Source organism: Heloderma suspectum, chromosome 2 (genome assembly GCF_057233095.1).
Source record: "Heloderma suspectum isolate Gila_16-S chromosome 2, 16-S_ref, whole genome shotgun sequence".
Taxonomy (NCBI): domain Eukaryota; kingdom Metazoa; phylum Chordata; class Lepidosauria; order Squamata; family Helodermatidae; genus Heloderma; species Heloderma suspectum.
Window position 1 is genome coordinate 137,648,788 of NC_139459.1, and position 144,179 is coordinate 137,792,966.

At 46.9% G+C, this 144,179-nt stretch overlaps 2 protein-coding genes across 2 annotated transcripts; one reads left to right on the forward strand and one right to left on the reverse strand.

Moving 5' to 3' along the window:
• Positions 1 to 2,268: 2,268 nt before the first annotated feature.
• Positions 2,269 to 19,992, forward strand: TRMT10B (tRNA methyltransferase 10B). Its single transcript, XM_084834929.1, has 9 exons — positions 2,269 to 2,406; positions 4,350 to 4,554; positions 7,984 to 8,092; positions 8,668 to 8,792; positions 9,759 to 9,911; positions 12,451 to 12,529; positions 16,559 to 16,626; positions 17,981 to 18,104; positions 19,268 to 19,992. Exons 2-9 carry the CDS (start codon positions 4,369 to 4,371, stop codon positions 19,372 to 19,374), a joined length of 951 nt encoding a protein of 316 aa, XP_084691055.1. The 5' UTR covers positions 2,269 to 2,406; positions 4,350 to 4,368; the 3' UTR covers positions 19,375 to 19,992.
• A 4,808-nt stretch (positions 19,993 to 24,800) lies between these two features.
• Positions 24,801 to 86,657, reverse strand: FRMPD1 (FERM and PDZ domain containing 1). The gene is made up of 16 exons (XM_084834930.1): positions 86,576 to 86,657; positions 70,548 to 70,637; positions 63,374 to 63,531; positions 62,688 to 62,790; positions 59,171 to 59,216; positions 54,482 to 54,589; positions 48,546 to 48,641; positions 46,903 to 47,028; positions 44,565 to 44,684; positions 43,324 to 43,460; positions 39,353 to 39,479; positions 37,098 to 37,193; positions 34,392 to 34,574; positions 33,049 to 33,196; positions 29,830 to 30,624; positions 24,801 to 28,543 (listed from the first exon to the last, which is right to left on the reverse strand). Exons 2-16 carry the CDS (start codon positions 70,631 to 70,633, stop codon positions 26,193 to 26,195), a joined length of 4,680 nt encoding a protein of 1,559 aa, XP_084691056.1. The 5' UTR covers positions 70,634 to 70,637; positions 86,576 to 86,657; the 3' UTR covers positions 24,801 to 26,192.
• Between the last annotated feature and the right edge of the window lie 57,522 nt (positions 86,658 to 144,179).

Sequence of the window (144,179 nt, forward strand, 5' to 3'; positions counted from 1 at the left end):
AGGCAAAGGTCAGTCAGACAGAGTGTTAAAGCCCAAGATTTATGACAAAAGCCCAACTTTTGGGAGTTTAAATATTGTAGCTAATATCTTTTGCAGAGAAAAATGTGAAAATATGACATTCAAAGGTAAACAGAAAGAGCTCAACCTTAAAACAACAACACCATTTTATAATAATTCTAAGGATTTTTAGGGGGCTTTCTCACAGTTTTTGTATTAAGGTTAGGATGCCCCATAAACTGACCACTCAACTCAACTCCTGTCAATTGACCAACCTATTTGAACAAACAAATATCCCTTGAAGTCTAGAACTCTTATTCGTTCATTATGTCATCTGAGAATAATTAATGAAATGATTATTTGACAAGTGCAAAATGAACCATACTAGGTAGGCAATGTGAAATAGAATGAACGCGCTTGGTGGCTGAGCATGCACTTCTTGAAAAACACCTGTTTTTTCAAGAAGAAATGTAAAATCCAACCCTTGGCATCTCCAATTACAAGAATCTCAAGCAGCAGAAGTGGGAAAAGGTCTCTGTGTGTGACCTTCAAGAGCTGATGCTGTCCAGCTGAGCTAGATGGACCAATGGTCCTACTCAGGAGAAGACAACTTCATGTGCACTACTCTCAAGCTGCCAATGTCTCTTATGCAGGGATGTTGCAAGCATAGTCCTCAGCATTTTTACTCAGAAGCCATAGAATGGGGTTTACTCCCTAGTAAGTGCGGTTAGGATAGCTTCTCTAGGGACCCAGGGAAGGGGACAGAAATCTTAAAAACTCTAGTGCACATATATGCACAATAACACAATGTGAAAGAGATCTCCCAAATCTTCCCAACTGGCCCCTGCAGTTTTCGGGTGAGGTGTACGGAAAGCAACAGCGGAGACATTTCAGAATTGTTTTGCGTTAAGCGCCAGAAATCAAAGCATAAAACAGCTCACCTCCAAATCAAATAATACGATTGGTTGTTGTTCAGTCGTTAAGTCGTGTCCGACTCTTCGTAACCCCATGGACCATAGCACGCCAGGCCTTCCTGTCCTCCGCTCTCTCCCGGAGTGTGCTCAAGTTCATATTCATTGCATGGGTGATGCTGTCTAGCCATCTCATCCTCTGCCGTCCCCTTCTCCTTTTGCCTTCAATCTTTCCCAGCATCAGGGTCTTTTCCAGGGAGTTTTCTCTTCGCATTAGGTGGCCAAAATATTTGAGCTTCAGCTTCAGTATCTGTCCTTCCAATGAGCAGTCAGGGTTGATTTCCTTTAGGATTGACTGATTTGACCTCCTTGCAGTCCAGGGGACTCGTAAGAGTCTTCTCCAGCACCACAGTTCAAAAGCATCAATTCTTTGGCGCTCAGCCTTCCTTATAGTCCAGCTCTCACAGCCATACGTTACTACTGGGAAAACCATAGCTTTGATTATATGAACCTTTGTCGGCAAGGTGATGTCTCTGCTTCTTACTATGCCGTCTATGTTTGCCATAGCATTCCTCCCAAGGAGCAAGCATCTTTTAATTTCATGGCTGCAGTCACCATCTGCTGTGATCTCGGAGCCCAGGAAAATAAAATCTGTCACTGCTTCCATTTCTTCCCCTTCTATATGCCAGGAAGTGATGGGGCCAGATGCCATGATCTTCGTTTTTTTAATGTTGAGTTTCAACCCAGCTTTTGCACTCTCCACTTTCACCCTCAACAAGAGGCTGTTTAGATCCTCTTCGCTTTTTGCCATTAGGGTGGTATCTTCTGCGTATCTGAGGTTGTTGATAATTCTCCCGGCAATCTTAATTCCGACCTGTGATTCATCCAACCCGGCGTTTCTCATTATGTACTCTGCATATAAGTTAAATAAGCAGGGTGACAATATGCAGCCTTGTCGTACTCCTTTCCCAACTTTGAACCAATCGGTTGTTCCATGTCCGGTTCTTACTGTTGCTTCTTGACCCTCGTACAGGTTTCTCAGGAGACAGGTAAGGTGGTCTGGTATTCCCACCTCTTTAAGAATTTGCCAGTTTGTTGTGATCCACACAATCAAAGGCTTTAGCGTAGTCAATGAAGCAGAAAGAGACGTTTTTCTGGAATTCTCTTGCTTTCTCCATGATGCAGCGAATGTTGGCGATTTGATCTCTAATAATACGATTAAAAGCAAGCAAACCCACTAATCGCGCTCTCACCTAAATATCTCCCCAACTTTTGAATTGGAGGCATTCGCGATATAAACTACAATTCCCAGACTGCAACTGGCTCGTTCGTGTCAATGACGTTAGAGGAAGTGTCTCTCGGTGATGCCCCGATCTGTGAAACAACGTGCTCGTGTGGATTTAACTCTCTAATTGTTTAAACCGGAGTGTCTCTAAAGAATCCTGTTAGTAAGAAAGCGTTGGCTGTTGGATATCTTGTTATTCGGACTCAAAGGGAGGTGAGTAACAAAAGTTCAGTCTTTACAATAATTAATGAACATTAAACACTAGCAAAACCTCTTTAATTGCATCTTTATGAGAGTTAGCTCAGCTGTAGCCCAGATTAAAGCAGGGTAAGGGCGCAATCCTATAGATTGCACCCGCCTCAAACGGAAGCCTCCGTTAATTTGATTTTTAAGGGTACAATCCTATGCATGATTTAGACAGAAGAAAAAGCCCTACAGGATGTTTTCCTGTCCAAACATGCATAGGATAGCGCCCTAAGTCAGTCTTTTGCTCAGCCAAACACTGGTCTTGTTGCTATGGAGCTGCATAAGCCATCCTAGCTGTTTAGGGCCAGTTAATGTAAAAACAGCCTCTTTGAAGATGCTATATGGCTGGAGTGGGGGGCAGGATCGTGTGCCCCTAACCTCCATGTGTACAAATGTATATGCAGATGGTCCTCTCCCTAAGTGGGAAGTCACACACAAAAAGGGATCCCTGTTTATACCGAAAAAGGTGCAATTGTCTGCACAGGGGTTCCTTTAAGACATCCCCCACACACACAAATGTGAGGGGGGGCAGGATCACATCTGCTGACTGCACCCCCTAACAGCCACATGCTTGGCAGTAGTGTAAAGCAGAGGTGTTGAACCTCAAGCCTGTGGGTCAGTTCTGGCCCTCCTGGCATCCCAATCCAGCCCTCTGGGGTTCCCCAGAAAACCATGTCCCCTTCCCCTGGCTCCGCCCTTTTTGCCCTGACTGGTGATCATTTGGTCATTTCCTCCCCCCCCCCCCCCCCGCTTTCTAAAAGGTTGAAATGCCTCTCCTAAGGCTTAGTTACTGGCAGAAAGAACTTTAAGCTAAAGTAGGCTGGTATTTTGGCCCTCTTGCCTTTGGGCCCACCCACCACGGGAATGCAGCCCCTGAGAGCTTCTCTGAAATTGAATGTGGCCCTGGGGCTGAAAGAGCTTCTGCACCCCTGATGCGAAGGGGCTGTGTGCTCCATGCAAGGTGGAATCCCCCTCACGCGAAGGGACCCTATGCATGGACGTTGGTGCGCACTTATAACCCTTGCAACCTAAAAAAAGACATGGCACACAAGGAAAAAGAGATGGGGAGGGAAGAGGAAAAAATGATGGATTTTCAGCAGGTGTGGCGGACTGGCTCTGCTTACCTTCTCATCTCTGTGGGGAGGTGTAGTCCAACTGAAACAGGCCCTGATACTCCCTGTGCCTGCTTCTGCCTCCCTCACTCCCATTAATAGGATCTCAGATAGCATTGCCGGGGAAACCCTCTCATGAATTCTCTGACAGCTGCTTGGGGAATAAGCAAGACCGAGCTTAATGGATCAGTGCTCTGATTATCAGAGTAAGCCAGTCTCATATTCTCAAATGTTGTGAAGATCCCTGAGTTGACTTAGTATTTAAGAACACCTGTTGCCTTGTCCAGCACTTTTCATGCTTACAGCTGCCAAATGCTGCAATGCATATCATACATGTCTTATGTTAAATACAACCATGTGTAGATGTACATTTTATATCTCATCCCTCGATCTGCAGGGCCCGCTCTCTCCCTTTGCCAGCTCTCAAGGCAACTCTGCACATTGGGTCGCATCCGGTGTTAGTCTAACTTAAGTCCCATTAAGTAGGACTTACATGGCGTGCAACCCATTCTGATGGCTGTAGCAGACACACACAGCGTGGGCAATGATGCAGAGCCCTCTGAGGGGGCCTTCTCTGATCTAGGGCTGTGTAGGGCACTGGCCAGCTTGGAAACGTGAGACCCTGGAGACCAGCAGTACCAGGACAGAGGCGCCAGTTGTCCGGCTCAATATCAGCCTGTGTCTAATATCCAGCCGGCAGCAGTCTTGACCGGAGGGCCAGTTCTGCCCTATCAAATTAGAATATGTGGCTCAGCATTTGACGCCTTCGTCTCTGCCCTTCCCCTCCCTGCAAATTAGCCTGCACGGGCGTAGAGGAATGATGACCTGCCCGGAGAATGAAGTGGAGAGAAGGACCTGTGGAACCCAGCATGAGCAGCAGGAGAGGCATGGCGTCGCTTGCCCAGACGGGGAGAACCTCTGGGACCCCTTTGGCCTTCTGCAGATTGACGTGGGCGGTGCAAGCGCCAGGGACCAGTTTCCAGGGAATGAGAGTTGGTGTTCGGTATGTACAGTGTGAAACGTGTTCCTGCCTTTGGGAAGTGAGTGAAGAATGCTATGCAGCCGCAGCCGTCCCTGCGGATAGCGGTTCTTGGCGGCACAAATCCGGCCACATGGTTTTGACTCTCAGCATTGTTGGTTAGCAAATGTTTGACGGTAAAATCATCCCTGTTTTGATAAAGAATTTTGGCGGGACATTTGGCAGCAAGGGGGCAGGGGATGTGGCCCCCAGGGGGGCCAGGGGGAGGCAATATGACCCCCCACAACCCCGAGAAGTTGCCCACCCCCTGCTGTACAGCCTGACGTTTCAGTCTGCTGCTTGAATCACAGCCAGTCTCATCTTCCCAGTGACTTTCTTCACATTGTTTATCTCCATACTGTCATGTGACTTACTGAAGAATGATAGAAAAATATCCGGGGGTTTATGGCAAATCTAGGACTTAAAGTTTGTCATGTCCAGGCGAGAAGCAAGCAGGGGATCGGCCAGAGGGAGAATGTCTGAAACAAAAACCGTTCATGATCCTTCTCAATGTAGGGCTTTAAAAAAAATTCTGCCAAATTAGGCTGCAATCCTATATCTACTTTTCTGGGAGTACTGAACTCAGTGAAACTTACTTGCATGTTGAACATCTGAGCGTTTCTCAGCCTTTTCCAGATTTCTCTAGCTTTTGCCAATGGTGTGTTTTCCTACATGATTCCTCTTCCGTAAATCTCCAAAGATTCTAATTTTCCTACCTCAATCAACCCAAGTTTTTTTTTAAAGCATAGACTGATTTCCCCCTAAAGAGAACTCAATAGCTCTGCAATAGCATTGGTTCTAACTTGGGCGCAATCCTATACCTGGGAGTAAGTCTTGTTGAACTCAGTGGTGCTTACTTCTGAGTACACACATGTAGGACTGCACTGTTAACATCTTTCCTCAGTCCATCTTTGCAAAAGATGTGTCAGTGCCACCTGGATGTGTAGCTATAAATATGCTTGCAGGTAATAAATGGATTAATAATAAGGCATAACATTCTTTTTACAGAAAAAGGAGAGAAATGTAAACTTTGGAGGGTGAAAATTTCAGAGGGAATATATAGTTCCATCATTTTGTGGTTACACACATTTAATTTTACTGTTCTGTTGTTAGTAGTAGTAGTATTTTCTTGCAGATGGCAAGCAAAGAATTGAAGGCAACTTGCAAGCACTCATATTTCATGGAAGATAAGGCTGTCAATGGCTACTAGCCATGATGGCTATATATTACCTCCAGTATCAGAAGCACTATGCCTCTGTTTACCAGTTGCTGGGGAACATGAGCGGGAAGGTGCTATTGCGCTCATGTCTTACCTGTCGACTTCCCACAGGCATCTGTTTGGCCGCTGTGTGAACAGGATGCTGAACTAGATAGGCTTTTGGTCCGATCCAGCAGGGCTCTTCTTGCATTTTTATCTTCGTTTTAGTGTTTATCACGTGCCTTTGATTAAGAATGTTTTCGTTCCACTTGGAGTAACAAATCTCAGCCAGCTCTGCTTTCCTGTCTTCTAGATGAGCTGTAAATGTGTATTTTAGGTATTTGTTTAAACAGGGCAAGGGCACTCCCAGAACAGTTTGGCCGGGGAAGAAAGGGTGTGTACATGCAGGTTGCTGGTTTGTATTTTAGAGTGCAATGTGCACCCTATCGAAATGAATGATGAAACACTCACTTGATATCCTGATGCTGGATTGTGTCCTTGCAGCAAGTTTCCTAGTGTAAATGCAACTCACTGTGTGCACACTGTGTAGGAGCCCTCATTTTTTGGAAAAGAAAGCTTGCCGGGAGACTCCTGGAAAGGACCCCTCTCCTGCACTTTGGGGCCAATGGAGAGGGATTTGGGTGAGGGAACTTAATTTCCCAACATCCAATGTGGTGTAGTGGTTGGTGTGTTGGACTGGGTCTCGGGAGATCCAGGTTCTAGTCCCCACTTGGCCGTGAAGCTCACTGGGTGACTTTGGCCCAGTCACTGACTCTCAGCCTAACCTACCTCACAGGGTTGTTGTGAGGATAAAATGGAGAGGAGGAGGACTATGCTATGTGAACCACCTTGGGTTGCAAGAGGAAAAAGGGTGGGATATAAATGCAATAATAAATAAAAATCCTGCTCTGGTACCAGGCTCCAAGGCACCTGTGCTCTTTGCCACTGCAGCAGCAGCTTAGATCAGAGGTTGATGGTGGACGGGCCCTCTTTCAAGTGACTGTCTAGCTGAGTCCAGGCCAAGGAGCTTCAGCTGGAAGGACTTGGGCATCGTCCTCCTTGCTGTGCCTTTGGTTCCCTCCGAAATCCAGTCTGCCACCATTTCCTTCACCAAATGGATGCTGCTGGCGCCAGCACAAAGGGGCGATGTTACAAGGGCTGAAACGTCCCAGTGACAGTGCAGGGGCTGGAAATCCCTGCCCGCCCCATTCTCCATATGAATTCCATTGCCAGTGGTCCTTAGTGTGAGATCTACACCTCTAAAAACAAATAGCAAAATTGCATTCATGTGTTTAGTCTTTCTATTCAGCTACCCTAGAAGTGTACCAAAAAAGGCACTTGCTGGTGCGGCCCTCTACATGTGTCTACTAAGAGGTAAGCCCCATTGAGTTCAAAGGGGCTTACTCCAAGGAGAGTGTGTATAGGATTGCAGCCTCAATGGGCAAGGACAGTAAGCATTAGAATGCCATTTACCTGAGAGTAAGGAGGCTCTTGATCTAGCTAAGAAGCTCTGATATCAACCCTAAACAGTAACACCCAGATCCTAAATGGCAGTAGGGAAAGCCTGGCCAGTGTGTGTTCTGTTGTTGCACGGTGGTGGTGAGGAGGGGGGCAAGACCCTGAGCTGGGGCCTCTCTGCTTTGCACTTCTACTCCTTGCCCAAGCACAGATCAAGGAAAGAAGTTCGAGCTCAGCTTGAGCAAGAACGGAAGCTGCAAAGAATCTTGCTCCCCCGCTTGTCTCTGTCCAAGGCCAAGGAAACTTTCAAGGCCAGCAAGAGAGTAGCCAGTCGCACAGCTCTAGTCAGAGCTGCCCCTAGTGCCTCCAACCAACATTTTGGGCAACTTCGGGGGGCATCTTGCTCTGGGAATTCTTTTCCCATTAGAAAAGGTGCCCCCCTCCATGCAGATGGGGATGGAACAATGGGACTCAAAAGGGTGGGTGTTGAACGCCCCCCACTTCTGCATGTGTCCGTTTCAGTCACGAACTTCGGCGGTGGGAGGCAGAATCGTGCACATTCTTGCAGTGCCTCAGTCATCCCCCCAAACGCCTAATAACGAGTTGTGTGGATGGCTGCAGAATGCTTCCCGCTTGCCGTCCCCATGAGTACTTTATTTATTTATTTATTATTTTATTTTATTTATTTATTTCATTTCTATACTCCCCAATAGTGGAAGCTCTCTGTACTTTAGACATTTCTTTTTCTTTATACTTAGAGAAATGTTTTAAGGAAACAGAGGCACTGGGAGAAGATAGTTTCGGCAAAGAAGAGCAAAAGAAAACGTGAGAGAGAACGGCGTAAAGCTAAGCATTCAGAACAGAAAGGTACAAAGTTAAATTGTCTCTCTCTCCATCTCCTTAGTTTGCAGGGCCGACCCAAGACATTTTGCTACTTGAGGCAGAACAGTAAATATGCAGGGAAACAATCCCATGGGCTTCAGGAGATCAGCCTCCCCCAAGCTGGTGCCCTCCAGATGTGTTTACAACTCCCATCACCCCAGCAAGCATGAGCAGTGGCTGGGGATGATGGAAGCTTTAGTCAAACACATCTGAAGGGTAGCAGGTTGGGGGAGGCTGCATTAGACAGTCTCCCTGTGCAGAGAGATCTTAACCTGTGAGCATCTCTGAAGAAGCAGTCCTCCGCGTGCCTGTTAATGGGGCACATCGAGGACCATGCCATGTGCAACCGCCACCTCTGCGCATTTAATTTGACTTAGCTGTGAGTGGGTTCAGTACACTTAAACGGGACATAGCAGCCTCAGTTGCCCGAAATGGTCTTGTGGGCATCCAAAACATTCACATTATCAGACATTCAGATAAGCGGAGCACATTTATGATTCTTGCGTGCTGCTCCCTGTTCTCTCTCTCTCCTCTGCCTCCTACGTTTGCCTGTGTTTCAGGTGCTGCTCCCCAGCTCAGCAAACGAGATTTAAAAGTGATGGCAAAGGAGCGGCTCCTGGTGGCCAAGGAAACAGGCCCTCGGCTGTGTATCGATTTGAGTATGACCAGTCACATGACAAAGAAGGTAGTGGCAATATGTCCCCCCCCCCCGCCTCCGTTTAAAATGACTGACTGGTTTTCCAGGATTGGGTATTGTGGGTCTCTGCTGTTCTGTTGAACAGCACCTACTGAGTGCCTAACAGCCCTCTTCTAAGAGAACCCGAGTGAGTTCAGCAACAGCCCTTGCTGCCTCTGTTCCTGGATGGTGCAGCTTAGGGCTGCGGGTGAAGGGACGGAATGTCTGCCTTCTTCCTCATGTTAACAACAACAGCGACCTGTCTGCGCTTTCAAAACTGGTATGTCGAGCTGGAATCTTTCCCTGACATGCTTGTTTTGTATATTCAGGAAGGTTTCTTTTGAGGCATGCAAATGTTCCTGTCGCCCCTGTACTCTGAAGTCGACCGGTCCAGCAAGAATTCACTTGTTGCTGACATTGTTTGGCCCTGAGTACTGTGGCTTGAACGACAAGGGAGCTCAACTCCAAGGCTTGTTTTGGCAAGTCCTGGCCTCTACTTGGCCGTTGCCGTGGCCTCTTCCTGACGTCAGTTCTTTGGCCTACCTAACTATGTCGCCATTGCACGTTTTGGCCCTTCTTTTCTGGAGGGATGCAGCAATTGGCCAGTTCTAACACTCAGTTGGGGAAGGATTTGTGCATTTCGCCTCTTGGAGTGGATGAGAAGTTGTATGGAGATGGCTTTGCGTATTGCCCACCAGAAGGCAACGGTGGAGGGGAGTTCTCTGTATGAAATTTGAGGACAGTGTTGCCAGGGGGCACAAACTCATTTTGATGCATCTGTTTTACCAGTCAGGCTGGTGTGAGGCAGTTTCTAGCTGAGGGTGAGCACTTTGTTGAGCTCATCAGTGCCCATTGCTGCCATGAATATGGAGGGGCTGCGCCAGGGCTTTATATTTTGGGAGGGACCTGGGTCAGAGAGGGCTAGCACTGGAAGTCCGCCATTTCTAAGCAGCTTTTTGTTTCTTTTCGCGGAAGGAAATAAGCCGTCTTGCCACTCAGATAAGGCGACTGTATGGGTCAAACAAGAAAGCTCAGAATCCCTTTTGGCTCTACCTCACTGGATTTGCGAAAAACAGCCCAATATATGATGCCTGCCTAAAGATGAATGATGGATTTACCAGCTATCTTGTAAGTAAATCTCCCCCCCCCACACCCCCAGGCGGCTGACCTCTTCTCATGGTAGTTATAAATGTAAGACATGGCTGGCCAGACTGTGCCATAGCATCATAGAATAGTAGGGTTGGAAGGGGCCTACAAGGCCATCGAGTCCAACCCCCTGCTCAGTACAGGAATCCAAGTCAGAGCAACCCTGACAGATGGATGTCCAGCCCCATCTTGAATGCCTCCGGTGTGGGAGAGCCCACAAGTAGCATAGGCCAGCTTCCCCCAGCCTGGAGCTTTCGAGATGTGTGTGTGTGTGGACTACAACTCCCATCATCCTTGGTGAGCAGGTCAAGGTGCTTGGGTGATGGGAATTGTAGTCTGACGCACCTGGAGGGCCACAGCTTGGGGAAAGCTAGCACAGGTGGCGTGAGTTTGTCATGCAGGGAAGGGGCGGGAGGGCCAATGGGCCTGGTTATCATGCCTGACCCTAATCCCTATTGCTCCCACCTCCCTCTCCTGGGCCGCACTGCTGCCCGCTCTCCAGCTCAGTAGACAGAACAGTCCCAAGGCTCCAGTGGGACGAGGGGGCCCAATGAGGAACGGGTGAAGGGCTGGTGTGTTCTTTGCTTGGAGAAGAGGCAATATGTCCACCATCTTCAAATGTTCAAAGGGGTGCTGCGTAAATGACAGAGCAAATTCTTTCTCTGTTGCTCCAGACGAGAGGGCCCAAGCCAACAGGCTCCTTTTACAAGAAAGGGGATTTCAGCTATATGTTAGGAAGAACATCCTGATGCTGTGAACTGTTCTTTAGTGGAACAGATGGCCCCAGATGTTTGGGGGCTCTCCTTCATTGGAGGTTTTTAAGCAGAGGCTGGACGGCCACCAATCTGGGTGCTGTGGCAGTAGATTTCCTGCACTCGTGGCGGGTTTGGTCAAATGACCTTTGAGGCCCCTTCCAGTTCTAAGACTATGTACTAAAGACAGCCAGTGTGGTGTAGTGGCTAGAGTGTTGGACTGGCAGTCGGGAGATCAGGTTCTAGTTCCCACTTGGCCATGGAAGGTCACTGGGTGACTTTGGGCCACTCACAGCTCTCAGCCCAACCTACCTCATGGGGTTGTTGTTATGAGGCTAAAATGGAGAGAAGGAGGATTATGTACACCGCCTTGGGTTCCTTAAGGAGGAAAAATAGCAGGATATAAATGTAATAAATAAATAAGTAAATGAATAAATAAATAAGGAAGCGGCTTCCCCAACCTGGTGCCCTCTAGATGTTTTGGAGCACAACTCCTAAGAGTCCTGACGGTTGCCTGTGCTTACTGGGGCTGATGGGAGTTGAAAGTCCAAAACGTTTGGAGGGCACCAGGTTGCGGAAGGCTGTACTAAAGTATGCGCTAAATAGTACCATCCCATACTTTGGACGTGACTTGTTGTGGCACACTTGCTAGAAAAAAAAGGGTGATCACCGTTGGTTTAAGAAACAAGACATATCATAAAAGCAGTATGCTGCTTAAGCTCTGCCATAGGAAACTGAAATTATTATAAGAACGCCCTTGCTAGGTCAACCCACAGTCTATTCAGGCCAGCATCATGTTTCCAGTGGTGGTCAGCCAAATGCCACTGGAAGCTCACAAGCAGGATGTGAAAATGGGGCCCATCTCTTGTTTGTTGCCAGTACCTGGTACTCAGGGTTATACTGCTTCTTACTTGAAGGCTCTATTTTAGGTATCAAACCTAATAAGTATTGACAGATGTTTCCTATTGTCTAGTGCTTAAAAAAGAAAAAAGGATCCCACACTTTTCCAGACAGTTGATTTCCCTTCCATGGCGTTCAGTGCAATCTTAATTCCACCAGCTCTGTTCCCCGTAAATAAGCTTACCATGTGGTGACAACTGCCATGAGTAGTGATTTAAAGTAGCCCTCACAGAACAGCTGGGTGTAAAACTTCCTCAACCATGAGCCTCAAGGCAGAGTGCGGGGAGAAGGCTTTGGTGGGAAGAACTATGATTTCAGGTGGGGAGGGAGGAAAAAACATTCACTGAATTTGCAGTTGTTATTCCTGTAAATGCACTAACTTCTTAAAATTGCTTAAGTTTTAAGCTGAGGATAAATGCTGATTTATTTGAGTGACATCCAATGTTGTGCGAGCGGATTTCTGCTCGCACAATGGGGTGTACCCTCCCCAATGCTGCCCAGATCTGCTCTGGGACGTCCTCCCACCCCTCGGAAGCAGATTTCAGGGGTGGGATGTGCAGGGCTGCAGAAGGGAGAGGGAATTTGTTCTGCCAGCAGTGTCCACTGGATACAACCCTTTTGCAGGATATGTATTTGCTTGTTCGATTAGGAGAGTATTTATTTAGCAGGCCTTGGGAAAGTAAATATTCTTGAGCAGGAAGTGATCTTTCGCTTCAAAAAGTGTCTGCCAACTCCTGAATACAAATGGTGGTAGGTTAGTATCTGTTCCAATGTGCCTCCTTTCTGGGATGTACGCTCAATCTTGCCCAGATGCCCCTTGCCAAAGAACGTCTAAAAATCCCATATACACATGTTGCATTATTTTTCAGATGGATTTTACTCCAGAAAGCTACCTTGACCTGTTTCCTTTAGAAATTATTGTTTACCTCACTCCAGACTCTGAGAATGGTATGTTGCAGCTTTGGTGCTAAAGATTGCTGTTAAAGTATTTGCTTATTTTGAATGAATAATAATTGTCATAGGGATTAGAAACTATTGTTTACCTCACTCCAGACTCTGAGAATGGTATGTTGCAGCTTTGGTGCTAAAGATTGCTGTTAAAGTATTTGCTTATTTTGAATGAATAATAATTGTCATAGGGATTTAAAACAGGACGGTGGACCCTGAAGGTAGATCTCCAGATGTTTTGCACTTCAACTCCCAGCATTCGTGATCATTGGCCATGCTGGCAGGTGCTTCTGGGAGTTGAAGTCCAAAACATCTGGAGAATCTACCTTCTGCCCACTTGTGATTTAGAGCATACCTTTTTGAAGTATGCTTCAAGTCATCTTGGCCAAAATTGTCCCTAACCAACATAGTTTTTGCTTATCTTATGCTCTGCTCTTGAACATTTGTACGCAGATATCTGGCTTCGGCGTTATTGCAACATCCCCTTGAACCACTGACATCATGCCATGTTTTGTGACATTGAGCTAGATAAGCAATCTATGCATCCCGTCTTAAGTAGCAAGTCATTAGATGCAGCCTTTAGCGAGGGGAAAAATGTGCAGAGGAGTGGTATTCTCAGCATCACAGACCAAGCCTCTGTATTTTCTGATACAGTCCCCCCTGCCCTAAATATTGTGACTGGGATCCAGAGACCAGGTATATGGATATGTGAGATAAATGCTCAGAGTGAAAGCTTTGCTTGCTGGTTTTGATGCAGCGGTTCTCATTACTGAAGAGGCAGTCTAACGACAACCCAAAGTACAGGCTGAATCGTGGGTTGTCATTGAATCGTGGGTTGTCGTTACGTGCGAACGTGTAACTAAATCTGTCTCATATCAGACTTGGGGTCTAAAAACAGTTGGAGTAATGAGGCTGCACACAAGAGCTCTTCTATTCTTACATTGTTTTATTGATTACATCACTTGCATAGAGAGAATTTGCACTTCAAATCACTGATATCAGGCATCTTATAAATAGCATTTGGTCCCTGTCCAATCATACTCAGCATTCGCTACAATGGGAGGCCAAGCCCAGTCCATGAGACATTGCTCCAGAGATGATGGGGTCTCAAGGTGCGCACCTGCCGGATGTTATGAGAACTCCGAACTGGGCTGATCTTAAGCCCACTTTCATATCCATCAGTCTGCAGTCACCCCACGGCCCTTTCTCCACTGTCCTGGCTACCTCTCACACACATGCACGTCCTTTGCATTCTGGCCTGTAGCTACAACCCATAGTACATAAAGAACTGCACCAACCAGCAACAACAAGATGAGTGGAAAACTGTAATGTGAAAAAAAAACTTTTAATACGATGTACCTCACGACCAGTTTGACTGTTGACCCTCATCTGTTAATCCACAGTCGCTGCCGTCTCTCGCTGAAGTTTGACCACTGACTCACAAGCCAAAAGACGGTCTTATTGCTGAGGGAGAAATGCTGTGGGGTGAGCTGCCCACGGCCCTACTTGTTATTCCACAGGATGCGACAAGGGCTACTTCGAGCCATTGTTCTACATGACGCTGTAACCGCTGACACAGCAATCGTTGATCTTAGACTGTGAGGGCCTCTTTGCCCAGTTTTCAGACGTACTTATGGTGTGGCTTCTGAGAGCCCTAATACTCTATAGTTCATGGCCTTGCTGGAACCCATCATCATTCATACTGCAGGAACCCATTCACCTAAAACCTAATATGAACTATGGATACATAAATACTCGTACATACCTGATAACATATAAAATCACATGTAACAGACAAAATGCAATGCCTAGTCTCACAAACACTTCACTGTGGTTCAGCTAAGGGTTATCAACCACAAACAACCCAGAGTTCACAACCAAACAACAAATCATGAGTTCTCTTCCTGGGTTGTTCATGGTTAGCAACCCATAGTTAAACAATGCAGGGATCGAGCGTAATGACAACCCGTGATTTAACAACAACCCAGGATTCAGTGACAACTCTGGGTTGTCGTTACGTGCAAACCAGGCCTGTATGTTTGGTTTGCAAACAATGGTGTTACTTCAGCAATAGGAAGTGCTGCAAGAAAACCAGCTTTTACTTTGTGCATGGCTATCTCTCACACACATGCACGTCCTTTGCATTCTGGCCTGTAGCTACAACCCATAGTATATAAAGAACTGCACCAACCAGCAACAACAAGATGAGTGGAAAACTGTAATGCGAAAAAAAAGTTTTAATACGATGTAGACACTAGTTTGTCCTGATGAGTTTTGAAACCAGAATGCCCTTCTTCAAGGAGTATGCTAAAATGACAGTGTAAAAAGTGTCTATAACTAGTATCATTCCTTCTACTTCCAATGTTCGGGCTATGAGTGCCATTGCTTATGTAGCCAAAATGGCATCACCACTCACGCAGAAGGTATCAGCAGTCTTGGTGGAACCCTGAGGTTTGTAGGAGGACAACAAATCTTGAGGGGAAAAACCCTAACATGGTGGTGCAGGAATCTCCAAAAACAGCTCGGTGAGGACTGAGCAAGCTCAGTTGATGTGGAATGCTGGCTGATTGGGGAATAAAGGGGAAAATGGATGGGGAAGGGGGAATGGAATGGCGCGGCTGGAGACCTGAACAGGGAGATCGCCATGTTGCCACAGTTTGTTGCAGGTCCCACTTATGTAATAAGAAACACAATGATCATTTTTTAATTTCATCAATACATGCTGTACACACACACATGCATGCATGCGCATACACATACATACATGGATAAGGGATTCGTGTGGAATTCGTTTTAGTCCAAGCAGGGCATTGATTAACACTGGATAGGATCCAATGTTAGTCCTATGTAAAGGAGACCAATTGAAATGAATAGGGCTTAAGTTAGTTCATTTTAACAGGTCTACTCTACGTCGGAGTAATATTGGATACCATTGTTGATAGTAATGGTTGTTTCAGTCTTTCAGGTATTCAGGTAAATGGTCATATTTTCCGAGTTTGCTGTACAGCTAAGGGCGCAATCCTATGGCTGCTAGTCAGCGGCTAGACGGCCATACGATAGGTCAGTTCCTGGGAACCGACCTTGGAGCCCGCGCTTTGAGGTCAGTTCCTGGAGAACCAATCTTTGCCCCTCCCACACTGCCTCATGGGCAGTGCAGAATGCCCCCATACTCTGCGCTTGGAAGAGGAGCACGGAGCAGCGAAAACGGGGAACTTCTGGGGGCAGGTGGGGGCGGAAATGCTAGTACAACACATTCAATGTGTCATCTGGCCGCCACTTCCCCTGCTCTGACTTCCCGCTGCTAGACGGCTGAAATCAGCTGTCTAGCCGCAAATGCAAGGCGGCTGAAGTGCGGAGGGGACGATCCCCTCTGCGCTTCTCCTGCCCTGCATTGGACAGGCGGCCGCCTCCATGTTCAGAGGCGGCTGCCTATCCCAGTAGGATTGCGCCCTCCGAGGATTACGATGCAACTACGTATTACTCAATGAAACTGCCAGCAAAAAGAGCATCCCGGTGTTGAGCTCTTCCACTTTCCCCCCTCCATAACATTTAGTGTTACCTTCTCCTGCACCCCAAATGTTGATATTGTCATTGTATTTCCCTCTCCGTGTTATTGGCTGCTGCTGGGGAGAGGAGGTTGGGCAGGGAAACACACAATGTGATGTCAGAATACAAGATTAGTTGCCCTATGCGTTACAGAGGGCGGAAATTCGATGCGAGGATACTACTTTCAGCGGCAGCTCCGTGTTGTTCATAATATGTAGTTTTCCCCACTTCTAACAGAAATAAAGGCAAACCTCTAAACTGGAAATGTGGAGCGTTTCCACTTCTGCAGAAGATACCCATCTTCGGCAGAAAACTACGTACGCGTACATCTCAAGTTTCTGGATCATGTTATGAGGGTACGCCAGCCTTGTGTGTTTGGAACTGAAGATTTTTGTGTCTCCATGTTGCTGTTGCCATTTTGATGTTGGTCTGTGAGTGTGTGATGGGCTGGTTTTACATATGACCACATCCTTTGAATTCTAGCTCTCGAGGAAGTGGATCCACAAAAAGTGCTTGTCCTTGGAGGATTGGTGGATGAAAGCATCCAAAAGGCAAGTGTGTGTTGCACATATTGCAGTTATATTTTTACAGAAATCTCTGGATATTGTCAACCTTAACACTAGTCAAGCTGCAGTTTATACCAGTGCCCCAATACCATTTTCCTAGAGTGCCTTGTACTGGATGCTTCGGAAAGGTCAAGCATAGCTGGCTAAGGAATGCTGGGAGTTGTAGGACTTCCTTCTGTCTAAACGTGCATAGGATTGAGCCCTTAATAGTTGTGTAGGAGTGGAAGGTTCTGCAGATGTGGTTCATCTGGTCTTCACAGGACAACCTGCCTCTGCCAGAATTCCTTTTTCTACACAAGAGTTAAAATGGCCGTCACCAACCTGGGGCCATCCAGATGTGTTGGGAGTTGTAGTCCATAGTCCCCAGCCAGGGAGGAGGATGGCTGGGGATGCTGGGAATTGTAGTCCAACACATTTGGAAGGCGCCTGGTTGGGGTGGGGTGGGTGAAAGGTACAGGAGTCCTACTCCCCCCCCCCCACCACCACCATGTGTGGGTTCATCCTCTCAGCATGGACTAGCCATAATACTTTTTAAACATTTAATTACGGTCACAGACGAGCCACGAAGAGTACAAAATATGAATCAAGCTGACAAGTACAAGCATGCATAGAATAACAAGTTCAGATCAAAACTGGGTTCAGTGACTGTATCTATTAGTATCAGCTAATACGAAGACGAGTTGTAATAAGATTTAACCATCTGATTCCTAATAGTACATGCCCAGGCACAGAATTTTGCCACCTTAAAAGTAAGTTCCTTAGCAGAGTCTGAGAGAAGAAGAGCAGAGCACAACTTATCAGATCTGCCTGGGAATTTTGTTACAATCGGGGCAGTATAATGGGAGCGAATGTCCTTGTAATATAAACAGTATAGCCATAATAGTGAATTGGAACCTCCAGGTTTGGAGGCTCCGGGTACCATAGACTGTGTAGAAACGCAAGGAAGCAGACAAGCACATCCAGCTGGTCACTGCTGGAGATGGCATTCTGGACTAAATGAACCCTTGGTATGATCCAGAAAGGTGCTTCTTTTGTTTGGCCCTCCTTTGCCTCTGGTTGCTCTAGCGGTAGGTGAAATGATATACTTTTACATGAAGCACTTGCTCAGAGTCACTGTTCTGACCGCTGCAACGTCTGGCAAGAAACCAGAGGATCACCCAGGCAGTCAAATGGAGCGAGTGGGTGGCAGTGCTGGGAGAGAGCTGGAAGTAAGCTCTCTGTAGAATGACTGTACCAGCTATCGATTCTGATAGCTTTGGACTGTTCAGGGGCTCTGTCCTGGGCTCTTGTGACCATTTGTGTCTTTTTCTTTTCTGATCTATACGATTTGCACTTGTAGAGACTCACCTTTCAAAGAGCCCAGGAAAAACAGCTGCAGACAGCACGACTGCCCATCCAAGAGTACATGGTAAAGAATGTCAATGCAAAGAACTACCACTCGACGACATTAGCAATCAACCAAGGTGAGGCTCTTCTGCCACTTGGTGGATGCTCCTTGGAGTATGCCTTGTAGGCAATGTGCCCCCATCGGTTTTCCAGCGCAACCAGCAGCTGCTGCTTCACGTGGTGGGCTATCATGAAAAAGCATTGCAGGAGTGATATGCTGGGAGCTCTCCCCTGTTTGAGCCGCATCGCCATCATGAATTGGTCCAATCTAAATCCCAGCCGTGGTCTTCAAGGTTGCATAATGCAGAACTATCTTGTGTATAATGAGGGAGTTGGTGGATGGAGGAGCTAAAATGAAGTAGACTTTCCCATTGTGTTAGTGGAGCAGAAGCAAGTTGTCTGACACGGCCCGTCATCTTGGCCCATTCTCCACAGTGCTGTGTGCACCCGTCGCAAACAAGGGGCATAATTCAGCCAAAGTTTAGCAGGTTCAGGTCCCATTGTCATTTCTAGGACCACATTAAGTACGTACCTAACACTGCTGTTGAAATGAATGGGTCTTAAAGATGTTTAAATTTGTCTGGATCTTGCCCAAGCTTTCCCCCGCAGCAAGGTCAATACCACTTGCGAATGTTTCAGATTAAGCTGCTGTGACGATTTTGCACAGCTGGTTTGTGCACATCTATGTTTTGGATTTGGAGCACTGTGTGAGAGGGCAAGAACATCACATTTCTGCCTCTGATATGTTCGTGGGAATGTGGCTCCTCTTAAAGTCTTCATATAACATGCAGTTCAATAGATCTGTGACCCCTGTGGTGGAGCTGTCCTGTGAGACTTGTGAAATAGGCCAAGGTCATTAATCCATGGAACTCTTTGTCTTGAGATTGTAGGGAAGCTTAGGGCAGCCTCCCTCAACCTAGTGCCCTCCCAGATGTTTTGGACGACAACTCCCAGTATGCATGTCTATTGCCCATGCCGGCAGGGGCTGATGGGAGTTGAAGTCCAGAACATCTGGAGGACACCAGGCCAGGGAAGGCTGGCCTGGAATATAAAAGGGTTCTTGAAAGGATTTGTCCATTTCATGGCACATTAGCTAGAAATAACAGATCTTGGCGAACTCTCCTTTAATAGTCTAAATCTCTGCTAGAAACTTGGATGGATTCTGTACATGCCACAGTTGTATCTCATCCTTCTTCCAAGTTCCAGTAATCTCTGTAATAATCAAATATCGTTCTCTTAGTGTTTGATGCCTTATCAACATTCTATGAAACCAAGAGCTGGGAAGAAGCCCTTAAAGCTGCAGTTTCTCCGGGAAAAGGATATGTCCTTCGAGAGACAACACTGTGACAAAAGGAACCTGCATGCAAGTGTGGAAAAAGGTGGTAGCGGGTGGGGTGGAGCGTTAATGACTGTCTTCAATAACCTATAACTACTGAACTGATCTCCACTTCTGTCTGTCATACCTTCTTGGAAAAGACTGGGACCAATCAACTGCTTGTTCTTGGTGGATCTGTGTTAGGAGAGAGGGTTAAAATATTATTTGACTTCTTTCATATGAACTAAAAAGCTGCCAAGGGCAAGATCTTCCTTTCTCTGTGTAACAGAACATTTGTTCTGAGATTTATTTTTTTTAGCTGAGAGGCATCTAATACTTTTATTTAATAAACCAGTGTCCCATCACAGGCTAATGGATGGGTTGGCCTCGGGCTCTGGAGCTGACTAGACGGCCTTCCAACTTTGTGATTGTGACCATATTGTGAGTGAGGTTATTGCTTACTGTGGTGTGATTATGTTTTGTTGTAAGTTACAAAGCCACTCATTAACAACAGCAGGTGGTCTTTGTGCTTGATGGGACAGAGCAGGCTGTGCAGTAAAACACAACTTAACGAAAGAGTCTTGCATTAAGATATGTATTTGTTTTATTTATTATTGCTACATTTTTAAAAATTTATTATCACTACATTTAGCTCCTGCCTTTTTTCTTCTTTCATGGAGCCCAAGGCAGCTTACATGGTCCTCCTCCTCCTCTCCATTTTATCCGTACACCAACCCTGTAAGGTAGGTTAGACTAAAAGTCAGTGACTGGCCCAAAGTCAACCAGTGGCTCTCTGATGTGTTCAAATGAGATGTCAGCCTTCTCTCAAATTGCATCTTTAAAGATGCATGCAACCCCCGTTCCAACTTGCAGGTAACCCCACAATCCAGTTTAAAAGACACATTCTTATATATCCTATGTTGTATCATAGTTGGTGTAAAGTGGCACAACAGCAAGCAACAAGGAGGCTCTGGATCCACCCTTAAGGTCAAATGTACAAGAAAGATAGAAAGACTAACAACAGGGTATTACAAATATGTATTTTAAGCTAAACATTTCCGCTTCTGCCCTCATCAGCAGCTGTGCTGTTAAAGTGTTTAACAGTGCAGCTACTGATGAGGGTGGAAGCCGAAACATTTAGCTTAAAATATGTTTTTTAATGCTCTGTTAGTCTTTCTATCGTGTGTGTGTGTGTGTGTGTGTACAATACACACACAACACACACATAAATATCAACACACACACCAATAGTGAACTTCTTCTAGCTATTGGGGCACAGGTATGGAGATAGCTAACTTGAGCACACTCCGGGAGAGAGTGGAGAACAGGAAGGCCTGGCGTGCTACAGTCCATGGGGTCACGAAGAGTCGGACACGACTGAACGACTGAACAACATGGAGATAGCTGGACCCAAAAGAGCTCAGTGAGGATGTATGTTCAGGATGATGTTCAGTGGGTACAGAATGTTGACTGACTGAGTGGGGGAAAACGGAGGTGGGAGGAGGGAGTTAAGTGCCCTGGAAGACAGCATGGCTGGCATCCGGACCAGGAATATTCTGCACTGCAACTTTTTGTCGCAGATCCCATGTATATATACTAACAGTCAGAAAGAGACCACAGGGACCAGCAAAGAAGGCAGTTACTGCAAGCAAGTTCCTGCATTGGAGGCAGATCCGTGAGGCACCTCTGGAAGAGAGACATCTTGAATATCTGCAGCAAAATAGCTGGAGATAGGAAGGAGCTGCGCCTTTCTCAGAGCCCTCCCTTTCAAAGAAGAGAGATGGGCCACACAGGTGTGTGCCGTTCCTGACCTTGCCAGACAGCAGCAGCAGAGTCTCCTCCTCCTCCCTTCTGGAAACGTAACCCCTGGAGTGCAGGAGGCGCTATGCCTGCGGCCACGCTGCTGCCACCACCGGTGCAGGAGGGAGGAACATTGTTGGGCTGGACAGGGACGCAAGCATTGGGAAACGTTCCACTCCCTGAGCAGATGGGGCAGCGATCCGGGGCCCACCCAGGGCAGTTACGGCAAGGCTGGCCTGGACACGGCTGCAGCATTATAGGCAAAGGAAGCCCCAGGCTGCTGCCGGGGCTGCCGTCTCCCGGCTCAGCTAGGGGTTGCCGGCTGCAGAGGGTGCGGGGAAAGACACTTGGGGCAAAGGCATGCTTGTGTGACTGGAAGGAAGAGCGAACGCATGTGTGTGTGTGAGGGCCAACTCACACAGAGTCTAGGAGCGTTACCTCACCCTTTGACTAGGCAAAGTGGAGCAGCACCCCACCTCCGATGGCGAGTTACGGAGCAGTCCAGTTTCGGTTATTTGGTGTATTATCCTGCCATTTGAATTTTATTTCTTGGGCATCAAAATGTCCTGGACCATCTCTGTGTAGGTTGTGGGAGTGAGATCCACAGCCCATACAGCCCTTGCTGTGAGTTGGGGCCTACACCCAGCGCACACTTACCTGGGTGCTGAAAACCATAAGACACCCACAAACCCATGCCGCAGAGTTAGTGCATGCATGCTTGAATGCTAGAGCAGCCCTTGTTATGCATGCAGCAGCCATATAGCAGAGAAACTATGTAATTGTGTCATCTGTAGGAGGAGCCTTGGGTGGGGGGAGAAGTGAACCCAAATACCTCCTATCTAGGAGACAAGCCATATGCATGCGCAACCTGTGAGGAAGGGGTCAGTTTCAAATGCAACATCAGCAAAACAATTCAGCAAGGACGTCCTGCACATTTATCTATCGGAAAAGCTTCAGGGATGGATCCACTTCTTAGGTACCAGATGGTTCCTACAAGAGAGTGCCAACATATGTGCTGAGCCTGTGGGAAAACATTTCGTCAGATAGTCTTTCTTAGCACATGAGAGCATCCATACAGGAGAGAAACCAGACGTGTGGTTTCGGCATGTGGGAAAAGCTTGAATGCTCTGTCAGCCCTTGTGACATGCAAGAGGAATCCACTCAGGTGAGAGATTGCATAAATGTGTAGGTTGTGGGAAAGCCCTCAGTTAAATATTGGCGTGTACAGTCCAAAAGAGAACTCACAGAGGAAACCATACCTATATGTAACCTGTGGGGAAATGTTTCAGTTGCAAATTGCACTTTAGTGTACAGTGGAGGACCCCTATAAGCAAGAAATCTTGTGAATGCTCGGATTGTGAGAAACGGTTCATCCAGAGCCACATCACGCTTTTACACACAAGGCATCCGATACGTGGGAAGCCACATATATGCACAAACCGGCGAGCCATCTTCATTTGAAAAGCACACCTTCTTATGCATCAAAGAATTAACCCAGGAGAGAAACCACATGACTGCTCCAATGTGGGGAAATAGGCAGTTGTGTGACACAGTGCATGAGACTATGAGAGAAAGCGTACAGGGAAAATCATGTGTGGATGTTCTAGGCGGAGAGGTCTGCTCCAACATCAGTCGTTTCTGTATATTTAAAAAATGCATACAAAATATTTAGGCTGAGAAGTGTGAGATAGAAAAGTATGCCGTACAAGAGTCACAATGCACATTGTAGGGTGAAGATGAGCTGACCCAGTCTATATAGCAAGGATGGGGAACGTGTGGTGCTCCAGATGATGTTGGATTGCAACTCTCAGCATCCCTCACATCTGGAGGGCCACATGTTTTCCATCCCTGCTGAATAGCAGCCTGCAAAGGCTTTCCAACAGACAAGCAACAAAGACTCTCCAGAAAAACCACTAAGGCTGCAATCCTATACATACCTGGAAGTAAACCCCATTGAACAGAATAGATCTTCTTTGTGAGTAGACATGCGTAGAATTGCACTGACAAAGGCTTTAGTTTGGATTAATTATAGAATCATAGAACAGTAGGGTTGGAAGGGGCCTACAAGGCCATCGAGTCCAACCCCCTGCTCAGTGCAGGAGTCCAAGTCAGAGCATCCCTGACAGATGGCTGTCCAGCCTCGTCTTGAACGCCTCCAGTGTGGGAGAGCTCACCACCTCCCTAGGTAAGTGGTTCCACTGCTGTATTGCTCTAACAGTCTGGAAGTTTTTCCAGACATTCAGCCGGAATCTGGCTTCCTGTAACTTGAGCCCATTATTCCATGTCCTGCAGTCTGGGATGATCGAGAAGAGATCCTGGCCTTCCTCTCTGTGACAACCTTTCAAGTACTTCAAGAGTGCTCTCATATCTCCCCTCAGTCTTCTCAAGGCTAAACATGCCCAGTTCTTTCAGTCTCTCTTCATAGGGCTTGGTTTCCAGTCCCGTGATCATCTTTGTTGTCCTCCTCTGAACCCTCTCCAGTCTGTCTGCATCCTTCTTAAAGTGTGGTGCCATAATAACTGGATGAAAAAAATCTTGTGATGAACAAAGGGATTCCTTGGAAGCAGAATACCAGAGTGGGTAACATTTATAATGGGCCAGTGTGTAATCCTAACTGTTTTTAAGTTATTAAATCTGGTTTGCATTCTGCAACCATGGGTACATTCTTGCTTGCCACTGCCAACCTCCTCCTCCAATCCAAGGCTGGTTCAGGAGTGTGAAGGAGAATTCTTGCACCCCTGCATTCCATCGTACGCGTGGCTTGGCTTGTTCTGTGCCAGGGGGCTGGCTGCTGACCAGAAGTAGGTTTTGTGCTGCACATGTCGCACATTAGACAAAAAAACAACAACAGCATTCTAACCATTTTGGTAATCAAAACCCTTCGACTACAGACTGTGAAGGAAATGGACTTAATTTTTAAAGCTTGGTCAACCAGCTTCTCAAAGATCTGTATCTGAGGCCTAGAATTTAATCTGGGAACATGCCTGTTTGCATACATGTACGCAGGTGTACAGACGCTTTGTTCTGAGAGTCAGCATTTTTAAGAAATGGTGAAACTGAAGTTTTTCTGCAGCCAAATATGTTGATGGATGTCTTAGCCGCATCATGAACTAGGTAGACAGAATCTTGCATTGTTATTTTTTTAAAAGGCGTTCTCCCTTTTTAATAGGATGTAGATTGATTTTCTTAAAATAAATACAATTTTACTGTTTTATTACAGTAATTCTGCATCTGAGGTTCATGCTCACACCCTGCCTACGTGGCTAAATGTACTATGAAGAGTTTAGACTCTCTAAAATTTGGATTTTAATGCAAGTTTCAGCAGAGGTATAGGTTGCAATCCTATACACATTTTCCAGGGAGTAATCCCCACTGAACACAATGTGGCTTACTTTTGAGTAGACGTGTAGGATTGCACCACTAGTTACACTGTGTTGTGTGGCAGCTGTTTAACAGTTACATATGTTTTTTGGGGGGGTCCCTGTACCCCCACTTTTGACCCCAATCCATCATACATGGAGAAATTTCAGCTATCTGTTGCCAAAGTATCCTACAACTTTGACACCATGCATTTGGGTTTTTTGGCAGGTGGGAGGATCCCCTCAAAATAAACTTCCTGGTGAGGGCTTACATATTAGAACTAAGACAAACAACGTTGTATGGCAAAACTAACTGATTTATTGCGGCACAAACTTTGATAGACAACAGCTTAATCCATATGAGATGCATGAAGTGGACAGAGAAAGTGCTAGAAATACATTCACATGAGGTACACCATTTAGTAAGCCAACAGGGTACATTGGGGCTGGGCCTTTAAATGCTATTAACAGCTTGTGGAAAGGTAACGGTAGAGGTCGTGGGCCATTGTGCACACACTGCATTTCTGTAGCTTTGAGAACACATGTTGCTCCTGGAATCAATGTTCAAAGGCAGTGCGTCGTAAGTCCAATGGGAAGGCTTGTTCAGAATGAAGGTTCCTGAGCTCCTCATTGTGGCACTGAAGCATGTGATCATGAGTGTGGGAAAACGTCCCACCATCCGCCACACTTTCTGTGAGTCATCATGAGTTCTGCACAACCAACACTTGAGACTAACACAGGCAGCAGACAGCTTTAGGAGCCATGAGATGAAATGACACACCCAGGCTCCTACATTAGAGCCACCTCGATTAGAGCATGATCAGCCACGTCTGCTTTTGGAAATCCACCCCAGTTGGCATTGCTTAAGCATCAAAAGCCAGATTCCTATGCAGAACACACAGATGCCTGTGGTATACTTTCTTTGACCTTGGTCAATATTTCCACAGGCTGCCCGCACATGCCAAAGCTGTAACATGAAAACATTTTCAATATACGGGTCCATGTGACATGCAGCATTCTATCTCAGCCAGCCTTAAAAAACAGTGTATGGTTAGTGACAACTTGACACTTGATGCTGCATGAACGCACACAATGGCCGCTGTTAACACCAGGAAAGGACCCTGAGTCACTGAAAAGAGATTAATCTCTTGTGCTCTTTACCGTATGGCACAGGAAAAAAGCAAGTTGGACATGCACCCAGATATGGTTCGATATGAGGAATGACTTATCCTGCTGACTTCAACTTATTTAAGTCTTGAGCATTAATATCCATTCAAGCAGGGGTGGCTGACTGTTACTCTGTTGGGGGCTACATTCCCTCATGGCTAATCTGTTGGCGGTGGGCAGGGCCAGTACCAAAAGTGTCACACCTTCCCTTGTTCCGCCTCCTCCTTTTCCCTTTCCCTGTTCCTTCCCACCCAGCAGACTGCCAGAGAAGTGACAGATCACTCTTGCCAGAGGTCTGAACTGATCGCATGAAAAGGACTTCTGAAATTAGTCTGAGGGCTGCATGAAATTAGGCCAAAGCCCACAGGTTGCCCACCCCTGCATTAAGGAATGAGACCAAACTATAGAATCACTTACTTCATTCTAGCTGTTATACATACATTATTTTTATTGGGAGAATGGTTGGCTAGGTACTTCCCCACCAGAGGAGGAGGAGGAGGATGGGGTGACATCTGGAGAAGATCTCATACACCAGACGATCCCCTGAATTGTTGCACAAGGCAGAAGAGGGCTGCAGTGAGGGCAGTATACTGGCACACAAGCAGTTTTATGCTCAAACTGGGATAGCCCCTCTCCCAGGCTTGCTTAGCTGCCTGTACAAATTGCCGATAGCTGCATACAACATCCCTCAGATTGATTGTGAGGTCTTTGTGCCTCCTACTGCAAAGGCCACAGTTTGTGAAATGAAAGCACACTTCTGTCAGTTGGAGAAGGTTCTGGAAGGTCTCCTGAATAGCGTTTTGTGTCTCTGAGGAAGGCCCGTGTGTTTTGATAACTTTCTGGCAACTGGACATCAGCCTTTGTGATTCCATGTACAAGGTGTTCTTATTTTCTGAAAAATGGGCTGAACATTTATCCCGAGGATGTTTTATTCTGTTTCCCCAAAACTGACTTAACATTTCCTGTAGCTCTTCCACATTATCTAACAAATGGTGGAAGTCAAATTGTGAGGCACACATTCTATCCTTTATATAGTTCAGTGCTTTGATATGAGATTCTGGAAGCCACACGTGATTTTTACAGTCTTTGGGGTTACCATTAACATAGTTATGTTCTTTAATGAGTCTTCTGGGATACAAATCTAGAGACAGTGGGCTTCTTGTTGATGGTGGGGTTGTTAACGGCCCCTCAGAAGTACCACAGGCGACTGGACTGGTGAATTCTAATTCTGCCTCATTGTCTAGCCCACGGAAACAACTTGCATAGGTCAAGTGGCAACTGCATCTGTCTGTTTTATGTTTCACTGCGAATGTCTCCGTAGCATCTTCTGTTGAGTTAGAAGAACACAGAAATGATTGCTTTGAAATATCGCTGTCCTCACTGGGCCCTGCAGACTTACGCAACTTGTCAAGCGAAAAGCAGTCCAGTCCGTCTGAATTGTCAGCTTTTCTCTGCTTCATATTCTCCTCTGTGGGAACAGTTAATGGACTGGGCAGTTTATATTTATAATCCACATGCAGGGCATCTCCTGCGAGGTCTTTCTCCTCTGGCTTCTGGTCATCAGCATGTTCTGTAGATAGACACCAATTCTGAGAAGGAGGCACAGCTGATAGTGGCACTTGGCCTACGACATCATCTTTGAAAGAGGCCTGATTAACCACAGGGATGCTCTGGCCAATCATTCCCTGGTGTTTATCATCTGTCTTCTGGCCTGTGTCTGCATGACTGACCATCGAACTAAAAGCAAGCCAGGACAGGCGCGTCACTATCCCCGAAGCACCATCACAGTGGGAAAGCAGCTCGGTTGTGTCTGAAAAACCCAGCAGTTTATCACCTTCTGTTTTTTGTGAGGAGCCTTCACTCGGCACCTCGCTGGCATTTTCTGGGAGTGGCACACCTCCAAGTGCCTGGCTTGATTCACGCAAGGTGGGGCCACCTTGGACACTTTTGCAAGGGCCTAGCGCAAGCTGCTCCTGTTGCTCCACCTCCTCAGCAGGCAGAAGATCCTGGTCCAAGGTTGGCACGTAAGATGATTGTTTGCCTTGGTGGTTATTCAGAGACCGGGAGGGTTTGGTAGTTGTGTGGATTATTTCCTCAATCAATACGTAACTGACCCCTGCTTCCGGCAGGGCTTTTGCTGTCCCCACTGTATTCCCTAATGCTTCCTTGACATGATGCCCCGTGTTTGCTACACAGTGTTTCTGAACCCTGCTAGGCGTTTCTGCAACGTCTTCTGTTTTTTCTTTGCAAGTGGTGTTAAGCTCTTCCAGCTGAAAGGGGACTACCGACATACTTAAAGAACTTCTCTGGTGGACAGGCATGTAGGACGAGATCAAAGAACTATCATGCTTCTCTGTGGAGAAGGAACTAGGGGTGAAGTCTGATCTTCTTCTACCTTCCTGGGAATCCTGGAGATGAGCGGCAGAGACAGGACATACGAGTGAACCAGTGACCGACTTTGTTTCTGATGAATCTGGCACCATCTCCATTAAGTCGGATGAAGGGGTTGTATTTTTGGCCAATTGGACTTGCCGTTTGACTTCAAGGACATTAGACTCACTCTTAGGGTCTCTCAAGGAGACCACAGCTGGTGAGCAGGAAGGACTTGAAAGGACAGGTTCTCCATCAGAGCACATATAATCAATGTTCTCCAGGGAGTGAGGAGTGAATGGAAAAGTAACATGTGAGGTATAATTAGTCTGTAGGAAAGACCTCCTTTTCCTCAGGCCGTTGTCACACCGTGGCTCCTTTCCTAGCCTGTGCTTGGGTGTCCTTCTGCTTTGTCTTGACAGGACGTTTTCACCCAAGCTGCAACAAGGTGGCTCCTTTGGTGAGCTCAAGTCTTCCATACTGTGTAGGGACAGGTCTCCAGAACCTATAAATAAAGAGGAGGCAATCAATGTGGAGAAACAGTTTTCATGTGCTGTGGATAAATGATCTGTTCCTTCAATCAGTGATCCAAAAACAAACATCACTGTTAACTGCGAGAAGTTTTTTGAGCCCCTGCAAGTGAGACAGGAGGCTTTCCTGTCTCCTGTCCACTACAAGCATGAGATCTTGGGAGGAGAGAGCAAAGGGTTGGAAGACATGAATATGCTGCTGGAATGGTGTCTCCTGCTCCCTTCTCCAGTTCTCTGCCTAGCTGCAGATAGGGGGAGAAAACAGAATATAGCAGCATCCTCATCCCCACACACACATTGCGAGCAGGTTGGGCTCCTTTATGGCTGGAGCAGAGGTAATTTTTTAAAGCCTCCTCCCACTTAAAAACCAAGATATGAGTCCTTCATGTTTCAATAGTAGCTTGTGAAGTTCTTTATACAGTGCTGATATCTTGGGATTACCTAAGGCTGCACCCTAACCCTCACCCCTGACACTTCTACAAGCTAATTTACACAACCAGCAGATGTGCACAGAGCTGTCCTCGTCATGTGAGAACAATACTGAGAGAGTAAACTTATTACTCGATAAGTACCACCTCAGGTGATCTCTGCCAGTTAGTCCTCCATTCATCCAAAGAAGCTGTGAACAGAAAGCTGGATGCCAGAGGAGATACTTGGGGCCCATAGTCAAGAGCAAGGCCAGTGAGCTGGAAGCTGCCGGTTGGAATCTCGGCTCTCGCTGGGTACAATCCATTCACTCTCAGCCTTAGACACTCCGAAGGAGATCATCATTTTGACCTAGACTTAGAGTGGCCGTGCGGTCTGCTTTACAGGGGACACTTTATCTGACGGGCTGTCAGAGGACAGTCCTCTATTTGAAGGCACACTCTATTTGAAGGACTGTCCAGTCCAAGTCCAGTTTAAAGGTGAAAAAAACAAGGGAGAGCCACCCTATAAACCTGAATTTGGCCATCAACAGTTAACACCTGTACAACAGCCTGAGCAGACATATGGGTCACCTGGACACAGTCTTCCCCTGTATGGTAAGATGTCGCATTTTTCTATTTAAATTATCGCTAAATATTTATAGCTAAATAAAACATTAGCATATGTAAATGTTACGCAAATCTCCGTCCTCTTTTTAGGTGACGTGTAAGTGGCTACCCTCCCTAGACTTAAGAGGGCAGTTATAAGGAATAACAAAATAACGCTTGCTTTGCATTATACCATGCTGCCCACACAGTCAAAATGGCACATCAGGCACACATCCCTTCTGGCTCACCCGCTCGCATCTCTGTAGGCGCCACCCTTTCTGCTGTGTCATAGAATTCGTCGTCTGAACTGGTATCGTCAAAGCCAGGGGGAGGAGCCAAAACGAAGCCCCGCGCTTCACCTTCCCCAACACAGATTCCCTCGTCTCTGTCCAGCCCGTTCCAAGAGCCACACTCGGGGCTGTTGCTCTGGGTGTTCCTCTCTCCGCTACTGGCTGGGGAGATGTTGGCACAGAGGCTGTAGTACTCCATGACGTTGTTCTCCGCCAGGCTGGACACCAGAGCAGAAGCACTCGTTTCGCTGTCTCTTCTGAACGGTGCCTCAGACTGCACAAGCGCCGGATAAGGGAGGGAGGGTGGCAGGAGGAAAGAAAAGAAACACTCCTGTGCTGCGCAACTTCCCTCTTCTTGGTCTGTACCCGAGAAGGCCTTGGCATGGCCTGTCAGCTCCTGAAGGGTGGGGGCGTGAAAATCGAAAAGCTCGGGCCGGCTTGAGGAGCATGCTTCTAAATCGTCCTCCTCTAGGGCATCCATAGAGTCGCTAGAACCACTGGTCTTAAGTTCCCGGCTCTCCATGTTGGCCGAGTCAGAGGCTTCCGACAAGCTATCGTTTGTGTTGTTGTACCCATTGCAAAAGCTCTTCCCTTTGTCCTCTAGATGCTTCCTTTCTTGCTCCTGCTCCCCTTCCCCCTCAAGTGGGGGGTAAATGCTGCTGCACTTGGGCGAGTGGGCTTCTGAAAACCGGTCCAAGGAAGAGTCCAGCTCAGAAGATTCTTCAGAGTCGCTGCCAGTTCGAGACTCATATCCTACAAGTCAAAACACACACAAAGATGGCTTGTTGGGAGTGGCTCCTGCTTGCAACCTGCCCCAGAACTCAACTGGCACACAGGCTCCCCGGAAGTGTATTCTAGAACCTGTTTTCAATATGAGGATTCAGCCCTGCTATGTGTGACAAAGAGTGCCTCTGAGCACATGCAGAATGCTGCTGTCTTACTACTGGATAGCCACAACTGCCACATGGGCTTCTCAGATCACAGGGACTGGTGTTCAACAAGCTCTCCACTACTCACACACACACACATGGGCAAATATTAACTGGCTTCTATTTCTATCACTTTCTAGCCTGATCAAGACATAGAATACATGAAGCTAGGGAGACTGGAGTAGTCGGTTCTCAGGTCCCATTGAGTTCTAGAGATAAAGTGAATAGGCCGCTATTGGATGCAGATCTCCCCTCAAACTGGAGGTCATCCGAGGTGTGAGTGAGAGAGAGACCACCCCAAAAGGTATCCCTGAGTATCCCTTTTAATTCCTCCCATCCAAATGAATGGCTAGAAATTGCATTCAGCAAGGTTTATATATTCATATGTGGTGGGTCATGTCCTGGTGGTGTTAATCGTTTTGGAACATGGCATTTTCAGAAATGGCAAACATTGCACACCAAACTATCTGTGTCATATCAGCGTTGGCTCTGTTAACAATATGGGAAGAGCAAAATGCAAAAGCAACTTCTAAGCATTTCATTGTGTTCATGCTGATGGCAGCTCACAGGGTAACCTATGAGTTGGAGAACTGCAAAATGTTTAACACTGAAGCCCTGGCACATGAAGCCCTGGCAAATAGCCCTGGCAGAAAAACTGACTTATCAAATTAGCCAGAGGTGAAGTTAAAATTATTATTATTACTACTTCTTCTACAACGACAACATTTATATCCGGCCTTTTTTCCTCTTGCAAGGAACCCAACAGTGGTTTACATGATCCTCCTCCTCTCCATTTTAAACTCACAACAACCCTGTGAGGTAGGTTAGGCTGAGAGTTGGCAACTGGCCCAAAATCACCCAGGGAGCTTCATGGTCAAGTGAAGACTCTAACTACTACACCCCACTGGCTCTGATTTTTATACACTCTGACTTTTCGACAATATGGCATGATTTGATTACATACACATTTCAAGGACATATGCAGCACCATCCATCGAAGCCTTTCCTCAGATTATGGAAAAGGGGCTAAATATAATTTGCTATTACGAAGAACCACAAAGACGATCTCCCAATGCAGCCAATGGATCCTACCCATATTTTGGCATGTAAAGTAGTAGAAGAAAAAAAGACCATGTTAAACGTACTACCTTCCGTCGATAATTAGACTTGCACCCGATGGGGCTGGATTCAGATTTAAGCTGGATCAATGGCACTGGTGGAAGTGGACTTCCCCGGCCCCTCCTTCCCAGGGCAGCCCCTCCAGTCCCCTGAAAGTGCTGCACAGAGAGTCAGGAGACCCTGCTGAATGGGGTGAGCAGTGGTGTGTGTGGGAGGGGAGCCCTCCCTCTCCCAGAAGGTCCCTCCCTCTTGCAGAAGGCAGATCGTGGATCCAACCCAATGGTGTGCTTTCCCCATGTTTGTATGTTTGCCTGTCTCTGTATTTAGAAAATTAATTGTTAAAAGTACGAATAGCTGCCACTCGCTTCTATGGGGAGAAAAGCAAGCACTGTATGTCGGGTTTCCAGGCCCTCCTCCCGAGCAGTAAAAGGAGTCAGAGACTGGACTTACAACCCACACTCTCTGAGCTAACAGCCGCTCTTCAAAACCATCAGAGTCAGTAAAAGCTAGAGGCTGCCCTCAGGGTCTAAATGGCTAAGATGAGTCCTCTGATAGGGAAACTTCAGTGGGGAAGAAAGTTGCCGCTCAGCTAACAGTAGGCTACTGCACAGTACTCGAATGGCTTTCTGAGCCCCTCCCTCGGATGGGTCCTCCCTCCCTTGCCTCTGGTTGGTGGCCAGCTTGGCAGAGCACCTCCTTCCCTTCATAAAGGTCTGCCCTCTTGGCTCAATGGCGGACTCTTGTGCCTGCCAATTCGTGCCCTTCCTCCCCCTCTGAAAGAAGCTGATTTCCCACCACAGTGGGAGGGGAAGGCGGTACCTGTACCTGACCCACCTGACTGATATGCCCTTGGGAAGGTTCCTTGCTGGCTCCTGGGGAGTCTTGGGGAATTTCCTCCCCCGCCCCCTGACCCAGCTGTTCTTCTAGCCCCACCTCTGGATCGGAATTGGACTCTTCAGACTCCACAGGGAGCCTGGGCCCAATCCTGACACTGTACTTGGGGACATCACTGTGGCAAAGACTGCTCTGCTTTGCACATCTTTGCAGCGACAGACGCTGCTGCAACTTTTCCCTTAGCTGGTCAGATTCCTCCCAGCCCTTTGGTTGTCTAAGGCAGCTTGGTCTGTACCTTCCTCAGCCGAGAAGCGGTGTGTTTGGGGCTTTCTCTCCCCCCAAACAAATATGGAACTGCCCGAATCTACAAATATCCTGTAGTAGCCACTGATGAGACAAACCATATCTTTGGCACTGTTGGATTCCAGCAGCAGAGTCAGCACCTTTGAAGGAGGGGACAGAAAACAAAAACAGGCTGAAAAGATTCTGAGACCTACAGTAGCCTTCTCTAACCTGGGGCCCTCCAGATGTGATGGACTACAATTTCCAGCATGGTTGGCTGGGGGATGCTTGGAATGGTAGTCCAAGTCCAACACATCTGGAGGGCACCAGACTGGGGAAGGCAGATCTACATAAATATGTATCTACCCTAACTCACAGATTCTTTGGGTTAGATCCAGAAACAGGACTGCAGAAAGGGAGAAAAGGGGTCAATCCCCCCTCCCCATCTTCCACAGTTCTGATAATTATCAGCCCCCTCACAGCTGACGCTATCTTCATTTTTTAAAATCTGTATATTAAACGCAATGATGTATTTAATGTCAGGTCTAGTTTGGCCCTGGATCACAGCCTGAAATGGGCTGAAAGAGGAGTCATAAACGGCTGCTAAGATCAGTGGCTTTTGGCTCACTTTTTTTTCATCCCACGCATGGATGGGGGGAAAGATAAACTTTACTTCAGCTCTGGCTTGGGCTAAAGGCCCAGTAGCATGAGGGAAAAAAATGCTAAATTGTAGATCATGCCTGAGGATGTTTATGCAATTTTATTTCTCTAGGTTATGCGGAGTGTCTAGGTCTTGTAAGATCTTACGAGATTTTGCTGGAACCAATCAGAAGTTGAACAAGCAACAATCTTGAGCAGAGAGCTGCTGATCCTGGCACAGAGTCCTTATAGGACAAACTTCTCCAACATGGTGCCCTCCAGATGTGTTGGACTACAATTCCCAGCAGCCTCCACCAACATGGCCAATGTATAATTAAGGTATATACATTCTATACTGTCAAGTCTGGCAATAAATCCAAATCAGGCTGCCAGAAATGTAAGGAGCTTAAAACAAAAAGACCAAAAGAAACTAAAGGGCAGCAACTAATCCTCCAATTGTTCAAAACAGACATGCCCTTTTGTGGAGAGGTGAAGTGGCCCCATGTTACGAGTATGTACTGGGCCCAGAGAAATGATGCTTGAGCCCTGAGGGCTGATAAGACTGGGTGACATGGACCACTGATCCCACCTGGTATAAGGTGTTTCCCATCTCCTCTTTACTATTAAAGCATACAACTGCACATTTTGGAAAATAACACAAAATGGATCTCCCATCCATCCATACATACTTCAAAGAATTGTTAAGGTCATGCTTACCTTTATATCTTGCAGGTAGATTTTTACCATGTTCACTCTGTCCGATTCTTCCATAAGTTCCAGTTTGCTGATGTTAGCAAATTCTGCCAGCATGGTTACAATGTTGAGTTTGTAATTAACGACTTGACTGATTCCATATTTGGCTCCCACCAAGAGGGCAACACACGATTCTCTATCCTGTAGCTACATGGGGGGGGGGGAGCAGCTTAAACTCCAACTTAGAATGCTTTGCCAGTGGTGAGTTTGTGCATGCATGTTCATCACTCAGTGGCCAAAACACCACATTGATGACTTGCACATGCAAGTCAGCCTTTATGCAACAGATGCTACAAACAGAAGTTTCATATCGCCACACTCAGTATTTTTCCATTAACACTTCCAGCCGTGAGTCATGGGATGAAAATGTGTGAACTGGTCCCTACTCTGTTGAGAAAGAGAGCATTTCTGAAAAGTTCAGAAACTCTTTTAACCATCGCTCTCCAGCTAACATCTAAACTAATATATAGAGAATACCATACTGTATATTGTATACATAAAGGATATTGTTCTGGAGCCAGTATCCATCCTAGCAGGAGCATTTTCCTCATACTTCAGCCTCTACTAGTCTTTGTGAACCGCCCACAGAGCTCCGGCTATTGGGCAGTATAGAAATGAAATGGAATAAATAAATAAAAAAAAATAAAATAAAGACTGAAGAGGAAGCAGGAAAGCCTCACAATACACAAATGGCCAAGCGACCTAGACCAAGGGTGATGATCCTGCTCCTACCCTGTGCAGAAAACAGTATGCAGAGGGACTTCACTGGACCCCAGCAAAGGGTTCTGTGGGAGAGGGACTTAAAGAGAGAGCGATGGGTGTCAGGACTTAAGCCCACTCACAGGCTATTTTAGACTGAGGGATATCAGGAGGCTACCCTTTGTCACTTTTGGCAAAAGAAGGGAACTGCAGGGAGACTAGCCACCCTCACCAAGGTAGCCTCCTTACACCAATAGGCCAGACAAGGTCAGGTGGTGCTCTCTGATCCCTATAAGCACTTCTAGGTCAGTCTTGTTCTCTGGTTTGCACAGCTAGAAGACTATGCTCTGACTATTCCTTACTGGCTATAAACCAAGATATGAACAAGGCTTGTGTACTTGCATGCAACCACTTTGCTTCTCCCTTTACACTAGTCAGCAAACAAGCCAGGAAGTCTTCACTTAACTATAGTCTCCTGTTATGTCCAAACCAGGAAACCATGGTTAATGGCTTTGGAACAAGCCAGGATATTAAGCCAACTTTAAACCACGACTTCATATCCTGGCTTATTCCAAATCTGTTAAACACAGTTTCTAGGTCTGGCTGAAACGGGAAAATATAGATGTGTTCAGGAGCACAACACTTGCTCATGTCTCACTTTATTAAGCTGGGCAGATTATTCAGCTCCCTGAAATTTCCAGCTTTTATTTGTTTTTATTTTTTAAAGTTGATAGCCCTTATGAATGTGAAAATGTGTAGGCAATGCCTAGTCATTTCTGAAGAGCCAGATGGTGGACTGAGAAGGATTTCCAGTAGTCCCCAGAAGGGGTGGGGACTTCAATAGCACCAGGGACCCAGAAGCAGAATGAGCAATTCCACAGTTAAAACATATGCAAAAATACCCTTTTCATGGCACCACCACATCACATTGGAGGCGGGGGAATACTGCTGGTACAGCACTGAGGAGCTGCTATCAGTGCTGTCATTGGCTTCCGTGGCCACACCACGGGTTGTGGCATTCATCAGTACTGCAACTTGCATTTGTCTCTAATCCTGGAAGTAGAGCACTGGATTTTATTTTGGCTCCTACAATCTGCATTTTATTCCTGGCCAGCTACCCGCAAGGAACTATTGCCTTTTTTGGCTCATGTTCTGGAGGGGGTGCAAATGACCGGTAAGTGGGCCTGGGTGGCTTTCTCATAGGCATTTTAGGACATTTAGGAGGTGAAAAACTGTAACAGACATCCTTTATGCAGAATAAGCACTCCATTGGGTGGATACATGTAAAATGCGAGGAGGGGGAACTATCATGTACAAATGGAGGTACATGTGACAAGAAGGGTCGGAGCCTTCTCTGTTGCGGTGCCCCAGTTGTGGAACATCCTCCCCATGAAGTTTTGTCTGGCGTCAACATCATCTTATTTTTGGCGCCAGGTGAAAACCTATTTTTCCCCCAGGCATTTCAAACTGCTGTATGAAGCTGATTGATATGAGCTGTTTATTTTATGTGTCTCCTGCCTTTTATTGCTGTAGCTGATGTTGTGTTATTGTTTTTATTATATACCACATTGGGATTTTTTATTGTATTTTGTATTCCACCCCGGATTTATAAGGTGAAGAGCATCATGCAAATATTTTAAATAAACAAACAAACAAACAAACAAAATATAAATCAGAGCTGTGTCGTTAAGTAGAGTTTTCGGTATCAAACAATATTCCTTCAAGTGGGATGCTGTGTATCAGCCTAGCACTCCCAAATCTGGAATTCAGACTTTCCTTGCTTGGCTGTGTTCCTGAAGACCCAGACAAAGATCTCACAAATCATGGGTGGGATATGCTTCGAAAATGTATTCAAAATGTGGAGTTCAATTACAGAATGTGACTATTCAAAGTAAAAACAACAGAAAAAGTCATGGAAGATATATCTAATCCAAGCATTGTCTTATTACATAAAACAAATAATAACCTTACCATGAGAGTGGCGTTAAAGATTTTTCCTCCGTAGAGTTTCAAGTCTCCAAGAATCTGGAGGTAATACAGACGCACCTGTGCTGCAGAGAGGAGGTGCTGCAATTGTTGAGAAGAACGTGTAAGAACAAGTTAAGGTCAAGGGGTTGGGAGGCACTGGGATCCTTGTCCTTTGCTAACATCTGAGCAGATGCTCAGAGTTCATGTGACTGGATGCTAGGAACGAGGGCCCCCAGGGTTCTGATACAGCAGGGGTGGGGAAACTCAGGTCTGGGGCCACACCCAGCCCTCTGTGTGTACTGTTAACCGCTGATGTTACTCCGATGTTGAAATACACTCCCAAGTTAACACACAATGAGAGGCCCCTGAAAGAGGCCCCCAAAGACTGATACATACGGAAAAAGGTGGTATCTGATTATCTTTCTGTGCTCAAATATGAAGATATATTCACCATCACAAACACAGGCAATTATTCACCATCAATAGCTATATTGTCCTGTGTTTATGGTTATGCATGGTAGCCTTTGAATGAGGCACTATATGTATAGAAGCCCTTGTGTATCTATCTATGCATATATTTATTTTATTTTTATTTTTTCATTTACAACGTTGAACGCCACTCCCCATCCAGAACAGATTCCGGAGCAGTGTACACAAGAAGTACAATAGTAAAAAAGATAAAAGATTGAAATGCCATATTAAAATTATTAAAAACAGAATGCCAATAAAAACTGACTGGTCAATTAAGGAATGCCTTCTGGAAGAGACCTGTTTTCAGGAGGCGCTGGAAGCAACTTAGTGTTGGCACCTGCCTGACCTTCAGGGACAGGGAGTTCGAAAGAAAGGAGGCCACCACACTGAAGGCTCTTCTCTTGGTGGACTCCAATTGGGCCATAGGTCCTTGTGGAACCACCAGGAGCATGCTCTCTGATAACCTCTGTCACACACTCACACAGTTCCAACAGTCACTACAAGCATCTCCTTCCAGCCCCCTCTTGTCCCAGCAAGGAGAGAACTGCTACTGCCCACTCACTACCACAGTAGCCTTGCTATTTCTTGTCAGTGGAACAAAGGTAGTCACTTCTACCTTGCGTGGTTTCCTTCCTTGTTTTTTCTGACATTAGCTACTCTTGCTGGCATTTGGGAGGGGGAAAAGCAGCGGCCATCAGACAGATTAAGGAAGGAAAGCAGCCAAGGTTGTGGCTTCCTTGGTCGGTCCAACAAGAAAAATTGTGGCATTCCTAAGATGATGACTCGATGTTGTCATCTCTCGCCTTCCCAGGAGCATGGGACAAGGAGAGCTGGAGATGGCATTCCAGTTGTGGGTACCTGTGATAGCTGTGTTGGAACCAGTAAGCAGCCACTACAACTGTCAGGATTCCCTTAGCCCCCACTTCACTTCAATGCCCAAACATACACAGACGAGAGGTTTCAGTCTACAGCTTTTAATCCATTACTTCACAGGGCCATACAGATGCAAATTCTCAGAGAAACTCTCCGTCTACAAGGAATGCCTTCAGGGGATCCAAATGGAATTTACGAGAGTTGCCCACGTTTGAAGAGGGTGGCGGTCTCGATAGCCTCACTTAAGGTGGGGAGGTCCCTCTCTTCTCGTGAGGCCTCTAAGTGCAGCTTCTCACACAAGGCCAATCGGGTAGACTTCTAAGTTCCACCCCTGCCTTCTCTCTCTTTGCTCTGCACCTGCGCCTGGCATCTATTAGGTCAACCTCCTGTTTGCTGCCTCTCACGGGGAGGGGGGTGAGGAGGGACCCTCAAGCTCAGCCATCTGGACATTTGTAACCTGAGAAGCAGGCCAACTCATATCTGGACTAGCCTGGGAAAACACCTCCCGCCATGTCTCTGATGGTTTTCCTTCAGAATCTGAACTGCTATCCCACTCCCTGCACTCAGAAACACCCCTGACAACAACTACATGGAGGCTTTGGTCTATATGGCACCTTTTAAAGAGGCTAATGTACGAACCACCTCATAGGCTTAAGAGTTTAACATCCACCTCACACCATGTATGTATATCCAAGTCGATCACATTTTTTCCATAGTGTTTCCTGTCTATTAGTCCATTATAAATTTGGAATGAACGATCCAGCAATTACCCAGGCTACTCTACAGTAGTGGCTAAGATCACAGAGTAGATGCATTCGGAAACATAAAACTAACTCAGGCTAACAGGGCAACTTAAGTCTTTGGAGAGTTCTTCAGTAAGGTGACCTTTCACAGATGTGCAAAAGCCACATTACCTTTTGTCTTGGATCCAGCAGAAGCTGATTCCTCTTCATGTGAAAGCTAATGGCTTTTTTGATGTCTTTGCCTCTCATGTTTCGGAGTAAAGTTGGGGAGATAAAGTTTTCTATTCCCCAGTCCTTCCTGTAACAACAACAACAACTCAGAGGACGAAAAATTGAGATAAAATCCCTGCAGAACTCCTTGCACTTAATGTAATCACCCAATAATGGTTAGAGTTTGGAATTGGAATTCAAGGCTGATATATACATTTGTGGGGAGTGTTTTTGCCTTTAGATTCAGAGGTTATATTGTTGGCATGTATAAAAATCATTACAAAGAGGATAGAGAAATGATCTTCTGTATGATGTCTGTAGTAAAATTATTAATGGCAAAATTTTGAAAGCATAAAAATGCTTGTCCAGGTATATCAATGGTTAGAATTTAAAAAGGAGGCAAATGGCAAATGTAATGCAATTATCATGCATAATACAGTTTAGGAAAGGGGGAAACAGCAGATATGGCTTAAATTAACCTGGTGCCCTCCAGCCAGCAAGGCCATGGTGATAAGATCCCAGATACAACCCTCGGCATCCCAAGCCAGTAGAATCTCAGCAAAAACCTGCACGTGAGGCCTTGGAGATCTTCTGCTGGTCGAAGTAGACAATTCTGGGCTGGATGGACCAATGATCTATAGGCAGCTCCTTATGTTCATAGTACATAATTCCTGCGTAAAGGTACAACGCATCTTCTTCCTTACACAGCGGTGAGTTTGCCATCTGACTAATGTGGATGCTTCTGTCGCTATAGTTTTTTCCTAAAGTGATACCAGTGGGAATCAGCATCTTTGACAAAAGAACGTTCAACTTCTTTGAAGGATGATGGATGTTTCCTGAACTGGCAGTTCACTAGCAGAACTGGGCTCTGCAGATCTGGTATGAAAAGCAGTGTGTTTGCACGTTTTTTTTAACAGGTCGGGAGACAGAAAAGGACGAGAGCTGCGACTTGGCTGAAGGTGAACCTGGCTCTCCTTGGAGCAGAGGGCTCTCCCTTGGGAACCAACCTGGGGTAGCAGATCCAATGTCTTGAAGGGCCAGCCCACCTGGCGTCCCAGTCCAAACCTTGGGGGTTCCTCGGATGGCCACGCCCCCTTCCCCAGTCCCATCCCTTTCCCGCCGACCACCAACAGTTTGGTGGTTTCCCAGCTTTTCCTGCAGTTTTCCCCCATTCTAAAAGGTTGAAATGCTGCTCCTAAGGCTTAGTTCCTGGCAGAAAGAGCTTTAAGTTAAAATAGGCTCGTATTTTTCACCTGTCCCTGTTGCTTTCGACCCCACCCACCACCTGAAAGCAACCCCCAAGAGCTTATCTCAAATGGAATTTGGCCCTCTGGCTGAAAGAGGCTCAACACCCCACTTTAGCTCAAAGTTGTGGAACCCCTGGCCAGATGCAGCCCCCCACTCAATTTCATCCAGCCCCTGGGCATTTCCATGAAGCTCTGCCCCTCTTGAGGGACAGGCAGACAAGGAGTAGCGATGCTCAGCACCCTCCACCCTGCTGGCCTTTCCTGAGAGAAGGGCCAGTCCACAGAGAGTGGATGGTTGCACACCACTGCTGGAAGGTGCCCTAAGCCTTTCCTGCTCTGGTGGAAATATTCCCTGTTAAAAGGAATAGATGTGTGTCTTCATCTGCCTAGGGAGGTAATAGGTATATTATTGTCCCTGACAGTCAGTGAATCCCAACCTGAGTATCCAGAGATTCAGGAGGTGGCAATACCTAGGCACTAACAATACTTTTATTTATTTATATTTATAGTACCATTAAGAACTTAGAATACCATAAATTAATTATTGTGAGTGGCCCCCAATTGATTATTTTTTCTGTCCTTCATAGAAAAAAGGTTCTCCATTCGTTCTCTAGATGGAAAGCTTTATGAGTTAGCTCACCCATAATCCTCTTGGGAGCTGCAAGCCCTGTGACAGAGCTGAAGGACTAGCAGAGCCAGCGTGAGGGGCACAGTATCTGTGGTGCAAAACCGGCAATGGTAGCACAAAATCCCACACTAGTGAGTACTTGTTGTTGTTGTTGTTCAGTCGTGTCCGACTCTTCGTGACCCCATGGACCACAGCACGCCAGGCCTTCCTGTCCTCCGCTCTCTCCCGGAGTGTGCTCAAGTCCATATTCATTGCATCGGTGATGCTATCTAGCCATCTCATCCTCTGCCGTCCCCTTCTCCTTTTGCCTTCAATCCTTCCCAGCATCCGGGTCTTTTCCAGGGAGTTTTCTCTTCGCATTAGGTGGCCAAAATATTTGAGCAGTGAGTACTTAGTGAGAGACAAAGCAGTATAGTAGCAACTAGACTGTTGGGTAGGACTACGGTGACCTGAGCTCAAACCTGCACTCAGCTGTGAAGCTGACTGGGTGATCTTTGGCCAGTCATTCTCTTAGCCTAAATCTACCTCATAATCACCAGTGGAGGCTGGTGGCTCTGATTTCAGAGGGCTGGGGAATCTGCTCTGGGCTTCAGTCAGAACCAGCCAGAACTCTAAAGGAGCTATGCAAGATACTGAACCCTAGCCCCAAAATGGTTTCAACACCTCGGACAGGTTCTTTACAGTTCTGGCTGGTTCTGACTGAAACCCAGGATGGATACACAGCCCCGCTGAAATTGGAGCCACCAGCCTCTACTGGTAATCACCCAATAATTGTTAGGGTGGGGGAACATGTGTACCACCCTGAGCTTCTTGAAGGAAGGGTGAGAGAAAGTGTAATAAATGATGCTGCTGATGATGTAATACCTTGAGACACTTCCTTCCAATAATAATACCTCATTTGAGACTGCTGTCATTGGGGTAGCTGCCATCTAGAAGTGGCCTAAAATAATAGATGATCATTTTTTGTGGCTAGTCCCTATGACAACCTTTACCAAAAAAGGCAAGGCAGGGAATCACGGCCCATGAAAGGTCATGACATCATCATTTCCATCAAGGCCTTTGTTACTATGTGCCTGCAGTCCATGGAATGCAAAGGTGGCCAGGCAGACAATACACATCCATGCGGAGGCAGGTGATGTTCAGTGACATTTGGTGGCCCAGCAGTAACTACAATGACGACATCTCTGGCAATCGACAATACGCCGATGCCAAGTCTGTGCTAGATGTTCAAGAAGTGATGTGAAGACACACGTGCAGATGTGTGTGGACGATCCACTCAAAAGTGTAGCACAATGTGTATGTTACTAAACCGTATTTCACTTAGCCTAAGTCAACCGCTGGGTCATCACTGATGCTTGCATCCCAGTAAATAACTCAAAGGACACAAAATTCACATGGAGGCTGTCACATACACCTGTGCAATCCGCAGCATATTTCATTACGCGCGTATGTATCATAAAGCTTTTATGATTTATGTATCATAAATGTATCATAAAGCTTTTATGATTTATTTATCATAAATTACTTTCAGTTTCCCACTGCGTATTTGTTTATTGCATGTTGTATCCCACCCTTTCTACAAGAAGCTCTGGACGGCATCCATGGCCTTTCCCATTTGACCCTCATAACAACTCTGTGAAGTAGGTTACGCTGAGAGACAGTGACTGGTGCAAATTCATGACTGGCCCAAGGTAAACCAGTGAGCGTTATCTCTGAATGGGGCTTTGAACCTGGATCTCCAAGTCTCACAGTGACACCCTGGCGTCACACACGTGCAGCGCAATACGTGTGCGCCTATCACATGCAATGACCCAGTGGTGAGTTTCACGTGATTTTCTACATGGAAGTACTCCCCACATAGGGAATGCACATACTGTATGTGTGAGGTGTCCTTAAAGGGGCAACTGAATGCAAGACCCTCACCTATTTGAGCTGGTGCTTCCATTTCTTTTTGAGGACACAGGCCTTCCACTCTCTGAAGGGGGGTTTCTTCTTCTAATTCTTCTTCTTCAAAAAAAAAAAAGCAGTGGCATTTACAGAGACACAGCTTCACTTACTCTATATACTTCAGCGAGACTTTCTGTGGCTGAGCGCAAGTGACGATCCGCTCTTGTATGTGCAGCGCAGCCAACCGCAAAGCGACGCTGCACTTCATCTCGACAGCAAACCTCTCCTGGAGCACATCACTGCAGCTCTGAAATGGACAGAGCCGGTTCAGCAAGTGGAGAGAAGCACTCTTCCATTTACACCAAGGGCAGCGGAGGCTGATGGTGCCCACGTCAATGGGGAGGTCAATCCGCTCCGGGTTTCAGTCAGAAGCAGTCAGAAGCAGTCAGAACTCTAAAGGAGCTATAGCTTTATAGCTCCTATAGCTTTATAGCTCCTTTAGAGTTCTGACTGCTTCTGACTGAAACCTGGAGCGGATTGACCTCCCCACTGACGTGGGCGCCATCAGTCTCCGCTGCCCAAAAGTGGACAGAAGGCAGATCTGACAGCTCGGTGGGTTGCAGTAGATCGGCAAGGATTCCTCACTCCCACTTGTTTGCCAGTAGCAGCAACGAAAGGACTCCCCTCCCTGCCCTGCCATCCAAAACTATACTGCTGAAATGGAGAAAGCTTGGGGTAACCAAGAGTAGATTTCTGTGTAGGGGCACTGTGAGCTCCATTCGACTCTGGCACTCAAAAGACATTCCTGGGCTCAGAAACCTTTAGTTCTCAGTGTGTGTCTTCTGCACCATTTTCTTTTCATTTCATTTATTATATTTCCAAACCGCCCAATAGCTGAAGCTCTCTGGGTGGTTTACAAAAATTACATCAGAGAAAGTATGAAGCCATTCATGTAATGACACAGGCCAAATGGCACACACAATAACATATATCTAAAACAATGTAAAACCATCAGCCAGAGACAATCAAGAGACTTATTATACGCTGCCAAAGGCCTGAGAGAAGAGGGCAATTTTAACCTGGTGCCAAAAAGATGACAATGTTGCCACCAGGCAGGCCTCGTTAGGGAGATTATTCCATAAATGGCAGCCACCACTGAGAAGGCTCTCTCCCTCTCCCCCCCAAGAAGGCCCTCTCCCAAACACCAGTTCATGGATCTCGAGGGTTCTACTAAAAACCAAGTAAATCCTGCAAGCCTAAAGTCTGCCCACCCCTAATTTACACCAAGCCATTCCCACCCAATCCCCACAAGCAATCTCTGCTGCTCTTAGCAGCATCAGGTAGATGGCCACAAAGCCAGTTGCTTAACTGATAGGATTACAGTCTGACACATGATGCATTAGCGCATCACCTGCAAATAGAGATACTCAAAGGCAACTGGATCTTGCTGCAACAGATGCAGTGGATCCCTGGGTATAAAGCAGATTCTGAAGAGGCACCGATAAGCATGAGACTCTTTCCTCTGAACTACCTGAAATGAAGGAAAAAGAGAAATTTATTTATTTATTTATAATAAATAGATTGGCCACCTGGGGGGGGCACCTTTCAGGACAGGAGCCCTCCCAGGGTGGTGTACAACAAAAAACCACATAATTAAAACTGATGCGGTATTAAAAACGATAAAAACAGCAACAACGGTAAACCTATCAGGGGAAGGACAGAGTAAAATAGTATGTTTCCAGAATTATCACCATCATGCAGCCATTAGGTCCCAACTCTAGCTTCTTAAGAACAGATGCTGTATTTTTTTTTTAGGCAAATGCTTATGTAGGATTGCAAAGACGGTTGTTTGAAAAAGTGTGGGCAGTTCCTAGTGAAATTCCAGAACTTGTCGCAGAGATTACCGTGGAGCAGAATTTTGTTTTTTTTTTCCTAGCACACACAGCCTTGAGAAGCATTTGGATTAACTGACCGTTATCAAGAATATGACCAAGGTTCTGGATAGATACTCAGGGCATAGCCAGACCCCAGGGCTGGCCTGACTGAAGAGTTGCATGCCAGCATTGTCCACGACATTGCAAGTTCCATCTAGCAAGTACTGAGAGGAATACGGCACAGGACATCTTGCAGCATTGGTGCCCCTAAAGGTATTGCTATGCCAAGCATCTGCTTGGGCAACGCAGTTGTTTTTTGTTGTTGTTGTTTATTCGTTCAGTCGCTTCCGACTCTTCGTGACTTCATGGACCAGCCCACGCCAGAGCTTCCTGTCGGCCATCGCCACCCCCAGCTCCCCCAAGGTCAAGTCCGTCACCTCCAGAATATCATGCATCCACCTTGCCCTTGGTCGGCCCCTCTTCCTTTTGCCTTCCACTTTCCCTAGCATCAGCATCTTCTCCAGGGTATCCTGTCTTCTCATTATGTGGCCAAAGTACTTCAGTTTTGCCTTTCATATCATTCCCTCAAGTGAGCAGTCTGGCTTTATTTCCTGGAGTTTGACCTTCTTGCAGTCCAAGGCACTCTCAGAATTTTCCTCCAACACCACAGTTCAAAAGCATCTATTTTCCTTCACTCAGCCTTCCTTATGGTCCAGCTCTCGCAGCCATAGGTTACTACGGGGAATACCATTGCTTGAACTATGCGGACCTTTGTCGTCAGTGTGATGTCTAGGTGGCCCCTAATCCAGATAGCTCTAGTTTTGACAACCAAAAGCAAGGGGAAATACTATGTGCATGAGCCATCATTCAACCATGGTCATATGCACCATCATCATTCAGCATCCCCTGCAATAACACGATGGCTGTCCTGTTCTGTCTGTCGAACAAAGGAGAAGGTGTAAAGAAAGAAATAGGTGCTGTATTGCAGCCTACACTATTATCCTAATTCTGAGGTTTATTGGGAAAAGCAATTTGTGTTACGTCCACCTACAGGAAAGTATGACTTTACGTACATTCCAGTGGGGTTTTAGACAAAGAGCAGCCAAAGTGACAAGTAAGTGGGCACCTATGGCCTACTATCATCAAGAACACTATATAAACACCTGGAGCAGCCTTCCCCAACCTGGTGCCCTCTGGCTGGCTGCACTACAATTCCCATTATCCCCAGCAGGCAGGACCATGCTGGATGGGGATAGTGGGAGTTGTAGTCCAGCACACCTGGAGGGTGCCAGGTTGGGGAAGGCTGACGGAGAGAGGGGGCCATCATAGCTTAACCTTGAACAACATAATACGTGGCTGTAACAGTGTCCTGAAACAGTAGCAGTTGTGTGGGGAGAAGTTTATAGGAAAGGAGCAGATCTTTGTGGACACTGGTATTTCAGAGAGCTTCAGTACGACTGCTTCCTTATAAAACAGGTCTGCAGGTGATCAGTGCTCTGAATCAGAATGCTGGTCACCCACAATCCAGACATTCTGAGGGGATACCCACATTTGGATGGCTGTTAGTCCAAATGGACTAGCACGGGGTGAGGAACCTATGGCCTTCAAGACATATGTCGTTGGACTACAGCTCCCATCATCCCTCACCATTGGCTTTGCTGCCTAGGGCTGAGGGGAGCTGGAGTCCAACAACACCTGGGGGGGCCCAGGGTCCCTACCCCTGTGCGAGCAGGATGGGTAAAGGAGGCAGAGGTACTATTGTGCCTGAACAAGAACAGTAGTGACAGGAAGTACCCCTTCAAGGTACTTCCTGTTGCTCTTCCTATATACCCACCACCATCACTGATGGGAGCATGCTGAAGAACTGAAACTTACCTGTTCGATGAGTTCATCCTCATGTAGAAGATACATCTTGAACACATTGTACTGCTCTTCCAGGACCAAGGCAAAATGATCAATACTTTGAATGGAAAGCTTTTCTTTCAAAGTAAGAATAATGTCCTGCCAATTATTGATGGCAAAACCACAAATCAAAAAACAGGTCAATGCACTGGAGAAATTGTCCACACACACCCCAGCCCCCACCACCCTGTAGCTATTCTTGTACTGCTTAATTTTACACAGAGGCAGTGCTACACATGAGGCATAGTGAACTGGCCACCTAAGACAGCAGATTTGGGCCAACATCAAGGGCAGCCGAGTGGGAGAGCAGTAGAACTGACCATGGGGCAGAGTCCACCGGGAAGCTATTCCATGCATGGTCCATTCAAATGCACACAAGCGGTGTGAGAGCACAGGTGGCCTCTTGACACAAACTCTTGCCTGTTGCAGCTGATTGACTAATTCCGGGTGCTAAGCACCCAAAATCCCACTGATTTTGATGAGATCTGATGATAATTTGGAGGGGAAAATGATGCCTGTAAGGTTTAGAATAGAAGTTGGACCACAATCCAGCACAGAGTTATGTGTGCTTAAGAAAAGCACTGATTTCTTTAGTACTTAAGTGTGCATAACTACACACTGGATTGTGGCCATAGAATTTGTAATAAAATACATTACCCCCAGGCTACAGCAAAATCTACCATACCATCACATGAGAATAACATCAAATCAAAGCTATATAAACGTATGGGTATGGGTATTATGCTGGTTTTAGCAAGGATAGGGCAAGTTGCCCATCCAGGAATAGCTAATTTTTGCAATCTCCATATCCTGTTTCCAAGACACTTCTCAACACTCTACATCTCTATCATGTCTCCTCTTACCCTCTTTGAAAAAAAGGAGGCTAAGGGGAGACATGATAGAGGTGTACAAAATTATGCATGGTGGATGCATAATGTGGATAGGGAAACATTTTTCTCCCCCTCTCATAACACTATAACCCAGGCTCATCCCATGAAGCTGATTGATGGGAGATTCAGGACAGATAAAAGGAAGTACTTCTTCACACGGCACATAGTTAAACGAATTCACTTCCACAAGACGTAGAGATGGCCACCAATTTGGATGCCTTTAAAAGGGGATTGGACAAATTCATGGAGGATAAACCCATCAATGGCTACTAGTCCTGATGGCCATATGCTACCTCCAGTACCAAAGGCAGTGAGCCTATGTACACCAGTTGCTGGGGAACATGGGTGGGAGGGTGCTGTTGCACTTGTGTCCTGCTTGTGGGTTCCCAGTTGACAGCTGATTGTTCACCGTGTGAACTAGATGGACCCTTGGTCTGATCCAGCATGGGTCTTCTTATGTTCTTGTGTAATGAAATGTTGAAATACGTTGATCTGTGCATTGGCTCCTACACTTTCTAGAGCAGGGGTGGGCAGAAGATAGATCTCCAGATGTTTTGGACTTCCACTCCCAGAAGTCCCCACCAGCATGGCCAATGGTCAGGAATGCTGCAAGCTGGTCCCAACCATCTGGAGATCTACTTTCTACCCACCCCTATTCTACAGTGCGCCAGCCCCATACTTAACCCAGCTTATAGTGAGTAACATCAGGTGTCCAACTCAAGGTACCTTGACGGTTGTGTTTGCCTCAAACTTGAAAGCTTTCGTCTGTCCATTTTCCAAGTACACCTTGAGAACGTTGGGCATGCACAGGAGAGAACTTCCCTAGAAAGCAAAAACAAAAATCTAGTTACCATTCAGCATGCCATTCAGCAGATCTCACTGGAAGATATCATCTTGGGAGACCACAGATGACCTGCAGTTGAACAAAGGGAATTCTTAATACACATGTTCTCCCACCTACAAAGTTAGCTTTGCTTAGTTTGGAAGCCATTCAGAGGACCTCCTCTTGATGCGCCAAGTGAGGTGTGACATGTGGCTACTAGGGAGAGGGCCTTCTCAGTGGTAGCACCCAGCCTGTAGAATGCCCTTCGCAGTGAGTTTGGCCGGGCACCCACTTTAGATTCTTTTTGGTGCCAGGCAAAGACTTTTTAAAAACTCTACCAGGTTTTTAAGAGGTTCTTAATGGCTTTTAAAGACTTCTAAAGGTTTTGGAACTTGGAAAGTTTTAAGGCCTTTTTGTGTTGCTTGCAAGTCTTGTTGTACTGATTGATCTTATTTTCTGATGCTGCCTAATGTTTTTTAATGCTTTTTATTTTCACGGTTTGTTTTTAGTGTAAACCTCCCAGAGAATCTTGGTTATGGGGCCTGGAGAAGCATATACTGTAAATAAGTATGTCTTGAACATTAACAGTGCTTCCCTGACTGCTCCATCCCCAGTATGCACACGCAAGACAACAGGGTCAAAGGATTTATTTAATTCTGTTGCTACAAAGTGGTGTGTTCGGGGGAAGGCAATACCCCACCATATGCTAGGCTGATGACAAAAAGGATGATTTTCTCCCAAATACACAAATTCTTCCTCTTTGCCAAGCAGGTGGTGATCTGTTGCCTTCCCCAGAGCACAGTATTTTATAGCTATAGAACTGAATTAATTAAAGTATGGATCCTTCTTCAGCAACTGAGCCCACAAGTGCATGCGAAGATTAAAACAATGCAGCCATGATCTGTTCTGCTTGCCTTAGGAGCCAGAATCCTAGAAGATGTGACATGGTCAAGTTCCACTCATTTAAAGGCCAGCAATCAAACACGGGACACCTTGATGAAATGTCAGCTGGGAGTTGTTGCAGTTCAACAGTACCATTTGCCTTTGTCTTTAAGATCTTCTTGCATTATCTTAAGAGCTTCAAGGGAGGCTCTTCTCTGGATTCCTTTACCAGGAGAAGTTCACTGTGTAGGAACCACGGAGAGGGCTTTCTCAGTGTTGGCACTCTGTTTTTGGAACGCTCTCCCCAAAGAGGTTTGACTGGTGCCAGGTTAAAGCTCATTTATTTCCCAACCCATTTTAAAGTTTTAAAACTTTTTTGCTGTTTTTATTTGCTGATTTATTTTTATTATGACGTTGTTTTACAGTTTTGTTGTATCGTATTTGGGGGATGTTTCAGATTGTTGATGCTACTTATATACCACCCTGGTATCCGTTGTGGTGAAGGACCAAAATACTTTTGACACATAAAATAAAATAATGGAAACACATTTGCCAATTCACAAGCTAACAAAAAGTGACAGGTTTTGAAGCAGGTTGCTCAGAGAATCATAAAGCTGGAAGGGGCTTTGGAGGCAGTGGAGTCCTGGTTAATTCTAACGTGGAGGCGCTCCTCAGGAAACCCCCATAGCCATGTCCCCCAGGGAGAGTCCAAAACTGCAGGCAGCTGTCCATGTCAACAAACGAGTTCTAGCAGTTTTCATCTCCACCAGGAGCAGGTCTTCTGTAAAGCTAATGGTTGTTGTAATAGAAAATACTTTGTATTACAAAAGGAACAATATATTGTTGCTGGGAAAATTCATTTCCCCCAAAGCTCGGGTGAGGATTGCAGCTAAGCTCAGAGGGAACAGGGAAGTGTGAGGGGGGCAGCAGATGATGTCAGCGTCCCTGCAAATAAAAGAAATGTCAGAGCTGTGTCCATGTGAGCCATGGCTCCACAGCACCTCTTCTTGGAGGTCATTCAGTACAACCATCTGCTCAGTGCAGTATCTACAATGCAGGGTGCAGCTACAACCTCTTGACTGATTTGAGGGCAATGCAATTTGGTGTGGAAAAGTACATTAGCTCAGCAAACATCTGTCTCCTGGTTAACGTGAGGGCAGGGGGAATTTGAGAGGACAACTGGAGCGCAAGATAGGGGTGCTTCTCTCACCCACAGGTTCTCTGCTTCATTCATTCCCACCACCACCCGGCCTTTTCAACTCAACTGGGCTTATTTCTAGTCGCAGGGCTCAAATGGGAACAACAGAGAAAACAGACCTGGGAGTGGTTGTAGGGGAAAAGGTTAAGTATCCCTGTTCTGCCCAGTGATCCTCCCCTGCCAATCCCCACCCTTTTGCCACAAATCTCTATATTACTGTTAAGTGGCAAACATGAGTTTGAGAACTTTGTGTCTGCTGCATAGCATGTGGTTCTATCCTGAGTGGCACTGAGTCAACAGAGGCAAAACAAATAAACAAACCAACAAAATAAGATACAGAGGGTGGCTTCACATGAGGAACTGAGGGTGGTTTCACATGGGGGAAGAAGAGGGGTGCATATAACCACACCCCCCAACAAACAAATTAGCTCACTGAATGCACAGTCTCCCATGAACCAGAGTTGCTTCTCCATCAGCATGAGAACACAAGAACGTAAGAAGAGCCCTGCTGGATCAGACAAAAGGCCCATCTAGTCTAGCAGTTGCCTCTGGGAAGCCCCCAAGCAGGACCCAAGTGCAAAAGCACCGTCCTGCCCATGTTCCCCGACGTGCATACAGAGGCACAGTGCCTCCGATGCTGGAGGTAGCACATAGCCAACATGACTCGTATCCAAGTCAATGATTAGATTCTCCTCCATGAATCGAATTCCCCTTTAAAGCCATCAAACGTGGTGGCTATCGCTGAGTCTTGTGGTAGCGAATTCCATAATTTAACTCTGTGCTGTGTGAAGGACTTCCTTTTATCTGTCCTGCATCTCCCACCAGTCAGCTTCATGGGATGACCCCACTGGGTTCTAGTATTGTGAAAGGGGGAGAAAAATGTCTCCCTATCCACATTCTCCACACCATGCATAATTTGATGTCTATCATGTCCCTCTTACTTGCTTCCCACCCCATTAAACTACCCCCCCCCCGCAGCTATTGTAAACTTTCTTCACAGGGGAGTTTCTCCAGCTCCATGATAACTTTGGTTGCCTTTTTCTTTTCTGCACTTTTCTGCGCTTTCTCCAACTCCACAATATTCTTTTTGAGATGCTGCGACCAGAACTGTACACAGTATTCCAAGTGTGGTCACATTATAGAGCCGTATAGAGGCTTCATGATACCAGCAGTTTTATTTTCAGTCCCTTTCCTTACAACCCCTAGTGCCAAATTCACCTTTTTTCACTGTTTTTTTCATTTAGAACCAGGGTGAGCAACTTGCAATCCTCCAGATGTTTTTGTCTACAACTCCTATCAACCCTAGCCAGTGTAGCCAATGGTGAGAGACGGTGAGAGGACCACAAGTTGCCCACCCTTGATTTAGAGGCTATATGGTAGAAAGCATCTTGCTTCCTTCTGGTGTCAGGTACTGTTCATTCACTTCTATGGGCTGATGTGCTCAGCTGGGTCTGTATGCACCCTCCCCTCTTGCAGTGCCTACACAAACCCTCCCCAGGGAGATGAACTAGGTCATCAACCTTCCCCAACCTGGTGCTCACCAGATGTTTTGGACCAACTCCCATCAACCCAGCCAGCATAACCAATGGTCGGGAATGCTGGTAGTTGTAGCCCAAAACGTGTGGTGGGCACCACATTGGGAGAAGCCTGCACGAAGTTAACTGCTTATACCAGGTGTGCAGAACCTCAGGCCTGGGGGGCCAATCCAGCCCTCTGGGATTCTCCAGATGGCCACATACCTCCTTTGGCTCCACCCCCTTTCCCCCAACCATCAATCATTTGGTGGCTTCCTGACTTCTGTGCAGTTTTCCTTCCCCTCATTCTAAAAGGCTGAAATGCCTCTCCTAAAAGGATTAGTTACTGGCAGTACGAGCTTTAAGCTAAAAAAAGACTGGTATGTTTGGTATTTTGGGCCCCATCCCTTTTGCCTTTAGCCCTGCCTACCCTGGAATGCGGCCCCCGAGAGCTTCTCTGAAATGGAATTTGGCCCTTGGACTGAAAGAGGTTCAACACCCCTGCCTTATGCTGCTTTCACAGACAGAGGCTCTCCTCCTCTGTTCAAAAGGCATTTCCTTTTGGTTTGTTTCGTAACTGCTGTTGTGTTTTATATTAAGTTTTCAAATGACATTAGATTCTATTGTTTTGTTAACCTTTGATGTTAAGTCACGCTGAGCTATTCTAGTAGAAAAAAAAGCAACTGACAAATGCATAGATCAGTAGTAAAGAAAACAGCGTCTCGTATAGAATCGAAAACCCGGCTGTGTAGTGCACATTCAATAGACATGAGAAAGCATGCCTGGTCCAGAGCTCATTGTTTACCTTGCAAAAATCCTTAGATGACCCAGTGCTCAAATCTAGCTTTGCTACAGGGCAATAAACAAGATTTACCCTGGAAAATTAAGGTTTAAAAGCATTTGGTCTCATCAACAATTCATGCCCTTAGAAAGATGGTTCATATTTCAGCGGTGTGAAAGCACTGCTGGGCTTTTTCCAAACAGAACTTTGTTTAGCAACGACGGTCCATTTAAAATGCCCATTGTGAGCAGTTTGCTATGCAGTTTTTGAAAGTGAGCGAGAACTACCTGGGAATGCTCCTTTCCCACATGGGCATGCTGGCAGTGCATGGAGGGGTCCCCATAGAGGACAACAGCATCCTGTTTCCTCCCATGATGCATACACATAAGCTCACAGTCCTTAACCGAGCAGAGGGGAGAGGGCTGGATGTGGAAATGGGAGGCATGCACAGACCTTCTGTTGCAGCGCCAGCCCATGTTGCAGCGCCAGGAGTGGAAGGGAAGAAAAACAGAAGCCGGTTATGCTCCATGGAAGCCTTCCCAGCTTGGTACCCTCCAAATGTGTTGGATTGCAATTCCAATCATCCCCAGCCATGCTGACTAGGGATGATGGAATTATGTCCAATACACCTGGAGGGCACCGGCCTGGTGGAGGCTGATGTATGGGGATACGTCTGTATGTGGGCACTTAATGCCCAAGGGGGAAGGCTTGTCTCTCCTCCGTTTCTTCCTTTATTCTAAAAAGTATAACCTAATTCTCTGTCATTGGACCCAAGAGAGCTTGCAATCAACACACACATAAAAAATATACTCAGAAATGGAATACGCTGTAAATTTACTTTTCGTTTTCAACCGCACAGAACGTTTTTAAAGATGAACGCTCACAATGTAATCCTATGCATGTCTCCTCTGACTTAAGTCACCTTATTTCCAATGGAGCTTACTCCCAGGTAAGTGGGCATAGGACTGCAGCCTAAGGGGTTACTTGTTTGACTCCAGTACTCCTTTTCTGTAGCAAGGAATAGAAAACAAACCCGTAGAATGGGCTTTCTGTTTTAACTATGAGCAATATATTTTATTACCTTTTCCATTATTTCACACCTCCATTTTAAGAAAAGGCACATATAATGTTTTGGCAATATACACATGTATTTAAACTGAATGAAAGATCCCTTAAAAGGCAGATGAGCATCCAGCTATGTTCCTTAATTGTCTGAGAGGCCTCATCACAACTTCCAATCCAGTCAGTGTGGTGGAGGACCTCTTATCAGGACAAGGACGAATGGCATTCTGGAGGAGCTTCTCAGGGCTGTGTTTCAGCGGGGCTCCAGGATGGCCAGAAATCGGGCCCCTGGGCCCGAGGTTCTAACCCCTGGCCTACTCCATAATTTTTGCCTCTGAGCCCAATAAATGTATTTTGGCAAATTTAAAAAACATAAAACTTGGTGACTGCATTGGCACAGACCTGAGCATGTCCATTCACAACGACTTCTTCTGCAAAGCGGACTTTAACAGGATTTGTCTTTAGCCTGGCTCTTTTCTCTGCTGTAAGAAAGGATGATTTTGGGCCACCCTGGAAAACAAGGGCATTGGGTTGGCAAACTGAATGGCACAACAGGACCACAAACGTGGGCAGCTGCAGATGAGTTGAGACTGAGTTGAGAACATGAGAAAAGCACAGCCATCAAGTTGCGAGAACTGTCTTGCTGGATCACATCAAGGGACCATCTAGTTCTGAATCCTTTTCTACCGCAGCCAGCCAGATCCCTCTGGGAAGCTCACAGAGCAGTCAGGGCACGAAACTGTTCTCTTTTATTGGTTCCCAGTCCTCCCCAGCCTAGTGCCCTCCAGATGTGCTGGACTACAGCTCCCATCACCCCTAGACAGCATGGCCATTGGGGAAGGCTGGTCCACAACATCTGCAGTCAGGAGCAGGGCTGGGGCCAGACCTCTGGGTGCCCATGGGCGTGGTGCTGCCGAAGGCCCCCCTCCCCACTTTCACTGCTCCCTCACTCGCTGCCATTCCCTGTCTGATGCCTGGCTCTGATGGGGTCCTTCTTCAGAGCCAATCATCGCGGAGACTGGAGAGGTCTCCCAGGAGATCACCTGTGCCACAGGAGAGCTCCTGGGACACCTCTCGGTCGGAGCAACTGCCCGTCCTCCATTAGCTCTTGCTAAACAGAGGATGGGCAGCCTCCCTGGAAGACAGACAGCTGCTCTTGAGGTGTTCTGGGTGACTGCCCATGGTACAGGCAATCTCCTGGGACACCGCTCCGGTGTCCACATTGTCTGGCTCCAAGGAAGGACCCCTCAGAGCCAGGCATTTAGGTCTAGCTGGCTCTCTGAAGAGCCATGCCAGCCACTTTCTCCTGCCGACATGGCTCTCCAGGGGATAGGTGGTGACAGTGGTGGTGGTGAATGTAGGGTCTTTGGGGGCGGCGGGGTGGGCCCTTCTGAGCCCATTCAGCAGCTGCCCAACCTTGCCAACCCCTTATGCCAGGCCTGCTCAGAAGCATTCTGCTTCTGAATGTGGAGTTCCTTAACTGTCATGGATGGACCTATTCTTCATGGATCTGGTTCATCCTTTTCTCTCATTACCGTCACAGCTGTTGGCCATCAACACCATCTTGTGGTAGGGAATTCCATATGTTCACTATGTGTTAAGTGAAGAAGTATATCTTACTAAAGCTGGGAGTTGAGACTCTGAGGATTCATTTCTTCCAACTACTAGGTAAAGCTATCCAATTTGGCTTCTATTGACTTTTTTTTTTTTTTTTTTTTACCAAGCAGAGCATTTAAAACCATCTCCAGCTTTGCTAATATAAGGGCTGCCTATTTTCCCCCTGGTTCCACTGCCAAAAGAGCCTGTGTGCTTCACCCAAGATGGAGACATTTCCGAGCACGACATTTATATTCTCAAAAATGGAGAATCAAAAATGTGCCTTTCTTCCTCCCAGCAGCCCTAGGGGCAGCTCCAGCAACTGCAGGTGAAACCTGAAACCACCACTTCACTTGCTAGAGAAGGGCTGGGCAACATGTGGCCTGTTTTGTGGTCCCGGCCATGCCCCAAGTTGTTGCTGCAGTGGGGCTTCCAGAGCGATTATGCATTAAAACAAGGCCACACTCCCAGCATGCCTTGTTTTAAAGTGGAACAGCACCTTTTTTTTGCTACCACTGAATTGCTACTGAATTTTGGTGGCAATCTGATGGTGCTGATTTCTGCAGCAGGGGTGTGTGTGTGTGTGTGTGTTTGTGTGGCCCGTGGTGGTTTCCAGGGATGGGAAATTGGCCCCCGGAACCTCTGTGCCTTACTTCGATGTCTGCAGACCCTTCCTCCTCCATTCCATCTCAAGACTGTGATCATACAGACACAACGTCAGTGACAAGCCAGCTTCCCTGCCCCCCTTCCTTCCACCCTCAACCTGCTTTTGTAACATCTTGCCCGATGAAGAGATCTGAAGATCTTGAAAGCTTGCACATTTTTGGTGAACTTTTGGTTGGCATAATGAAGGTACTTAGGATGGATTTTAGAATCTTATGGATTGTAGCTATGTGATGAGTAAAAAAGCCTATCTTATTGTTGCTCCTGAATCTTCCACCACTCAGCTACACTGAGTAAATCTGAATTCTCCTATTATGGGAGGAGGAGAAAAATGTCCAGTGGAGACTGGTAGCTCCAATGTCAGTGGGGCTGTGAATCTGCTCTGGATTTCAGTCAGAACTCTAAAAGAGCTATCCAACAAGCCAACCTATTTTGGGGATAGGGTTAAGCACTTTGGATAGCTCCTTTACAGTTCTGACTGGTTCTGACTGGAACCGAGAGCAGATTCACAGCCCCACTGACATTGCAGCCACCAGCCTTCACTGGTAGTTACACTCATCACACCGTCCATCACTGTAGAAGCCTCTGTCATGTCCCTCCACTGTAATCTCCCCACATCCCCAAACAAACACCCCTCCCCACCCCAAACCTTTAAAGCTTTTCATAAATGTCCCCTTCCACTGCAAGAGAGGGTGCAGGGGTTGGATTCGATGGTCTTATAGGCCCCTTCCAACCCTACTATTCTATGATTCTATGAATTGAGATGTTCCAACACATCAGTCGGGTTTTTCTTTCTGCATTAGAGAAGCGAGTTGGACACAGTCTGAGGACAGAGACAAACAGCAGCTGTCTGCCCTCGGGGCCTTCAGAAGCAAGTTGGCTTTTGGATCCACCCTACCACAAATACCTACATTGGCAAACCCAATGCTCAGCATCTTCTCCCAGACGCTCAACATTCTGTCACACTCTAATGCAGGGGTCCTCCAACGTTTGGGGGCTCTTGGCGATTAAAAAAATAATAATTAAAAAAAATCGGGACAGGTGGGGCCTTGGTGGGCACCACGGGCGGTGCCCAGGGCACGGTGGTGCTCGTGGGCATCGACCATCAACCGCAGCTCTAGCGAGACAAAGAAACAGAATGCAGAAGGAGACAATGCTGACAGCAGGAGGCTTGACGCGCAGTGACTGATGTCACCACCATGGGCAGGAAGCAGCTCCACCGGTGCCCCTCTTCACTTCTGTCACTTTTCCCCATAGGAACGTAGGGCAAGCTTCTTTACTGCCTACATTTTCTTAACCCTGCGCTTCCACCAAGGAACTCAAGGTAGTGTACCTATGGTCCCTCCCCCTTTTTTCATCTCACACACACACACACACAATGGTGATCGGCCATAACTCAGTGGTACAGCATATGGTTTCCATGCGGAAGGTCTCAGGTTTAATTCCTGATGTCTCCAGTTTGAAAGGATCTTTGGGGACAGAGGCAGCCCTAGACTAGCTGCCAGCAACTGGCGTCCCAGGCGAACCATGCAATCGGCACCACCACGCCCAAGCCCCAAGGGCAGATCTAGGCTCAGGTTTTTGGTAAACGGGGTAACATTTTGCCCTTATTCTCCGTTTAATGTTGTTTGAGTGTATTTATTTAAACAGAGCCATAATTATTCATTTTTTCCAGTGGTAGGTGGCAGCATTGCAACCGAAACTCTCCCCACGACCTGAGTTTGATCCCAGCAGAAGCCGGGTCTCGGGTCGCCGGCTCAGGTCGACTCAGCCCTCCATCCTTCCAAGCTCAGTAAAATGAGTACCCAGCTTGCTGGGGGAAAGGTAGTCACGACTGGGGAAGGCAATGGCAAACCACCCCGCTACAGTCTGCCATGAAAACGCCAGCGTAAGTAGGCGTCCCTCTAGGGGTCAGTAATGACTCGGTGCTTGCACAGGAGGAACCTTTCCTTTCCTCCCACCCACCCAATGTTTCTGAGATCAGAGAAAATAGAAACATGGAATTCTCATTTGTATTTTTTTAATGTGTATTCTTCCCCTCAGATTTGGCATCCCACTTGGTGCCCTAGGCAACCGCCTAGTTTGCCTATATGGATGGGCCGCCCCTGCTTTGGGGGCAGGGCTGGGAAAGACCTCTGCCTGAGACCCTGAAGAGCCAGTTGGGGTAGAGAGAACAGAGCAAGATGGACCAAGGGTCAGACTCAGTACGAGCAAGCTTCCGCTGTTCATGTGGCTGGTGCAAGGTCACAGGTGGCCTCTGTGGCTAAATGTAGATTTCAACTTGAGTCTCTTTGGCCGAAGGCCCAAAATTATACAGCAAGAGAGGATGGGGGTGGGTGAGCGCTGCTCCCTGTTTGCCTGCTCCAAATCCGGGTTTTAAATGCAGGAGGGCGATTCAGAATGGGAAAACAACGGGTAGGTAAGGGTTAAGCACCCCCTTATCACTGCTGCTTCTTCACTCCTGAACTGCTCCCCGTAACCAGGCTTTCCTCATCTACGCTGTCAGGATACATCTGCATGTAGTATGTCAGTCTGGCTGGAGACCAACACTGTGCCTGCTACGCTACACTAGCGCCACATTGGACTTGATGACAGTGCTACAGTGCAGGCAAAACGTCCTGACCCTGGGTGGCAAAGATCTCACTGTCCTCCCCAGGGCCCCCACAATACACAAGTTCTCTAGTCTCAGCCCACCCCCCGCCCGTCCCATAACTCTTAAGATTACCTCCTGGAACATCTTATTTGTGATCTCATGTGCATACCTAGCAGGAGGCCAAACCCTTACCCTCCAAGGAGCATTTCAAACATCAGTGGTACATGAAGGCAATTTACCGAGGTGCATCGGAGAATTGTAAACTGGAGAGGGTCTTGCGATTCCCTGTAAGACCAAAAAAATAAATAAATGACAGCCGATTCCTCAAGGGGGAAAATGTACTCTTGCTTCAGGGCAGAAGTTCAACATCATTCATCTACAGGCATGCTATGAATGAGTGTCTTCAACAAATCCCATGGTTTCCAGATCTGCCGATGCCAGTGGCAGGCAGACTTCAGGCTTGGGGAATCTACTTTGTTTTTTACTAGGAACCTTGAGTTCCATGAACTGGAGTCCGGTGCAGAAGGCGTACACTGGGAATCAAAGGATCCTGAGCCAGGAATTTGTTCTGAGTACCAGATCAAAAGGGAGCAGCCTGCCCTTCCACATATAAATTCCCTCCTGGTGACCCCAAGCTTTCTTCATTTCAGCAGCATAATTTAGGGCAAGGGGGAGTCACTTTGCAGCTGCTATTGCTAAACAACTGGGAAGAGTCAGGAATCATAGAATCCTAGGGTTGGAAGGGGCCTACAAGACCATCGAGTCCAACCCCCTGCTCAATGCAGGAAGCCTGATTCCCAGGCGGTCTCCCATCCAAGTACTAACCAGGGCTGACCCTGCTTAGCTTCTGAGATCAGACGAAATCAGGCACCTTTGCTGATCTACAGCAAATCACCCAATGTCTGCCACTAGATCCTGATCTACCTTCTGCCCACTGCTGACCGATATGCAGTTGACGTTCAGCACTGTTTCTCTACCCCTGAATTGTCGCCCTCACTCCAGTCGCTCATCTCCAGCTGCCTCTCCAGTATTGCTGCTGGGATGCTTTGGCGTGGTCTCAGATGTCCAAGATGGGACTTCTCCTTTGCCCTCCCAAGCCCTCCCCTCCCCAGGTGCTCTCCTTATCCATTGACAACGTTACCACCCACTCTGTGGAAGTGGCATGTTGCTTGGGCTTCGCCTATTTTTTTCCATATTTTCCCCCAGAAAAGTTGGAAATTTGGGGGAAAATTGAAAAATAGGCAATACATATTTTTTTAGAGCTCTTTACAGATCTAAAGTTACTTTGTTGCTTTAAGACAGCCTTCCCCAAGCTGGTGCCCTCTAGATATTTTGAACTTCAGCTCCTATCAGTCTCAGGCAGCATGGCCAATGGTCAGGAATGCTGGACACTGTAGTCCAAACCATCAGGAGGGCACCAGGTTGGGGAGGGCTGCTCTAGGAACATAAAGCAGCCTTTCTGTTCCTAAAGTTATTTTATGTATGACTTAGTTTGCTCACCAAATTATTATTATTATTATTATTATTATTATTATTATTATATTTTAAAACTTTTAAAAAGTAAACAGTTAGTAAATTTGCAATTATTGTCTGAATAGATTAGAACTACATTAAATGACTGCTACAGCACGAGCAACATAGGACTCTGTAGAACAAAGCCCAAGCTGTCAAGAATGCACATTTACTGTCAAGAATGCACAATGCTGACTCTACTCACATGTTGGGAAATGAGCATAAATGTCTTATCAGTAAAATATACTTTAGATCAATAATTTGAATAAGGAATGAAAGAACTACCTATGTTGGGTACATTACAGGGAGGATTAAAAAATATATTTTCCCCATGGCTTCATTATTTCCAGACATTTTACATCTCTAGTCTTTCTATAAAAAACCATATTACATAGTCTTTGGAAATCATTTTGGGGGGAGTAAAGGCTGGGTAACAATATATAAATACTTTGTCTTAAATGCTAAAAGAAAATATTTCATAACTCAAAGCTGTTCAATTTTTCCAGTTTTTCAGAAACAACCCCCTCCCGGTCCTTGGGGAAAAAGGGGGGGAAACACCCCCGCCCATTTTCTGGTTTTTCCCCAGGCCTTCACATCTCTAGCCCTTTCACTCTGTCCCTTTGGCAAAACCTCCGTTCCATGTCATAGGAACCTGGGAAGCTGCCTTATACTGAGTCAGGCCCCTGGTTCATCTAGCCCAGTATTGACGACATTGATTGGCAGGAGCTCTCCAGGGTTTCAGGCAGGGTTTTCCCAGCCTTCCCTGGAGATGCAGAGGGTTGAACCAAGAACCTTCTGCATGCAAAGCAGGTGCTCTACCACTGAGCCACAGCCCCTCCCATCTCCTGGTCATCTCTTGCCTAGATCACTGTAGTCTCCTCCTCCCTGGTTTTCCATTACTTCATCAAGGTCCACTCATGTCTATCCAGCACTCTCTTGCCAAAGCCATTCACCCTTCTCACCACTCTGATCATATGACGCCTCTTCTTAAATTCTTACAATGGCTTCCTGCCCACTCTAGGACCTAGCACAAGCTCCTCTCTCCACACTCATGCCGTGCCTTACCTTCCCACTCTTATATCCAGATACATCCAGATACATCCTTTAGTCTTCCAGCTCCACCATCCTGCACTGTCCAAAGGTCTCCTGCCCTTCCAAGATACCGTGCCCTTTCTCCCTTGCAGCTGCTTATGCTTGGAATTGCCTCCCAGAACACCTGCATGCCACCTCTCTAACCTCCTTCAAATCTCTGCTCAAAACACACCTTTTCCATGAAGCATTTGGCAACATAGTTCCCGTGCCCTACAGTAACTGAGCCCGGCACGAACCCTAAGGATGTGTCCCGGAAACAACTTCATATTGCTTCCCTGCTTCCCTCTATCTCCCCTTCCTCTGTTGTTTCCTCTGTATCAGAGTTTAGACTTTAAGCACCATGGGGCAGGGACGTGGACTCTGTAAAGGGCCGTGCACACTGATGGTGCTATATAAACAAACAATTCCCAGAAAGCGTGTGAGTAGGAAATGCCAGCAGCCACTGGAAAGCCTGGATCCACCTTGGAATAGGGTAACCCAGGGGAGTCAGAGCTCTTTCAGCCTGAGGGCCCAATTCCATTTCAAAGAAGGTCTCAGGGGCTGTATTCCAGTTAGTGGGTGGGGCCAAAGGCAAAAGGGTGGGGCCAAAAATACCAGCATATTTTAGCTTACTGCTCTTCCTGGCAGTGACTCAGCCTTAGGAAAGGCATTTCAACCTTTCAGAATGGGGGGGGGGGACTGTGCAAAAGCCAGGAAGCCACCAAATGATCAATTATTGGAGGAAAGGGGGTGGGGCCAGGGAAAGGGGCATGGCCATCTCAGAAACCCTGGAGGGTCAGACTGGGACCCCAGGCAAGCCGGATTTGGTCCGCAGGCCCGAGGATCCATACCCCTGGCATAACCTGTTTCCATACCAGCATTCTACATTGTTTTAAGATAGGCCAGGATCCAAAGAACCATGAAACTCCTTCTGTCAGCCCAATGGGGCTTTAGATTTGTTTGTCTTGAATACCACCCCGGGAAGCAAGAAAAAACCGCTTTGGACACAGAACAGGGGCTCAAAAGCTGTTTTGTGATTTGGCATGGCCGTCAACTATCCAAAGGAGAAAAGTCAAGATCCCCAGGCTAGCACAAATCCCTGGCATGAACTTAAGCAGCTCTTTGGAGCCCGGCCATAACATTTTGCACTGTCAGCAAGCTTTCATGTAGCACCTTAAAAGAGTGGCTGCTTGTTCACCAGCAATGTCTTCCGCTGCTTCGTTGTTTATTGCAAGAATGTGGTCCCCTGGAAGAAGCTTCCCATCAGCAGTGCTGCCTGCAAAATATCAGGGCCTTGTTAGGAATACGTTATCTTTCCAGTTGACAAAACGACCCTACATCAGAAGACGTTTGGAACCATGAGAGATACTTTATGGGAACTGCAGTCCAAGACATCTGGAGGGAACCAGGTTGGGGAAGTCTGGCTTACTTGGTCAGCCTTCCACACTACAGAGTGATGCGCTGGATTTCTAGTTAAATTATAGTTATTATTTCTAAATTTACATTGATACCTACAATTAGCTTACGCAAATTGGTATCCTCTTTTGTCCTCTTTTTTGGCTAGGCATAAAAGGCCACCTTAAGGCCCATGGCACATTTTGCCCAAGCCCCCCCCCCCCCAATTTGCTCCAATTGACCCTACCCTACTGTAATCATACTGAGAAATGTAACCATACTAAGAATCATACTCTAATCATACGAAGAAATGTATGTCAGTGGGTGTCCTAAAGCAGATGTGTTAAGGACTGTTGTTTTCCAAGGACAAAGTTTTATAACCCTTTGTCATTATCCTTACATGCCCTCGACTATAACCTATGACTTGGGTATCACATGGGAGGAGAGAGGAAATGGGTTCCTACCTGCAGCAACTGATATGACAAGAAGGGGAAGATGCTGGGAAATCTTAAAGCCATAATGTCCAAGCAGCACATCTTTTTGGATGTCCACTGTGAGTTTTACACGGCTTGCAGGTTGGCTAATTCCATCTAAGGATCTCTCACTCACCAATGCTCTCCCTCTGCGAATGTAGAAAAAGAACACTGAAAATAATTAACCAAAGCTTTCAATTTCCTGAAATATCATCATCTGCTCCTGCCATATCCTTATATCGACAAATGAAAACAAAAAAAGAGACCCTTGACACCTGAAGGACTAACATAGTTACTGTGGAATGAACTTCCATCAACACACGCAGGAAGTGGAAAACCAAGGTCTGATGGGTGTTTGAAATTCTATTGGGTGTGTCAATGGGGCATACCCGTACCTGGGAGGCTCAGCATAAATCCAGCTAAAACCAACATCTAAAACTTTAAATCAGAATTTCTCCCATTGTAAACGTAGCCTTGGGCCAAGAGACACAGTGCCAGAGTGGTTGATGGATCCCAGCTCAACAGCCCCATGCTCCGTGGTGCTCTTTCCTGGAATCTATCAAGTGCCATTAAAAACTATTTCCGAAAGGAAACTGTTGGCCCTATTCTTAACAGTGCTATTTTGTAGCGTGACACAACAAGATGTGCAATCAGTTTGGGAAGACGTTTGAGCATTTTGTGTTGTAGAAAGTACCATTCCTGGAAGGAATGGTTTTCAAACTGTATCCCTAAGAAATGCAGCCTTTGGAAGCCTGTCGGGCAGGCCCTTCTCTCTGAGAAGACAGACCATGGCACACGATTGTCCATGACAACAGATTATGCCCTGCAGAGCACATCTGCCAGGGAAGTGTTAGGTATATCCTGGACCACACCCTGAGGCTTCATGGTCACAAACGCCAAAAGGTGGCAAACCTATACTGGCCTTGTAACACTTCAGACTGAGGAATTGGTGGGCTCATATGACTAAATACTCAACTATACTAAAATTCCTGGCACCCAGAAAACTAGCAAGCTGTGCGGGGGGGGGGGGGGGGTTAGTCTAGCCTTCTCCTTGACATGCTAGTTTTCTGTGTGTGGGGAATGACTTTCCTTTACCCACTTTCCTATAATTGCCATACAGAATGACACTCACGCTCATTTACAGGGAATGGCGAAGGAGAGCCGTAGATGCTGGGGCAGGCAGAAGAAACCATTGGCAAACTGGTCCCTTTTGCTTTATTAACGTCAGCCTCCCAGCCTTAAAAATGGCTCAACTTGTGTAAAATGGGGCAAGATATTGTGGGCTGCAACTGGGCCCCCTAAATGCCTGATCTGGCCCTGAGGAATTAGGTGTGAATCTCTGGTTTATGAGGGGTGAGTAGAAGGTAATATTTTAGTTATAGGGCTTTTCTATATGATGCTTTTAACCGGCACCTTTACCGAGGCGTCTGCTTCCAGAATCTTTGCAGGATTAAAGTTGGCTCCTTTACACGTTTTTTTCTGGGGGGTTTCTTTCTCTGCCTTTTTATATGTTTCATTGTACAACCACTAGATGGTGCTGTGGTATAGTGGAATCGCACAATTGCACAAGAGCCACATCCCACCATTTCTAAATAATACCACGCTTTCCTTGATCTAAAAAAAGCCAGGGAAATGGTTGCAAAGGAGAGGACTTGGAGGATGGCAATGTCATGTAAAGGACTTGAAAACTACTGTGAGTAATCACGAGCACACAATAAAAGTTTTGTGCAGGAAAGCTTATAGTTTAGTTTAGATTCTTTGAGTTTAGATTAGATTCTGGATTTGAGTGCCAATTTGGGGCAGAAAGACGGGATAATAAATGAATGAATGAATGAATGGTTGGTTATTAATTTTATTTTTCCATTTCTTTCTATTATGCTCTGAGAAAGAAAGTTTGGAAACTCCTTCCCAAACTAGCTTCCTGATGCTTTCTCATCCCCATACAGTGGTTGCTTATTCTTCCCCAACCAGCTGGGGAAGAATACACTCCATATGGCTTGGACAACAACTCCAATCAGCCACAGCCAGTACAGCTAATGTTTGGGGAGGATGGGAAAGGCACCAGAGAAGTGACTGGCAGGCAGCAGGGGGACATAGCACAGAGAGGTGCTATTACTGGCAGCCGGAAAGAGTTGCAGGGCTGTCACCTCATGCATCGTTGGACACTGGCGCCTGCCTCCTGAGGAGAACCTTGCCTTTGAGGGGATGGTGAAGTGAGGGCTAAACTATGCACTACATTAAATATGTAGCATACAGCTCATCCTCACCAGCTCGTTTACCTTCATGTAATCATGTGGGGGCCCAGTCTAGATCAGGACCCCTGCGCGCAGGTCAGGGATGGTGACACCTTTCCACCCAGCCACTTTCTAACCCAAAATTTGCCCTCCACCTCCATGGGGTCTAAATGAAGAAAATTCCAGTGGCACCAATGGAGGGTTTTAAAAAACAACCCTGTGTGTGTGTGTGTGTGTGTGTGTGTGAGAGAGAGAGAGAGAGAGAATTGGGTGGGAGTGCCTGGGTGGGAAGGTTTTAACCTTCCCTACCCCATATCTGGTAGTCTCAATCCAGATCAGTCCCCTGCACACTTACACAAAGGGAAACAAAATGGTAAGGTTCAGGTGCATGCTACATATTTAACATAGCTCTGAGAAAGAAAGTTTGGAAACACTTCTCTGGTCTAGGATGCAGACAGGGCACAGTATGTGGAAATGGGGGCCATTTTTTAGATGGACAGCAACTGTGGTGGGGGGTGGGGAGCACATAGGCCAGTGACTCCTTCCGGTGGGCAGCACCAGCATGAAGTCACAAAGGCCAGACTTCTTCAGGCAAACAGGGTCAGCATGAGGTCATAATGGCCAGTCTTTCTTCTGCAGGAAGGCAACAGGAGCACATCGCTCACTAAATTGGGCAGCAGCACGAGGGTACAATGTCGCCGTGTATGGCAGCAGCATGTAGCAAAGAAAGGAAGAGAGTCAGCAGGCAAGCTCTTACAGGGCTTCTACTTACAGTGAGTACCCCAAGGGGGCCCTGGCAGCAAAAGAAGTGGAAATAATGGAAGCGGGGACAGGAATATTGGCAGCACTCCACATACAATGGGGTGACAACTTGCAAAGCTTGCCAGAACTTGGCACAGACTATGTTACTGTCAAGGGACAGAACTGCCTTCCATCTTTGCAGTTAGTTTGCTGTTTGGATACTATGGGATTACATTTTTTGTGTGTGTGCACTGGTCAGTTTCAGCCAGTTGGTAAAAAGTTTAGTCACAGATTCTAGGAGTCAGGATGTTTGCTCAAGTAGCCAAAGGTTTGCAGAAGGCCCAAGTTTAGTAAAATATAGGAGCCAGGATGTCTGCAGAGGAAGAAAAAAAAAGAGTTTGCAGGGATTCAATAGGAGGTCAAAGGAAGAGCTTAGGAAAAGGAATTTGGGGCAAACATGAACAAGAAACTACCCTCCTGATTGGTTGGAACTGAGGAAGGAAAAAAAAACAATTTTAAGATAAAAGCCTAAGACAAAAGGGAGTGAAACACAGAGAGAAGAAGAGAGATGGAAGGAAAGAAGGCTAGAAATAGTCAGAGCTGCTGAAACTGGAGAATTAGTTGAAAGACAGAGCTAGGCTTATGACAGTAAGATATTGCTTGAATAAGAGACCTGGATAAAATAGGGATACAGTCTAGTTAGGTTAGCAGGATGCGTTTGTCCCTGGTTGTTTTATTACACTATTTGCTCATGTGTTTTTGTATGTGTTGTGTGTATTCATTAAGGTTTTCATTTTTTTCCTATCAACATTTTTCTTCAATACACATTTATACATTATCTGAAACTTTGTGACTGCTTTCTTTTGGGGCTACCCACCACACATCTGGCCCCATCACTTCCTGGCATATAGAAGGGGAAGAAATGGAAGCAGTGACAGATTTTACTTTCTTGGGCTCCAAGATCACCGCAGACGGTGACTGTAGCCATGAAATTAAAAGACGCTTGCTCCTTGGGAGGAAAGCTATGGCCAACCTAGACAGCATAGTAAGAAGCAGAGACATCACCTTGCCGACAAAGGTCCGTCTAATCAAAGCTATGGTTTTCCCAGTAGTAATGTATGGCTGTGAGAGCTGGACTATAAGGAAGGCTGAGCGCCGAAGAATTGATGCTTTCGAACTGTGGTGCTGGAGAAGACTCCTACGAGTCCCCTGGACTGCAAGGAGGTCAAATCAGTCCATCCTAAAGGAAATCAACCCTGACTGCTCATTGGAAGGACAGATAATGAAGCTGAAGCTCCAATATTTTGGCCACCTAATGCGAAGAGAAAACTCCCTGGAAAAGACCCTGATGCTGGGAAAGACTGAAGGCAAAAGGAGAAGGGGACGGCAGAGGATGAGATGGCTAGATAGCATCACGGATGCAATGAATATGAACTTGAGCACGCTCCGGGAGAGAGCGCAGGACAGGAAGGCCTGGCGTGCTATGGTCCATGGGGTCACGAAGAGTCGGACACGACTGAACGACTGAACAACAACAACACCACACATCTAATAGTCAATCCCCACCCTATCTAAAGTAGATACCTGAGTCACAGAGAGTTTTAAGGCTGGTTTGTTGGAGGCAGACAGAAGGGAAAAAAAAGATTTCCACCTGGTAGCAGCAGAAAAGGCCACAGGAACGGAAGGGCAAAAAGGAGCAGGGGCATACTATTTGGCCTGTGCTGCTTTCCACGCATAGAACAGGGCATTGCTGGTCTGTGAGAGTGACAAATGGGCAGTGACAAATGCAGAAGAACAGGCACTGGCATGACACCCAGTGGAGGCTGGTGCCCATTGGGGCTAGTAGGGTGGAGGACAGGGCAGATGCTCAATATTCTATTGAGATTGCCAGAGGAGGACAGCAGAAGATCATGTGTGGTACTCAGTAGCTATACATGTACCTGCTTGGGGTATGTGTGTCTCTCTCTGCCCCAAGTGGGTGGGCACAGGTAGAGGGTCACTGCCCCACTTGCCCTAAATATATTTTATTTTATTATTTATTTATTACATTTATATCCCACCTTTCTTCCATCATGGAACTCAAGGTGGCTTCATGTGGTTCCCAGGTAGTCTCCCCTCCAAGCACTGACCAGACCCAAACCTGCTTAGCTTCAGCAAGGTGGCTGCCTCATGTGCCTTCAGACTATGCCCTGGGCCCACCTCTGATGACACCTCAGATATAGTGGGGACCCAGCTTTCAGTGTGTGCCCAACAGGGGGTGAATTGAGAGAGAGAGATCAGATGGCAGTGGGTGGTGAAAGCAGCAGCTGCGGTGGGCAGAGGCAGGCACCATCTGGTATCTCACATACAGCACGGCTTCAACTTAGGGGGAGATGGGGGAAGGGGGAGAGAGACCCCGAGCTGTATAATATGTGAGAGAAGAAAAAAGAACAGAGAGCAAAACCGCAAAACCGCCAGCATGTAGGCAGAAAAAGTCAGGAGCAGAGAAAGAGTGGAGGGGTAGCAAAGCTCATCCTAATCTGGCAGTGTGTCACTCACCTGAAGTTACAGTGCAGCTCAGGAAACCCCACCGGTGCTGCCAGGGTTGAGGGACGCCCAAGCAAGGTATCCTGGGGCCGCCTCCCTGCACACTCATGAGTTGTTTTTCTCTTCCCCATCTCCCTCTCTCTCTGCTCCTCCACCTGGCTCTCTCTTTACTCCCCATTTCTCACTCCCCCTCTTACCAGGCAGTGGCATCTTTCTTCCTTCCTTCCATTGCAGAAGAGTTTGGGTGCCCTGAAGAGCAAAGCTGCAGTTGCATCCAGCATCCTGATTTCCCTAGAGCACCTCTGGGCCCATGTGGGCCTGCCTAGAGGCCTTCTGGAGAAATGAAGATGCTGGGGCATGACTGCAGCTTCCTCCTGCCTGACCTCTTCTGAAATTTTTTTTAAAGAAAAAGACATGCGTGGCGATTGCATTTGGAGGCCCTCCAGGGTTGTGGATCTGGCCCTAGAAATTATGTGGCAGGTTGTGGATCTGGCCCTAGAATTAGGGGACAGGAGATAGGAGGAATACACACAGTAGGAAGAAGGTTAAAGTGAAAAGCATTGCAAGAAAAGCATAACACTTAAGGTAACCTGAGAAGCAAGGGATGAAATCCAGAGACAGATGAGATGTAAAATGAATGGGTTTGGAATAGGAGTATGATTTGGGATGGATCTGGCAGGCACTGTCCACACAAAATTAGCAGTAGCTCAAAGCAACAGCCCTCTATATAGTGGCAGCTTCTACAGCACCCTCTTCCAGGATTTCTGACTGGGAATTGCCAGACTGTGGCATCATAAAACAAAGACAGTCCAAGGGAAGGTATCTGTCTGTCTGTCACAATCCTGCCTAATGCATTCACAATGCCAGTTGGTTCACAGGGATGCCCATCGTGATGACTTTTGCCCTCCCCCTCCTCTCCTCTCTGGCTTAAATCGCGACATTGCTTTGCGTCCCAGCCTGATGGCAAGTGGCTATGAAGCAAGGCTACCACAAAAAACCCAGTTTGCTTTCGGTTTAATTTTACTGCATTAGTTTTCGTTATTGTAGTACATAAGAACACAGGAAGCTCCCTTATACTGAGTCACAGCCTTGGTCCATCTAACCCAGTGTTGTCGACACCGACTGGCAGTGGCTCTCCAGGGATTGAGGCAGGAGTTTTTCCCAGCCCTACCTGGGGATGCCAGGGATCGAACCTGGGACCTTCTGCATGCCAAGAAGGTGCTCTGCCACTGAGTCATGGCCCCTCCCCTGAAAACTGAAACTAAATGCACACCTGCAGCATGCACCAAGACTTTGAACTGGGCTCAGAAACAATATAGGAAACCAATGCAGAAAAGCCCAAACTGATCTGATGTTCTCCCTGTGCCCCACCCCACCCCACAAGGAAGAGGACACCAAGTTCTGCAGTAGCTGCGGTCTCTAGACCCGGGCTGGACCACTTGTGGCTCTCCAGACTTGTGGCCCTCCAGACCATACAGCAGGAGTCTAAAGCAGGGATGCAGAACCTCTTGCAGCCCGAGGGCCAAATTCCATTTCGGAGAAGCTTTCGTGGTCACATTCCATTGGAGGGCAGGGCCAACAGCAAATATCACCTATGTAGCTTGGGTGCCCCACATCTAATGCAAGCCCCCAAACATTTAACAATATTTGGTTAAAAGACATACCTGGCTGAATTATCCCGTGACCGACGCAGCCATTTTGCTACCATCTGCTCTATCCTGCGTGCTTTGCGTGTCTCCAGATCTTCCATTTACCTATGGAAAAAAAGATATTGTTCCTATGATGTCCTTATCATAAAACCAGGACCCTGCAGATCACGAGGCTTGACTGGATTTCCTCCAAGAAGGATCACTTCTGGATCCTTCAGAAAAGGAACTCCCAAAATGCTATTACAGAATGCTCCTGATAAACAGGAGATGTTTTTCTAATTCTAAAAGCCCAAGGATGGAAGAGTGGTTATTAAGACAAACTTCAGATATTTCTCTGTAATCGTAAATACAAGTTCATACAATTTTATGTGAGTGTTCATAACTGATCTAGATCAATTAGTTAATGAGATTCAAATCCTATTAAAGAAGATGATCGAAAAGTTAGGTATGCACATGGTAATTTGGGATTGGGGCAAAGGGTGAAACCAACAATTTTCAAAGAATAATCTCAAACGAGAGAGTCAATATGACTAGATTGTTGGAGGTCTGAACTGGAGAAAATGGATTTAAATCCCGACTCAGCCAGGGATCTTACTGGGTGATCTTGGGCCGGTCACTGTCTCTCAACCCATCCTTCCCCACTGTGTTGTTGTGATGATAAAATGGGGACAAACCCTGGAATCTTCAGAGAAAAGAGCAGGATACAAGCAGTGGGCACCACGTCCACTGATGCCATCCAGCCCTTGGTCTGGTGGGGGACAGTCCAGCCTCCCACTCATATCTACTTCTGCACCCCTGTCTACTCTGAATCTTTTCTACATGAGGCTTTTTATTTAACATGCTCCTTTATCAAGGCTTCTGCTTCCAGATTCTTTGCAGGACTAAGATCGGCTTCTTCACACATGTTTTTTCCTGGGGTTTTTCTTTCTCTTCCTTTCCTTATGTTCCATTACACAAGCACTAGGTGGCACTGTGATATAGTGGAATTGGGCAATTACACTAGGCTTTTTCCTGCCATTCACAAATAACACCAGACTTCCCTTGTCAGAAAAAATCCCTGCTAACATGGCTGCAAAGCATGGGAGAGGCCCTGGAGGATGATGACACTGTGTAAAGGACCTGCAAACTACCGTAAGTGAGGAATCATGAGTGCCCAATAAATGCCTCATGTATAAAGGCTCTGAAGTGGCTTTTCTGTGTCTCGGCAGAAAAGTGTTGTTCTCATCATCTGATACTTGATGTTTTGCTTTGCAAACTGAAGATGCCAGGGCTGAACTAGGGACCATCTGCAGGCAAAGCATATGCTCTGCCCCTGAGCTGTTGGCCCCTCTCCAAAAGGTTCTTTCCCTTGTATGGATGTTGCTCCCCCAGCAGGACTTGAAGTCTTGGGCCCAGGGAAGCCTGTGCGCTTGTTAAACATCCCTCCTCCCAAGCAATCTATCTGGGAGTTAAGAAGTGAGTGAGCTGGATGTCCCTTGGTTAGCTATGGTTTCACTGGGCCGCCCTAGGCAGGCCTCTCTTTTCTCAGTCTCAGCCCTCTAGGTGGGGCTAATACCATTAGGCTGCAATCCTATACACAATAGGCTGCAATCTTATACATGTTTACCTGGCAGGGAAGCCCACTGAACACAATGGCACTTACTTCTGAGTAGACATGCCTAGGCTTGTGGTGCTAGCCTATCTTACAGCAGGGGTGGGCAACTTTGGGCTTGTGGGATCTACTCTGGACTTCTTGCTAGAGCCCTGTCATCCACTAATCAGAACCAGGTGCAAAACAGTGGAGGAGCATCCCTGGAGTCAATTACCCAGTCTGCCCCATGAGCCTAGGCACTGCATTTACAAATACAAATCTGCATTTGAGTTGTTATAGATCAGAAATTCTAACACCAATGTCTCGAAGAGGCCAGTAGAACTGCACAAAGACCTGGTCAAAGGCAACCAATTAATACTCCCTTTTCACAGATGAGGAACACTGAGGCGAAGAGATATGTGGTTAGTGCAAGGCCAGCTGTGGCAGAGATTTATTATTTTTAGCCCTTTGCATTTTAGAGAGCAATCCTATGGCCCCTAGACAGCGTTGGGGGGCCACTGAATACTTCAGATTCCTGGATCCATGGTCAGAGACAGTGCTCCGATCTTGGACCCAGGAATCCGTGCTCCACTCCCCCTCCCCCTCGCAGCTGGCACAGAAAGAACCATGCTGGCTGCCTCTCCAAGGTCGGGAACTCGACTTGGGGGGGGGGTAAAGGGGGCATTCCAGAGGGCGGAGAGGGGAGGAGACTGAAGAGGTCGGGATCCTGACACTTCTCCAGCCTCCTCTCCTCCCCCTCTGGAACACGCCATGTAGATGGGCAAAAAAGCCCATCTAGTGGAAATTCAGAGTCGACGGAGCGGCGGAGGTGACGATCGCCTCAGCCGCTCCTCCCACTCTGCACTGGATGTTCATAAGCTTCCAAGTTCAGAGGCTTACGAGCATCAAGGGCAGAAGTCATAGGATTGCGCCCTTAGTTGCCATCTTTCAACTATGAGCCAGAAGCCCTTGCTGAACTACTGTAAATGACTAGATCTACTGGTAGATCCTGATCAACATTCTGCCCACGCCTGTTCACTATAGAAGTGATCAAAAGGTTACTAAGATAATTTATACATATATTCAAAGCATTTTAAGAAGTTAAAAAGGTAAAAAGGTAAAAAGGTAAAGGTGTTCCCAACCAGTCGTGTCCGATGGTTAGTATTGAGTCTTGGGAACACGCATTGTTCAGATGATGATTTCATACTAAAGACCGCATGGGTCTCTCTACTCTTTCATGCCATTGTTCTCACATGCTCACATTAATCTGTTTTACAGTCTTAATAGCTTGTTATTTCATTACTGGGGGGCAGGGATGATCATGATGCATTGATAAGTTCAAGCAGTAACAGAAGACACACATGCATCTTTGGCCTACAAAACTGGAGCCATTCAGATTTCAGTTGCCATCGTCATGAGAAGAAGACAGATTTGTACCAAATCCATTATTTCAAATTGCAAGTTTTCAACAGCATGACCTGTTGCTGACATCCGTACAGACTGAGCGCTCTAAAGCCAATCCTATCATACCATTTTCGGATGACACCCTGTCAACTCCGATATCCTCTAAGCACTGCCAAGTCCCATTGGCCAAGTTAAACTAATGGGCAAAGTGGTCCCAAAATGGCTCCAGTGATATTTTAATAACTATACTAGAAGGATTACTGATCAGTGGGTGGGGCACAGGGGGGCGGGGTGGGGAGATGACTGAAAGGATTAAATATCAAGGTATTAGAGATATAGAATAGAGATGAAGCATTTTATTGAACCACCAAATGTGTTGGTGGAATTAGTAAAGTGGGGAGGGAGAAGGACAAATGTGCTAGATCAGTGCTCCTTCGGATTGGTGTTGTAATCCAGCCTTCAGTCCCCCTTTCATTGTGACCATTCCGATAATCACCTTGAGCCAGGATTGTCTGCCCAGGAGGTCTTCCAGCCTCTGAATCTCCCAGGCTCCAAACCTGGGAGGGACAGCTCAGATCTTTCAGGTGAGACACCTGAATCAGCCCACACACCCCCTAAGGCTGTTCATTCTCTGGTGGAGTGGGATGCTACTAAAGCATACAAAGGTGTCACGCCCTCCTAGAAGACTCCGGCTCAGAGGAAGAGCTGGAGGACCAGGAAACACCCCCCCCACAAGCAATGCCCAGGATTTTCCAGCAGAGCAGTAGGCGCTTGGGCTCCCAGGGGTGACTAGCAGGAGGACTTCACCTGTGGAGGACAAGAACTGTGCTTCAGAGCTGGAGACAGAGAAACCCCCAAGCCCCTGGGAGAGATGTGGCCTAAAAAGACATGAACTCAGAAGGAGTGCTAGACTGAGCCAGAGGTCTCCTTGTGAGAAAAGGTATATTTGCATGTAGGAGGTTTGTTCACAAGGAGGACCTTTTTAGCTGCAGTCACTAACAGCTCACAGCTGAGGCTTGGGTGCAGCTGTGACAGCCTCTGCAGAAAAACAGCAGAGTACGGCTGAGAGAGCTGCTAGAAACAACATTGACCAGGCCTTCCTGAATCCAGCTTCCCTTGACTCAACTCCAGACTGCTTCCTTGACTTGATTCCTAGCGTGAGTACTTCTGGACTGAACTCTGACTCTCCTTCTGCCTGCTCCTTGTCTGCTGTGTTGTCTTGGGGCCCTGTTGCCTGTTATCTGGGCAGGACTATGACCCTCCTCTTGCCTGCCTGCCCCTTGGAATCTTGTTGCCTGTGGCCTGGACTGTTTATACCGTGCCTTTTGCCTGATCCCTGTTTGTATTAACCACCTTGGAACTCTTGGATCCTTGAGCCTGCAATTCCAGACTCTGGAAACATGACAAAAGGTAATCTGAGGCCACAGTGCATGCTGGTGCACTGCCCCCAGTATATTCCTTTCAACTTTACTTATGGCTCTGGCAATCAGCAGGCCCTGCTTACATACTGAAGGGCTCTGTCTGTTCCCAGAGCAACATCAGCCTTCTTTGGGAGCTCTCCAAGGTCTTGCAAAACCCGAACCTGCTAGCCTGGGATGAATTACCTAGAACCTGTCACCTTCTTTCCACCGCTGGATAACTTCTGTGCAAGGTCAGTCCATTCTAGCCTGTCTTTAGATCTTGGTGGATTCCCAGCCTGGCTGGAACAAGGCAGGTTTGGGAGTGGAAAGGTGAACAGCTTAGCTCAAAGAATAACTACTGAATGTTAATGGCCTCTCAGGCCTTTGTAGAACAGTGTTATGAATGCATAAGATGCATTGCAGTATGGTACTTAGAAGGCCAAAACCCAAAGGAAAATGTTTCATGAAGAAGCAATAGTGGTATGATTACCGGACACAGTGTTTGTTCTCTTTTTGCATAAATATTATATACCTCTAGTCTCCTCCAGAAAGGGATGTATCTGCTCTTTGCTGGGGTGCCTTGCAAGACAGAACAAATTCTGCAATTAAGAACTTCTCTCTCTCTCTCTCTGTGTGTCTCTCTGTACATCCAGTACACAACAAAATGGAAACAAAGCCAGTTGTTGCTTTGGAAAATGTTGCTAATGAGAGAGGCCGGCTGAATGCAGAATAGTTAAAATACTAGCAGTGACTCTGCTAGCACAGGTGGTTGCCTCAGGCGGTGTCATTAAGGCGGCAGAGGAGAAGGCAGACAGATCAGACTCATAAGACTCAATCCACCAGGAAATTCTTTTCCAAATGCCCCACTGAAATGAATGGGCAGCTCCCAACATTTGGCACTTGGCAAGTTATAGTCATCAAGTAAGCGCTGCTACCTGTCCAGGACTGACTATGCCCAAGGGACAGCACAATATCCCCATTTCCTTAGTGTGTCTGAGCCACGGATCCCATGGATAGCAGCGTGTGCCTTTTGCACCAGGCTCCAGTTGTTGGATGTCGGGATTCTAGTAAAAAGCAACTTAGATCCACACAAGGCTGGCCCAAGACAAAGGACACAATGAGGCCCTGCTCCGTTCCACATACAAAAGCTGGCTGGACTGGCAGTTCAATCTTACTTTCCCCCCCTTTTTATTGTTTGGAGTTTTTCTTAATATACATACATGGATTTGTATATATCCATAGCAATGAACATGTATGAAATCCGTTACAGAAAGGGCCTTCCTTTGTGGTCACTATGCCTGGTCCAAATGGTAAAGGCAGCTGAGGCAGTGCCTCATAAGATCATCTCCATAATCAGGGAGCTCTGTATGGCTTAGAGCTGCCTTCCCCAGCATGACGCCCTCCAGATGGGTCAGAGCATAACCTCCAGCATCCCCAGCTGTGCTGGCTGGGGATGATGGAGGTTGTAGTCTGACCCATCTGGAGGCCAGTGGGTTGGGGAAGGCCACTCTATGCCATACAGGCCTCCCTGATTACGGAGATGATCTTATGAGGCACTGCCTCAGCCATGCTGTGGTTTGTTATCCTTCCTGAGGCAGCCCTGACAGCTTAGTTTCTTTCAGATACTGCACAGGCAGGTGAAATTCTTTTTTTCTAGTCTGCAAGACATCTAGTGATAATTCAGTTTACTTGTATTTATCGCTTAGGCTGGCTGCTCTGGTGGGTTTTAGGATTTCAGGTTGATTGAAATTATGGAGCTTTAGTTGATCAATGGCTCCTTTTGTTAGAATGTTGTGTTTTATTTAGCCGGTCAGATTTATTTGTTTACAGCCACAGTTCATCATAAAACAAGGCTCCATTTAGAACACCAAGAGAGACATGCTGGATAAAGGTACAAATCAAATGAATATGACCATTAATATTACTATGGTTACAAAAACCAAGGGGAATGTTATTGAGAACAGGAAGCTCATTAGACATCTCCACAACAGTTTATACTGAATGATCTCTAGGACACAGGACAACGACTCAATTAACATCCGTATTTATAATTTTCTCTGTGACTGCAGCAAATCAAGCCATCTCATAGGTGGCAAACTTGCCTGAGTCAGATAGGAAAAAACCAAAACATTAAACTCAGACACTTTGAATTTCTGTGAGCTATACCCATCGAATAAATATATTCCCACAACAAACTATTAACTAGTCCCGTGCATCCATTTCCATCCTCATGTAGACAATGTGCAGAGAGGGGAGCCTCTCCACATCTGTCAGCCAGAGCTCCAAAACCACATCCCCTGCAGGCCCCATGCTTAACATCTTGTACTGTCCTGTGACATGGAGATAATTCAGTATAAACCGTTGTTGGGATTTCTAATGATCTTCCTGTTCTAGGTCAGTGGTCTCCAAAGTAGGGGGCACGCAAGATGATCCATTGGGGTGAGTGAGCCACCTGATAATTGAGCAACCTCCTGCTGCCCCGACGAGCTGCCATTGTGTGCAATGATGGCAGTGGCGGAGGCAGCAGGATGGGACGGGAGACGAGAGAGAAGCTCCATGGCATTTCTCTCTCGGCTCCAGTCCTATCCTGCCTCTGCTGCAGCCACGGAGAACAACTGCACCAGTCTCTGCTCGGCTGCGGCCCCGGAGCACTTAATCTGTCCCTTCAAGGTAAAGGTGACATTTTAACAATAAGTGAGAAAGTAATTGTTTTCGAAAGAAACTTGTGCTATGGAGAGAGAATTTTGAAAATGGATGTTTGGAAATGTTCCACCGGTATGTGATTTTGTTGCCGAAAACAATGTAAGTGTGTCACCTATATAAACTCTCATATCTGGACACTTAAAAAACTTGGACATGGAATTTTCTAACCTGTTTAAAAATCTTCCAAATGAAGAGTTTCAGTGGGTTTTGAACCCATTTGTTAAAAAATATAAAAATGCAACACCTTCCGATTAGTTTGCAGGAACAACTGACTTGACACCAGGGAAGATGGGTTGGACTTGATGGTCTTAGAGGCCCCTTCCAACCCTACTCTTCTATGATTCTATGAAGATGGAAGTTTACTAGGTGAATTTCATCAAAAACCTTTGCATACTTGGTGGATGGGATTGAAAAATGAGTATCATGATTTAGTAAGCGCAGCCAATGATGCACTTCTTCCATTTGGATCTACGTATCTTTGTAAAGTGTCTTTTTCAGCTACGACAGCCATTAAAATCAAGTCTCAAACTAAACTGAACTTAGAACCAGATCTTCCAATCACTGTTTCAAAGTGTTAAACCAAGATTTTCAAAAATAATGAAGCATATTCAATCACATTGCTCTCATTAAAAATATTATTATTAATATTTTTTTAGTGAGAGCAAAAAGGTCTTTATACTGTTAGACAATATTTTTAAGATAATTTATTTTATTTATTTCATCTCCATCTCATCCTTTTTTAAATTTCTATTTTTTGTGTATATTTTACAATGTACATAATATATTCTTCAGCAAAGGAGATTGTTACCTTGTCGTGGTGCTGGAGCTTGAGCACTTCAATGACATTGTGAGCTAAACCGTGAAGGGACACCCAAGACGGGAAGGGCACGGCAGAGAGGTCAGACTAAATACGATCCCTGGGGAAGGAAACGGCAACCCACCCCAGTATTCTTGCCATGAAAACTAAATGGATCAGTACAACCACAGATATCTCGGTATACCATCGGAAGATGGGACTCCCAGGTCGGAAGATGGTCAAAATGCTGCTGGGGAGGAACAGAGGATAAGTTCAACTAGCCCCAGATGTGATGACGCAGCTAGCTCAAAGATGAAAGGACAGCTAGCAGCCGATGGTGCTGGTGGTGAACGACGAATCCGATGTTCTAAAGATCAACACACCATAGGAACCTGGAATGTAAGATCTATGAGCGAGGGCAAATTGGATGTGGTTATTGGGGAGATGTCAAGATTAAATATAGACATTTTGGGTGTCAGTGAACTGAAATGGACTGGAACGGGCCACTTCACATCAAAGGACCACCAGATCTACTACTGTGGACAAGAGAACCACAGAAGAAATGGAGTAGCCTTCATAATTAATAATAAAGTGGCTAAAGCAGTGCTTGGATACAATCCAAAAAATGACAGAATGATCTCAATTCGAATTCAGGGTAAGCCATTTAACATCACAGTGATCCAAATATATGCCCCAACCACAGATGCTGAAGAAGCAAAAGTAGATCAGTTCTATGAGGATCTGCAGCACCTACTGGATAGTACGCCCCCCCAAAAATGTTATTTTCATTACAGGGGACTGGAATGCTAAGGCGGGTAGTCAAACAACACCTGGAATTACAGGCAAGCATGGTCTGGGAGAACAAAATGAAGCAGGACATAGGCTGATAGAATTTTGCCAAGACAACTCACTGTGGATAACAAACACTCTCTTCCAACAACCTAACAGACGACTTTATACATGGACTTCACCAGACGGTCGACACCGAAATCAGATTGACTACATCCTTTGTAGCCAAAGGTGGTGGACATCTATGCAGTCGGTAAAAACAAGACCTGGAGCTGATTGTAGTTCAGATCACGAACTTCTTATTGCACAATTTAGAATCAGGCTAAAGAGAATAGGGAAGACCCACAGATCAGTTAGATATGAGCTCACTAATATTCCTAATGAATATGCAATGGAGGTGAAGAATAGATTTAAGGGACTAGATTTAGTAGATAGGGTCCCGGAAGAACTATGGACAGAAGTTCGCAACATTGTTCAGGAGGCGGCAACAAAAAACATCCCAAAGAAAAGTAAACCAAGAAGGCAAGATGGCTGTCTGCTGAGACACTGGAAGCAGCCCAAGAAAGAAGGGAAGCAAAAGGCAACAGTGATAGGGGGAGATATGCCCAATTAAATGCAAAATTCCAGAGGTTAGCCAGAAGAGATAAGGAATTATTTTTAAACAAGCAATGCACGGAAGCGGAAGAAGATGATAGAATAGGAAGGACAAGAGACTTCTTCCAGAAAATTAGAAACATCGGAGGTAAATTCCAGGCAAAAATGGGTATGATCAAAAACAAAGATGGCAAGGACCTAACAGAAGCAGAAGAGATCAAGAAAAGGTGGCAAGAATATATGGAAGATCTGTATAGGAAGGATAATAATATCGGGGATAGATTTGACAGGGTGGTCAGTGAGCTAGAGCCAGACATCCTGAAGACTGAGGTGGAATGGGCCTCAAGAAGCATTGCTAATAACAAGGCAGCAGGAGATGACGGTATCCCAGCTGAACTATTTAAAATCTTGCAAGATGATGCTGTCAAGGTGATGCATGCCATATGCCAGCAAATTTGGAAAACACAAGAATGGCCAACAGATTGGAAAAAATCAACCTATATCCCCATACCAAAAAAGGGAAGCACCAAAGAATGTTCAAACTCTCGAACAGTGGCACTTATTTCACATGCCAGTAAGGTAATGCTCAAGATCTTGCAAGGTAGACTCCAGCAATTCATGGAACGAGAATTGCCAGATGTACAAGCTGGGTTTAGAAAAGGCAGAGGAACTAGAGACCAAACTGCCAATATCCGCTGGATAATGGAGAAAGCCAGGGAGTTTCAGAAAAACATCTATTTCTGTTTTATTGACTATTCTAAAGCCTTTGACTGTGTGGATCATAACAAATTGTGGCAAGTTCTTGGTGGTATGGGGATACCAAGTCATCTTGTCTGCCTCCTGAGGAATCTGTATAATGACCAAGTAGCAACGGTAAGAACAGACCATGGAACAACGGACTGGTTTAAGATTGGGAAAGGAGTACGGCAGGGTTGTATACTCTCACCCTACCTATTCAACCTGTACGCAGAACACATCATGTGACGTGCTGGGCTTGATGAAGCCAAGGCTGGAGTTAAAATCGCTGGAAGAAACATTAACAAGCTCAGATATGCAAACGATACCATTTCGATGGCTGAAAGCGAGGAGGAGCTAAGGAACCTCATGACAAAGGTGAAAGAAGAAAGTGCAAAAGCTGGGTTGCAGTTAAACCTCAAAAAAACCAAGATTATGGCAACCAGCTTGATTGATAACTGGCAAATAGAGGGAGGAAACGTGGAGGCAGTGACAGACTTTGTCTTTCTAGGTGCAAAGATTACTGCAGACGCTGATTGCAGCCAGGAAATCAGAAGATGTTTACTTCTTGGGAGGACAGCAATGACAAATCTTGATAAAATAGTGAAGAGCAGAGACATCACACTGACAACAAAGGTCCGCATAGTTAAAGCAATGGTATTCCCTGTAGTAACCTATGGCTGCGAGAGCTGGACCATAAGGAAGGCTGAGCGAAGGAAGATAGATGCTTTTGAACTGTGGTGTTGGAGGAAAATTCTGAGAGTGCCTTGGACTGCAAGAAGATCGAACCAGTCCATACTCCAGGAAATAAAGCCAGACTGTTCACTTGAGGGAAGGATATTAAAGGCAAAACTGAAGTACTTTGGGCACATAATGAGAAGACAGGATACCCTGGAGAAGATGCTGATGCTAGGGTAAGTGGAAGGCAAAAGGAAGAGGGGCCGACCAAGGGCAAGATGGATGGATGATATTCTGGAGGTGACGGGCTCGACCTTGGGGGAGCTGGGGGTGGCAACGGCTGACAGGAAGCTCTGGCGTGGGCTGGTCCATGACGTCACGAAGGGTCGGAAGCGACTGACCGAATAAACAACAAAAACATAACATATTAGTACAGTAGTACATGTATATCATTTATAAATATACATATATTGGGGTGCACGTTCAATTTTTTTTTTACTGATAACGGTGCACGATCAAAAAAGTTTGGAGACCACTGTTCTAGATAACAATTCCCTGGATTTTGGAAAGTAATATTAATGGTTATGTTCATTTGACATGTACAGCATCTTCACTTTGTGTCATTAACAGAGCCTTGTCCTGTGATGAACTCTGGCTATAAACAAATACATCTGACTAAGTCAGGGATGCAAAACTTCCAGCCCATGGAGGTTCTGCTTCTGGGCTGCAGAGGCTCCTTGGGTTTCTCTTGCTTGTGTTACTAATGTCATTATACTACGTCTGAAGTGATGATGTCCTAAGAAAAGCCATGCTGGATCAGACCAAGGGTCTACTGAGTCCAGCATTCTATTCACACAGTGTCCAACTAGCTACCCATGAGAAACCCACAAGCAGAACATGAGTGCAATAGCACCCTCCCACCCATGTTCCCGAGCAACTGGCATATGTAGCGATACTGCCTCTGATACTGGCCGTAGCATGTAGCCATCAGGACTAGCAGACATGGACAGCCTTCTCCTCCAGGACTTTCTCCAAGCCCCTTTTAAAGCCATCCAAATCGGGGTGGCTATCATCCTGTGGTAGCGAATTCCATAGTTTAACTACGCACTGTGTGAAGAAGTACTGCCTTTTATCTGTCCTGAATCTCCCACCAATCAGCGTCATGGGATGACCCCAGGTTCTAGTATTATGGGAGAGGGAGAAAAATATCTCCCCATCCACTTTCTGCACACCATGCATAATTTTGTACACTTCCATCATGTCCTGGAGGGCTGTGATCAAAATCCCAGGGATTGCCACTGCCAATTGGTTTCAACAGCAGCATAGGGTAATGAGGCCAAGAGGGCAAAGAAGGAAAATAACCTTGAGAAGCAGCAGCAGCCGGGGGAACAAGAGATCACTGAACAGCATGAAAATGACCTGAATATTTGGCACAGTGAGTGTATTTTCAGCAGTTGGTTTGGCTGCATCAAACATGCTAATTTCAAAGCAAATATCAAAACTAAAGAACATCTGATACAGCCGCCCTATTCAAAACAAAAGCTCTCTTCCACATGGCAATTAGATTGCCTTTGATGCTCTCCTCTCCATTCATTGCAGAAATTCTAAAGCATGCTCTATCCAAACAACACGCAAGAGATCATTGTGAGTTGACTATTGCCAAGCTAGGAGCCATGGAGCAATTGCTCTTTCAAAGGCTGTGTTGTATCTGCCTTTGCGATTTATATGTTATCTTGTGTGTGAGAGGCAGGTAAAATTGGACTGAAGGGAGCCAGGATCAGAGCAGCACCCCGTCCATGCATGTTTAGGGCGGCAGTATGGTTAACAGTATGGTTAAGCCCCTTCATGGATCACTGCCTTGTTGTGGCGAAGGGGCTTGTGTAACTCAGTGAAGCCATAAGCTATGCCGTGCAGGGCCACCCAAGACGGACAGGTCATGGCAGAGAGTTCTGACAAAATGTGGTCCACTGGAGAAGGAAATGGCAACCCACTCCAGTATTCTTGCCAAGAAAGCCCCATGGAACAGTAATGTATGGCTGTGAGAGCTGGACTATAAGGAAGGCTGAGTGCCGAAGAATTGATGCTTTCGAACTGTGGTGCTGGAGAAGACTCTTACGAATCCCCTGGACTGCAAGGAGGTCAAATCAGTCCATCCTAAAGGAAATCAACCCTGACTGCTCATTGGAAGGACAGATAATGAAGCTGAAGCTCCAATATTTTGGCCACCTAATGCGAAGAGAAAACTCCCTGGAAAAGACCCTGATGCTGGGTAAGACTGAAGGCAAAAGGAGAAGGGGACGGCAGAGGATGAGATGGCTAGATAGCATCACGGATGCAATGAATATGAACTTGAGCACGCTCTGGGAGAGAGCGCAGGACAGGAAGGCCTGGCGTGCTATGGTCCATGGGGTCACGAAGAGTCGGACACGACTGAACGACTGAACAACAACAAATGGTTAACAGCCTCTTTGGCACAACTTTGCACACTTCTCTGGTGTTGCTAAACAATCCTATTTTTGGTTGAAGATGATTATCAGGGAGCATTATAACATCACTGTTCCCACACTGAAGTACCTAAAGGCTCTGATAAGTGGGGCGCAGCTCCTCTAAAGGGGTGTGTATACCAGCTTTCCCCTGAGATATGTCCCAAGATAAGCTGGCACAATTGGTACCTGTCAGAGTCCATGCTGGGTGAAGCACATCTGAGTAACAGCTGGATTCTATATTTCCAAAATGGAGAATCCAACATTTCTCCCAGCAATCCTAGGGACAGCTGCCTGAAGGTCCAACCTGCAATCATCACATGACCTGCAGAGCCTAATTTGAAGGTTTGCAGACCCTTCCTCCCTGCTTCATCTTGAGACTCTGAACGCGAGGACATCACCATCAAGTCAGATTTTTCATTTCCCCCCACTCCTCTATTCTGTCTCCCCTGCCCCCCGCCAACCTGCTTTTTATGATATCTTGCCTGATTAAGAGATCTTGAAAGCTTGCACATTTTTGTGATCCTTTGGTTGGCTTCATAAGGTATTACATTAATATAGATTTTGGAATTTTTCTTACAACACAACTACCTTTTGTGTGTGTGTCATGTGTAGATAGTCACCCATACATAATATGATGTGCCCCCATCGACTTTAAACAACCCTCGTCAATTGGCTTAGCTCTTTCTAGATGTTTCTTTAGGCCAAAGTTAGGATGCAAAGTGCAGTCTTGGGCAAAACAAATGGCTGAATTAAGTGCATGGGCTCCTGCAGAAGAAGAGAGTTCAGCACTTCTGTGAATATTGATCAACCTGTCATTATTGTTCCAAAGCTCCTGTGGTTAAAAGGTAGGATGACTTCTGGTTGCTTGTTTGCTTGCTTGCTTTTCCTCCCCGCAATGGAATTACTTCTACTTCTGGTCAGATCTTGTGCCTGGCTTACAGGTATAGCTCCAGTTAAAAAGTTAACCTCATGCCCTCGAACAGATAACTTGCTGGCCCCATGCCAATCAGGAGGGCAGTGAAAGGGGAGCAAACCAGAGACAGGATAGGGTGTCTCTGTATGCTTATGGGATCCCCCAGGTACACAGGGCAGGGGAAGGACAAAACCCTGTTCCCAGCAAGGGCTGTGCATTGGCAAAGCCCCTCCAGGACATTATAAACAGTTAGAAGCCTGACAGTAACAAAAGCAGGGGGAGAGGGAAGAGAACAGCCCAACCCCACACCCCAACCAGGAAAAAAGACACTCTCCCAGACACTGTGGGAAGGAGCGGGTGTCCCGCCCTCAGGTTCTTGCTCAGGTTAGGGGGCTAGCCAGGGGGGCAGATGCACAACAGGACAAGGCTCCTGCCCCTCTAAAGTTGTGTAGAAGATGGAACTGTATGCATGAAAAGCTACACCTGCTGAATTTTCCTCTTCTACCCAACTTTTAAAGATGCAGGAGCCCTGGCCTCTTTCGCATCCGGCCACCTTACGTGCAGCTTCTTGTGGAACCAGCCCCCAAACCTTCCCGCTCTATGGTGCGCAGGTGTCACCCAAACTCGACAGGGGAGATAAACCCCCTCAGCCCGCTGCACCATTCAGATTGGGCACCGTCCCTCGCTTCCCTCCCCCTGGCAAACAGTTCAGGAGAAACCAAGCCTTCCCAGTGAGTCCTCACAAGTCCCCCTGACTTGTCTGATCCATGAGATCCCTTTTTCCCTCTGGCTTAGTTCAGATGTAATGCTTAACCTTGGTTTCCTACCCCCACTCAGCCTTACCCATAGTTAGACAGTACACTGTAATGAACAAACTGAGGGTTAAAAAAGTTCAAGGTTTGCCACAAGCCACAGCGTCGTTTCACATTTTGGAGCTGGTTGGCAAGTTATGGTAAAGTCAACACCAAGCAAATGATGATTACGGTGGTTTCCTTAACCCTTGTTAAGAGCCCAGGTGTACAATGAAACCACAGAAGGCAGATGTGGGGAGAAGCTACAGTTTAGCTCACCAAGCTACACTTTGCCTGTGAGATACCAACAGGGCCTATGTGTCACTTACAAATCAGAAACGTTGAAGAAAACCACCTTCGCCATAGCTTACTTGGTTCCGATGGAGCACTTTGCCATAGTTTGTGAACCAGCTCCAAAACGTGATGGTGCTGTTTGTGGCAAACCTTGAGCTTCCTTTATCCTTCATTTAAGGATAAGAGGTGGTATTCCCTCTCATACTGCTGTGGTTATAATTACTGGTAAAGTAGGGATGGAGAAGAAATTTGTTTGGTTCACAATTGAATGCAAACTTATATAATTGAACACTTTTGTACCAATACGTGAACTGGAACTCAGTGACCTTCCCAAATTCGGACTTCTCTGAATTTTGCAGCAGAATTCTCCAATTAAAAAAAGGTACAAAAATGTGTATATTAGAGAACGGTATTAGAAAGACTAATTTTAAAAAAGAATGATATTAGGCAGAATTCCATACAAAAATGAATGTATTAGGAGAAATGTACACAAATGCATATGAATTTTCATGCACGCTTTAAAAAAAAATCTCAAAGTTTGGAATGAACTGAATTTAAGATTGGAAAAATGAGGAACTGAGAGAAACCAACATTGACAGATCCCTTGTAATAACTAGCACAGTGCTTGACCATATATGTACACCCCCAACATGAGTTAACATTGCTGGTGAAATAATTGCGTATAAGAGGTTTGAGTCCTGTATGAAAGATAAACACTAAACACACTCAGTAAGTCTTCAATAAAATGCTAAAAAGCCCCTATAGAAAAGGCTGGGTTTGTGTGGAAAAAAACAAGTTTACAATTAAAATCAGGGAGAGACAAAGACAGACAGAAGGGAATGAGTACACAGGAATGAATACACTGAACTAACAGCCCTGCCAAGACTTACGTGTGTGTGCTTAACGTTGGCTCTAACCCAGCCGACCTGCTCACGTCCTTTGCATTTTGTAAGATGCCAGACCTTCTCCCAGCTCTGGATGCTACCTGTTGCTTAATGTCGGAGACATCAGTTCATTTGCCTTTCAACCTGTGGAGGAAGCAGAGCACTACGTGAAGAGTCAGACAAGGTTTTGAGTAGCACCTGGTTCAAGGATCTTCCCCTCTACATGTGCCCTATGCATACTGTAGTCATCTCTTTAGTGGTCTCTTTATTATGGCCATAAGACCCATTCAGGTTAACATACAAAGCACGAACAACAGCATGCAAAGATACACCAATTTAGCTAATAGTTAGTCAGTTGGGCTCTTATATGTATGGCTGTTTGGAAAAAAATTAGCCACCTATTCAGTAATTTGTGGGACCTTGTCTGATTGGAAATGCATTACCAGTCTTTCATCTGGATGCCTGGGAAAATTAGTCAGAAGAGGATATCACAAATCAGAGGAGAAATTAAACTACAAAAGTCCATGTGCCAGAGTTCCAGGGACTCCTGCCTTACACGTATACAATCTGTGTTGAAATGGAATTTTTGAAAGATCTGCCTTGAAGTACTGCTGTTGGTGGAACATTAAGTCTGAATGCTCTATGAACTTGTCTGTTCTTCCGAGAAATCAATAAGAAGGTGAGGTACCCTAACTGGGCAGAATCCCATGGGCCGCGGAGAAACAAGTTCCATTAGCCAGAGAGTCTTTCAATGCCCTAACATCTTTGTTTCAGAACTTTGAAAGCTTGTTGTAGCTTGAGCATTAGAAGAGATTTGAAGAAAACACCACGTGAACCAATCTTATGTAAAATTGTATGGGAGCGTTTCCTAGACTATGAGCCTGTTAGCGCACACTTCCTGGCTTTCCTGGGAGACAGAATGAAGAGAGGTTTCAGAGCATGAGAAATGCCTTGCGGATGAGGCCTAGAGACTCCAGCATCCTGGAGTGGCTCCCAAAGGCCTCTGGAAGTTCTCAAGCAGGGCAAGGGAAGGTGACGGCTGCCCCTTTACATCTCCAGCATCTGGTATTCAGAGGTCTACCACTTCTGTACATGAAAATTTCATGTAGCTATCATGGCCAGTACCCATGGAATTTGCCTAGACACTGCTTTAAAACCATTTTAGTAGCTGTCAACACACCTTGTCGTAGGCAGTGAATTCTGTAAGAGAATTAGCTGTTGTGTGAAGAATACTCCCTTCGGTGTATGTGCAACATTGTTGTTTGAGCCTGTGTCGCTGGTATTACGGGTGGGACAGGAGTTTCTCTCACCATTCTTTCTGCACCAGTCATAGTGCCATAAACCTCCATCATGATCTCCCCACCACTGCCTTTTCCCCCTAGGCTAAAAAGCCCCAAATGCTTTATTTGCTCCTTGGTGCTCCTGCCCCTTAATCACACGTTATCAACGCAGCACGGGATTGACGCTGCCAAGGAGAATGCAATAGTCAGGCCTCTTGAGAAATATAACTATGATCCCCAAAACCAGAGCTGTGCAACAACCCAATGTGCCCCTAGTCAAGCTCTGTCCAGACATTGCTTCAGAGAAGGCATCCTGCCTATTTGGAGCAGGGGTGGGAAACTGCCAGCCTGTGAGTCAGACGCAGCCTGTGCCCTCATGTGTACCCCAGTGGCAATCCGATTAAGGAAAAAAAGGTTCAGTTCGAGGGAATAATATGGGCAGTCTCAACAACGTCTGCCCTGGAAGTCCTAATCTCTAATCCTAAATAGATGGGGCTCCTTATGGCAGGGAGAAGGCACTCTGCACATCTAACAGTGCCCCTTTATCACTACTTAAGTTCCACAACTGACCCCTAGCCCCACACTGAACCCTGGCTCCAAGGCTTTTACACTCTCCTGAGGGATAAACTGAAATACAGAAAGCGAGGGGGTAAAACATGTCTGCCCCCTTATTGGCCTTGCAGCAGGAGCACTTTGATGATTTCTATCCCTTGCCTTAATTCAAGGCCACCTGAAACCAAACGTCAGCTAAAGGTATTCTCCCAGTTATTTCCCCGGCCAAAATGGAAATAGAAAAAACAGAATGGCCTGACTGATGTTTCAGTGGCACACACAGCTAGTGTTACCTGCAGGGGCTATTGGCCTGGAGAGAAAAGTTACAATTAGTTGGTTCACTGGGCCTCAGTGAGCATTGTCATGAACGCAAATGAGCATCTGGATATGGCTTCTGCCTGTAGATTTTCACTGCTGGATTGGACTATTTCCTCAATTATGGTGCAGTGTGGGCAGTTGCTGTGTTTCTCCCCGGTCCTTTCTCTCCAGCTCCTACTGAATCAAACAGCACAAAACTCATCCCTATGATCCTGGGTTCCAGATCTCCTTCCAACAGAAGAGTTTAAACATTTTCTTTGAAGAGGAACGAGCCACTTTCCTACCACATCATGCTTTTGATCTCTCCTCTCACACAAATAACGAAGAACAAATAAATAAAACTGGGGCTTGCAAAACAGACAGAAGCGGGGGGAAAACCCTAAAGCTACAGCTGACAAGCTTAAAAGCTTTTGTGCTGTTCCAGAGATGCACTGCCTGTGATAATTACCAGCTGAAGGCACAAGATGCTGTTCCATCATCTGAAGGACATGAGCTGCGAGAACTGTGAAATCCCATCTGAGCCGATCCCTTGCATTAGCCATGCCGATTGCGAGAAACACGTCAGTTATGACTTGGCAACTGACGTCAAGCACCCCGTCTGTCAGCATGGGAACCGCAGCAAGCAGGTCACTTGCTTCCAAAGTGCACTCTTATGTTGAAACGTGCAAAGAATGGGCCGGCAATCGCCCAACACCCGACAGTTTGTTACTTCCGAACGCACTGGTACATCACACTTGGATGGTGGACTATGTGCTTGCAATCCATATTTTGCAGAAAAACCTGAACTACTTTGCACCACAACTCCAGAGGAGACACGTATTAGTGTTCTACTTCCAGCAGAGCTGGGAACAGGAAGCTCAATCCCACTGAACCCCAGCCGTCCATCCTGTCCACACAACACCTCAGCCTCCAGTGCAGGCTTCCCCAACCAGGTGCCCTCCAGATGTTTTGGAGTGCAACTCCCAGCAGCACGGGCCAATGGTCAGGAATGCTGGGCACTGTAGTCCAAAACATTGGGACGACACCAGGTTGGGAAAACCTGCTCTAATGCATTGCAGGGTTACAGAGGATGTCCTAATTTGGCTGTTGATTGGCAGCTACTGGGAAATATCTCCAGCAGTCTGCTTTTGCAACCATGATATGTGTTTATTTCCTGTGGAGGTGGGACCATGTGAACCCGTCTCTCGTCTTGTATGGGCTTGCATGCCTCACCATTCAGGTTTTTGCTACTGTCCTTGAGCAGAGCTGGGCAGATGGTAGATCTGGATCTGCCAGTAGATCTCTGGATGATTTGCAGTAGATTGGCAATGATTTCTGACTTTCAATTATTTAATAATAGTAGCAACAAAATGACTCCCCTCCCACCCTAAACTATACCGCTGAGATGAAGAAAACATGAGCGTAAGTAGAGGTGGATTTGTGTATGGAAGGACCAGTGGAGGCTGGTGGCTCCGATGTCAGTGGGGCGGTGAATCAGCTCCGGGTTTCAGTCAGAACTCTAAAGGAGCTATCCAACACCTTGGATAGCTCCTTCTGAGTTCTGACTGAAACCCAGAGCAGATTCACCACCCCACTGACATTACAGCCACCACTGGGAAGGATTGTGAACTCTGTTCCGTTCTCAGAACAAATTCATGGGATCAGAAATCTTTAATTCTGATAGTGTATGTATTTTGCACCAGGCTCCAGTTGGTGGATCTCAGGATTCTAGTAAAAAGCTACCTAGATGCTTTTTTTTTCTTGTCATGAATTGGACACCACAATGAATGCAGTTCCATTGGTAGAGGCATCCAGAGCACTGTCTGGTCCAGTTTTATTGGATGGGTTTCAATTATTGAGGCCCGAGGATGCAGACAAGGTGCTTGGCCAAGTCCAAGTCAACCACCTGTGTGCTCAACCCTTCATGGCTTATCACTTCAAACAAGGAAGGGATATCCAGCTAGGTCCAGGAGGTTGTAAATTCTTCCTTGAGAGAGGGAGTGGTGCTGGCCTCTTTAAAAGAAGGGGTAATCAGGCCACTCCTGAAAAAGCCTAACCTGGACCTGGAAGACATTGACAACTATAGGTTGGTGGCTAACATCCCCTTCCTGGGCAAGGTACTTGAGCGGGTGGTTGCAGGACAATTCCAGGCACTGTTGAAGGAAATGGATTATCTTGATTCATTTCAATCGGGCTTCAGGCCTGGTTTTGGAATGGAAACTGCCTTGGTCGCCCTGTGGGATGACCTTTTCCAGAAGAGGGTCAGGGGGAGTGCAACCCTGTTGATTCTCTTGGACCTCGCAGCGGCTTTCGATACCATTGACCATGGTATCCTTCTGGGTAGGTTGTCTGGGTTGGGAGTTGGAGGCACTACACTGCAGTGGTTCCGCTCCTACTTGGAGGGCCGATTCCAGAAGGTGGTGCTGGGGGATTATTGCTCTGTGCCATGGCAATTATGCCTTGGGGTTCCACAGGGCTCTATTTTATCCCCTATGCTGTTTAACATCTACATGAAATCGCGGGGGAAGTCATTCGGAGGTGTGGGCTGAGGTGCCATCAATAGGCGGATGACACCCAGCTCTACCTCTCTTGCTCATCAAACCCAGGTGAGGCAGTGGCTGTTCTGAATCAGTGCCTGGGCATGGTAATGGACTGGATGAGGGCCAATCCAGACAAGATGGAGGTACTGTTGGCGGGTGGTTTGTCTGCCCAGCTCAGTGATGTTCAACCTGTTCTGGAGAGGGGTTTCACTCCCCCTAAAATATCAGGTTCGTAGTTTGGGGGTGCTCTTGGACCCAGAACTGTCACTTGAGGCACAGGTGAACCTGGTGGCATGGAGCACTTTTTATCAGCTGGTATATCAACTACGCCCTTATCTGGACAGAGATGGCCTAGCTATAGTTATCCATGCTTTGATAACTTCTCGTCTGGATTACTGCAATGCGTTATATGTGGGGTTGCCTTTGAAAACAGTTTGGAAACTTCAGCTGGTCCAAAACAGGACAGCGAGACGGTTAATGAGGACTGGCCGATGAGATCATATTGTGCCAGTACTTCCTAGGGATGTACGAAAGTCCCTTACCTGATCCCGAAGGTTGATTCGTGGGGGGGGGGAGGCGCTCCAACCCTCCCCCCGAAATTCTGGCCGGGGGGGGAGGCGCCCCGACCCTCCGGCTGCGAATCCTCCTGTCCTGCTGGGACGCAAATGGCGGCGGCCGTAGCCGCTGCCGTTTGCGTCCCTGCAGTCAGCCGTGATAGGCTACGTAAATGTTTATGTAGCCTATCACAGCTGAGTGGGAACCCCCCCCCCGCGCGTATGCAAATGGCGGCGCCCATGGGTGCCGCCATTTGCGTACGCGCGGTTTGTTTTGTTTTTTTTCCATCAGCCGTGATAGGCTACGTAAACAGTTACGTAGCCTATCACGGTGTTTTTTGAAAATCTAGCCGTAAATCTTTACGTAGCCTATCACGTTTGTTGTTGTTGTTGTTGTTTTACTTGGAAATGGCGGTGGTGGCAGCTGGTCAGAAGACCGGCCACCGCAGCCACCGCCGCCGCCAGGGACATTTGCACAAGGTAAGTCCCGTCCCGAGGGGGGGCGCGGGGGGGGCAGACCGTTTCTCCACCAATTTCGGGGGGCCGAATGCGCTGGAGATTCATGGAGAAATTCTCTGACATCCTAGTACTTTCCCAGCTGCACTGGCTGCCAGTCCCTTTCCGGGCCCAATTCAAAGTGCTGGTATTAACATTCAAAGCCCTTAACAGCTTGGGGCCAGATTATCTGAAGGATCGCCTGCTCCCATATGTGCCTGCCCAGACCTTAAGATCATCCTCAGCGGCCCTCCTCCATGAGCCCCTGCCCAAAGAAATAAGGGAAAGGGCATTTTCTGCTGTGGCACCCCCGTTGGGGAATGAGCTCCCTAGAGAGGTTCGCCTGGTGCCTGCGTTGTACTCTTTCCAGCACCAGGTGAAGACCTTTTTATTGTCCCAGGCATTTTTAGCATTTTAACATTCCAGGCTTTTTTCTTCTACTTTTTAGCTCTGCTGTCTTAAATCTGCTGTTGCATTTTAAATAACTGCACTGCTGCTACCTTTACTCTGGTTGTATTTTTATTCTGTAGTTTTAATCTCTTATATTTTATATTGTATTTTCTGTTGTATTTTTATGGTTTTAATTTTGTGAACCGCCTAGAGAGCTTTGGCTATTGGGCAGTATAAAAATGAGATAGACAGACAGACAGATCTCACAGAGGGCCAGCCCAAGACAAAGGACAAGATGCCACCCCCCTTCATTCCACATACAGAAACTGACTGGACTGGCAGTTCAATCTTACTTTTCCCCCCTTTTCACTGTTTTGAGGGTTTTTTATATATATATACACATGAATTTGTATATATCCATACCAATGAAATCCATAGATATGATACTACAGCTTACTTGCAATTATACATATGCTTCAACAAAAGTGGATCAGATATCCAAATAAGTACCTATTTGAAGGTGGCATCTATATGCCACCCATTCAAATGCTGAAAGTATTACAAGATCCTCGGTCCAATGCATTATAGGAAGTGAACATTTATCCTTTCAATGTTGTAATATCAATCTTTTAGCTGTCAAGAGTGCACAGAGAATCAATTTACGCTGACAGTTTGTTAATTTCCATGAAATAGGTAAATCATTTAAAAGAGCGTGTACATCAGCAAATATTAAAGACTGTTCCAGTACAAAGTTTATCCATGTAATAACTTTCTCCCCAAAAGAAGCAACTACCGGACATTGCCAAAACATATGTTTAAAAGAAGAAATAGCTATACTGCACCACCAGAGATTAGCTGAATTAGACAATATTAAAGAGATGTTGCGGTATCCAATAGACATGAAACAAGTTTTTGCTGAATAAGACGCAGCCTAAGATCCACAGGTATAGACACCAAAGCAGCTATCCAGTGATTAGGCAGAATGGAACAATCCAATTTCCTGTTCCATTCCTGCTTAAAGCCCTGTGTATCATATTTATTCACCAATAACAAGTATTTATAGACATAGATTGTGGATCAATTTGCCTGACCAGCCTCAAGAACCACTTCCAATAATGACAGAGACTCTGATGCTGTAAAAGCAGCTGGGTCAAACCTATATACTAAAAATGCTGCCATTGCAAGTATTGTCATTCAGCCATAGCTGGCAAGTCATATTTGGCACTCAAAATAGAAAATGACAAACTCGTCATCGGCGCCCACCAGTTGATCCAAAGTAAAAATCACCTTAGCTGTCCATATTCACCACAAAACATCAATGTTTAGATCTGGATTGCCTCATAAAGTTAATTTAGCATGAGAAAATGGATCAAAGTGTAATTGACGTGACATTATACGTCACACATCTCCAACTATAGAAACTGTGGGAGGAACCCTATGTGTTCTTGTATGGCTAGAACCAAATGTCATCCATTTAGAGAGAGGAACCAGACAAGAAGATTCCAAAACTAAAGTGGAGAGGAATCAAAAACACGTTTATGAAACAAAGCATTGATTTTGTAAGAACTTAAGAAGAGCCATGCAGATCAGACCCAAGGGTCCATCTACTCCAGCATTCTGTTCCCACAGTGGCCAACCAGCTGCCCATGGGAAACCCACCAGCAGGACATGAGTGCAACAACATCCTCCCGCCCATGTTCCCCAGAAACTGGTGTACATAGGCACCCTGCCTCTGATACTGGGGTCCTGATATAGCCATCAGGACGAGTAGCTATTGATAGCCTTGTAAAAATATTTGCCACATACAACGTAAATTGTCTGAGTATAGTATTCATAGAATCATAGAATAGTAGGGTTGGAAGAGGCCTATAAGACCATTGAGTCCAACCCCCTGCTCAGTGCAGGAATCCAAGTCAAAGCATCCCTGACAGATGGCTGTCCAGCCTCGTCTTGAATGCCTCCAGTGTGGGAGAACCCACTACCTCCCTAGGGAATTGGTTCCATTGTCGTATTGCTCTAACAGTCAGGACGTTTTTCCTGATGTTCAGCCAGATCTAGCTTTCTGCAACTTGAGCCCATTATTTTTGATTGATTGATTGATTGATTGAATGATTGAATGAATTTCTTATTTGCCCACCTGGCTGGTCACCTGGCCACTCTGGGCGATTTACAGCAGTACAATTTTAAAACAATAAAATTCTACTTTAAAACATCGTATTTCTAAAAATACCCTAACCCACCCCAAATGCCTGCCTGAACAACCACATTTTTAATGTGTGGCAGAAGCTCATTAAAGAGGGGGCATGGCAGAGTTCCTTAGGAAAGGAGTTCCACAGAGTGGGGGCCACCACAGAGAAGGCCCTCTCCCTTGTCTTCACCAGCCTACCTGTCCTGGCTGATGGGACAGAGAGGCCATCCGAGGCTGATCTTGTTGAGCGGCCTGTCTGATGTTGCTGGAGGCGCTCCTTAAGATAGGCTGGGCCAGAACCATATAGGGTTTTAAAGGTCAAAACCGACACCTTGAATTTGGCCTGGAAAACAACTGGTAACCAGTGCAATTTCTTCAGCACCAGAGTGATGTGATCACGCCGGCAGCTGCCTTTAATCAGGCGAGCCGCAGTGTTCTGTACCAGCTGCAGCTGCCAAATGATCTTCAAGGGTAACCCCATGTAAAGCGCATTACAGTAGTCTAAACGAGAGGAGACCAGGGCATGTACTACCGATGGGAGCAGATGGTCAGGACGCAGCTGCCGTATCAGATAGAGTTGGTACAGCACTGTCCAGCTCACAGCTGACACCTGAGCCTCCATGGACAGCTGGGAGTCTAAAATGACCCCCAGGCTGCGGACCTGGTCTTTCAAGGGTAGCCGTACCCCACTCAACACCAGGTCAACATCCCCCAGCCTCCTCTTGTCTCCCACCAAAAGTACCTCGGTCTTGTCAGGGTTCAGCTTCAGCTTATTCCTCCCCATCCAGCCACTCACCATCTCCAGACATTTGGACAGGGACTCTACGGCCAACCTTGGTGAAGATTTAAATGAGAGGTAGAGCTGCGTGTCATCTGCATATTGATGACACCGCACCCCAAACCTCCTGATGATAGCCCCCAGCAGCTTCACATAGATGTTAAATGGCTTCCGGGAGAGGCTGGAACCCTGTGGCACCCCACAAGTGAGCGGCAATGGGTCCAAAACCTCCTCTCCCAGTGCTTGCCCTCTGGTACCTGCTGGAGAGGAAGGACTGGAACCACCATAATACGGTGTCTCCAACGCCCAACCCCTCCAGGCGGTCCAGGAGGATACCGTGGTCAACGGTATCAAAAGCCACTGAGAGGTCAAGGAGAACAAGGAAGGAGCATTCGCCCCTATCCAAAGCCCTCCTCATATCATCCACCAAGGCCGTTTCTGTCCCATGCCCAGGCTTGAAGCCTGATTGAAATGGATCTAGATAATCAGCTTCTTCCAAGTGTGCCTTCAACTGCATCGCCACCACCCGCTCAATCACCTTGCCACAAAATGGCAGATTCGAAACTGGGCAAAAGTTGTTCAGAACTTGGGGATCCAAGGAGGGCTTCTTTAAGAGCGGTCTTATCACTGCCTCCTTGAGAGCTGATGGCATCACTCCCTCCTCAAGGGAGGCATTCACCACCACCCTGATCCCCTCACCCAGCCTCTCCCTGTAGCTCATAATGAGCCAAGATGGACAAGGATCAACTAAGCAGTTGGTCAGCCGTACAGATGAAAGCACCTTGTCCACTTCATCAGGAGGAAGAAGCTGGATCCGATCCCACAAAACCGGTTTGCCACAGGCTGCCTCTTGCTCGCTAACTGTATCCATGGCACATGGAATAACACTCATAATCCGATCAATTTTATCCGCAAAGTGCCTTGCCAAGCCCCACAGGAGGCCTTAGAATACTCCAGCGGTTCCGGAGCAACTGGACTGACCAGGCTCTGGACCACCCGGAACAGCCTCCTGGGACAGCACTCTGCAGACGTGATAGAGGCAGCATAATATTCCTTTTTTGCTGCCTTCACCACCATGTGATAGGCTGAAGATACAGCTCTAGCCCGTGTCTGATCATCTTTGGAGCAAGACTCCGCCACCAGCGCTCTAGCCCTCTCACCTGTTTCAGAGCTCGTAACTGCGGATTACACCATGGTGCAGTATGAGCCCTGTTCAAGGGGAGAGGCATTTCAGAGCCACCCAATCTAATGCCCCAGTGATTGCAGCATTCCACCCACCAAGGTCTCGACCGAGTGGCCGTTGACATGCTCCAGAGAATCCCCAGGCGCATTCAGGAATACATTCGGATCCTTAAGATGCCTGGGGTGGACCATTTTAATGGGTCCTCCACCCCTGCGGAGGGGTTGTGGAACCGAGAAGTCCAACGTCACCAGATAGTGATCTGACCATGACAAGGGGGTGGTGGATATACCCCCGACTTCCAGATCACTCTCTGCCTCTCCAGAACCAAACACAAGGTCTAGCGCATGACCGGCTACATGGGTGGGCCCAGTTGGAATAGGGTGCAGCTCCCAGGAAGCCATGGTCTCCATGAAGTCCCGAGGTACCCCTATGAGGATGGCCTCTGAATGTACATTGAAGTCCCCCAACACCAATAAGTTAGGGGACTGTACACACACATCAGAGACCACCTCGAGCACCTTGGCCAGGAAGTCAGTTATGCAGTGGGGTGGGTGGTTCACGAGCAGAATCCCCAGACTGCCCTTCGGGCCCAACCTCCAGTACATGCACTCAGCAACCTTGGTCTCCCGGAGAGGGGGTCTGGTGAAGACCAAGGGCTCTCAGTAAATAACAGCCACTCCCCCTTCCCCGATCCCCAGCCCTCGGCTGCTGTGCATACAAAAATCCAGCTGGACACATGGCCGCAAGAGTTGGAGCAGCAGCCTCAGCCAGCCAGGTCTCCGTAATACATGCCAGGTCTGCACCCTCATCCCGGATCATGTCCTGGATGACAGAAGTTTTCTGGGTAACAAACCTGGCATTGCAGAGCAGCAACCGAAGGCCAGAGGATGGAGTCACGCCTCCCCCAGCCATCCTTTGGCTCTGGACAGGCTCGGAACAGGGGACAGATATTACACATCTCTCTCTTGTTCCCCTTACCTGGCATGGCCTGCCCCTAGCGCTCCGCCAGCTCCTGCCGCCCAGCCTCTGTATAGTCTAGCCCCCAACACTCCCCCCACTGCCTCTGTCAGGTGGACACATGCCCCCTTGCTTCTGCCTATCAGGCAGGCTACCCACCCCTAAAAACACAACAGAATCCCCCCAAAACCCACCCCCACCAATTTAAAAAAAATCCCCTCACAAATACTGCCAGGCAGGAGTCCACAGGAAGAGCGGCGGCAGCAGGCAGCAGGCAGCAGGCAGCAGGCAGCAGGCAGCAGGCAGCAGGCAGCAGGCAGCAGGCAGCAGGCAGCAGGCAGCAGGCAGCAGGCAGCAGGCAGCAGGCAGCAGGCAGCAGGCAGCAGGCAGCAGGCAGCAGGCAGCAGGCAGCAGGCAGCAGGCAGCAGGCAGCAGGCAGACCCTCTTCCCTGGGTGGTGGCTTCTCCTACAGATCCTGGCTCTCCCAGGCCACTTCAGCCAGCCAGCTTATATAAACCTTCCAGGAAGGGACAGGTGGAGGTGGTCAGCACAGCTGGCTCAGTACCTGGGGGCCTGGTCCTGCAGGGACTGGCGGTCTGCCTGGCAGAAGTCCACAGGGAGAGCGGTGGTGGTAGTGGCAGCAGCAGCAGAAAGCAGCAGCAGCCGGCACGCCCTCTTCCCTGGGTGGTGGCTTCTCCTGGTTATTCCGTGTCCTGCACTCTGGGCTGATCGAGAAGAGATCCTGGCCTTCCTCTCTGTGACAGCCTTTCAAGTACTTGAAAAGCACTATCATATCTCCCCTCAGCCTTCTCTTCTCAAGGCTAAACATGCCCGGTTCTTTCAGTCTCTCCTCACAGTTATCTGTTTCCAGTCCCCTGATCATCCTCGTTGCCCTCCTCTGAACCCTCTCCAGCTTGTCTGCATCCTCCTTCTTAAAGTGTGGTGCCCAGAACTGGACACAGTACCCCAGATGAGGCCTAACCAGTGCTGAGTAGAGGGGAACTAGTTAGTACTTCATGTGATTTGGAACCTATACTTCTATTAATGCAGCTCCAAATAGCATTTGCCTTTTTTGCAGCTTCACATCTTAAGTGTATTTACCTTACCCCACGAACTCAGCTTTAAAGTTGCCTATCAATCTGTAGCACAAATTCAGTCTTACTTTAACACTGGCAATGAGATTACATCCTCCATCACGCCTGAGGGCAGCAGGCTAATTTATGGGGTGCAGGACAGGCTTCCCCAAGAGAGGGGAATGCTCTAGAGGGGTCAGGAGGAATGCCTTGGGGGCTGCCACTGCTGCCACCCCCCCCGAATCTGCTTCCTGAGGCGGTTGTCTCACTCTGCCTAATGGTAGGGCCAGCCCTGGTCCCCCAAGCCTAAAGTCTGCCAGTCCTGCCCTAGAATATTATAGCAATGCTTTTCAAAATGCTCCAGGGTACCTTGGGATCACTTGGAAGCTCAGCAGGGTTTCCTCAATGAGAAGATAAGCCATGGTAAAAGCTTTCCTAAAAAGACAGATTGCCCACCCCCCACCTATCTTTTCCTGAAATAAGCAGCCACAGAGAAGTATGAGAAGGGCTCTAGAAGGCACACTCCCAGCTGATGTGGGGTAACACTGAGGACCCAGACATCTTGCTAACACCCTACAAGAACTGAGTGGGCCATCCTACAACATCTCCCCCAGTCTTCTAACACACCACAGATGTGGCTTTCTAAGCAAGTTGACGTGGAAACTGAAGTTTCCTGAAGCTAGAAAGTAACCCCCCACCCCCTGCTGTATTAGAGGATCTGTGATTCTTATTTCCCAGGACCAGAAATAAAGGCACATTGGGCTCCTGCATTATATTATTATGTACGTTTAGATCCTGCCTTTCTTCTCTCATAGAACTCAAGGAAGCATACATGGAATTCCCAGCTGGCAACCCATCCAGGCCATGGCCACACCCAGACCTTCAGTGAAATGGCTGCATCGTATGCTCTCAGACCACACCCTGACCCCTCTGGAGGTTGTGCAGAATCCTTTGGCAGGTGCAGCTTTTTATTCCAGCCCTGGATGACAAATTGCAGCTGCTGCAAACAGTGGCAGCTGGTGCTCATTGGGGCTGGTGGAGCGGAGGGCCGGGCAGATACTCAATATTCTACCGAGGTTGTTGGAAGAGGGCAAGAGAAGATCGTGTATGGCGATCGGCAGCTGCAGGCCGTGCCCTGGAGCAAATGAACCTGGGCGGGCGGATTTCTCTGCCACAAGCGGGTGGGGGAGAGGCAGTGTGTCGCCACCCCATTCGCCCCCAGTGGCTGCACATTGGCTACATCATCTCTCTTCTACACATCTATGAAAAAGCCCCAGCAGGCCTTCGGACAGCCTGGAGATTCTGTATGGAAAAGCAACAGTCCCCTCCCACTCTATAAACAAAAGACTCTGGCACAGTCTGTCTGTAATTGTCAGAACAAGACTGACTGGCACAGTAACTAATGTACAAATCCATCTGTTCAGTAGAAAACAATGTGGCTTCTTCTGTCTGTAAATGCCCGACGAACATGCTGCCTTTAGGAACATTATAAAGCAAGATGCATTTTAACGCATAATGGGGAACGTCCATGCAGCCACTCTAGAACTCAAAACAAAACAATAATCCTGGGTTGGATCCAGGCTTAGTCATACTTAGAGCAGACCCACTGAAATCACCTTGAGTTCCACAGTGGAAGAAAGGTGGGGCATAAATGTAATAATAAAAATAACTAAAAATTAAAAAAGCAGAAAGGGAAGGGTGGTTCCAGACTTAGTCATACTTAGAGCAGACCCACTGAAATCAATAGGATTTAGTCAAGACTGATTCCTGTGGGTCTACTTTAAGTACGACTAAGTCTGGAACCACCCTCCCCTTTCTGCCTTTTTATTTTTATTATTACATTTATACCCCACCTTTCTTCCACTGTGGAACTCAAGGTGGCTACATGTGGTTCCCAGGTGGTCCCACCTCCAAGCACTGACCAGACCCAGGCCTGCTTAGCTTCAGCAAGGTGGCTTTCTCATGTGCCTTCAGACTATGCCCTGGAAACAAGATATCTGTTCCCTAACTTTTTTTAAAAATGTCCAAGTCTGCATACAACATTAGATGCTTGCAGCAAATAGCAGTACATATGTCCCTGGCCAGCAACTAATTTTTAACATGCCATATTTTGAATGACGCAAGGGCAGGGAGGCCAACAAGAGTAGCTCTGCCCACTGACTCACTCCTGAATGCGTGAGGGCAAAGGGCTCCGTAACCCCTCTTTTCCAGCTTAAGCTGGAATAGAGGCTTTGGCAGCACGCTCCCCTTCCCATGCAGTCAGCCACTCGCTTCACAACCACCAGCAAATGGCTCTTGAACTCCCCCTGCCCCCATGTGGATAGCAACAGACTAGTGTCAGGGTGGAAACTGAGCCCATAGAGCCCCAGAGCAGTTCTGATTCTGAGGAGGAACAGCAATCCGTGGGAGAGGAGCTTGCTCATCTCTCACAAGCACAGCAGCTGGCAGAGATTCCTCCTGCCAGCATTCCTGGGATAGATAGTGACCTTGGCAGTGAGAGAGCACTGGAGGGGGGCTTGCTGGACGCTTGGCGCAGACGCAGGGAGCGATGACAGATGGAGGGCACCGAAAGGAGGCGTAGCGCTCGTTTGGCATGCAAACAATGGTCGTGTCCCGAGGACCCAAGGGAAAGAAGGAGGATCTCTCCCTAGCCCATAAGTTCAGGGTCTTCCCGTGATTCTTCTTCAAACGGGGACCAACTGCCTTACCTGGAGCTTAGGCTACTCTGCTATCTTTCCCCAGTGCTGTTCCTTGCTTTGGCGCTAGCGACTAGTATTCTGAAAGAGTCATAAAGTAATAAAGGAATAAAGTCTTGGAAAGAATTCCTCGTCGTCTGTGTCCTGACTTGGCTATTGGTGGGGACTGCAAGAGGCAGCTAGGGCGCTCCTGACACAGAGGCTCCACCAGAACGCTTCCCTTCTGCACCCAGCTTCTCACGTGGTTTGCTATAACGGTGGAGAACACTAAAAGAACTGCTATCGCTGCTCCCAATTGGGGGGTGGGAGTGACTTCAAGAGCCCCTTGCCTGTGTCTCAGCTTGAATGGGAGGAAGGGGCTAACAATAAGAGGGGCGACTTTGGGATCAGAGTCCGTGATCCCTGACTGAGTCTCCAGTTGCCTGCTCCTGGCATTATATAAAAATCCAACCCGAACCCACCGTGGCAGATTTTCCAAAAGGAAATCGCAGCTTAATCATTCAAGCCTGTAAATCACCATTCACCCAGGCTAGTAATTTTCATGGACTTATTTGCAGGGATGCCCTAGAAGCTCCCAGTTATAACTTAATCAGAGACTACAGGCCATGAGTTTGGAAACAGGTCTGCTGCACCTGCGCAGGATTGAAACTGAAAGGCATACAAGAGCAAAAGCAGAGACAATGTTTTAAGAGCGGCAGAAGAGATTTGTTAACACCATCTGTGCCTTACAAACAAAACAGCTTGCTGTCTGTGGCAAGCTCTGGAGGGGAAAATATATATGGCTCTGCACAGTTTCCGCATGGCTCAGAACAAATTGGGCAAAAGCCAGCTGTAGTAGCAGGTACCTATTGGCTAGTGCCTGTGACATCAATACATTAACACACACACATGCACGCATGCGCGCACGCTATCCTTTGAAGCAGTTTTGAATCTGTTTGTAAAATGCTGGCGAATAGGTGAAGGATTAAATGATATACATACATAAATGAATGTATACCAGCACCACTTAAATATGTTTTTTTTTAAAAGCCTGTCAGTCAGCCTGGAGCACAAAGGCTGACATACCAGCTTAGCATGGAAGCAACTTGCCAACCAAGCAGTTAACTAAAATAAATATATTTTATTTTTTATCCATTTTTCTGTTTCGTGATAACAAACATTAAATAACTATATCAACAGTGATTTGTATAAACCTTTAACAGTCCTTTGGTTTTGTAAAAACGTAACTTGTCTTTGATAGCCACTATTAAATGAGGGAGGCTGATTTTAGGAACAGGTAAGCACCGTGTTTTCACTTTGTTAAGGCCTGGAGCAAGCCTGGCATATTGTGTCCTTAACAGGTGAACAAATTCCTATGCTGCTGAGGTCTAGCCCCCACCGGGATCTTGTCCGTATCCCTGAGCCGTACAAATGACAACAGGCTATCTGACTGTTGGGTGTCTGCCCCAATCCTTATCTGATGGGACAATTTCCCCCCATCACTGTGGTATTCCAGATTTTGTTCTCTCACTATGTGCCTGTCTTTGGCTTCCAAGTTCCTGCAATCACCATCTGAACTGTTCTTAACAAACAGGGGACCAGTTGTTTTGCGGCTGGTCCTTTGTGTCTGTTAACAGCAATTGTTTTGGGTTCAATTCAAGTTGTTGCCCTGTGATCGAACATCTCTCGGTCACTGTCACGTGTGGGAGTAGCCTGGGCCGGTGTCAAGGGCAGGTATGGTGGGCGCCTGCCGAGGGTCACAGCCCAGCAGGGGCCCTCTGACCGGAGCCCCCTGGAGCTGCTTCTCCTCTGCATTCTTGCAACCTGCTTGTTTGCCTGCCTCTCGCTCTGCCCCAGACAACAGTGGTGCTGAGAAGGAAAAGTACTAGATGCCACTGTCTGCTTGCTCACTGGCCCTATCAAGCCAGCCAGTCAGCCAGCCGGCCAGCCAGCGGTCGGAACAATGAGAAAGAGGATTTGTTCGTTTTATTTTAAACATTTCTATACTGCCCGAAGCTCTCTGGGCAGTTCACAAAAATAAAAACCACAAAGTACAACGTAAAACAATAGAAAACAGAAAAGCTTAAAACTACAGGATGAGGAGCCATAGCAGCTGGTGACAGTGGTGGTGAGAAGGCGGACTCACTGAGGGAGGGGGCCCATGGAGACTGTCTTGCCCAAGGGCCCTCAAACACCTGGACCAGCACAGGTAATAACATATTGCAGTGCAACTTGTGAAGCTGTGTTCATTTTGTGGGTGGAGAGCTCACTGTCTCTGCACTTAGAGTATCATGTCTGAGACTATCTACAAAGGACATCACACATTTTACAGCCTCCCCACTATTTTAACTCCACACCTCTTGCCACCTTGCTCAATTTTAATCACTGCTAACCATCCTCCCTTTAATGCATGCCATACTTTATGGATGCCTGCACCCCCCCTTGTCTTCACCCTTAGCTACCACCGTACTGGTTTTCTCCCGTTCCTCAAGTGCTCTCCACCTCCATCACCCAAGAAAAACAACCTCTCTGGAACACATGGTTTGGTAGTTACAAATCTCCTTAATAGGATTAGACTCTGCATTACTGCGTCAATTACTTATCTGATCGTTTCCCCCCCCCGAATGGCCTAATTTTAGTTACTTTGGTATCAGAGAACAGCTCACTTTTATGGAGGATGGAAACAACAGCTGTGTGATCATTCCTCCTTCTTGGGGGTGGGGAGAGATCATCTGGAAGACAAAACCAGTCTCACTCTGGCACAGTTTAACAGGACAAGGAAGCGTCATCCTGGAGAAGCAGGAGCTTCCGAGCTATTAGCCTAATATATGAAGGCTAAGTAATGGGGCATCAGCACTTTACTGGCCTTTGGTCCAGCAGCTTTGCAATCCAGAAACAATGTGGTTTCATAAAAACCATCTGTTACCGGACAATACTGCTTCTGCTCCTCTGGACGCCTCTACTGCACCCTTCCCCAATCTGGCGCCCCCCAGATGTGTTGGACTACAACTCCCATCATCACCAGCCAGCAGGGTCGTGCTGGCTGGAGATGATGGGAGTTGTAGTCCAACCTATCTGAAAGGCGCCAGGTTAGGGAAGGCTGCTCTACTGATAAAAGAGTGGCTGTAATGTGGTGGCAAAGAGCAATTTCCTGTGTGACAGCAAGACCTGAAGGTTCCAAGTGACCACAGCAGCTGCTGGCTGACAGCTGCTGCAGCAATGTGCGGAAAGCCCCGTTCTTCGTACTGTAAGCAAGCACAGCCACTTCCCCGTTCCTCTCAACTGCTGCAAAAGGGTGCTGGGCACTGCCAGTGATGCATGGGCAAGTGAGTCGATGGGCAGGCTGGCCCAGAGGGGGCAACCACAGGCTCATCTATAGGTGACCGCAGGAGCTGTGAAACGATAGCTGCTAGAGTCACAACACCGTTGACTGCATTTTCTGAGGGGCTGATGCTGATGTGGAGAGGAGCCTCAGAAAGGGGGCTCCTCCCACTAGGCCTCTCATGTAACCCCAATAGTGTGTGAAGGACAGTGCTGGCTGTGGGTTTTGGTGGGCCCTGGGGCAAGACACCCTCAAGGGGCCTCCTCTCTCAGTGGGTTTTGGTGGGCCCTGGGGCAAGACACCCTCAAGGGGCCTCCTCTCTCAGTGGGTTTTGGTGGGCCCTGGGGCAAGACACCCTCAAGGGGCCTCCTCTCTCAGTGGGTTTTGGTGGGCCCTGGGGCAAGACACCCTCAAGGGGCCTCCTCTCTCAGTGGGTTTTGGTGGGCCCTGGGGCAAGACACCCTCAAGGGGCCTCCTCTCTCAGTGGGTTTTGGTGGGCCCTGGGGCAAGACACCCTCAAGGGGCCTCCTCTCTCAGTGGGTTTTGGTGGGCCCTGGGGCAAGACACCCTCAAGGGGCCTCCTCTCTCAGTGGGTTCTCCGTCTCACCACCCTGGTCACTGGATGCTCTTGCTCCTCTTCCTCATTACTGCTACCACTTGCTTGCCTGACCGGCAGGCAGCCAAGGAGCGAGTAGGCCGTGCCATCTACTGCTCCCTTTCTCACCACCACCGTTGTCTGGGCCAAGGTGAGAGGCAGGGGAACAAGCAGGTTGCAGTGGTGAAGAGGAGAGGCAACTTCAGGAGGATCTTGTCAGAGGGACCTCAACCAAGCCTACCCTTGACGCTGGCCCTGGTGAAGAAGCCATACTTCTGTTTCTCCTGTGCCTCCAGAGGAACGTAGGAATCCAGCCTTAGCTGAAGCAAGCGTTGGAACAGAGCTTGTGGCTCCACAAATCTCATACAATATATATCCAGATACATTTAGACATTAAATCACTGTTCCCGTCTGTCTGGTTATTCCACTTGTTCCTGCCATGGCACGCAAAAGTGTCATTTGGGTATGCAAACAAGAGGAGTGTTAGCGGTGATACGCAGGGGCACAAACTCATTGCCCAAGAGATCTGGATGTGTAAGACATGTTTGTGTGGGTGGGGCGGGGAGAGAAAGAGAGCGGCTCCGATCCTAATGCTGCTGCAAATAATATTTCATCCCTGCCGTGACTGGAAGTGCTGGAAACGAACCAGCTTCGAGGAGTCTTGATGACAGATACCTTTCAGACAAATACATAACTGAAGGCAAACTCAGGAAGGAAGGCTCTCGCAGTGCGGAGATGTGAACTCATCCAGCTTCCATTAATTGGCACAGAGCTTTCTTAAGCAAACGGCTAAGCACCACCTGAATGTCAAACATCTGGCCAAGAGACTTGACCAAAACCCAGGGAGCGGACCAGCGGGCTAAGAACAACTCAAGCAAAACCAAAACAATGCTGGGAGGAGAGAGAAAGGCTTCGACAAACAACCCGTCACTTCCGAGGACATTTAACTTTCTGGTTGTTGGATTAGGCTATCCACTACAACGGACAGGACTGACAGAATTCCATGCATAAGAGCAGTCACTTCAACTCTGCATGGATGTAATGTGTCCTCTGATGCCGAGAATGCTTGTAATATATTGTTTACCTTGGTCAGGTGCAGGGCCAGCGTCAAGGGTAGGCACGGTCAGGCACCTGCGAAGGGCCCACACCCCAGCAGGGGCCCACTGACAAGAGCTCCATGGAGTTGCTCCTCCTCTCCACCAGTGCAATCTACTCTTCACCTGCCAGACCAACAGTGGTGGTAAGAAGGAGCAGCGAGAGCAGCAGTCACGGCTTACATGCTCCCTGGCTCTCTGCCTGTCAAGCACGCAAGAGGCAGCATTGATGAGAAAGAAGAGGAGGGGCCATAGCAGCTGGTGTCCATGGTGGTGAGAAGCTGGATTCACCACAGGAGGAGGCCCATTGAGGGGGTCTTGCCCAAAACCCCAGAGCCCGCCCTGATCTCGTGTGTGCTTACTCAGCTGAGTAGAACAAGGTTCGCTCCCGCCCGGCAGCACCGGACTGCAGCCTTCAAATGCTGAACTTTCAGCAAAAGGTCATAGAAAATGCGCACAACGTCACGGGAGCCCCTTCAGTACAGGAAGAGGTATTTATTTGAGTTACATAACAGGCATCAGACTTTGGAGTTTATTTCAGAAGCCACACACAGAATTTTGATACATCCCAAACCAAAACGCAGCCATATCAGACTGATAGCACAGTCCCCCACACCAGGGGTGGGCAACCTATGACCCTCCGCCACACCCCATGTGGCCTGCCAAGCCCCAGGGAGCCCCCACCCACTTTCCCCCATAGTCCAGCTGATCAGCTGGGCTGCAGGGAAAAGACTGCTGTTCAAGCGCTGCTAGTAGCCACAGCAGGACAGCAATCCCAATCAAGGTTGCTTGGCGGGGAAAGAGGATTTAGCCTCCCACCCCCTCAGCAATCCTAGTGCAGCCAGGATCACTGTTTCATTGCAGTTACATGTTTACCCAGAAGTAAAACCCATTAATTAATTAATTACATTTCTCTACCGCCCATTAGCCGAAGCTGTCTGGGCGGTTCACAACAATTAAAACCACAAAATACTGTATAACATACAATATAAAATGTAAAGGTTTAAAACTACAGTATAAAAGTACAACCCAAAATAAACCTAGCAGCAGTGCAGAGATTTAAAAAAACAACAGCAGATTTAAAACGACAGAGCTAAAAGACTAAAATGGCTGGGAGAATAAAAAGGTCTTCCCCTGGCGCTGGAAAGACCACAATGTAGGCACCAGGTGAGCCTCTCTGGGAAGCTCATTCCACAACCAGGGTACCACAGCAGAAAAGGCCCTCCTCTTGGTAGCCACCTGCCTCACTTCCTTTGGCAGGGGCTCCCAGAGGAGGACCGCTGAAGATGATCTTAGGGTCTGGGCAGGTACACATAGGAAAAGACGATCCTTCAGATAACCTGGCCCCAAGCCGTTTAGGCGTAACTGAATAGGGCTTACTCCTAGGTACTAGATTTCAGCCTGAGTTTCTCTGAAGCTACAGAGACTGTTAAGATGCTATACCTTAGCCACCAAAGACTGCTTCATCACACATGCATGTACATTATTCAGTGACTGACAGCTGAATGTTTAAACTGCATCCACTGAGAAGCATTTGATGTGCTATCTGCCATGTTTGATGGCTCATTCAGACACACAACATTATTTAATGCTGCGGCCCTATGCTTTTAACATGTATAAAATGTTTTACATGAATGTGTATCCATGCTTTCTATAGGTATGTGAGCCAGGAAACTTCTTAAAAGAAAAAAGTGGGGGTGGGAAGGCGGGTGAGCAACAGTATGGCTATCTTCACCCCAGGCCTGTGACCCAAAGTTTCTGGCATGGGGGGCAGAGGACATTTGATTTATTTGCTTATATTTCATGTTCTTCTACTTCTATTTATTTGCTTATATTTCATGTTCTTCTACTGCATCCTGAAGGGCTCCCAGATTGGCTAACAACTACAAAGAAAGTCAACAATGAAACAATAATCTATTTAAAAATATAAAATACATGGGATAGGGAGGGGAAGCATCATAAAAAAATGAAGTCTGTCTAATTTGTTGCACCTTCCAGCCCCATGGCTCCAGCCCTGTATCCCTCCCCCATTTATTTAACTTGGGTCCTGCCCTGTTGTCACTGACAATATTCTGAAAAGCTCAAATGCGATGGGGCGGGGCACACTTTGCTTGTGGCAAAAGAGGCCCGGCGGAGCGGAGGAGGACTCTGGTTTATTTCAGAACACAAGCATGGCAGATAATAGCAATATCAGTGCTGAGGTCACATTACAGGAGCACCATGGAATATAATTCTAAAAGAAAGAGGCCAGTACATGACAGCCAGGACAGAAGGAATCAATAGGTTGCCTTTTAAAGGATTTTTGGTTCTAAAAATACACCTCTGTGAAGTGTGAGGAAGACGTCAGTTCCTCAGACAATAGCAAGCTGGGAAGAAAACAAATGTAATATAGATGAGCCCATGTAGAATCTTTTCCCCAGCTGTCTTCCCTTGTTGAAGGGCTCCTTCACTACAGCCCCCAGATGGAAATCAAACCCACCTTGGGACGTAACCAGGGCTCCATCTGTGCCACAATTCTGAGAGAGCACAGAAAACCACCGATGACTCTACTGGGTGTAGAATTCAGCTTCCCGAGAATCTCTGCTTTAAAAGCAAGTTTCTAGCCCTCATGGTTGCAAAGATCTGCTTGAAAGTAACATGTGGGCACTGCCTGCTGAAATCTCAAAAGCTAGCTTTGCTGAAAAGGATTTCTAAGGGCATAACCCTATGTATGTTTAGACAGAAAAAAAATCCTACAACTCCCAGCATCCCCCAGTCAGTAAAATAGTCGCCTTCTCCTGCGCTTCTGTTAGTGGGAGCCTCTGCTAGGTTGACGACCGTTCTGTGTGTGGAAGGGCACCGCTGGATCCAACCCATTGTGTTTAAAGCCTCATGCAACTGCCTTAGACTGAGTCAGACCATTGGCACATCTAGCTCAGTATTGTCTGCACTAATGGGCTCTCCAGGGTCTCAACTCAGATGCTATCTAGACCAGGGGTGTTGAACCTCTTTGAGCTGGAGGGCCGAATCCCATGTCAGATAAGCTCTCAGGGACCGCATTCCAGTGGTGGGTGGGGCTGAGGACAAAAGAGGGCGAGGCTAAAACACTCGCTGCTATTGCCGGTCAGTAAGCCTCTGGAAAGGCATTTCAACCATTTAGAATGGGCAAAAAACCCGCACAAAAGCCAACAAACAATCAGTTATCTGGGAAAGGGGGTGGGGCCAGGTGAAGGGGATGGGACTCTCTGGGGAACCCTGTAGGGCTGGACTGGGATGCCAGGCAGGCCGGACTTGGTCCCCAGGCCTCAGGTTTTGCACCCCTGACCTAATTGTTTTAACTACAGATGCTGGGGAATGAAGGGGGGCGTTCTGCTTTGCCACTGAGCTCTGGCCCCTGTGATGGGAATCAACTGTCTCCACACCAGCACAACCACCAGACTGTTGGGGAAAGTTCCAGGCATTTAAAAAAGTTGTAGTATTTCCAAGTCAGGGTGGAGTGAAAGGTTATTGGTTTCTGCATCGCTATTATGTATAAATTCCTATTCTATCTCCTCACCGCATTTAAGACCACATTTGGTCTTGCAATAATAGAAAATAAATGAGTGGGATCTGCAACTAAGTGTTGCAGCATGGAGTGCTTCCTGTTCAGGACTTCATCCACCCTATTCCCTTCATCCCGCCAGTTTTCTGTCCCCGTCTCCACAAACAGCCATCATCCCACAGCCACTGAGCACACAGAGTCTTCATTGGGTTGTTTGGGGGGTTTCCACACTCCTTAGGTTTTATTCTTCTGGGGGGGGGTTGGTTTTCTTTTAGTATTTCTGCGAACCCCGGGATTCCCCCAAGCCTACTGATACTTCCCACTCGCTTATGGGTGATAGTTCTGGCTACAGAAGCAATAACACTCACTGTCTGAACATCAGAAATAGAGGGCATGATGCATCTAAACCCCACCTATCCACCCCAGTCGGTCAAACCTGAAAATAACTAGGGCTGATGTGGAGGCATTTCACCCCGTTAGGATGATTCATAAGCACAATACAAAGCTATTTCTGCCCCTCACTCAGAAGCATTTTGAGAAGTTCCTCTCCCTTTGAACAGCTGCTCTTTCAAAAGGAAAACCCTCCGGAGAAGATTCCAAGGGTGCATGGGGGGCGGGGCGGGGGGAGAATCACCCCTCTTCCTTCTGCCATTGGAAGCCATTTTGTTAGAAGGAGGGGCTAACTGGATACAACTCACAGTATTAATTCCTACCCTTTAATAATACCTTCAAGCAGTGACCTTCACTATTTTTCAAGCTGGAGTCACTTTGGCTCCAGGCACGGCTGCTCAGGTCTCTCCCGTGCAGGGCCACACTGCGCTCTCTCAACCGTGCACTTAATTTCCCCTCTGCCTCCAGTGGCTGCACGGTGTATCACTGCAGCTAGCCAATCATGTTGCTCTTTGCCTCTTTGGCTCCTCCCCTACCATAGCTAATTGGCAGAGTCCTCCTGCATTTCCCCCCTCCCCCAGCCACCTTACAGTTGAGCAGCTGCAGGTCCCCTGATGCCCCACCCCTGAAACCTCCTCTGCTAGCCCAGACTGCTGTGACCGGCCCACCACTGAAGCAAACAAGGCAAGGCTAGAGTGTTTCTCCTGAGAGTGAGCAGCTGCTTCAAAGCGAGAGGCAGAGAGAGAGAGAGAGAGAGAGAGAGAGGCAGAGAGCCACACTTGAGGTGGCTGTGAGCCACCAATGGCCCTCGGGCCTTGCTGTGAAGAAAACTGCCTTAAAGCCTGCTGTCTGAGGCCTCACTTTGTCTAATAGGAGGGGCAGCCCTGTACCTTTAGAGTTTCACTGAAAGGACAATTTTGCTAGGTGTAGCCTTTCTGGTCAGTGTTGCTGTGTCAGGAAAAGTCTCCTCGATATGCAACATACCATGGGTTACACCCAATGTTAGTCTAGCTTAAGTCCTATTCATTTCAATAGGTCTCCTTTAAGCAGAATTAACACTGGATACAACCCTTTAAGAGAACATTTGGTAAGAGACCAACAGCATCTCTACACCAGCCTAAAATCCCACATTCAAAACGGGGCTTTCCGCTTCCATTTAAAATGCAGGATCACAACAGACTCCCTTTACACGTGCTTCCTCCCCCGCTTTCCCCCTCCTTTCCCCCCCCCTTAACTGAGTCTTCCATATGTTTCATTATACAGCTGCTAGATGGCACTGAGGGTTTTCCTCTTTTCACAAGAGAACTCAAACGGAACTCAAATGCTGTAATTTGATAGCTCATTATCTCCGATCTTTTAAAATATGGAATAAAGGTCATTTAGGGCGCAATCCTAGGGGGATAGGTGGTCACCTCCAAACTCGGAGGCAACCGCCTATCCAGTGCAGGGAGGAGAAGCACAGAGGGGATTGTCCCCTCCGTGCTTCAGCCACCCTGCATTTGTGGCTAGATAGCCAATTTCAGCTGTCTAGTTGCGGGAAGGCGGAGCGGGGGAGGAGGCTGTCTGATGACACATAAGATGTGTCGTACTGGCATTTCCGCCTTCCCTGCCCCAGAATGCCCCCCGGAACACCCCATTTTTGCCACTCCATGCTCCTCTTCCAAGCGCGGAGCCATTCCGAGCTGCCTGCGAGGCAGCGCGAGAAGGGGCGAAGGTCAGTTCTCTGGGAACTGACCTCGGAGCATGGGCTTTGAGGTCGGTTCCCAGAAACCCACATATCCTATGGCCATCTAGCCGCTGAACAGCGGCCATAGGATTGCTCCCTTAGGGTGGGAGGTGCCCTGGAGGTTAATAATGTCATCTAAAGAGCCCACAAACTTCCATGAGTGAGCAATCTCAATAGCAGGAGAAAAGCTTTGTGTGAAGAAGCCCCATCGCTACCTCATCCATACTAAAGAACTTTGGCTGTTATTGGCTAGTACACTACAGGAGAAGAGACTAAAAGTCCAGTCAGAAAAGATCCAAGGCAGCAAAGATTAGGGACAAAGCAAGATTGCAGACAAACTGTAGCAGGTCATTCCACAGTGTCTGCATTTTTTGTCTAAGAGTTCACCAAATGGGAAAATGATCCATGCCTATGGATGTATCGAATATATTGAGATGAAGGCAAGGGATAGCTTGCTACAAAGGATAAACTTACTCTAAAATAAAGTTGCCACCTTTTTTGGGCCCTGTTCCTGTACATCTAGCTTGACACACTGAAATTCAGAAGGTGAAGCTTTTCCCACCATAGAAATAAGTAGTGGGAAAGCTTCCTTGCTTATGTTTGTGTGTCAAGCTGCTGTAAAGGCATAGCAGCAATATATACCACGACATTCCTTCTAAAAACAAACGACAACAACCAAACTCCATGCTTGCCCACTTCATACAGAAGTTGGATGTTTTATTATTTTGTTCTAAATTGTGAGCCACATCAGGGGCTCGAAGCCAAATGGGTGGAATATATGTTTGAAAGTAAACACAAATACAACAGTCTGCATGAACAACTATTTCACAGACAATCCGGTTCTGCCAACCCACAATTTTCAACTCTTAGCTCCTCTGCCCCATTATGATTCAAGTCTTATTTGCTAAAATGTTGTCCAGTGCTAATTCCTGCAAAGAGTTCGTAAACATTCCCAGCAATGCAAAACCCTTGACAAATGAAAATGGGGGAAAAAATGCTAGAGTGGGCAGACGTTGAAACAGAACACAAAAGGATTCTTGTTGCAGGCAAGGCATTCCAGGCTGGGCAAGAATCTCCCCCTCCCCAATCCTTCCTTAGGAGTCAGGTTGTCTACTGGACTGTCAGGGGCATGGAGGGCTGTACTCACATCCAGACCTAGGTGGTGTTTTTCAACTCAGGGTCCCGGCTGTGTGTTACTGGAACTAGAGCAGTGGGGCTTGAAGGTATTGCTCTGTTGATCAGGCAAAGGTAGAAACACAGGCTCCTAATACTCACACCAGGCCCAAAGGCTTCCTACTGCTCATCCGTGGCAGTGTCCACCACTGCAAACATCCAAATCCTCCTTCTGTGCCTGAACAGGCTAGAGCACAATCACACAAATGCTCAGGCTAAGTGGTATGCATGAAATTAGTGTGCTTTTGAACCTCTCTTCTGCTGATGTGGAAGTCTGCAATTGAGGTTTAAATGTGCTTATATCAGGTTTTTGTAAAGTTAATTGATGGCTTTGCAGGAAGGTGCATTTACAACTGCATTTCAGCCTGTGTGTGTGTGTTTGCACCACCTGTGAAAAGATGCATTCTATTTCAAGCACATTTTTGTCCTACACCCACCATCCCCCATGTCTCTGGTGAAACTGACAAGACTGGGGGAAAGCTATGTCAGTTATTGTTATTTTTAAAGATTTTGTGTGCTCCTGAAACTGACAAGGACTTCCCCATGCTGTCAGTTTCACCAGAAAGAGGCAGATGATAGTGAAGGAAGTGGTCCTGGTGGGGCTAGCTGGGTGGCAGTACAGCAAGGGGAAGTTAGAGATTGCTATACTGTCAGCAACTGCATCAGTATTGGAGGATTTCATATAAGTCTAGTTGCAGGGATATACAAGCCATCATGTGGGATAGACAAGTAGAAGAGCATCTTCTAATCTATACTGACTGGAGGGAGTTAGTGATATTCAAAACAGGAAAAATGTCATTCGTGAATGGTAGTAATGCACATTAAATGAAATGGAAGATTCCCAAGTGACAACTGAAAACAGTTCTGTTCCAGGAAGCATTCCTTAAACGACCAGCCAGTTTTTACTGGCATTCTGTTTTTAATAAGGTCTTTTGAATACTTTTAATAAGGTATTTTGATCTTTTATCAATTTTACTATTGTACCGTTTTGTCCACTGCTCTGGAATCTGTTTTAGATGGGGAGCAGTATACAAATATTGTAAATAAATAAAATAAATAAATAACTGAAAACATATTTTGGCCCAAAAGTCCAAGACTCAGGACCAGTGGAGGCTGGTGGCTCCAATGTCAGTGGGGTGGTGAGAGTTCTGACTGAAACCTGGAGCAGATTCAATGATCTTGGAAGCTAAGTAGGGTCAGCCCCGGTTAGTACTTGGATGGGAGACTGCCTGGGAATCAGACTTCCTGCACTGAGCAGGGGGTTGGACTCGATGGTCTTGTAGGCCCCTTCCAACCCTATGATTCTATGAGATCTATGAGAACATGTAGATCGTCCCTCAACCCATCAGTTGCCCAGTTCAAATTCAGAAGTTCTCAATACCTTCCAAGTTTCACATAATGTGATTTGTGTGTGGTGAGGATTCCGTTAGGGAGAAGCAAATCTCCGACTTGAACCTGCATCCCCTGTTCAAATGCATTCACAGCAGTTTTTAATTGTTGGCACAAGCCAGGACATCACTGTAGATAGGGTGTTGCTACTTACTTAAAAGATCTGGGGCATGCACACACGCGCACGCACACACATACACACACACACACAGAGCAATAAATGTGTGCGTGTGTGCAAATTTAGAATTACTTGAATTTATTTACATGTCACTAATGTTAGCAAAAAATAACAGTGAAATAAAGAGTGCCTCTGAGCATATGCAGAATGCTCTTCTCTCACCATTGAGCAATTCTAGCCTACCCTTTCCACATACTTAATAGTGATGGAAGATATCTCACACAGATTAAAGCCCCAGCATTCCTTTTTAGAGGTTAAGCACCGACCACACCTCTTGCAAGAAAATTACCACCAGATCACATACATTCTGTTCCCCTCCAACAACAGTCCTCATTTTTCCATCCTCCAGCAATGTTTCATCAAACACATTCTTTGTTTTTGTTTTTAGCAACTCTCCTCTACCTTCTCCTTGATAAGTGCAAGCTCTCCTAGTCTCCTCCTCCCTATAACTTACTTTCTGTCAAGATTTTACCAAGCTTCAGCCAAGGAGTCTGTTTTCAATATTAGGGCTAAGTTATGGAGAAAGTAACTCTGAGCATGTATGAAGTGCCTTTCTCTCACTGCTAAAGCTAGAGTCCATGCAAAACAGAAAAAACACAAATTATAAAACATGCACAGAATTGAGCTGAAAGGTTAGTCATGTCAGTGGAGTGGAATAGGGTGAGCAGTTTATTAAATCTGCAGTACCATGCTCATGTCTTATTTCTGAGTAAATATGCAGAGGATCAGGCTGCAAAATGTAACTTGGGTTGCAGTCCTATATAGACATTCCTGGGAGTAAGCTCCATTGAACATAATGGGACTTACTTCTGAGTAGACATAAATAAGATTGTATAAGAGAGCAGTATTTATCTCTCCACCCCCAATTAACTCCTGATTTTATTAATGCTCATCATTCCATTGGTGGATAATGGCAACTGACAAGCAAAATAGCCCCAAATTCCTTCCTCTGCAGCCATGTGAACCCACCTTACCCAAAGAGTTGAATGAGGAAAAGACAAAATCCTCTTGTCTGTTTATGTAAGGTCAAGTACTCTTCAGAATGTCTCTTACCCACCACCCTCCCCTCTTAAGAATTCCAAGACTTGCTCTGGATGGAATAAAGAAGAGAAAGAAAGACCACGATAGGACAGGGGATGGAAGAAGAGGAAAAGAAGAATGGTGACTGGAAATGGAGGAGGGAGGAAGAGAATTCCCCAACCAAAGTTGCTTTTTTCAGAGGGGCAACACTTCAGAGGAATTGGAGGCAGGCAGGTGGAGGGTGTGTGAGGATATCTTAATTAACTTTTTGAGGTGAGGTGGCTGAGAGCTTTTTCTTCCTTTTTTTAAATGCCAAACTTATTTAAAAGCCCCATTGGGGAGGGGTCATAGCCCAGTGGTGAAGAATATGATTTGCATGCAAAAGGGCCCAGGTTCGATCCCTGGCATCTCCAGGTAGGGCAGGTAAAACTCCTGCCTGAAACCCTGGAGAGCCGCTGCCAGTCAGCGTCGACAATCCTGGGCTAGATGGACCAATGGTCTGACACAGAATAAAGCAACTTCTTGTGTTCCATGAGGCACTCTGCATGCAGCCTCCCCAGCACTTCCTGGAACATAAGGCCACATAGTCCTAACCCTCCTTTTGGTATAGTCTGCTGCCTGCAGCTATGTGGGAGAAGTTAAAGATGGAGGGGGAAAAGAAGTTTGTGGAAGCAAATTAAACCCTTTACTGACCCAAAATGTCCAGTTTGGGGTAGTAAAATCAGATGATGTATGAAATACCAGTATTCCACAGGGAGCAATTCCTGCCCTTCTCCCTCCCTCCACAAACTTTCATTGCAAGCAAACTCCCAGCAATGGGAATGTAAGAGTAGAAAAGTAGGGAGCGAGAGAAAAAACAATGAACAGACTGTGGAAGGAAAGGTGGCAGTGTCTCCTATGGTTTAAAAGGCTTCTGTCTTCATACTACACCCCTTACTGGTCTGCTAAGGGAGTGAGTCTTAAGGTCTCCAAGTCCCTGCAAGGCTGCTGAGCTCAGAGGGAAGAGGCAGGCTTGTATTAAGGCAGATGATGTCCATTGGGGCATGACAAAAGATCTGGGGCACATGTCCTGGTGTGCCCTCTTTAACAATGCCCATGGCTGTACACACTCTAGTCACCATGGAAAGTTCCAGCAGCAGCAGCAGCCTCCCAGTGGAATTATCCCATACGATTTTACAGCTTGGAGTAACTACATCCATCCTCCTTAGCTGAAAGAGTTGGCTAGAGTATGTTTCATCCTTCTCTCCCTCAATTGTCTGCAGAGGAACATGGGAGAGATCTCCTGGCAATCTGAAAGGCAGGCAGGGAGAAACAAGAGCAAATGGGAGGAAATTACATCAGGAATAATTACAGAATGCATTAAGACTATCAGATTTGATACAAGGCAGGGTACCCATTCCTCTCATAATTGTAAAAGAAAGAGGAAATTCAGCAAATGTAGATCTGGGGGCCCCACTTTTTTAACTGGCATTGCTCCAGCGCCTGTAACAGAGGCCTGACACACAAGACGGTGAAACTTGTCTCCATGTCAGGAAAAGCTTCACCTATGTCAGGCTGCTGTTAAAGGCAGAGGAGCAGGCATGCTCAGAATAGACAGGACTGCTGATATATTTTGGCATTTTGTACCAGAGTTTAAGAGTAAGGTATGAATTGGTCCTCACTTATTAGCAGCATTTAGGGCTCTCAGTTGATTGATCACCTCCCTTTTAACCAAATTAAATTTACATACATTTGCATATGACCTAAATTGCAATATAGATGCCTATTTCAGATATTCAAAGTGTGCGAGAGAGTTTGCAATATAAATATAATATAGCTACTACTCAATTTTAGAAGGAAAAGTGTTAATATTTTCTTTTTTCCATTCCCTATTTCAGCAACACACCAGAATAAAAACAGCTTTTAAAAATGTACATGCATGTACCTTAAGTCAAAGCCCCACCTATTAAAATTGGCCCCCACTGATTATTAAAGTAAAGCTTTAATTAATTAATCAGTAGATCAAAGACTGCACACTTAACAATGAGGCAGTGGAAGTGAATACCGATTTATCTAAGTTCTGATCTACTGAAAACATTGTGGCATAGACAGGACCTTACATTACTCTGAAAATCCAACCCAATACAAAGGGAAGCCACAAAGAACCATTACTCCACCTTAACATCAGTCAGTGCCCGTGACCTTGGCTCTCTCTTGCCTACATCACCCCAATGCAATTCGGGGGGGGGGGGGATTGCCTTGCTGTGCTGATGAAAACAAAACCCAACTGAACTCAGATCAATACTTTTTGAAATAAAACTATAATTGTTCATTATTCATCTGCCAAAGCACACTAGGAGGCTAGAGTAAGCAAGATAGAAGTGTACCTTGCAGAATGGTGGGACATGGAAAAGTCCATAGGTTCTAGCAGCCAATATGGATCACATCACTGGAATCTACCCTTTAGAACAGAGCATACTTTACCCAAATAAGGGTAGTTTATTCAGTTTGCCTCCAATTCAGGAGCAATGCTCAACTAACCAATGAGTTAATATGCCATAATGGAGAGTGTTTTGTAGGTGGACTAAGGAACCCCTAGTTCAGGTCCCTGCTCAGCCATGGAAATCACCTAGTTATCTTGGTTCAAATCACTGTTTTCAGCCTGCCCTACCTCACAGGGTTGTTGAGAGGATAAAATGGGATTACCCCATGTCCACTGCTCTGCGCTACCTGGAGAAAGGGTGAGACAAAAACCCAATAAAATCATTTAAGACAGGCTTCCCCACCCTCGTGCCCTCCAGGTGTGTTGGACCACAACTCCCATCATCCCCACCCAGTATAGCCAATTGCCATGCTGCCTAGAGATAATGGGAATTGTCATCCAGCACACAGGAACATAGGAAGTTGCGTTATACAGAGTCAGAGCCTTGGTCCATCTAGCCCAGTAACATCAACACTGACTGGCAGCAGCTCTCCAAGGGTTTCAGGCAGGAATTTTTCCAGCCCTACCTGGAGATGCGGAGGATCGAACATGGGAGCGTATGCATGAAAGGCATATTTCCTGCTACTGAGTTATGATCCTGAACATCCAGAGGGCACTGGGTTGGGAAAGCCTGGTTTAGGAGGAGGAAGATTTTGCTTCACATAATCATTGTAACAGAGGCTTAGGGCTTTCTACTTTCAGGGAACCCATTCCTCATTGGCTAGTACCCTTCCTATGCAGTCCGTACACATTGCAGAGGATTCTGGGAAGCGTTCTAGGGCATACACTCAATTCCGATCAGGTGCTGGCCAGGCCTGTTCGTCTCACGCTTGTCCACAAGAACTGATCATACACCTTAAGGACGCACTCAACACCTTTTGGCGTCACATTGCAGGGGGTGGGAGTAATAAGCAAGCTGTCTGAAACCACTGCCATATGGGGTGGGAAAGAGAAACACGGGTTGCTTCTCTTAGTACACACAAAAGGCATGAGCAAAGAGGTTTGTGGCACCTTAAAGGCTAACAAATGTATGGCAGCATAAGCTCTTATGGACTAGCACCCACTTCATCAGATGCATGAGGTGTTATCATCAGTTGGCAGGGGTCTATGTGTGCGCACGCGCACGAGCGCACACGCGTGCGTGCGTGTGTGTGTGCGTGTGTACAGAGGATTTTGGTTTGTTTGTATGTACAGAATAAGTATTATCTATTGGATAAAGTGTAGCACTTGAATTTAAGAGACTAGGATTCAAATCCCAGCTCTGCTATAGGTTCACTGGGTAGCCTTTGGCAAATCATTCTCTTTGACAGCTTGATCCTAACCATCCATGTCTACTTAGACAGAGGCCCCTTTGCTTTTAGTGGAACTGACTCCATCAGTAAATTTGGAACACTACTAAGTCTGGCCAACTGACAGCCTGCGGACTAGATTCCAGATGCAGCCCCCAGAGTGGCCTTATCTGACCTCCAGACTTTAATCAAGTTGTGTGCGTGCGCACGTGTGCATGGAGGGAAATGTTGCTTGCAGAAAAAGAAACGAAGCACCAAGTTTCTCCGTACTGCAGTCTCATATGTAATTTCTGGAATGACAAAGCAGGACCACTACCAACCTGCCTCTTGAGAACGGTCTTTCAGGAAGCATCTTCATTCTTCACCATCCCAGTCAGGGGCCTCATATTTGTTATTTATTAAGACATTTATATCCCACCCTTCTGGTGCAAAAGCCCCATTCAGGGCTGCTTACAACATTTTAAAATTATGTTATAAAAACAACAATATAAAACAATCAGCCAAGGAGGCAGGGCGAACAGTTAAAACCAAAACAGAGAACCGTTATCTGCCACATCATTCCACAGAAGCCTGCCGGACTAAATGGTCCTCAAGATATGCCAAAACACATCAAGGGAAGGGGGCAATTGCTCTTCATGGGCCATCAACTGGATGCAACCTCTGACAACGTGCTCTATTTCATCCCATTCAAATGTGTCTCCGTTCCAGATGGGACTCCTTCTGATCTTAGGGAAGAGACAGGATGTTATGGAAGGAGGTGGTCCCGAAGGCACGGGCAGGCAACCTGGTGTCCTCCAGACTACAGATCCCATCAGTCCCAGCCAGCATGCCCAATGGTCAGAAATTTGAAATTACAGTCCAAAATGTATGGAAGCCTCCAGGCTGCCTGCCCCTGCCCTAAAGACTAAGGCCATTTGGGACTAAGCCATTTGGGGCTTTAAAGGTCACCCCCAACACTTTGAACTGCACCTAGAAGCAGATTGGTCACCAGTGCAGCTACTGTAGGAGTTATGTAATGCAGCCATCCCCACCCTGGTGCCCACCTGATGTACTGGACTGCCAGTTCTACTCCCGTCATGCCCACCCAGCATGCTGCAATCCAGCACGTCAATTCCTGGAGGAGAAGGCTATCAATGGCTACTAGTCCCGATGGCTATATGTCACCTCCAGTATCAGAGGCAGTATGCCTCTGTGCACCAGTTGCTGGGGAACATGGGCGGGAGGGTGCTGTTGTGCTCATGTCCTGCTTGTGGGTTTCCTGCGGGCAGCTGGTTGGCCACCGTGTGAACAGAATGCTGGACTAGTCTGATCCAGCAGGGCTCTTCTTATGTTCTCTGAAGGGTGCCAGGATGGGACAGACTGATGCAAGATGATCCCATGGGCAAGTGCCCACCACCATCCTTGCATACCACCAGAGGACATCCTCGCATACCACCTCATGTCCTCTGGTGATATGCAAGGATGGTGGTCATGCCCATTTTGCTGTAGAAGCAGGAAGCACTTGGATCACCCACCCGCTGGACCAGAGAAATTGGAGGATAATGGGGCACCTGAGAATATACCTCCCCCCCCCCGCAGTTAACCATTATGACCAAAAAAATAGAGAGAGAGAGAGAGAGAGAGAGCTCTGTTAGGGCCCATTTTCTACAGGCATCTGCATCACTCAACATCTTGCCATTTGATGACCTCATATTTGCTGGCCCACAACTGATTGTGTGAACTGTCTCAACGGAAAGTACGATGCCACTGGGCCGGAGGAACCTTGTGATCTTAGCAGCAGCATGTCAGCCTCGCTGCTGCAGCCATCAAGTGAGGGACGTACATGTGCGAATCAGCTGTAAGAATGCTGTGCACTCGTACAACTTACAAGTTTATAATGTAACCAATGAAGCAACCTTGACTCTCTATAGTTACAATCCTATGCACACTTATTTGGAGGGAAGCCCCTCTGAACTCAGTGGGACTTACCTCCGATTAAATGTGCATAGGACGAGGCTGTCGGAGTGGCCCCTGGGCCAAGGGGAAGTGGCAACCTTGCCTGCCTACATTCGTGATTATAGAAAGATTCGGATTTCTCCAGAGCCATTTAGATAAACTGCACAGGGTTATACTGCAAGAGTCATTAGGCCAATAAGTACTACCATTATACTATTTTGAGTGCCAGATGTGTTCCTCTCTGTAGGGAAGTAAGCACTCACCTTTTCTCATGATCTCTCTCACAAATGCCGCAGCATTTATTCTTCCCGTTGCAATTCCAAACATATAGCTAGAATGACCATTTCACAACTTTTCTGTTTTTAAAGTAAACTATTATTGTGGGGTGGGGAGGCAGGGTTGTGATTTATTTCTATACAAGACTTTCCCCTGTGCCTTGGCCTGCAGGATGACGCGCAGAAATTCAGTGGGTGAAAAAACCTTCTGAAAAAACCTTCCCACATCGCTTTATGTCCAATGTCAGGCAAAGCTTAATTTGCTTAATTTCTGCATGCCAGGCTGCTGTTAGAGAACCAGCAGCCGGACCTTTGAAAAAAAGAAGCTGGCAACCCTGCGATGGGGGTATTTTAAAGTGGGGCTTAAATGCACGCTAGCAGCAGCACTGTAGAACTAATACGAAACATCCGCCCTCAGCATACATGTCACGCACGGGCCCAACAGCGGCCTGAGTGTCTCCCGATACACACACGCCTAAAGGGACAGGCAGGATGTTAAATCCTGCTTTTGCTAGACCTCTGAACTGAAAACAAAACCAAGCCAAGCAGGGCCTGATCTTTGAGAACCAAAAATCATTAGCTTTTGAATATTTTATGCTCTTGTTGCCAGCTGGCAGGCAGGCACAACGAAGTACTTTCACACTGGCCCGTGGATTTCTATTTCTGCAAGCTTCAAGTCCCGAGGTCCTGACACCTCGGACAGCCAGAGGCAAAAAAGAGTGGGGTGGCTCACTTTCAGCTGTCAAAGGGGGAACAGTGTGGCAGGTGCAGCTTTCCTCCTCTCTCCGTAGCAAGCGGAATTTGCCCAAACTCTCTCTTCCACACACAATTATAAAGGTATAGGAGCCCTGCGTGGCTGGAGAACTATTGGGGAAGGGCTGCAGCTCAGCAGCAGAACACATGGCAGGGAAGGCAACCTGGGGCCCTCCAGATGTTTTGGACTACAACTCCCACCAGCCCCTGCCAGCATGGTCAATGGTAAGGCATTATGGGAGTTGTAGTGTAAAACATCCACAGGCGCCAGGTTGCCTACTGCTGCTGTAGAAGGTCCCAGATTCAATTCCCAACACCTCCAAGGTAGGGCTGGGAAAGAGCCCTGCCTGAAACCCTGGAGAGCTGCTGCTGGTCAGTGCAGGCAATACTGAATTAAATGGACCAATGGCCTGACTGGGTACAAGGCTTCCTATATTTCAATTTATCTGCAAAGGGCCGTAGAGCAGGCTTCCCCAACCTGCTGCCCTCCAGATGTGTTGACCTACAACTCCCAGAATCCCCCAGCCAGCATTGATGAATACCCTAGAGGATACCCAGAAGTGACCCTGAGAAGTTCATACACATTGGATTGAATGTCCCTTACTGAAGTTTGCGAAACTCTGGAGTTTTATTTGTTTTGGTTATTACATTACAAGAAAAGCCATGTTAGCGTTTTGAACTACATCAGGGTTTTTTCTTTAAGTTTGCAAAATGGCAAGTTACACCAAACTCTTCATTAAGCAGAATGGAAAGGTACATGAAGTGCAATCCTGGCCATGTCCACTCAGAAGTAAGCCCAGTTGAGTTCAACAGGGCTTATTCCCAGGTAAGCAGGTATACAGCTGCAAGCCTTTGCCCACTTCCCTAGAAGCAGAGGTCCCACTGAATGCAGTTGGATCTAAATCCCAGCCAACACGCACGCAGAGGTCTGGGCAGCTATGCCACTCGTTTTGCAAGGGAACTCTTGATCATCACTGTACGCTGTAACCCCTTTTGAAACCAGCAGGGCCTTGACCTAAGCAAACGTGCTCTACCATGGGAATTATTTTGACTAGGCATGTTTAGGATGGGGTTGGTGCTTTCAAATAAGGCATTACACCTCTGGAGGGAGTCAGTGATTTCAGATAGGGAGTGGCTGGATTACAAAAATTTTGACACAATAAATGCTATGTTAATTGAGAGGCAGTGTGGTGTAATGGTTAAAGTGTTGGACTGGGACTCAGGAGACCCAGGTTCTAGTCCCCACTCGGCCATGAAGCTTACTGGGTGACTTTGGGCCAGTCATTGACTCTCAGCCAAGCCCACCCCATAGGGTTTTTATGAGGATAAAATGGAGGGGAGGACCATGTAAGCTGGTTTGGGTTCCTTGCAAGAGAGAAAAAGGCTGGATATAAATGTAATAATCAATAAAATAAAAATCCATAATAACCGGGAAAACCTTTCCTTTCCAGCTGTTCCCAGACTGACCCTTCGTCCAGTGGAGGCTGGTGGCTCCGATTTTGGTGGGGCTGTGCTTCCATTCTGGGTCTCAGTCATAACCAGCCAGAACTCTAAAGGAAGTTTCCAAGGTGCTGAACCTATTTTGGAGGTGAGGCCCAGCACCTTGGATAGCTCCTTTGGAGTTCTGGCTGGTTCTGACTGAAACCCAGAATGGATCCACCAGCCTCCAGGGCCTCCGTCCCAGAAAGTAGCAGAGCCCCCCCACCCTACCCCCGCCTGAATGGGGGGACACACAGAGGGATCGGGCTTCCAGCAAACGCCCGAGACTTGAAGCTACGACCGTCGGCTCGTCTCCCCGCCCCCCGGCCCGCCCCCCAACAAGAGTCGCATGCATCCCCGCCACGAACTCCACAGACTCCCCGGCAATTGCAGACGCATCCGTCCTGCCCGGGAAGGCGCAACTCGAAAGACCGAAAGAGAGCGAGCCTCCCTGGCCGCCTCCTGCCCTGCCCCGCAGCCCGGCGGAGGTCGAAGCTGGGCAAGCAGTGCCAAGATAGCGGCCAAGGGGCGGCCGGAGGACGTGCAAAAGGCTGCAGTCCTGCGCAGCTTGCTCGAGAGTGAGCAGCACCGCGATCAGCGGGGTAAACATGCAAAGGAGTCGGCTGCAGCCCTGTGCACGCTCACTCGGGACTAAGCCCCCTTTATCCAGCCGGGCTTACTTCGGACTAAATACGCCCAGGATCGGGCCGCAAAGATCATCCGGCTTACTGCTTACCGTTAGCGCAACCCCCGGCCGAGGAATGCGAAAAGTGCCTTTCCCGGCTCGATCTCCTGCCGTCCGGGCACGCGCCGTCGGGCCAGGAACTTTCTCCCCCCGGCGCGCGCAGAAAGAAGAAGATTTACGGTACCGAAGTGCCCTCTGCTTTGGCGCAGCAGCAGCGGGGGTCGGGAGCCTCTGCCTGCCCGTCTGTCGGCGGCAGCAGGTGCTGGCTGCGTTCTGCGGGGAGGCGGAGCTAAGCTTCAGGGCAAGGACGCCCCGCCCCGCCTGGAAAGCCCCGCCCCTCGCTTCGCCGCGGACTTCGCCGGCTGCAGCCCCTCTTTCTCCCCTCTCTGCCTCTGCGCGGGATGGATTCGATCACGAAGGGATCCGAGCTGCCTGGAAGCCGCGCCCGCTCTGCCGCCAGCTCTGCCGCCCTTAACTCCAAGTGTATGAGTGGCAGGCTGTGTCATGGGAGACATTTCTTTATTTGTTTCGTTTCTGTACCGCCCAGTAGCCGACGCTCTCTGGGCGGTTCACAAAAACTAAAACCAAAAGAGCAACACAAAACAATATAACATATGAAAGCTTAAACCCACGAAATAAAGTACAACCAGAATAAAACCTAGCAGCAATGCAGAGATTTAAAACACAAACTGAAAACACCGGATCTAAAAGATTAGGAAGCTAAAATGCTAAAATACTGGGAGAATAAAAAGGCACCAGAAGGAGTACAACGTAGGGGCCAGGCGAACCTCTCTAGGGAGCTCATTCCACAGCTATGGTGCCACAACAGAAAAGGCCCTCTTCCTGCTAACCACCCACCTCACCTCCTTTGGTGGGGGCTCCCAGAGAAGGACCCCTGAGGATGATCTTAGGGTCCGGGCAGGCACATATGGGAGAAGGTGATCCTTCAGTTAGTCTGGCCCCAAGCCATTTCAGGCTTTGAATGTTAATGCCAGCACTTTGAATTGGGCCCGGAAATACTTTCTGCATGTTCTGAGGCACTGCTGTATTGTAAGTTTGTGTTAGAATCTGGGGTGCAGGTGTGTGGGGCTTGAGTCTAGCTTAACTGTAATGATCCCCAGTGCCAGAAGTTCTATTGCAAGCGCTTAGTAATGGAAACAGATATTTCCATTACGTAAACCAACCCAGTATATTAGGGCAATAACTCTTGCAGCTTCAAAAGTGACAGAACAAAATCAGCGGAAAGTAGATGGACAACAATCTGATTCCCCCATTGGAAGCCTTTTTTTTAATGGATTTTTAAACCCCCTTTTGGGTTATGTTATCCTCCCTAGGTGGTTTACAATTGTCAGTAAAACCATATAATTATACAATGGCAACAATAACAGCAATATTAAAATAACAGCAGCATATAAATAAATCAGACAAAACAAGCAAAAATAAGAGCAGCAGATGAAACAACATTAAAATAGAAGCTTTGCTTTATTCTGCATACCATACAGGGCAGTTTTTGCTTTAGCTTCAGTGGCAGTAGGACTAGACCAAATATCTTGGTGCAGTCCACTCTGAAACTATTGCATTTAGTTGGCCCTGGACTAAACTGAGGATCGCTGGCAGCATTAGGTAAGGGAAGGGGGCAAAGCAGGGACTTTGGGACAAACGAGAGCTCACATGCATGAGCCACAAAACATCAGCAGCACAAGCTCATCTCGTCTGGCAGTTGCCTTCAATTGAATCCATCAGCACTCAGGGGTCATCGTCGGGGTGGGTGGGTAGTAACTCCTCCTTGTGTATCAGACTGCATGTGATTATTCCTCAGGAACATCTGGCCAACTCACTGGTTCTCCACACTGACAGGTGCAATCTTATACATTGGATTCAATGGGGCTTACTCCCAAGTAAGTGGGTATAGGATTCCAACCTGAGAGAATATTCTTATCATTTGTTATATTTGTTACTTATGGATTGCTGATTGAGTTTATGTACTAAATATGAATGTGCACTGTTTCTTAGCAGAATTGCTACAGCATGGCAGGAATTTTCAATGGCATAGCAATGGCGGTGATGGGGGGGTGCACAGATGGTCTTGGCAGGCCGCATCTTGCCTACCCCTGTGTCAGAGGAAGCCTGGGATAAAAATGAAATAAATAAAAGAAACGAGATACTAGCTGCAGCAAATGTTCACATGAATTCCACAGTCTGATGACATGGGAGTGTTTCCTTCACTTAGGGCACAATCCTATGCATGTTTAGACAGATAAAAGGTCTACAGCTCCCAGCATTCCCCAGCCAGCCAGGCATTCCCCCATAGTAGTTATATATAAGGTTAAAGTGTCTAGCTTTGAAGAGTTTTCCCCCTCAAAGGGAGGGATGGAGCATAAGACAAAGGAGAGTTAAAGGTTTGGAGCAAGGAGAGACAAGAAGGCCTTCTTAAATGAACAATGCAAAGAAATCGAGGAAAACAACAGAATGGGAAAGACTAGAGATCTCTTCAAGAAAATTGGAGATCTCAAGGGAACGTTTTGTGTAAAGACAGGCATGATAAAGGACAAAGAAGGCAGGGACCTAACAGAAGCAGATGAGATTAAGAAGAGGTGGCAAGAATACACAGAAGAACTATACAGGAAAGATCTGAATGTCCCTGATAGCCATGAGAGTGCGGTCACTGAACTTGAGCCGGACATCCTAGACAGTGAAGTCAAGTGGGCCTTAGGAAGCATTAGTAACAACAAAGCTAGCGGAGATGACAGTATTCCAGCCGAGCTATTTAAAATCCTAAAAGATGATGCTGTTAAAGTGCTGCATTCAATATGCCAACAAATCTGGAACACTCAACAGTGGCCACAAGACTGGAAAAGGTCAGTTTACATTCCAATTCCAAAGAAGGGCAACGCCAAAGAGTGTTCAAACTACCGCACAATAGCGCTCATTTCACATGCCAGCAAGGTGATGCTCAAAATCCTACAAGCTAGGCTTCAGCAGTATGCGAACCGAGAACTACTGGAAGTACAAGCTGGGTTTCAAAGAGGCAGAGGAACTAGAGATCAAATCGCCAACATTTGCTGCATCAAGGAGAAAGCAAGAGAATTCCAGAAAAACGTCTATTTCTGCTTCATTGACTACGCTAAAGCCTTCGATTGTGTGGATCACAACAAACTGTGGCAAATTCTTAAAGTGATGGGAGTACCAGACCACCTTACCTGTCTCCTGAGAAACCTGTACGAGGGTCAAGAAGCAACAGTAAGAACCAGACATGGAACAACCGATTGGTTCCAAATTGGGAAAGGAGTACGACAAGGCTGCATATTGTCACCCTGCTTATTTAACTTATATGCAGAGTACATCATGAGAAATGCCGGGTTGGATGAATCACAGGTCGGAATTAAGATTGCTGGGAGAATTATCAATAACCTCCGATATGCAGACGATACCACCCTAATGGCAGAAAGCGAAGAGGATCTAAAGAGCCTCTTGTTGAGGGTGAAAGAGGAGAGTGCAAAAGCTGGTTTGAAACTCAACATTAAAAAAACTAAGATCATGGCATCTGGCCCCATCACTTCCTGGCATATAGAAGGGGAAGAAATGGAAGCAGTGACAGATTTTACTTTCTTGGGCTCCAAGATCACCGCAGACGGTGACTGTAGCCATGAAATTAAAAGACGCTTGCTCCTTGGGAGGAAAGCTATGGCCAACCTAGACAGCATAGTAAGAAGCAGAGACATCACCTTGCCGACAAAGGTCCGTCTAATCAAAGCTATGGTTTTCCCAGTAGTAATGTATGGCTGTGAGAGCTGGACTATAAGGAAGGCTGAGCGCCGAAGAATTGATGCTTTCGAACTGTGGTGCTGGAGAAGACTCTTACGAGTCCCCTGGACTGCAAGGAGGTCAAATCAGTCCATCCTAAAGGAAATCAACCCTGACTGCTCATTGGAAGGACAGATAATGAAGCTGAAGCTCCAATATTTTGGCCACCTAATACGAAGAGAAAACTCTCTGGAAAAGACCCTGATGCTGGGAAAGACTGAAGACAAAAGGAGAAGGGGACAGCAGAGGATGAGATGGCTAGATAGCATCACGGATGCAATGAATATGAACTTGAGCACGCTCCGGGAGAGAGCGCAGGACAGGAAGGCATGGCGTGCTATGGTCCATGGGGTCACGAAGAGTCGGACACGACTGAACGACTGAACAACAACAACAATGGGTGTGTTGCAGTTTGACTAGTACCTCATAAAATGGTTTCCATAACAAAGGACATTTGGGTAACTGGGAAATGATATTTTCCAGGGGTTACAATAACACTGTTGATTTTCAGAATTCACATTCATCCATGTTAGTATGTTGCAGCAAAGACAACACAAGAGTTGTGGCACCTGAAAGACTAATCAGTTTACTATGGCATATGTTTTCATGGACACTGTCCACTTGATCTGTCTGTATTAGCCTGTTTTCCTGGAGGCAATTTGGTTTTTATAAAGAACTTATGATAACAACAAACATGGATCATTAAAAGGCATTCCCCCCCCCCTCCACCTAGGAGGGCTGTTTGACCTGTCTTGGTATCCGTGCTGTAGTTATTATGAGGCATTAAAAAAAAATAGTGGCAATAGATGCTCTTAAAATATACTGTCATTTTCCAATGTTAATCTTGAGGACAAGGTGAAATCGCACAATTGCAGGGTATTTTAAGAACATCCGTTGTGGTTACTTTTGTTTTGTTAAATCCAAGAGCAAGCTTTTAAACGCTGCAGAAAGAGATTGAGAATATGGCTCCCCACTTGCCATGACATCTGAAACGGTGCACCTGCGTGCATAGGCTGCTGTGGGGAAACACCACAAAACCACACAACACCATCAACACTGCAGGAGGCGTGTTTGCTCCCTCAGCAGCTCTGGTTCCAGCTACTGGTGCTAACCATGTTCTGCAGTACAGCTGGCGGGGGGGAGTAATGCCACCTATGCTAGGCTCACATGCATGGTTAATGGTGCTATTGCAAAACAAACCCCTAACAATGGCATCCTTGGGGAGGGGGGAATTGTAAAAAAGGACAGGATGTAGACACAAAAAGCTGTGGGAGGGGGGGCATGAACAACAAAAACAGCACGGTCCAAAATGTCAGAGAGCTGAACCCTATGCACATTTACCTAGATGTAAATCGCACTGAGTCCTAAAGAACTTACTCCGAAACAGAAGTGCACAGACTGCAGTCCAAAAGTCATAAGGACTAACTATGTTTTTGGGTCACATCAAGTTCCATTAGTCCAGCATTCTGTTGCCAGTGGCCAACCAACCACACGACTTTGGGAAGCAACGCATGAAGGTACTGAACTGGGCTCTGCCTCATTCTCAGTTTGGTTTAGGAGCAAAGGAAGCCGCCTTATACCAGGTCATCCATCTTACTGATCCATCTAGCCCAGCCTTCAAACTGGTGCCGTCCAGATGTATTGGACTACAACTCCCAGAATCCCCCAGCCAGCCCAGGTTGGAGGATGCTGACTCAGAAAGGGAGTCTCACTGTGGCAAAGCTTGAGAAGGCCTGCCCTACGTCACATAATTTTCATTCTGCTTGAGATGAGAGGATTCCCAAGTCACAATACTGGCTTAGGTAAGCATTAGAACATGCGAGCACTTTGTGCTATAAGGCTATTTGGATATTTGGTTTGTTCTTATTGTAGTTTAATATAATTGTTTTTTTTTCTTTTTTCTTTCTTTCCCTTCCTTCTTTTGCTATCCTCCCTTTTTTCTTTTTTTTAGAATACTGTATTGTTGGAAAATGAAGATTCTGATTATATTGTTGGTAGTGTTTATTTCATTTATAAAAATAAAATAAAAAATAGATTAAAAAAAGAAGAACATGCAAGCACTTATGACTAGATGAGGATCCCAAGATCTCTTTCTTGGTCACTCACTACTAGCTCAGATCCCATCAGTGTGTACTTGAAGTTGGGATTTTTTGCCCCAATGTGCATCACTTTAAACTTGCTTACACTGAATTGCATTTGCCATTTTAATGCTCATTCTCCCAGTTTGGAGAGATCCTTTTGGAGCTCTTTGTTGTCACCTTTTATTTTAAGCCCCTTAAATAATTTGGTGTCATCAGGAAACTTGGCCACCACATTGCTCACTCCTAATTCCAGACCATTTACGAACAAGTTGAAAAGCCTGGGTCCTAATACAAATCCCAGTGGAACCCCACTGTTTACATCCCTCCATTAGGAGAATTTACCATTTATTCCTACTCTCTGCTTCCTGTTCTTTAACCAGTTACTGATCCATAAGAGGACCTCTCCTCTTATTCCATGACTGCTAGGTTTGCTCAGGAGTCTTTGGTGAGGGACTTCCCTTTTTGGAAGTCCAAGTAAGCAATGTCTGCCAGATCACCCCTGTCCACATACTTATTGACACTCTCAAAGATCTCTAAAACATTAGTGAGACATGACTTACCTTTGTAGTACCCATGTTGATTCTTTTTCAGCGGTAGTATGTGCCTACTAATTTTATCTTTATCTTTAATAATGTTTTCAACCAATTGCCCAGAAAAGATGTTAAGTTAACAGGCCTGTAATTTCCTGGATCCCTGCTGGATCCCTTTTTAAAAAATTGGCATTATATCGGCCATTCTCTAATCCTCTGGTACAGAGGCTGATCTTATTTATTTATTTACGATATTTATATACCACTCCACATCAGAAGATTTCGGTGTGGTGAAGAACAAAGGTAAAAGAATAAAACACCAGGTTTAAACAGTTAAAACATTTTTTTAAAAGACAAATTCCAATAAAATCAAATTTAATAAAGTGCGGCTGGTCACGCAAGGAAGGCCTCTTGAAATGTCATCAGGAGGTGTTGGAAGGAACACAACATTGGCACCTGCCTGACCTCCAAAGGCATGGAATTCTACAGGAAGGGGCCACCACACTGAAGGCTCTTTTCCTGGTGGAATCCAACCAGGCCATGGATCCATGTGGAACAACCAGGAACATGCCTTCTGATTACCTCAATGATCGGGCAGGTTGGCAAAGAAGGCGGCGCTGTCTCAGGTATCCTGGTCCCAAGTTGTTTAGGGCTTTGTACACTAGTACTAATACCTTAACCATGGCCTGGTGGTTAATAGGCAGCCATTGCAGTTCCTTCAGCAAAGGAGTTGCATGATGAAAAGGGGCAGCTCCCGACAACAGCCAAGCTGTTGCATTCTGCACTAGCTCCAGCTTCCAGACCAGCGTTAAGGGCAGCCCCACATAGAGCACATTGCAGCAATCCAGTCTTGAGGTTACTGATGCCTGTAGCACTGTGGCCAAGCAATCCCTGTTTGGGAGAGGCTGTAGCTGGTGAACCAGCTAAAGCTGGTAAAAGGAACTCTGAGCTGCTGTGGCCACTTGGGCTTCCAGCAACATTGATGGATCTAGGAGTATCCCCCAGACTATGAACCTGATCTTTCAGAGGGAGTGCAACCCTACCCAGAACAGGCAATGAACCTATCTCCCAGACCCAGGAACTACTCACCCACAGGACTTCTGTCTTGCCAGGATTCAGCTTCAGTTTATCGACCCTCATCCAGCCCATTACTGAGTCTAGGCACTGATTCAGGACTTGCACAGCCTCTCCTGATTCAGGTGTCACAAGGAGACAGAGCTGCGTATCATCAGCATACTGATGGCATTTAGCTCCAAATCCCCAAATGACCGCTCCCTGTGGCTTCATGTAGATGTTAAACAACATTGGGGACAAGATGGTACCCTGTGGGACCCCATAGCTCAAGGAAAAGTCACGCAATGTTACTCTCTGAAATCAGCCCCATAAGTAGGACCGGAACCACTATAGCCAGTGCCTCCAATGCCCATCCCATGGAGTTGATCCAGGAGGATACCATGGTCAATGGTATTAAAAGCCGATGAGAGATTGAGCAGAATGAACAGGTTGTACTCCCCCTGTCCCTCACTCGATAAAGCCCATCCATCAGGGCGACCAAGGCTGATTCAGTCCCATAACCAGATCGAAACCCAGACTGGAATGGGTCTAGCTAATCAGTAGATAACCAAGAGTGCCTGCAGTTGCTCTGCCACAACCCTCTCAAGTACCTTCCCTAGAAAAGGGGTATTTGCGACTGGGCGGTAGTTCCCTAATACCAATGTTTTAGGGACATGTTACATATTTTTGTTAGAAAATCAGCAATTTCACATTTGAGTTCTTTAAGAACTCTAGGATGAATACCATCCGGGTCTGGTCGCTTATTCACTTTCAGTTTGCCAATACGGTTGAGAACTTCATTCTTTGTCTACACTATTTGTCTCCGTTCCTCAGACTCCCTTCCCCAAAACATCAGTTCAGGCACAGATCTCTGTCCTACATCTTCCGCAGTGAAGACAGAAGAAAAGCATTCAGCTTCTCCACAATCTCCTCCTCCTCCTTTTGTACTCCTTTAACTCCATTGACATCCAACAGTCCAACTGCTTCCCTAGCTGGTTTCCTGCTTCTGATATATTTAAAGAATGCTTTATTGTTGGCCTTGATGTTGTTAGAGATATGCTCCTCAAAATGCTCCTCAGAATGCTTTGTGGGGGGGTTTTGCATCTCTTATTGTCTGCTTGCATCTCCTTTGTGCAAATGTGTGCTCCTTTTTGTTCTCCTCATTTGGATAAGGCTTCCATTTTCTGAAGGAAGCCTTCTTTCCTCTGATAGCTTCTTTGACCCTTCTCATTAACCATGTGGGTGACCTCTTGAACTTGGTGTTACCTTTCCTAACCTGTTACTATACATTTTAGCTGAGCTTCTATTATTGTGGTTTTGAGTGACCTCCAAGTAATTTGAAGGGATTTAACCCTCTTGACTCCCCCTTTCAACTTCCTCATTTTAGAGACATTTCCTCATTTGCAGTCAGTTATGACTGTGTTGGACTTCCTTGACAATTTCCCACTTAAATATACAGGATGTTTAAAAATGATGGACCCAATTTCAAAGCAGCATATTTCACGATGGCAACATGTTACAATTACACCAAAACTTACAAACGGTTTAATCAGTTATCAAGTTTTACTAACCATTTTATAAATGCTCTATGTGCCCTCCACCTGCTGTACGGACAATATCAAGACGATAGTTGAATTCGTCCCAAACACCTCTCAAAGTGTCTTCTTCCACTGAAGTCACCGCTGCTGTGATTCTGTTTTTGAGGTCATCCAGATTAGTCGCTAATGGTGGCACAAAAACATGTTCTTTGACGTATCCCCACAAGAAAAAGTCGCAGGGTGTAATGTCTGGAGATCTCGGGGGCCAAGAGTGTAGCGCGAAGTCTTGCGGTCCCATGTGGCCTATCCAATGTTGAGGCAGTGTGTCGTTTAGAAAACGTTGAACCTGCAGGTGCCAATGTGGCAGTGCGCCGTCTTGCTGAAAAATGAAGTCATTGGAATCTTCATTAAGGTGTAGAAAGAGCCAGTTCTTCAGCATTCCAAGATACATTTGCCCCATAACTGTGTTTCCCTTGAAAAAGAAAGGGCCATAAACCCTTTTTTGAGGAACAGCACAAAACACGTTCACTTTCATTTTCCTCTGAAGTGATGGTCTTCCCCTTACATAAACAGCCTGTTTCCTCAAATTGTTGGTATCAACGACGAATCCTCTTTGGCATTGGCGGATCAATGCCAAAACGCCGTTGAAATGCACGCTGCACCGCAATTGCGGATTCAGTCTTGCTGAACTGCAGAACGCAAAACGCCTTGTGTTGCGGGGTCGCCATCTTGCGAATGACTGAGGCTAGGGGCTGTTTGTGTGCTGAGAGAAGCATCTAGCGGTAATCATTTGAAACTGTGCCCCACCCTTTCAAGTGGTAAGAGTTTCATTCATGGGCGGTTCGTGGTTGCAGAGATACAGCGATTTCAAATCGGATCCATCTTTTTGAAACACCTTGTATATTAAATCTGATAGCGCTGTGATCACTGTTTCCAATTGGTTCGACAACAGTCATATCTTGTACTAGGCCCTGGGCGGCACCATTTAGGATTAAATCCAGGGTCACCTCCCCTCTGGTTGGTATCATGACCAATAGTTTTAGGGCATGGTCATTTAGAGCAGCTTGCAGTCCACTCCTAGCTGCTCTCCAGCCAACACACGATAGACTCAAGGCCAAAACAGACTCAAGTCTTACTTTCATAACTGTAAAGTAAGTGAAGGGCCACCGTCTGGGCCAGGACCCTAGTGTGGTCAGTAGGGGACTTTAAACCCCACCCCCCACCTCACTGTGGGCCCGATCCGGTTTGGCCGGGGGGGGGGGGCATGCCTGCAATTTCTATTGCAAAATTGCGGTCCATTTCCTTTATGGGCCACTATTTTGCGACAGAAATTGCAGGCATACTTAAAGCCCCCCTACATGCCATGCAAGGGTCCTAATCCAGATCAGGCCCCCTGCACCTGCTCTAGAGTAACCATGAAAGAGAGACATAGCTACTAGTTACGTCTTTAATGTAATGTCTGTGTTGGCCACCAGGTGCCTTTGCAACAGGGTTCGTCTTTATTACTGCACTGCATAAGAAGACACTAAGGTCTGAGTAGCTGCATGGCTGTCTCTGCTCCAAGGCCTGCACTAAAAGAGGGAGGCGGGAGCCACCCCCGGCTTCCAGCAAGAGCTGAAACTTGCATGTTCTCTTAAAGCTGTACACACACACATACATCCCAAGAACCCTCTCCAGATCTTAAGAAATTGCACTGCTGCTACAATCCGCTTCACAATCCTGCCTGCCCCTCTGCAATCCCCTAAACACACACACACAGGAAAGTGGATAACAACACTGGACTACATTGCACAGTTGTCATACAGTACTATAACCCACCCACCCACGTAAAATGAGCTTAACAACCTGTGCCAGCCCTAGGTTCTGGAGGGCCCTTGGGCAAGGCACCCTTGGTGGGCCCCCCTCCCTCCGTGAATCCTCCTTCTCACTGCCCTTGTCACCAGCTGCTCTTCCTCCTCATCCTCTCTCTCATCATTGCTACTGCTTGCTTGCTTGACGGGCAGAGGGCCAGGGAGCAAGTAGGCAGGGGCACCCAGTGCCTTCTCATCGCCTCCATTGCCTGGACCAGAATGAGAAGCAGGCTAACAAGCAGGTTGCAACAGTGAATGGGAGGGTATAGCTGATGGGCTGTCACCCTCCTATTAGGAGGAATAAGTGACATCAGCCAAGCCTAGCTTGCCCTGGCTGAATAATATAGCAGTAAGACCAGCTCCAACGCCCGTTATACCAAATATGAGACTGCAGGATCAGAAGAGCCTTTTGACGGACCCTTTGAGCAATGGGTATAGTGGATCCAAGTGGACTTTCCTTTCATCTTACCTCTGGTCAGCAACAGAGGTGACAATACATTGCAACATTTTCTTGCAGATTCCACTTGCACAAGTATAACAGCCTTTTCCTCCTTTGCATTTAGTGATCCTAAAAGTAATGCTCATAGTGCTTATTTTTTATATATTTATTTATGACATTTCTGTACCACCCAATAGCTGGAGCTCTCTGGGTGGTTCACAACAATTAAAACCATAAAACACAACATAAGATATAATGACTGGATTCACACAACCTGATAACCCACACTCAGTGGTTGAGTGTGGGTTGTTGTTGAATCATGGGTTATTGTGTTGTCTGAATGCAGAGCTTTTTCTGCAGGGTGGGTTATCATGATGTCTGAATGCAGTGCATTTTCTGCTGGGTGGCTTGTTAACCACCCTGAACAACCCAACAACAAACCACAGGTTCTCAAGGTGGCTTGTTTGAGAAAAATAAGCCACACTGCATGGTTAACAAGCCATCCTGCAGAAAACGTATTGCGTTCAGACAACACGATAACCCACGTTACAGCAATAGCCCACACTCAACCTTGCAGTGTGGGTTAGTGTGCTGTGTGAACCCAATCTATGGCTCTGCAATCAAGCTGCTGTTAAAGGCACAGGAATGGAACAGGATGTGTAAAGATAAGCAGGCAACCATCTACAAAGCGAAAAGAGTGAGATTTAGGTCAGCATCGCAAACAATTCTTAAAAAAAAAAATTACTAATCCAGAAGCACATATGTTAAGGTTTTTTAGACTTTGAGCTAAAAAGGAAAACAAAAAAGAAGAACCAATGTTTTTAAAGATTTCCTGCTGGTTGCCTAAGCTGATTTACTTGCCACAAGAGATCACATGAGCAGCAATATGCCATCTGATTTTGGCTTCTCCCACTGCCCGCTGTTTGACTTCCAATGAAAGAAAAACAATTTTCACTTTTGCATTGGTTCTAAACTTATGTGCAAATGCATACTGGCTACCAGCAAAAACGTTTAGACACTTCATACCACCAGACTTTTTATCAATGGTTTGAATCTTTGCAACTCTTGACACCTTGCAGGAACCTCTGTTTTGAACAAGAAGCTTGGGTTAATTTTATTTGGTTTGGAGAGGCACAAAAGACTTGGATTGCTTCCAGACAGAGGGCTCCTAGCACTGCTAATTAGAACGCATTGTGCAGCTATTTTTCTCCGTAATGGTTTTCCTGTGGTAAGAAAAAAGATGGAAGAAGAGATCGGAAAACACAGGAAGGTTGCAGGTGGAAGATGCTGTCATCTGGACCTCCCAGTAAAATTCCATGATTGAGGCATGGCAATGGCACGATAAGTGCCCTTGCAACAAAGAGCCTAAGGGCGTTGGAGCACTTTCCCTATAAGGAAGAGTTAATGCAAGGGCCTAATTTTATGTGGTCCTCAGCCTAATTTCCAAAGCCCTCTTCAAGCAATCAGTTTAGAGGTCAGGCAAAAGTGATCAGTCCCTCCCCTGGCAGTCAGCTGGGAAGAGAGGAGGAAGGAAGGGGACAGGCTGACTGCGTTTGCACAACACACTAATCCACAATGGATTGTTTGCTCGAATAACCCACTGTGGGTTAGCGTGTCATATAAACCCAGACAATCTAAAAGCTTAACAGTTTAAAACTACAGTCTGAAATAAAAGTAAAAACCCAAATAAAACCTAGCAGCAATGCAAAGATTTAAAGAACAGAAACAGATTGAAAACAACCGAAACAGATCAGTGGTGCAGGTCATGCCCAAGTCCAGGGGCCTGCATCCTGGGGGCCCCGAACGGCCACCCAGAGAGCAGCAGGTGCAGAAGCAAAGCCCATTTCATCCTTGTTGTCATGATGGTGTTGTGATTTCAGTGAGTTTTAAAATGCAAAACCACACAATGGTGTTGGTGGTGTTGGTGTTGGGAGTAATGTTAACTGTGTGTGTCACAGCTGAAGTAATATACATGGCCATCTAAAGGATGGCCCCATAAGATAATTAATTCCAGGGTCTAAAATTACCTGGCTGCACCACTGGCTTGGATTGAGGAGATCTTCAAAAATTATTCTTTATTAATTTTCTGATTTTGTTAATCTCTGCCTTGCCTTCTTTCTGCTTTCTTTCTTTCTGCCCAACATGCCTTCCGCGAGGTAAAGACAGATATGGCTTCTGTGCCTTTAAGAGCCAGGTAGGAGAAGCAGTTGTGCCAGATGCCAACTTTTTGACCCCTGTATATGAAGCTGCACCTGCCAAAATCTCACTTTGACAGGAACATTAAGGGTGCAATCCTATGCATGTTTAGACAGAGAAAAGGCCTACAACTCCCAGCATTCCCCAGCCAGCCATGCTAGCTGGGGAACGCTGGAAGTTGTAGGACTTTTTCTGTCTAAACATGCATAGGATTGCTCCCTAAATGTACCTTTTTGATTCTCAGCATACTATTCCCACCCTGCTAATCATCACTAGTTATTTGTTTATTAAATTTCTACTGTGCTTGCTACCTGTCACTTGGGCTATCAAAGTGACTAAAGCAATGATGAAATTACAATTACCTCATGACAAAATTCAAATTCCATCAAGTTTTTATTAATTGAAAACACCTGACACAAACAGTTTGTAAAAGAACAGCATCAGAGGCTATACCCTCCACTCACATATGGTTCTCTGGTGTGTTTTTTTCCCCTTCTGTTGAGTAAAACAGCCTGAACCATTTTCTGGGACTTCTTGTTTTTATGTATTTTATGGTTTTTTTTAATGTATCTGTATACTGCCCAGAGAACTTTGGTTACTGAGTGGTCCAAAAATGCAATAAACAAACAAGCAAACAAGAGCACATGACTGCTGCTGAAAGGTCATTCTTTGTCTATGGGGGATCTTCAAATTCATCCTGCCCAATTTCCCAGCTTCCTTTCCTTGTATTCACAATGCCTCCTGTGTCTTTGGTGCATATTTTAATAAAACGCTCCCTGTCTGTAAGTGCCACTAGGATCACCTGATCCCTTCTGCTCTCTGATAATGGCACACCATCGCTCGGTGTAATTATATGCTACATTTTGTACTGTGTGGGCTGCCTCTTTCATGTTAAGACAGCTTTTAAATTCTCTTCCCAGACCCAAATTATAAACTACAGGTGGGCAGCTTGTGGCCCTCCAGACACACCCTTTAACATGGACTCGTAACATCTGGGGACCAACCAGCGTGGGCACTAGCTTGTAGGACTGCCAGCTGGCTGCATCTTTGTGAATAAATAGTTCCATGAACCATCCAGGCAGGCTGAAAATTGCCCTGGAGGGATTACTCTACAGCAGCGGTGTAGTGGAGCCAGGGCTCGCAGGGCTGAAGCGCTAGGACTTCTTGATTAGCAGGAATGCTGACGTCATCTGCAGACTTCCCTGTTCCCTCTGAGTTTTGCTGCAATTCTCACAGTGGCTAAGGAGAAATGAATTTTCCCAGCAATAATATGTTGTTCCCTATTGGAATGCAAAGTATTTTGGAATGGCTTGGTCTTGAATGGGCAATTAAGGGCAGAATCCTATGCATGTTTAGACAGAAAAAAGTCATACAACACCCACCATCCCCTTATCCAGCCATGCTGACTGGGGCATGCTGGGAATTGTAGGACTTTTTTTTCTGTCTCAGCATGCATAACATTGCACCCTAAGACCCATTTGCTTTACAAAAGACCTGCTCCTGGTGGAGATGAAGATGGCCAGAACTGGTTTGTTGATAAAGATAATTTTTTTACCTCTCCTTGGGGGTGTGGCTATGGGGACTGTCAAGGTGAGAGCCTTCCACTTCAAAGTTTACCACTACACCACTGCTCTATGGCAGGGGTGGGCAAAAGGTAAATCTCCAGATGTGTTGGAGTTCAAGTCCCAGAAGCCCCTGCCAGCATGGCCAATGGTCAGGAATGCTGGGAGTTGAAGCCCCAAACATCTGGAGATCTACTTTCTCCCACTCCTGCTCTACGGGACAGAACAAGCTGTGAAATGAGCTTCCCATTCCTTTTAGGAACCAACTCTTGCAAGCTCTTTGATACTGAATTACTGAAACTTGTTTGGATTAGCAAAAATAAAAAATAAAAACATGTTCCGGTGAAGCACAGAGGCTAGATAAAGTCCAATATCCAAGGCCAGGCAATACCTTTATTAGGATCAACCAAATATGCACAAATAAATGTGGGCAAGGTCTTGAGATCTCCAGATCTCTTCATGCACAAATAAATGTGGGCAAGTTCTTGAGATCTCAAGATCTCTTCATCAGGCAAGATGTTACAAAAGTGTGGCGGGGCGAGGGAAGAAAAAAAAATTGACTTGATCTTGACGTCATGAATTCTGCATGGTCAGAGTCTAATGATGGAATGAAGTATTGCAGTTTTATATGGATTAGGGGAGCCTTCCTCAACCTTGTGCTCTCCAGATATGTTGGACTGCAACTCCCATAATTGCCAGCACCTCTGCTAGGATTAGGCTTCACAAGGTGCCATGCGGGTTTCAGGATTGTTGGAACAAACATGTAATAGCTGATTCTCCCATTTTTTAAAACAGCGAATGTAGTAGCTCTTGGATTTGTCACCAACCTTTGTTGAAACCCATGGGTTAGCAGGCAGAAATGAGATAGGAATTCCACTTCTAGCAACAAATGTTAACAGATTGTCACAGACTGCATGTAAAAGGATAATCAATTTGACGTTGCCATTTAAGGGTACAATCCTATGCTTATTTTTGCAAAAACAGTCCTACAACTTCCAACATTCCCCAGCCAGCTATGCATAGAATTGCACCCTAAAATACTATCAGACTCTTAATGGTGAGCATTGTTTGGTGATTTTGCTCTTGAGCAGAGGGGGTAGTGGGAAGAACTAATTTCCAAGGATCCCACTTTCTTTCGGGGGGGGGGGGAGGATGGGGGAAAAAGGGATGGCCCTACCCCTCAACCAGGTCACAGCGAGGTCATGGACCCACCCCTAGGCACACCCAGTATGCAGGATTTAATTCCAGGGAATGGGGCACACTGCAGCCGAACCGCACAGGAGCCGTGTTTAAAGAAAAAAGGCGTGGTAAAACGACTTCGTGCAAATGCACTGTTTTCAGGAGAAATCTGCGGGTTTGCTGCGGAGTGGCGACAACCACGCATCATGAACGACCCTAATGTGTTCTTGCTCCAAGCTAAATCACCCATGTAGACTGGGCCCCAGTTCTTAACATCTCTCTCTCTCTCTCTCTGAAGCCCCTTTCAACCGAGAGGTGACTGTCACAGTTCGCAGTGCTGGATGCGCTGTCTGTCGATCCGCCCTGCTCCTCCACCCGCTGTTCCCGAGGGCTCAGGGATCTGCCTCTGCAGCGCTTCCGACTGCTGCCAACCGGAGGAGGGAGAATGAATTATAGATCACTGCTAATTGCTGATGTGTGAATGTTGCTCCCCAGACTCTACAGCCTTCCTCTCATGCCTTGTATAAGTGCCCAACTCAAGTGCACAGCAGTGACAAAGCACTTCCACGACATCACTCCGATCCCAGAGGGACCCTAAAGCAGTGAAAGCTTGGGGGAAGCTCCGCTGGGCCTACCCACTGATGGTCAACACAAGGGACTGCGCAGGGCAGGCATCGAAGGTGGGCATGGCTGGGCACCTGCAGAGGGCCCACACCCCAGCAGGGCCCCACTGACAGGAGCCCCCCGGAGTCCCTCCTCCTCTTCAGCTTTGCAGCCTGCTTGTTCACCTGCCTCTCGCTCTGGCCCAGACGGTGGAGGTGGCGAGGAGCAGGAGATGCCCCGGCCTACTCGCTCCCGGCTTCCTGCCTGTCAAGCAAGCAAGTGGTGTCAATGGTGAGAAAGAGGAGGAGCGGTGAGAAGGAGGACTCGTTGAGGGAGGGGGCCCAGGGGGGGTGTCTTGCCCAAAGGCCCTCAGAAACCTAGAGACTGGACATGTGGGTTCTTGTGTTGGAATGGATTCCTGATCCACTCAAGTCTCACATTAGGAGCGGTGAGGAAACAGGAGCCTGCACCCCCCCCCCCGCCTCTCCTGCCCTGGTGAGGTTCACAGCACAGGAATGAGAGTAGCGTGCCATCCCCATTTCCCATCAGCACCCTTGAGCAGCTGCTGGGGCCCCCTGACTCTCCCGCCCAGCCGTTTCCCCCACTGCAGCTGTCTGTGGCAGCAGTGATGGAGTCCTGTGTCCTGGACACCCGCTGCAGTGTCACTCCGGGGAATTGTTGGCAATTAAAATGGTGAGCAGCTTCTCAGATCCAGATGCTGCCGCCAGGGAAATCCAGTGGTGCAGCTGGGTAATTTTAGACCCTGACTTATGATCTGGGGGGGGGGGGCTTTAGATGGCCCTGTGTACTGCTCCAGCTGTGAAGCGCACAACAAACATTTCTCTTCCCCCCCACCCCACAACCACCGTCCCATGCTTTGCAACTGCTTTGACATTCCTGGGATGTTAAATGTTTGCAAACCCTGATTAAAATAACAATAAAGTACCATTTAATAACAGTAAATAACAGTAAAGTACCATAAAAAGTAAGGTATAGTAAAGTATCATAAAATAACAGTAAAGTACCGTACTCTGAGCATGTGCAGCTTTGCATGTTAAGCTCACTTAAATCATAGCACTGTCATGACTACTGGAATGAAGTGGCGTTTGCATCTGCTACCCTCATCATTGGCTGCTCACCGGGTGGTCAGCTGGGAGCCCTGGACTTTGGCCCCTAGGTCCAGCCCTAATTGCACCACTGTGTATGTCCCAGTGGAGGCTGGTGGCTCCGATTTCAGTGGGGCTGTAAATCCATTCTGGGTTTCAGTAAGAACCAGCCAAGGAGTTATCCAAGGTGCTGGACCCTATCCCCCAAATGGGCTCAGCACCTTGGATAGCTCCTTTAGAATTCTGTCTGGGTCTGACTGAAACCCAGAGTGGATTCACAGCCCCAGCAAAATCAGAGCCACCAGCCTCCCCTGGTCTGTCCACAGCACCAACCAGGCAGCCCCACTGGGAGGTGCCTTGCTGGGGGTCCCCTCAAACCTAGTCTGCTTCCATTTGAAAACTCCTATTTGGGTGCCAGGCAATGCCCTACTATAGGTGAGGCGGCCACCGGAGGCAGCTGACTTCGGGTGTCATGAAAAGGCAGCAACTTGTTATTTATGATTGCTGTATTTTTACTGCCATGGAAGGGGAGAGATGCTTGTGGGATTTTCTGCCTCAGGTGCCAGCCTTGGAGCGGGGGCATCATGTCCTGCTCCACCTCTGGCAACCAAATGTCTTGGGCCAAGCCTGGACAATGCCTGGTATTGGTTTCCACTCGAATGATCCTATTCAGTGGAAAGCAGGAATTGCTGATCCAATTGGGGCTGTGACGACTTGGTTCATAGTGCTGCCACCTTTGTGTCTGACCCTGCTTTTGTGCCTTTAACAGCAACATGAAGAAATGAAGCTGATGAATCTTTTCGCACCACTTATCTCCATGCCAGGAACCACTTTTCCTGCCAGATAGGCTGCTCTAAGGGCAGAGGAGTTCAGCCAGAAAGAACACAGCAAGTGTAGATTAACCTGTTTCTCAGAACAATTGCTTTATGCAAAATAGTAAGTAATGCAACACCATGTTGCCATTCCTTTGGCTTTTGGTTTCTAATGGACCAATATGCAACCACTGCGGTTCCTCTAGATGGGATGCACAGGGAGCCAAAATGAAGAAAGAAGCCACCAGGTATGTTGTCTTTAGGAGGAAATGCAGGTTTTCTTCCACGCAGTGACAGATGTTGTCTTAAGTAAAGCCTGATGGCTGTTTCATTAATCTCGTTACCGTCACAAGAAGCCAGAATGAAATCCACATTGTGCCACAATTGAATTACACCCCTGTTGTGTGATACCTAGTGGTGATCACAGTAAGATAGCCTGCAGATGAATTGTGATCAAAGTCACCAGCATTAGGGGATTGTCTCCCAACCTGTCTGATCTCTGTTGAAACTGGCCCTTTCAACAGATGGGATCTGTGCCTTGGTGCTCCATCTTATACCTACTGTTCCTTGTCTTTGGTTTATTGCACTGGTTTGCATGCATATCTTCCCCT

What these genes read in the sequence shown, in the direction of transcription:
- TRMT10B (XM_084834929.1), top strand. Translation starts at nt 4,369, where the DNA reads ATGATGACCTGCCCGGAGAATGAAGTGGAGAGAAGGACCTGTGGAACC. An exon ending in TGGATGAAAGCATCCAAAAG is followed by an intron (nt 16,627 to 17,980) that starts GCAAGTGTGTGT and finishes TTGCACTTGTAG; the next exon opens with AGACTCACCTTTCAAAGAGC. An exon ending in GACATTAGCAATCAACCAAG is followed by an intron (nt 18,105 to 19,267) that starts GTGAGGCTCTTC and finishes TCGTTCTCTTAG; the next exon opens with TGTTTGATGCCTTATCAACA.
- FRMPD1 (XM_084834930.1), bottom strand. Translation starts at nt 70,633, where the DNA reads ATGGAAGATCTGGAGACACGCAAAGCACGCAGGATAGAGCAGATGGTA. An exon ending in CAAGCAGCCACTCTTTTAAG is followed by an intron (nt 59,217 to 62,687) that starts GTGCTACATGAA and finishes TTGGTCTTACAG; the next exon opens with GGAATCGCAAGACCCTCTCC. An exon ending in GTCTCGCTGAAGTATATAGA is followed by an intron (nt 39,480 to 43,323) that starts GTAAGTGAAGCT and finishes TTGTTGTTACAG; the next exon opens with GAAGGACTGGGGAATAGAAA.